The sequence below is a fragment of the Callospermophilus lateralis genome, chromosome 18 (genome assembly GCF_048772815.1).
Source record: "Callospermophilus lateralis isolate mCalLat2 chromosome 18, mCalLat2.hap1, whole genome shotgun sequence".
In the NCBI taxonomy this organism is placed as follows: Eukaryota; Metazoa; Chordata; class Mammalia; order Rodentia; family Sciuridae; genus Callospermophilus; species Callospermophilus lateralis.
Genome location: NC_135322.1, coordinates 16,449,475 through 16,568,235, shown reverse-complemented (window position 1 = coordinate 16,568,235; position 118,761 = coordinate 16,449,475). Strand labels below are relative to the sequence as shown.

At 37.4% G+C, this 118,761-nt stretch overlaps 1 protein-coding gene and 4 pseudogenes across 10 annotated transcripts; 3 read left to right on the top strand and 2 right to left on the bottom strand.

Annotated features, from left to right (window-relative positions):
* The first annotated feature begins 5,477 nt into the window (after positions 1-5,477).
* LOC143383325 (ferritin heavy chain pseudogene) lies at positions 5,478-6,155 on the top strand (annotated as a pseudogene).
* Positions 6,156-30,405: 24,250 nt separating this feature from the next.
* Znf568 (zinc finger protein 568) lies at positions 30,406-102,931 on the bottom strand. 10 transcript variants are annotated; one of them, XM_076837660.2, is made up of 10 exons: positions 102,734-102,931; positions 101,413-101,475; positions 98,723-98,997; positions 96,594-96,652; positions 82,407-82,533; positions 81,934-82,029; positions 40,895-40,938; positions 36,802-36,916; positions 36,407-36,502; positions 30,406-35,931 (listed from the first exon to the last, which is right to left on the bottom strand). In XM_076837660.2, the coding sequence occupies exons 3-10, from the start codon at positions 98,754-98,756 to the stop codon at positions 34,481-34,483; spliced, it is 2,022 nt and encodes a 673-aa protein (XP_076693775.1). In that variant the 5' UTR covers positions 98,757-98,997; positions 101,413-101,475; positions 102,734-102,931; the 3' UTR covers positions 30,406-34,480. The 10 variants fall into 10 exon arrangements, with proteins under 10 accessions (XP_076693775.1, XP_076693780.1, XP_076693779.1 ...); XM_076837665.2 differs by having other exon boundaries at positions 98,723-98,990; XM_076837664.2 differs by having other exon boundaries at positions 102,766-102,931.
* Positions 45,732-46,535, top strand: LOC143383318 (adapter molecule crk pseudogene; annotated as a pseudogene).
* Positions 102,932-103,267: 336 nt separating the features above from the next.
* LOC143383191 (uncharacterized) lies at positions 103,268-118,486 on the top strand (annotated as a pseudogene).
* On the bottom strand, positions 112,960-114,002 carry LOC143383316 (serine/threonine-protein phosphatase 6 catalytic subunit pseudogene; annotated as a pseudogene).
* Positions 118,487-118,761: the final 275 nt, after the last annotated feature.

Sequence of the window (118,761 nt, the reverse complement as noted above, 5' to 3'; positions counted from 1 at the left end):
TAATCATCTCACACGTGTGAGGCACTGGGTTTGATCCTTAGCTCCACATAAAAATAAAAATAAAGGCATTTATTTGTTTACAACTAAATGTCCACAACTAGAAGAATATTTTTAAAAATTGTAGAGACATTAAAAAGGAGGAACCATGAGGCTGGGGATATAGCTCAGTTGGTAAAGTGCTTGTCTCACATGCACAAGGCCCTGGGTTCAAACCCCAGCACCACAAAAAGAAAAAAGAGAAACCAATCATACTGCATCTAAACTATCCTGACCTTTGGTTACTTTCTAATTTGTGGCCACATTCATAAGTATCTGGCATTAAAGATTTCACTGCAATAAAATATTACTTTATTTTTCTTATATAGGGCTATGGCAGAACAATTACCAAATGAGGACATATTTTTCTATAATTTTATACATGGAAATTTTATATTTTCAAATGTTATTACTATTTAAGAAATTTTAAAATGAGCATCTTCAAGCAAGATGTTTTCCCAGAGGTCAAAGCAAGAAAACCTTGTCTACAAGGTTAGTTTCATTGATAGCATGCAATAGTATTACTGCTTTTGAGTGTTTTTTCCTTAAAAATGCAAAAAAAAAAAAATACACCTGTTTATGATAAAAACTTTGAAGTGAAACTAAAGGGTCCAAGATGAAATGTAAAGCTCTGTGGCACTTGAAACCTTCCATAAGTCACATTCCGAAAAGCCACTGTTAAAAATTGTTTCTTAGGTTTAAGCTGGGGTTGTGGCTCAGTGGTAGAGTGCTCACCTAGCTCATGCAAGGCCCTGGGTTCAATCCTCAGCACCACATAAAAATAAATAGATAAAATACAGGTTTTGTGTCCAACTACAACTAAAAAGTAAATATTTTTTTTTAAAGTTTCTTAGGTTCTCTCTATGAGAAAGTATCGGTATCTCTATCTCTATCCCTGTCTGTCTGTCATTCTGTCTAAACAACATAGATGAATACACCTCATTACTGTTTTGAGGTGGGGAAATGGGGTCTCACTCAGTTGCCCCAGCTGGTCTTGAACTCGTGGATGCAAGGTGACCCTCGTTCCTCAGGTGTCTGCCAGGACTACTAACTGAAGCATCTGCACCTGGCTTACTTCCTTCATTTCTTTAAAAAGTGTCATGGTTTTCTGTTGCACAAATGAATCATGTACTTAATCTTCTACTCAGAGAATTTTTGTTTATTTACTCACTTTTTAAATTTTAGACATATTTTAGAGGTAGAATTGACAATTCAAATTATATGTGCACTTTCAATACAGAGATATATGAAATAATTGAGTTTTCTAATAAGATATCATATGCATTAACCTTGTGTGGGAATACCAAGCACTTTTACTAACCAGGTATTAATCCTAGTTTTTAAGTCTTGTCAGATGAAATCAATTTCATTTTATTTGCTTTTATTTATGAGTGAGCATGAGTTTTTATTATGTACTTTCAGCAAAATATTTGCTTATTTTAAAAGTTAGATGATTGTTTTTTTCTGCTGATTAGAAAGGAATTTAGATTTTTTTTCTGTACGCATTGCTGGTATTTATTTCTCACTATATTATTGGTCCTTCCAACTCTTGTTATCTTTAGAATTCTGGGTTCCTACCTTTTCAGTCTCAGTGTTATAACCATGCCTGATTCGTCACTGTTTTTCTTATACTGTCTTCACAGTTTTGTATACCAATGATCCACGTAAAATGCATTTGATGTTCAGGATTGAGGTTGGGATTCATGTGTGCGTTTTCCTAATACATTATCATTCTCCTAATGATTGGTGGGGGTAATAATTTACCTTTTCTTCACTCATTTGAAATATCACACTCGTTTTAATGAATTGTATTTTGATTTATGTTTGGACACTGATCCCTTTCTATGGTGTCTCAGACATATGCAGTTACTAAACTGTTTGGTGCTGTGTTTTCAGAGTAATGTTTAATATCTGTAGGACATGCCCCCATCACTATTATTTTTAAGTACATGATTCCTGGGTTGTCTCTTCTGAATTTTTATACTTTTTAAATTTTAATTCAGCTATCAAGTTTGAAAGCTATATAAGAAATTCCTGTTGTAAGTTAATGGATTAATTAAGAAGATTTTATCTTTTTTAACATATATACACACGTACACACATACATATATACATATACACATATGTATATATATTTTTTTGTTTAGTATTAGGGATTGAATCCACTAGTACTAAACAAAAAAAATATTTTACCACTGAGCCAAATCCCAGCCATTTTAAAATTTTTTATTTTGAGTCAAGGTCTCACTAAGTTGTTTAGGTGGTAAAGGCATTCCTGTACCCGCTGTTTGACAGGGTCACAGTGTGCGTGGGGGATGCTGCAGCAGGGCCACACCATCTGGAAACCAGAACCATGGGGAATGTTAAGTGTTTTGTTTATGATCCTCATGATACAGATAACAGGGCATATGTCAATCAATAATAAAAGTACATATTGCCTGAGATTGCAGGAAAATTCCCAGAATGAGATTAAGGGTACAATTAAGACATGCCCAGAAGAGTGTTTCAGTATCTCTCAGGATACAAACTATAGTGTTATTCCTCAAGCCTAAGCAACAGGAAACGTTTATCCCATGGTTAACAATTTATACAACCCCCCCCACCAGTTCTAAAGCCACAACCTGTGTAGCCTAGCTACAGAAAAACAATCGCTGTGCCAACAGTACAAGGACCACCGTATGTAGGTTACTTAATTAAAGGAAGATTATGGTGTCCCCCTTGAGGACAAGAGGCTAATAAAAATACACTTCCCGGCCTGGGGATATGGCTCAAGTGGTAGTGCGCTCGCCTGGCATGCGTGCGGCCCGGGTTCAATCCTCAGCACCACATACAAAGATGTTGTGTTCGCGGAAAACTAAAAAGTAAATATTAAAAAAAAAATTTCTCTCTCGTGCGTGCTCTCCCTCTCTCTCTTTAAAAAAAAAAAAAATTTTTTTAAAAATACATTTCCCACCAACAGACCCTCCTTTGCCTTATACAGGAATTTATGATGAGAATGGAATGCACATAGCTAATATTAAAGGCAAATGGGTTGAGGTGCAGAGCCTGCCCTTTAGTTAAAATTACAAAGACGTAAGACTTGGTGTGCTTTGACCAAGGATCAAGGAAACTCTTTAAGAAAGCAGTTAAATAGGTTATATGAAAAAAGGGAATTACCCTGGAAATTAAAAATAGAATAATGTAAAATTAACATAGATGATATATTTTAGAGGCACTTCAGAGTAATAGGCTCTCACTATTTTAAGTGTGTTTTATGGACTTTAGATTAGAAGTAAGAAAGCTTACCGATAATAGGTATGCTTTAAAATTAAAAATGAAATAATTATAGGTATGTTTTAAAGTTAAAAGTGAATAATAGGTCAGGAGACATGTAGTAGAGTTGCATAGTCTAGCACCTAGTGATGGAGGTAAAAATGTAAAAGTTTAAGCATGATTGGCAAAGGTTACAGGAAAATATTTTAAACAATGTACTCAATATCTTAGGTAATCAATATATGTCAGAAAAGATTGGAACTTTTGAAAATTATGTAAATCAAAGAAGTTCAGCTTTGAGGCTATCCATTAACTGCCTCAAAAAATACCTACAAAAATGGTATACAAATAAAGGCCCCTCTAGGGGCAGCAGATCCTTCTGAAGGCTGCTCCTAATTTGCAACCTGTTGTCAGTCCGTCCTATCTCTCTTCTTTGCTGATGCCACTCATCCTTCAGGACTCCTGGATCCCTGCTCAGGCCTTACTTAATTGCTGAAGCTAATCATAAATTTGCAATCATCCTGTCTCAGCCTCCCAAATTGCAGGGATTACAGGCGTGCACCATCGTGCCCAGCTGGGATATATATATTTTAAAACCTCAAATTGAACTTGAAAGATGAAAATTACAGTGACTGAGATTTTTTTAAAATCACTGGATAGAAGAAAATATAAGTGAACTTAAAAACATAGCAAGAAAAACTAGGGGCTGAGGCTGGAGCTCAGTGGTAGAACGCTTGCCTTGCACATGTGAGACACTTGGGTTTGATCCTCAGCACACAAATATAAATAAATAAAATAAAGGTATGCTGTCCTTCTACAAGTACAAAAATTTAAAAAAAAAAGAATCAGTAAATTAGATGGAATCAAACTAAAAAGCTTCTTCACAGAAAAAGAAACAAGAATGTGAAGAGAGAGCCTACAGAATGGTAGAAAATCTTTGCCACCTGCGTCTCAGAGCATTAATCTCCAGGATATATAAAGAACTCAAAAAACTTAACACCAAAACCACAAATAACCCAATCAATAAATGGGTAAAGTTGAACAGGCACAGAAGAGAAATAAGATCAATCAACAAACATATGAAAAAATGTTCAACATCTCTAGCAATTAGAGAAATGCAAATTAAAACTACACTGAGATTTCATCTCACTCCAGTCAGAATGGCAATTATCAAGAATACAAGTAACAATAAATGTTGGAGAGTATGTGGGGAAAAAGTTACATTCATACATTGCTGGTGGGACTGCAAATTGGTGCAACCACTCTGGAAAGCAATATGGAGAGTCCTCAGAAAACTTGGAATGGAACCATCATTTGACCCAGTTATCCCACTCCTCAGTATATACCCAGAGGACTTAAAATCAGCATACTATAGTGATATGGCCACATCAAGGTTTATAGCAGCTCAATTCACAATAGCTAAGCTATGGCCCAAAGATGCCCTTCAACAGATGAATGGATAAAGAAAATGTGGCATATACACAATGGAATTTTACTCAGCCATAAAGAAGAATGAAATGGGCTGGGGTCATGGCTCAGTGGTAGAGTGCTTGCCTCACATGTGTGAGGCACTGGGTTCGATTCTCAGCACCCTATGTAAATAAATAAAATAAAGGTCCATCAACAACTAAAAAAAAAATTTAAAAAAGAATGAAATTATGGTGTTGGCCAGTAAATGAATGGAACTGGACACTATCATGCTAAATGAACTAAGTCAATCTCAAAAAATAAACAGAGGCCATATGGGGATGCTAACACACAATAGGCAGAGGGGAGGGAAGAATAGAAGTTCACTAGATAAAGGGGAATGAAGGGAAGGGAGGGGGAATGGGAATAGGAAAGACAGTAGAATGAATCAGACATAACTTTCCTATGTCTATATATAAATACACCATCAATGTAACTCCACATCATGTACAACCACAAGAACGGGAAGTTATATTCCATGTATGCAAAATACACTCTACTGTCAGATATGGTAAAAATAACAGAATTAAAAATAGTATTGTGGGACGTTCTTCGCCGAGAGTCGCCGTGGTTTCCTGCTTCAACAGTGCTTGGACGGAACCGGCGCTCACCCCGGCGGCCGCTCAGAGCCAGCAGCCCTTCGCCACCTCCTCACAGCGCCCCCAGACCGCCCCAGGCCTCCGCCGCCGCTCCAGCACCGGGCCTCTCCTCAGCCCTCCCCCATGGCTACCACGTCCCCCTCGCAGGTGCGCCAGCACTACCACCAGGCCTCAAAGGCCGCCATCAACCACCAGCTCAACCTGGAGCTCTAGGCCTCCTATGTCTACCTGTCCATGTCTTACTACCTTGACCGTGATGATGTGGCTTTGAAGAACTTTGCCAAATATTTTCTTCACCAATCTCATGAGGAGAGGGAACATGCTGAGAAACTGATGAAGCTGCAGAACCAAGGAGGAGGCCGAATCTTCCTTCAGGATATCAAGAAAGCAGACCGAGATGACTGGGAGAGTGGGCTCAATGCAATGGAATGTGCTTTGCACTTGGAGAAAAGTGTGAACCAGTCACTTCTGGAACTGCACATACTGGCCACTGACAAAAATGACCCCCACTTGTGTGACTTCATTGAGACTCTTTACCTGAATGAGCAGGTGAAATCCATCAAAGAATTGGGTGACCATGTAACCAACTTGTGCAAGATGGGAGCCCCAGAATCGGGCATGGCAGAGTATCTCTTTGACAAGCACACCCCGGGAGACAGTGATAATGAGAGCTAAACCTCAGCCTGACTTTCCCATAGCCGTGCAAGTGACTTCCCTGGTCACCAAGGCAGTGCATGCATATTGGGGTTACCTTTACCTTTTCTATAAGTTGTACCAAAACATCCACTTATGTTCTTTAATTTGTACCATTCCTTCAAATAAAGAAATTTGGTACCCCCCCAAAAAATAAATAAAATAAAAAATAAAAATAAATAAAAATAAAAATAGTATTGTGGGACTGGGGTTGTGGCTCAGTGGTAGAGCGCTTGCCTTGCATGTGTGAGGCATTGGTTTTGATCCTCAGTACCACATAAAAATAAACAAAATAAAGGTATTGCGTCCATATACAGCTAAAAAAATTTTTTTTAAATAGTATTCTGAGCACAATAGCTGAAATGAGAAATTTACTAGTGGAATTCAAAGGAAGATTTGAGCGTCTAAGAAACTATTGGAAAACTTGGAGATCAGAAAGTTGAAATTACCCATTCTGAGAAGCAGAGAAAATAAATGATGACAAATAACTAGAGCCTCAGGAATCTGTGAGATATCATCCATTGGAACAAAATATGCATTATATCACAGAAGTCAAAGAACTAGAAGACCAATAAGACCAGAAAATTCCATGAGCTTGGGTCCATTGCTGTACGTCATTTGCTGTGGAGTGAGTTCCTAGGTCAGAAGCAGCCCTGGGGACAACCATGACAGTCCACAGATGGGAGTTTTAACAGAAGCACTGATATGCAGAAGAGGCACATTCATAACCAGAGCCTCTGATCCAGGAACCCTGGAACACTGCTCCTTCCACGATGAAAGCAGTCTAATGTAAGTCGTCCACTAGGTAGCTGGCTGCCCGCCTGGGAACAGTGCTACATCAGGAACTTCATCTCTGAAGCTGGCACTCTGAGTGGCTGTAGCCAGGTTGGCCTTGCTGAATGGAGATCCATGCTGTGCTGAGCTCATGCATAACCTCCATCCCTGCCACTGTGGTCACTTTGTTCATGACACATTTGATGATGAGAGGATGGCTGGAGAAAGAGGCTGGTGGGTATCTACATAACAGGTCATCCTGTTCAGTTGATTATCAAAATATTCCTCCACTGAGGTCACCTTTTGATGAATATTCACATAGGATACAAATATCTTCATGTTTTTTGCCCATGTATAGAGGTCTGTCCACCTGCCTCTTCCCCAGACATCCTTGTCACCAATTTTCTAACTGTGTAAGTTCCAAGTCCCTGACCATCCAGCCAAACCATGGCCACGGCCCTGAACTGGTATATAATCTCATATTTGGCCATTTCTTCTTCTAAGCAAAATGAACAGTCAGGAGCACTGCTCAAAGTCCTGCTGACTGGGAGAATTTCCCTCCACCACTGTCCTTCAGGATACCCCAGAAATGGATCCTAGTGCTACGGCTGTCCACTTGCAGTGGTGCCTGCTTTTTGTGCCTAACTCAGGCCCACATCTCCTGTCAACTGATTGTAGGAAACTTCCCATGAGGCCACGGATGCAGGCTGGAAGAGAGAAGGCAGCAAGCACAGCAGGAGTGAGGACCTGGATATTTGGGTCACTTCTGCATGTAACTTCTTCATGTAACAGCACGTGCCTTCAAGGCCACTAGCACCTCAAATACCAGTAGATCTCCTGGATCATGTGGCCCAAATGGCGGAGCAGCTAGCAAGGCAAACTGGGCCTGCCACACAGCCTTCATTTCTTTTAGCTTCTGCCCAAAACTAGCAGCCTTTTAAGATTACTTGGTAAATGGACCAGGGTAGCACACCCAGAATAGAATGAATGTATTACCTCAAATTCCAAGGAGACCAAATGGTCACTGCACCTCTTTTATTGCAGGAGGGTCAGGTGCAACAACTTATCCTTCACTTTATTTATTTTGGTACCAGGGCTTGAACCCAGGACTGCTGAGCCACTGAGCCACATCCCTTCCCCAGCCCTTTTTATTTTTTACTTTGAGACAGGGTCTTGCCAAGTTGCATAAGGCCTCGCTGAGTTGCTGAGGCTGACTTTGAATTTGTGATTCTCCTGCCTCCGTTTCCCAAGCCACTGGGATGACAGTTGTGTGCCACCATGCCCAGCTTATCCTTTACTTTATTTCTTTATTGATTGATTTTATTCGTACTAGGGTATCATTCGTGGGAGGTATAGACTCCATAGAACAGACTTCAGAAACATACAGAGCTATTTGATTTACAAATCTCTTGCTTTGTAGTAGTTGTCTTCAGTTACTTAAGTGAAACTCAGTATTTTTCTCTACAAATTGGGATAATATGATACATGTGTGAAACACTGATGGCACCATCTAGAACATAGTAGCTGCCATACTACCGTAGCTATTATTATGGTATTAAAATGGCCAAAAGTGGTACTTAGAGACCAGTGGATTTAAATATTATTCAGTAAATATTAAAATGGAATTCTACTTGTCTGGAGTTTCAGCTTCAGTGTAGAGATTTTTTTCTTTACTTTTTTACAATAAACATTTTATTTTCTGCCCACATTTTTATTGGCACATTTTAGTTGTACATGCACACAATAGAAAAATATTATTTGGTTAATATCATTTCCCAGCACTTTTTATTTCCCTTTCTTCCCCCGACTCTCTGGTCCCTTTCCTCTATTTTATGTCACTCCCTTTGTTTTTTTTAAATTTGTTTTGGTTGTTGATAGACCTTTATTTATATGCAGTGCTGAGAATCAAACCCAGTGCCTCACACATGCAGAAAAATGAGTTACCGCTGAGACCCAGCCCCAGTCCCTCTCCTTTTGATTTTTTAAAAAAATTTAATTTGTTCTAATTAGTTATAGATGACAGTAGAATGCATTTTGACACATCCTACACAAATGGAGCACAATTTATCATTCCTCTGGCTGTACATGGTGCAGAGTCACTCTAGTAGTGTGATCATACATGTGTATAGGGTGATAGTGTCTGTCTCGTCCTACCTTCCTCCCCCCTCCCCGCCTCCCCCACCTCCCCCACCTCCCTTGGCACAATCCAATAGCCTTCACGTTAAAAGGACTATTTTGACATACACCATGGCATTGAACTCTTGGAAACTCCACTGAGTAGGTCCCTGAATTCTGTCAGATTTATTTTCTGCCTTCTGACATGCAAGTATCTTACCAATAAGTAAAGAGTAGTTGATCTTGCTCACTAGGTCCAATTTGCAGCAATGTCATTAGAGTAATGAACTTGAATGAAATCACAGAAGGAAAATGTGACCAAGATGCCTGTGAACTAACTCGTGCATAGGACCAGAGAGTTCACATACCCCGAGGTGGGACAGTGGAGGTGTACTGCTGACCTTGCCAGCTGAAAGTAACTGCCTCTGGTGGGCCTATGGACAGATGAAGAGAAAAATATCATTTTCCAGATCAATAGCTGCATTCCAGACACTAGGGGATGTGTTATTTACTCATGCAATGGAACCATATCTGGCACAGCACCTGCATTTGGAATCACCCCCTGGTCAAGTGTACAATCATCCACGGTCATTCTACAAAATCCACCTGCCTTCTGCACAGGCTGGATAGGTGAGTTGAAGGGGAGTGTGGTGGAAATCGCCACCCCACATGATTCTAGTACTCAAGGGTGGCACTAACCTCTGCCACCACTCCAGGGAAGCGGTGTTGCTTTAGTTTACTCTCGTTCTAGGTAGAAGTTGTTCTATTGGCTTCCACTGGACCTTCCCCAACATAACAGTTCTCACTCCACGGATTGGGAAATCAGTGTAAGTGCTCTACTGAGTATATTGAACTAAGCCTTCAAGAACTATTGAAATAGTCAAGATGGGCTCAGGGAGCCACTGTGAGGTGGATCTGGGCTAAACTCCACTGATCACCTGAATTCTATGAGCCTCTATTTTAATAGTGACATTTTGGGGAGAATTAGTATCAGTTTAGAGCCAGTATGCAGTAATCCCTAAAAGGTCTGATTTTCTTCCTTTTTTGCAATGTACAGAATACTTTGAATGAAGTCAGGGGAATGAGTCCCTTTAAGGAAGTCCCCAGATGTGGGTGTGGTGGTGCACACCTGTCCCAGTGACTCTGGAGTAGATGCTGAGGCAAGAGGATTACAAGTTCAAAGCCAGCCTTATCAACTTAGGCGCTAAGCTACTTAGTGAGACTCTGCCCCAAAATAAAAAATAGAGGGGCTGGGGATATAGCTCAGTTGGTAGAGTGCTTGCCTCACATGCACAAGGCCCTGGGTTCAATCCCAAGAGAGAAAGAAAGAAAGAGAGAAAGAGAGAAAGAAAGAAAGAAAGAGAGAAAGAAAGAAGGAAGGAAGGAAGGAAGGAAAGAAAGAAAGAAAGAGTGTTCTGACTGCTGCTTTGGCTCTAAGTCCATTAGGGTAGGATGTGCACCTGCTTTTGCTGATTGAGTGAAGCCTACTGGCTCTGGCCAGTGTGGAACCCTACTACAGATATTCCCTAACTTATGATGGGGTTTCGTGCCATTAAACACATAACAAGTTATAATATCATAATTTGAATATGTATTTAATAAAACTGCTGAACACTGTAGCTTAGCAACACAGACACTGTACTGTACTGGTTGCTTACCCTTGTGATCATGTGGCTGTTGCCATCCAGTATTGCAAGAGAATATCACAAACGGCATACCACTAGACCAAAAAAAAAAAAAAAAAGACCAAAATTCCAAGTACAGTTTCTACTGAATGTGCATCGCTTTTGTACCATTTGTGGAACTGGAAACTCGGAAGTGGAACCACCATAAATCAGGGACCACCTGGCTTCCATTGCTATCATATTTCCCAAATCAGTGCCAGCAGTTTGGACTCCAAGTTCTGTCCTACAGAGAAGAACATTCAGAGTCTTCAAGCATTGCTGGGACTTGCCTTGCAAAGGTGTTTGTCCCAGAAAGGTGTCTTCTGACCCTCAGAGGAGGGTGCGTAGGGCTGACGTGACAGATTCACTCCAACATTCCAATCTCCTGAAGCCTTTGAATCCTTTCCCCTACAGAAAACCCACGCAGATGTGGCATTTCCAGCTGGACAGGGTCCTCTCTAACTCCCTGGGTGCTACCATTAAAGACAGCCTCTACTTCCTGGTCCTTATCAATAAATTCTGCCTCATCTAACTTTATGTCCTCTCACCATTCTCCCACCCCTTCATAGCCTTCCCTATGTACATGTCCCCAGACTTCGGTCAAATTTTTTAAATCATGTGCTTCTCTCGGTATATATTACATGTCTTCATGAACCACACTTACACATCACCTTTAGGGTTCTAGAAGCAAAGCGGGGTGTAAGAGGGAGTCCTGAGAAGAACTGAGAGTATCTTATAAGGTAACTGCCTCAAGGGAGGCTTAGACAACACAGGGTTAATGTCCTCGAATGGCTGCAGAGGCTGTTTTTTATGGCAAAGATGACCCATCAGAATGTAGGTGCTCAATGACCCCAGCTCTATCAGGGTCTTCTCAATCGCCCTCATTCAAACTTTGGGAACCCCATTTCTGCCAATCAGTGCCCTCACTTCCACAGTGGACACCCTAGGAAGTGGGAAATTCAATTTGCATGGTAATTCAGCCACTTGGGGGATACAGTTCTGGGTTTGGCTTTCAGGAATCAGCCCTGTATCTATAAAAGACAAAGTGGGTCGTTTAAGTGGTGTGTGAGCTGGGAATTCAAATCCCTAGCTCATGCTTTTCCATCCTCACCTTATCCAGTGACACTAGAAGTAACCAGCTGTCGCATTCCTCATGACTAAAACACTCAGGGTCACTCCAGGGGAACTGAGAGGCATGAAATAACCACACAAGAGACAGAGATACCTTTTTCTCTGGGTCCTAAGGAGGGTTCCTCTGACCTTAAGGGTCCATGGAAATAGGAGGGAGGAGGGGGGAGAGAGAGAGAGAAAGAGAGAGAGGTGCTGAACCCTTTTATTGAGGAATGCCATTCAAATGAGGCAAGGGGTCAGGTTTCAGGAGGCTGAGTCTAGCTTTGTGATGTCCACTGTCAGCTGGTTGACTGACATCTAGGGAGGCCACACCCAAAGGCAAAGCAAGAGCAGGGGACACACAAAGGGCATTTCCATTCTATCCCAAACAGGGCAAGGGGGTAGGATTACAAAGGAACAGGTGAGTGAAGAGCAACCCCAGGGATGACACGCCTTTTAATTCCCGGGCTAGGACAACGCCCAAGTCATCACGAAATGTAGTGATTGGTCAGAGCCTCTTGCTTCAGGACTGGAAGGCGTGGGTCATTCAGAGTGGCTCCCCACTACCAGCTGATCTTGAACCTGTCCTAATATTTAGAAACTAGTCACCTAGCCCAGATGCAAAGCACAAGTTAGTTAGATTATTTATTTATTTATTTATTTATTTATTTATTTATTTATTTATTTATTTATTTATTTATTTTTTAGTGTTTTCTGTTCTTTGGTTTTTTTGGTGCTAGGGGTCAAACTCAGAACCTCAGGCAGTGGACATTTTAGCAAGTCTGGGTAATAGTGTGACTCTGCCTTTGTTGCTCACCATGGTGGTGATGTGCAGTGAGGCAAATTTATACTATGCAAGAGCAGATGGAGAGCTGCATGCGAGGGTAACTTTAGAAAGAGTTTCTCGGTGCCTATTTACACATGGGGCATATACCTTTCTCCATTCACCATTCTGTGTTCTGACTGATTTCCTGTCTGATACAGAAACCTGTTGGGGTTTTTAGCCCCCCGTCTCCTCCTGACCAGCGGGAAAAGCACGCTCCGACCAGGACGAGCCAACAAAGGTAAAGGACAATCACACGTGCCAGGGAAAACAGTCAAAGCAGGATCTCATTTAACAAGAAAGTACACACAGCTTATATACTGCACAGGAGCCAATCAGAATAAATGTCAGAGGGGTGGAGCAAGTTCACATGTACAACCCCCCCCCATAGTCTGTAAGGGAAGGCACAAGCTGTCCATGAGGCGGGAAGAGTGCTGGACCTATCCTGAGGTGGTCCGCCTCCTCTGTCATGGCCCACAGCACCGCCTCCTGGCTGATCACCAGGAGCTGACCCAGCCACGTCCCAGCCACATGTGCAGCCTCAAGACCAGGAAGCAGGCAGCCACGCTCTACAGAAACCAACACCTAGATTTTTTGCCATTTGTATTGATGTTTCTTCCATCAAAATTTATTGATTATTAAATGAGGTAAGTAATGAATATACAGAAACCAGTAAATAATCAGTTTCTGTTTTTATGCAAAGTTCTCCATAAAGATAGGTATAAGATAAAGTTACAGCTGTTCTTTCATTCAGTAATTAGAACTAGTAGGGCAACTAAGTCAGAGACAAAATAACACATATGGAGCATTGTACTCCTTAGTTTTGACAAAAATGTTCCAAGATATCATATACATGACCCAGTTCCTTGCCTTGTGTTTGATTAGGACTATCCAATATTCCTTGTGGATTTAGTTTTGGAAAAGTTAGGCATTTATGTAATTTTTGTATTTATTTAATGTAACCATATACATAAAGTTATATAAGGTACTGGCATGAATCAGGACCCAAATTAGGTGTGTGTGTGTGTGTGTGTGTGTGTGTTTCACGGTTTAATCCCTGAACCACATGCTGTGTTCTTTCTTTCTTTCTTTTTTTTTTTTTTTTTTTTTAGACTGGGCCTCTCTAAGTTGCTAAGGCTGGTTTTGAACTTGTGATCCTCCTACCTCAGCTTCCCAAGCTGCTGGGTTTACAGGCATCATCACTGTGCCTGGCTCATGTAATTATATTTTGTTTAAGACTCTTTTAATTTATTATTATTTTTTCAAGAGACAGCATCTCCCTATGTTCCTTGGCTGGCTTTGAACTCTTCACCTCAAGCAATCCTCTGCCTCAGTCTCCTGAGTAGCTGGGACTATAGTCACCTGCCACCATGCCCAGTTTCTTTCTTTCTTTAATTTTTTTTTTTTTACAGAAGATGCAGACATTTATTTTATTTTATAATAATAAAATTACAGATATATTCATTAAACTTGAGGTGAGGTAGGAAGAGAGGGGAAAGCACATTCAGAAATGAGTTCTCAAAAAACACTTCCCCAACTAGCACCCAAGAGAAATGACATGGACACCATGCTCCCAGCTGGCAGAGGCCTGAGATGACCCCTGCGGTGTCGCTGGCTAGCCTTCTCCTGTCCCCTTTTCTGTTTTTACTCTTATTTCTCAGGTGGCATCTGGAATCAGGAATTACCACCTGTAAGTTATTCAGTTGGAAGTTATATTCTTAAGGGGAAGATTAGGAGTAGCTGCCTCGGGTGGGGCAGGAGGATGGGGTTGGAGGGCTGCAAACAACCCAAAGGAAGCATCCCACTCCTGTCCCAAACCATTTCTTCATAAGTTAACACTTATTTCTTGTGGGAGGCCATCCTTGCCCATGATTCGAGTCACCTCCCCGGCTGGACGAGAGGCGCTTAGTCACATCCTTGTGTGCAGAGCTTTCCCCACCCTTCTGGGTCCGAGGGCTTGTCAGTGTGGAGGTATGTCTGAACGCTACCCTGAAGACCCAATCGTCACCCCTGACCTTGGGACACTGCCCCCCCTTAATCTTCATTGGATGGGATTTTCCCCAGAATTTTTTGTTCCCCAATAAAAGTTCACTCCCTGGCGTGTACCTCCCTCTCTCGCTGGCCTCTTCAGTAAACCTTGCTACTCTCAAGGTAGCTGGAGGCTGGGGGTAGGAGAAGCCATTCTGGAGCCGGTTTAAAGGTAATTACACTCTGTTTCTTTAATTCAAACTTCCTTCGGATTTCTCATGGAGACGAACCTTCACCTATGAAGCCTATGCTGGCCGCAGGCTAAATATATCTTAGCTCAAAAAATAGGGCAAAACTATAACGGAGTTGTGCAAGGCCAGTCCTTGGACACATATGCCTTTCTGCAGCACTAAGCCCTGATGAATCCAAATTTAAAAAATTTAGAGTAAAAAGGGTTATTTTAAGTTTATCTTTGGGGAATATATACCCCTTCCCAATCCCTTCTTTTTGCTTTAATATGTACATTTTAATAGTTTGATGAGCTCTTTCAACTATGCCTTGTCCCTGTGGATTGTATGGGATTCCTGTTATATGAGTAATGCCAAATGTTGAGCAAAATTGTTTAAAAGAGGTAGAAGTATAACCAGGGGCATTATCTGTTTTTAACTGTTTTGGAACGCCCACAGTGGCAAAATTTTGTAAGCAATGAGCTATAACATCTTTAGTTTTTTCTCTGGCATGAAGGGAGCCCATCAAAAATCCAGAAGAAGTATCAATTGTAACATGCAAATATTTTAATTTTCCAAATCTGGCAAGTGTGTGATGTCCATTTGCCAAATATGGTTAGGTATCAATCCTCTAGGATAGACTCCAAGATTAACTTGTGGTAAAAAGGTCACACAATTTTGACATTGTTTTATTATTTGTCTAGCTTTTTCCTTAGTTATTTTAAAATGCTTTTGTAAAGTATTAGCATTGACATGGAACTTTTTATGAAAATTTGTAGCTTCTTCTAGTGTAAAGAAAATATGTATGTCATGTGTAGTTTTATCTGCTTAATCATTGCCCAAACTAAGGGCTCCAGGCAATCCTGTATGTGCCCTGATATGTCCTATAAAGAACGGATCTTTTCTGTCCCAGATTAGACTTTGTATAGTGGAAAGCAAAGAGAAAACAGTAGAGGAAGGGGAAATCCTACTAGCATCTTCAAGGGATACTATAGCATTAACTATATACTGACTATCGGAAAATAAATTAAATACAGAATCTTTAAACATCACAAAAGCCTGTAATACTGCCTTAAGCTCTACCTTTTGAGCTGATTGTTTGGGTACTAAAAATGTAAAAGTTTGATCAGGTGTAACTATTGCTGCTGTACCATTATTTGACCCATCAGTGAATATATTTGGAGCATTCATGATAGGTGTTTTTCTCATCATTTTTGGAAAAATTACAGCATGCAATGACCAAAAAGACAATAAAGGATTAGATGGTAAGTGGTTATCAAATGAAACATTAGATTTGCATATGATTATTGCCCAAAATTAACTCATTAGCTAACTCATCAATTTGATCCATAGTATATGGAGTAATAATTTTATTGGGAGAAATTCCAAACACTCCCTTTGCTGCTTTTATTCCTTTGAGTATTAATTGTCCTACAGCCTCAGGATACCTAGTAAGAATAATGTTAGGAGAATAAGATAAATGTATCCACAATAATGGACCTTCTTGCCAAAATACTCCCGTAGGAATATTTTTTGTTGGTAGTACAATAAATAATAAAGGCAAACTTATATCAATTCTATCCAAATGCATATTTTCCATATATGTTTCAATGATTTTTAATGCCTTTCTTGCTTCAGGCGTTAACATTCGGGGTGAATTTGGATCTGATGGACCCTTTAGGATATCAAATAAATGTCCCAACTCTCCTGTTGGTATACCTAGATAAGGCCTTATCCAATTTATGTGTCCTAATAACTTTTGAAAGTCATTAAGTGATTTGAGTTGATCTACTTGTATTTGAATTTTTGGTGGACGGACCATGGTTGAGGATAATAGAACTCCTAAATAATTAATTGGAAAATTTAATTGTACTTTATCTATTGCTATCTCTAGATTATAATTTTTTAATAAGTTTGAAAGTGTGGCATAACATTCTAGCAATGTGTTTTTATCTTTGTGTGCTAATAATACATCACCCATATAGTGAAATATTTGTGTTCAGGATTTTGATTTCTAAGTGGCTGGATTACTTTGTTAACATAAATTTGACACATAGTTGGGCTGTTAGCCATCCCTTGAGGGAGTACTTTCCATTCATATCTCTGATCAGGACCTTCATGATTCAGTGCAGGGATAGTAAATGCAAAACGTGGACTATCTTCAGGATGAATTGGAATTGAAAAAAAAATCTTTAATATCTATAACTAAAACATACCAAGTTTTTGGCAGACAATTGAGGAATCCCCGATTGAGCAGGTCCCATAATAACCATCTCATTATTAATGACTCTTAAATCTTGCAATAATCTCCATTTACCAGATTTCTTTTTGATGACAAAAATGGGAGTATTATGGGGAGATACAGAAGGTTGTATATGTCCTTCCGCTAATTGTTGTTTGACCAGGTCATGGGCTGCTTGTATCTTTTCTTTAGTCAGGGGCCACTGAGGAACCCATACTGGTCTTTCTGATTTCCAAGTAATTTTTATTGTCTCAGTGACCCTCTCTGAAAATCCAACCCATGTCTGTCCGTTCCTTGATCTATTTGTATTGGTGCTGCTATACCATGTTCTTGTTTTTCTAATCTTTTTCCTTTCCTAAAACCTTGTCTAGTCATAATAGTGGGTGCATTTTGGTTGATGTTATTTGTTAATGTCAAACCTAATTGATCTAGGACATCTCATCCCCATAAATTTATAGGAAGATGATCCAATACATATGGCTGTATAGTTCCTTCACATCCTTCAGGATCCTTCCAATCTAATACCATTGCACTTCTATGGGGATTAGTCGCCACTACTAGGCCTCGAAGCATTTGAGTGGCTTGTTGTAATGGCCAATGTTTTGGCCATTCTTGATGAGAGATGATGCTAAGGTCTGCACCTGTATCCAGTAGCCCATTAAATTCATGTCCTTGAATATTTAGTTTTAGCATTGGGCGAGAATCTAAATTTAAAGAAAGCATAGCCCAATCTACACCTGTGGAGCCTAATCCCTTAGAACCTCTTTGTACAGTACGGCTGGAAAATTTATCATGTAGGCTTGATATTATTAGTAACTGTGCTATTCTATCTCCTGGTGAAATTACTGATATACCCTTTGGAGAACTGGATATAATTTTTATTTCACCTTCATAATCAGGATCAATTACCCCAGGACGTATCATAAGTCCTTTTAGAGTAGAAGAGCTGCATCCTAATAATAAACCTACTGTTCCTTTGGGAAGAGGTCCTTTTACCCCTGTGGGAATGATTTGAACTCCCATCTCTGGAGTTAGTACTGCTCTGGCGGAGGCGCAGATGTCCAACCTTGCGCTCCCTCTGGTTTGTCTGATGAGGGATCTGATGGACAATGTGTCCTGGGCACTACCCTGATGGGGTTGCTGGGTTCCTCCAGTGCTCCATATATTTGTGGTTTTGGGCCCCGGAGCATTGGGCCCCCCTGTCCATTTTTTGGCAACGGAGCCCGATGCCTTTCTCCATGATATCATGGATAAACACCTGGTCCTTGTTCGTTTTTTGATAATGGAGTACCCTCTATGGTGGTTTGAGAACGGCATTCATTAGCCCAATATCTCCCTCTACGGCATCGTAGGCAAATACCCGGTATTCTACTCCTTTGATACCTAGTTTTGTTAAACCCTCCTTCTATGGGGCAATTCCTTTTAAAATGTCCTGTTTGTTCACAATTGTAGCATGTTCTGGGCCTGGCATATAAAGCCTGTTTTACTGCAGCTGCTACGATTTGCCCTTGTTCTAAAGCCTGTTTTACTGCAGCTGCCATGACTTGCTCTTGTTCATTAATGTCTCTACATAATTTAATATATGTGTTTAAATCTTCATGTTTCCATGGTCTAATGACTTCTCTGCACCAACGATTCGCTTGCTCATAAGTCAGTTGTTTTAGTAATGGCATTGCTTGTTCTGTATTCCCCAAAACTCTGGTAGCTGTTTGAATAAGCCTATCTACAAATTCAGCATAAGGTTCATTAGCTCCTTGTATTACCTTAGATAATTGACCTTGTAAACCTCCATGTCCTTGTAAAGTCTTCCATTCCTTAACTGCATCTACAGCAATTTGTGAATATACACCAGGATCATATGCAATTAGTTGCTGCTGATCTTCATAAGGTCCCTTTCCTAACAACATATCTAGATTTCTCTGAGGATAACCAGCTGCTGCATTTCGCCTAGCTGTCTCCTTGCAAAATTCCTCATTGGCAACCTTCCATAACAGGTATTGTCCTCCATTTAGCACAGCTTTACACATATTAGCCCAATCTGCTGGTGTCATGTTCAAGTTGTTAATGGATTCGACCAAGCTTACAGTGAAGGGTGCTTGAGGACCATATGTTGTTACAGCCTCTTTTAGCTGCTTCACTGTTTTGATATTTAAAGCATGGTGAATTCACTGCCCTCCTGCCTCAAATACAGGGCATGTTAATATTTGAGATCCTGTCTCAGGATCTGAACTATCAACTGTGGGGTTTGGGGGCCTCCCAGCATATGGAGGTGGCCTTGTTAGTTGGACACTTACGTCCTCTGGTGATAGAAAGGTGTTAGTAGCAGTCTCCTGTTGTAACTTTCCCCCTGATGGCTTTTTCTGCTTTACACTTTCTTTCTCTGTCTGACTAGCTTGAGAGGCCTTCTCTTTTACTTGAAATTTTTCCTCTGTCTGACTAGCTCGAGAGACCTTCTCTTTTACTTGAATATTTCTACTATAACTATAATACAACCCAAGAAGGTAACGCCAAACAAAACTGAAGCAGAGGGAAACAAAATTGGAACAACAGAAAATCATTATAGCCTTTCTATCCTCCTGAAATGTCCATCCGTCCTTTCTCCCTATCTGTTCCTCAGATGTGAGCAGTTTTTCTTCCATCTTACACATCTCCAGGGACAGGCAACTTAAAACAAAAGTGAAGCAAAACAAAAGAAGAATCTTAAAATGGCTACCCATCCTCTCGTCCTGCCCTCAGGGGCGAGCAATTTACCTTATCACTTACCCTCAGTCGTTCTCCTGCATCCCACCAAATGCCGGTCTGGCTGGGCACAATTCAGGAGCCACTTATCAAAAGAAACAAACTTTATTTTTAGAACCACACAGGCCAAACAAAACCGCTCCTCAGGAAAAACCCTCAGAGCCCCACTGCCACCACCAGCTTCCCACAAGCCTCTCAACCTCCCCCACTCCTCCTGCTCTTGAGGCCGATAGGCTGGGTCACATGGGCAGAGCCAAAAAAAGTCCCCCAATGAACAGGTCCATGGTCTGAAAGGGCAGGGAAAGAGCCCAATGAGCATCACCACAGAGGAGCCAATCAGTTGGCAGCTAGAAGTTGTTGGGGCCGCTATGAGCCAATCATCAGCTGGCAGCTGGAAGTTTGCTGGGGCCCCTTCTGCTGTGGCTCTCAACAAGGAAAGAATAAGTATGTCATAGTTTGGATTAGACAGAGGGAGTGAAGGGAGGGGAGGGGGTGGGGCAGGAAGCACAGTAGAATGGGTGGGACACGATGACCACATGCGCATATATGACCACACAGCCGGTGGGATTCTACATCATGTAGGACCAGAAGGAGGAGAAGTTACACTCCATTGATGTATGATGTGTCACAATGCATTCTAGTTCCATGTGTAATTAATTAGAACTAAAAACAACAACAACAACCACGAACCAGGAACCAACACAAGTCATGGGCCACATGGAGAGAGCCAGCTTCAGGGGGTCAACCACACCCTTCCACCAGAGAGACCTGCTGACAGGTGCACGGCAGCATTCTTGTCATTAGGGAAAGGGACACATCCAGGTAGGCTTTGATGGATGGCCTGACTTCTGTGCAGCTTGGACGACAGAATTGTCCACTCTGAAGCAGACGGTGATAGAGGGAAGGGCCAGGGACACTGAAGGCTGCCAGGGACAGCAGCTGATCAGTGTGGTGCCAAAGACAAACCCATCTTCTTCACGTCTTGCCAGAAAATCAGATGAAGCCTGGCACCAGGGGCTGCAGCTCTTGGCCCCCAGGGCTGGGCAGGCTGGTGGGGTCCAGTTGCTGCCAGGTGCAGGCAGATCCATCCTGGAGGACGCTAGGCAGTGACCAGCCGCTGACTCTGCCGGACGAGAGGGAGGGGGACTAGAAAAATCTGGCAGCAGGCTCTCCGAAGTCCCTTCACTAGGCCTGCTCCAAGGACAGACCCGGACAGACAAACTGACAGCCGAGCGCAGCGAGATGGGGAGCGCGCCAGCGTCCGTGTTCCCCCAGTTTCTCTGTAAGTTCCTTCGTTCATTCCTTTCCTTTCTTTTCTTTTCCTTGGGTACAAGGGATTGAACCCAGGGGGCTTAACCACTGAGTCACATCCCCAGCCTTTTAAAAATTTATTATTAAAAAAATTTTGAAACATGGTCTTACTAAGTTGCTTACGGCCTGGCAGAGTTGCTGGGGCTGGCCTTGAACTTGCAACCCTCCTGTCTCAGCCTCCCGAGGAGCTGAGTTTACAGACAGGCGCCACTGAGTCTTTTCATTGAATATTTACAATGAATATTTTACCACTTCAGATAGAATGTAGAATTCTTGACGTCATAGAGTCCGTTACCCTTCTCCCTTTGTTAACAATATTACACCCACATGCATTGAAAACCCATGAGGAAATATTTTAAGTTTATTTTCTTTCTTTTTTCTTTTTTTTTTTTAAGAGAGAGAGAGAGAGAGAGAGAGGGAGAATTTTAACATTTATCTTTTTTAGTTTTCGGGGGACACAACATCTTTGTTTGTATGTGGTGCTGGGGATCGAACCCGGGCCTCATGCATGCCAGGGGAGCCCGCTACCACTTGAGCCACATCCCCAGCCCCCTTAAGTTTACTTTCAACACACATAATTTAAATAATTTAAGGAGACAAGATAGTCTTAGGTTTACCATTTCTGTTGTTCTTCAGATTTTGTTTTTTCTTAACTTTTTTTCTGATTTTTCTGAGTAATCCATAAAGCCACATTACATTTAATCATCACATCTCCTTAGATTCTACTTGGATGTGACAGTTTTTTGGACTTTTCTTGTTTTTGATGACCTTGCCAGATTTAAGACTTACTGGTCAGGCATTTTGTAGACTGAATCTCAAATTATGATTTGTCTGATGTTTTTCCTCTTGATTAGACTAAGCTTATAGGTTTAGAAAAGAAGGTCACAAATGTCACTTTTATCACATCAGATCAAGGTATGTACAATATGACTTATCACTGTTGATGTCAACATCCTTGGCCCTCTGTCTAAGATAGTGTTTGTCAATTTCTCCACTGTCAATTTACTCTTATTGCTTCTTCTCCATTATATATATATATATATATATATATATATATATATATATATATATATATATATATATTTTTTTTTTTTTTCAGTTTCCAGTAATTTTGTTTGTTTGTTCTAATCAGTTATACATGACAGTAGAAAGCTCTTCGATTCATTGTACATAAATGGAGAATTTTTCACTTCTCTGGTTGTGCATGAAGTAGAGTCACACCATCTGTGTAATCATACATATACCTAGGGGTAATGATGTCCATCTCATTTCACCATCTTTCCTACCCCTTTGCCCCCTCCCTGCTCCCCTTTGCCAATCCAAATTTCCTCTACTTATCTCAAAGTAGCCCCCATATGGATTAGCATCCATTTATTAGACAAAACATTCGGCCCCTGGTTTTTTGAGATTGGCTTGTTTCACATAGCATGATATTCTCCAACTTCAAACATTTATCTGCAAATGCCATAATTTTATTCTTTTAATGCTAATATTCCATTGTGTGTGTGTATATTATATATATATCTCACAGTTTCTTTATCCATTTATCTATTGAAGGGCATCTAGGTTACTTCCAGAGTTATTATGAATTGTGCTGCTATAAACATTGATGTGGCTGTGTCCCTGTAGTATGCTGTTTTTAAGTCTTTAGGGTATAGACCGAGGAGTGGGATAGCTGGGTCAAATGGTGGTTCCATTCCAAATTTTCCAAGGAATCTCCATACTGCTTTCCAGATTGGTTGCACCAATTTGCAGTCCCATTATGAGTGTGCCTTCCCCCCACATCTTCACAAACACTTATTGTTACTTGTATTCTTGATAACTGCCATTCTGACTAGAGCGAGATGAAATCTTGGAGTAGTTGATTTGCATTTCTCTAGTGAACGTTTTTTCATATATTTGTTAATTGATTGTATTTTTCATCTAAAAAATGTTCAGCTCCTTAGCCCATTTATTGATTGTGTTGTTTCTTTTTCTGGTGTTCAGTTTTTTTGAATTCTTTATATATCCTGGAGATTAGTGCTCTATTTGACATGCATGTGGCAAAAATTTGCTCCCAAAATGTAGGCTTTCTTCACCTCATTGATTCTTTTGCCAAGAAGCTTTTTAGTTTGAATCCATCCCATTTATTGATTCTTGATTTTATTTCTTGCACTTTTGTAGTCTTGTTATGGAAGCTGGGGCCTAATCTGACATGATAAAGATTTGGGCACACTTTTTATTCTATTAGGTGTAGGGTCTCTGGTCTAATGCCTAGGTCTTTGATCTACTTTGAATTTTGTGCATAGTGAGATAGGAGTTTAGTTTCATTTTGCTGCATATGGACTTCCAGTTTTCCGAGCACTATTTGTTGAAGAGGCTCTCTTTTCTCCAATATGTTTTTGGTGTCTTTGTTTAGTATGAAATAACTATTTATATGGGTTTGTGTCTTCTAATTCTCTACCATTGGTCTACATGTCTATTGAGGTGCAAATACCATACTGTTTTGGTTACTATAGCTTTGTTATACTATATATTTTGTCACTTATTTATATCTGGATGGACTTATTGATGATAGTTTCACACTTTTGATTATAATTTAATAGTGTTATTTATTTTGACCTTTGGAAGCTGTTTCAGCTGGCCCCTGTATTCCTTTGACACGACCCTATCATTGTGTGAATGTCTGTGCTTTTAAAAGCATTTTGACTTTCAGGCACTGTAAAATGATCTATGTATATTTCCTGCTCCAGTCCTTGAACCAGCCATTTATCCAAGAATCTTGATTCTTTTTATTTTTTGGGCAATGCTGAGGAATGAACCCAGGGCCTCATGCATGCCAGGCAAGTAAGTGCTCTACCACTGAGCCACATCTCCAATCCCTGGTTCCTTTTATTGGGGAAATATATTAGAAAATGAGTGGGTTCTAGGTGGTCTTAGTGATTCCAGGTGTCATTGCTTTGAGTTTCAAGTGACAGAATAAAACTACAGATGTAAATACATACAAATATTTCTGTATGCAATCATCTATAACTATATTCAACTAAATATCACACTGATGTCTCTTTAGCTCTAATCTATTACCATATGGGTCACTCTAAATTACCCTTGCTTTTCTACTTCCTGCACTAACTTTGAGAAAGCTGGTTCCCACCACCTATCATTCAAGTAGATCAATTACATAGGGATTTCAGAATGATTAGCTCTCAATTCCTTAGGAAACACCTTTTTTTTTTTTTCAATAGAGGAAATTAACAATGGGAATTGGCCTGAGAAATGTTGTCAGGTGATCTTGTATTAATATAGTGTACTTATACAAATTAAGATGACTGATTTCACTAGGAAATATAACTTTAGTGGAACCATCATCATGTATGTAGCTTGTTGACCAAAATGACTCTATTTTGTCTCATCTGCTTTTTAAAATACTTATACTTTAGTTGTAGTTGGACACAATATCTTTATTTTTATGTGGTGGTGAGGATCAAACCCAGGGCCTTGCACATGCTAGGCAAGTGCTCTACCACTGAGCCACAATTCCAGCCCTTGTCTGCTTTTTATTCCTATTACACATTATAACTTGAAATTGTCTGTCAGTCCTTGGGTGTTCTATTTTGCTTATATTCTTTTTGTTTCCAATTTAGTTTGAGAAGTACCAACATATTTTCTAGCTTACTTATCCTTTCCTAGAGGATGTCCCCTCTTTGATGAGCTCATCAAAGGCATTCATTTTTGTTATAGATCATAACTTTTCCATCCCTCTGCTTATTACATCTGCAAATGCATACTGTTTTTTTCCACTAGAGCCTTTTACAGTTATTTTAAATTCCTTGTTTGATAATCTTAACATCTGCCTGTGCCACATCTGAGTCTGGTTCTGATGTTTCTTTAGACTTTGTGTTGTGTGTGCATTTTTTTTTTTTTTTTTTGGTTCAAAGTGTTGTTAGTAATGGAAACAAGGCAAACAGGCCTCCAGCGTTAGGATTTACGTTGATTTGAGCAGGAGCTGTGCCGCAGTCTGGCTGGGCACAAATAACCGAGCCGCCACAAATGTCAAACCTAATTAATCTAGGACATCTTGTCCCCATAAATTTATAGGAAGATGATCCAATACATATATTGCTGTATAGTTCCTTCAAATCCTTCAGGATCCTTCCAATCTAATACCATTGCAATTCTATGGGGATTAGTCTCCACTCCTAGCCCTCGAAGCGTTTGAGTGGCCTGTTGTAATGGCCAATGTTTCGGCCATTCTTGACGAGATATGATGTTAATGTCTGCACCTGTGTCCAGTAGTGCCACGCAGTCTGGCTGGGCACAAATCACGAGCCACTCACAGCTTTGTAGATTCAAACAGCAATTCTTTATTCCCAAACTCACACCGGCCCTCTCCAAACACGTTCTGGGGATATCCACGTTCTCTGCCCAAATCCACACCTCCACTGGGCTTCTGTCTCCCAAAAATACTGTCTGAATCCCTAAGAACTCAAGAGGAACTCAGGCAGCAGGATACGCCCTATTCCCAGCAGGAATAACCTTCCTAAACCGGGAACGCCCTAAACTCGGATTATCCTAAACCGGGAACACCCTAAACACGGATCCGCCCTGGTCCTTGAGCAAGGTCACCTTCCAGGAGTCCTTCCACTAAGCAACATGGGGGTACGCTGGCAAGGAAATTGTCATACCTACTTGGCTAATGGCTCCCAGCATCTCCCCCCTTCTGATTAATTAAACAACAAGTAATGTGGCTTAAGGACCGTGCCTGGTAGGTTGTCCAGTTCAACATATGGTTCTTACCCATCATTGGAAAACTGACCTTTAGGCGTCAGCCTCCTGTCTTAGGTTGATACCACTGCAACTGGATCATACCCGTCACTGACTACCGGTCCAGCATACAGCCATACTTGTGGATAGGTCTATGCACCAGTGGGGGGGGGTGAGGTTCTTTGCCTCACCTCTGTTGGCCCCCAAATTTGGCCTTGGTGCCAGTGGGGGAGTGAGGTTAATGTGGCTTAAGGACCGTGCCTGGTAGGTTGTCCAATTCAACATATGGTTCTAACCTACTTGGCTAATGGCTCCCAGCACAGTAGCCCATTAAATTCATATCCTTGGATATTTAGTTTTAGCATTGGGTGAGAATATAAATTTAAACACAGCATAGTCCAATCTACACCTGTGGAGCCTAATCCCCTGGAACCTCTTTCTATAGTACTACTGGAAAATTTATCATGCAGGCTGGGTATTATTAATAACTGTGCTATTCTATCTCCTGGTGAAACTACTGATATACCTCTTGGAGAACTAGCTATAATTTTTATTTCATCTTCATAATCAGGATCAATTACTCCAGGACTTATAAGTCCTTTTAGAGTAGAACTGCGTCCCAATAATAAACCTACTGTTCCTTTGGGAAGAGGTCCTTTTACCCCTGTGGGAATGATTTGAACTCCCATCTCTGGAGTTAGTACTGCTCTGGCGAAGGCGCAGATGTCCAACCTTGCGCTCCCTCTGGTTTGTCTGATGAGAGATCTAATGGATAATGTGTCCTGGGCACTACTCTGATGGTGTTGCTGGGTTCCTCCCATGTCCCATATATTTGTGGTCGTGGGCCCCGGAGCATTGGGCCCCCCTGTCCGCTTTTTGGCAATGGAGCCCGATGCTTTTCTCCACGATATCGTGGGTAAACACCTGGTCCTTGTCCATTTTTTGATAACGGAGTACCCTCTATGGTGGTTTGAGAACGGCATTCATTAGCCCAATGTCTCCCTCTATGGTATCGTGGGCAAATACCCACTATTCTACTCTTTTGATACCTAGCCTTCCTCCTATGGGGCAACTCCTTTTAAAATGTCCTGTTTGTTCACAATTGTAGCACGTTTTCGGCCTGGAATCTAAAGCCTGTTGTACTGCAGCTGCCAAAACTTGCCCTTGTTCATTAATGTCTCTACATAATTTAATATATATGTTTAAATCTTCATGTTTCCATGGTCTAATGGCCTGCTTGCAGAAACAATTTGCTTGCTCATAAGCCAGATGTTTTATGAATGGCATTGCTTGTTCTGTATCTCCAAAAACTCTGGCAGCTGTTTGAATAAGCCTATCTACAAATTCAGCATAAGGTTCATTAGTTCCTTGTATAACCTTAGATAATTTACCTTGTAAAGTCTTATGCCCTAACCGCATATACAGCAATTTGTGAGTATATAGCAGGATCATATGCAATTTGTTGCAGCTGACCCTCATAAGGTCCTTTTCCTAACAACAGATCTAGATTTCTCTGAGGATAACCGGCTGCTGCATTTCACCTAGCCGTCTCCATGCAAAATTCCTCATTGGCAACCTTCCATAACAAATATTGCCCTCCATTAAGAACAGCTTTACACATGCTAGCCCAGTCTGCTGGCGTCATGTCCAAGTTGGTAATGGATTCGACCATGCTTACAGTGAAGGGTGCTTGGGGACCATAGGTTGTTACAGCCTCCTTTAACTGCTTCACTGTTTTGAAATCTAAAGCACGGTGAATTCGCTGCCCTTCTGCCTGCTCAAGTACAGGGCAGGATCCCATCTTTCAACTACAGGGGTTGAGGGCCACTCAGCAGCTATCTCCACAGATGGAGCTGTTGGTTGAATTACGCCCTCTGGTGATAGAACGGTGTTAGTAGCAGCATCCTGTTGTAGCTTCCCCCTGATAGCTGTTCCTCCTCTGAGCTTTCTTCCTTTAAATTTTCTTCCTCTGACTAGCTCAAGAGACCTTCTCTTTTACTTGATCTACCATATTTTGTATCATAGTCTGAACAATTTACTTAACACTCTTTCAGTTTGTTTTTTACTAATTTCTGATCCCATATTTCTACTATAAAGATAACACAAAACTGAAACAGAATGAAACCAAAACGGAACAAAAATGCACTGTATCAAATTTCCTATTTTCTTGAAATGTATATTTGTGGTCTATTTCTATCTCTATCTCAGGGGTGAACAACTTCAAACCTTGAGCCAACCATTTTCCCCAGTTTGTCTGAGAAAGTTCTAGGGACAGGCAACTTGAAATAAAAACAAAATAAATCAAAACAAGAACACATTGTTTTTTGAAGTGGTCACCCATTCTCTCGCTCTTCCTCAGGGGCGAGCAATTTCACTTACCTCCAAGCTTCAGGAGTTTCCCGCACGGGTCACCAAATGCCGCAGTCTGGCTGGACACAAATAACCGAGCTGCCACAAAGTCTTGTAGATTCAAACAGCAACTCTTTATTCCCCAACTCTCACCGGCACTGCACACACCACACGGGAACACACTCCCTCCACCGTGCTTGGTCCAATCTCCCCAACACCGAGACCCCCCCCCAGCCCCAGAACTGCACGGGAACTCCAAAGTAGTGGGCGCCCGAGGCAACAAGAGCCACCCTATTTCCCGACAGTAAAGGTCAAATATACAATTCAATCAATCCAGCATCACAGAAATTATATATAGTTTAATTCAAATCATCATCTCAATGGTTCACTGGCATCATCTTTTAACCATTCCCTCTGGCAAATGCTAGGCATCATTCTGACTGGGCCGTGGCTCTCAACAGAGCTGGGTTGTTTGTTTGCTATAGCTCTATGTACCAGATGTTCCTCCAGTGTTTTTACTCTTGATTTTTGGCATTCCAAAGTACTCCCTAAAAGTCTGTTATGCTATAGTCCAGCCCTTTGAGCTGTAATCCACAACAATCAGGAATCAAGGACAAGCAAGCTGGAAGATTAACAAGAACTGGAAAGAAGAAATCATCCATCTTTGCTCTCTCTTGCCTGCTATCTTAACCCCTTCACTCCCCTGCCATCCTCTACTGTCCCCATTAACATGCTTGCTTTCTCCACTGGAATCAAAGGGTGGAGTCTGCTCACAATTTCATCCAGGGTGAGAAAAAGTACTTGCCCCATCAAATAAACTTCATGGGACAATGCAAAGCAAGAATGAAGTTGCCTGATCATCCCCCAGTCATGGTTACTTATTATAATTCATGTATTTTTATGGGAACTGTGATGCAGCTGGCAGTTGGTATATGCAATCCGGATTCCACCAGGCACTACCTGCATCTTGGAGGTGGAGGAAGTGAGCACAATGGATGTTGGAGGTGCACAGATGGCATCCACAGTGGCAGGAGACGTGGTAGTGGCAGTGTCTAGTGCTTCCATACTAAGTGATGAGCAGTGGTGGTAGCAGCAGGGTTAGATGCTTCTCCTTGAAGTGCTGTAGTGTACTTGGGCACGTATCCTGCTTTTTTCCCCCTTCCTGAGGGTGGACAGCCCAAAAATATGGTTCCTTGGCTCTACTGAACATTCTTCACATTTAAAAATTCTTTATTAAATCCCTTACTGCTTAAAAAACAGAATGAGTTGTTATTGACAACTTTTTTCTATCAGTAAGGGGAGAATGAAAAAATTGGACAAAAATGCAGGAAAGAATTAGACTAATTCCTTTTCAGTCAATAAAGAAAATGACAGAATGATATACTACCATCTATGTTACTTAGAACCCCCTAATACTATGGGTTAGTCTTACAGATACAAGGTGCACTAAGTTATTGCCTCTGCAGACTCAAGATGGATGACTCCAGAAGGGAAAAAGAAGACTCCACATTTTTTTTTTCCTGAAATGATTTATTTATAAAATTTTAATCAAAAAAGAAAAACAACATGCTTACTATGTGTTAGTTACACCGGCGCTATTTTTTTCCCTTGTTATTTAGGCAGGAAGATTTTAAGGCATAAAATAGAAGAAAAATTGGAAAAACATTTGCAGTGAAAGAAGACAATTCAGGAATAAACTCAGAAAACTAGCATACAGCAAAAAGATATTTAAAACGGATGAGCAAACTACACCCTATAGACCAAATGTATTTTTCTTTCCTTTTGGTGCTGGACTTCGCACATGCTGGGAAAATACTCTATCACTGAAACACAAGCCTAAGCCCTGTTACCTGATTTTAAGATATTAAGTTTTATTGGAACACAGCTGTGTCCACTACCTCCAAGTCAGGATTTCTCAACCTCAGCACTAGCATTACTGACATGATGGGCCAGATAATTTAATTGTGGAGGCTGGACTATGTATTACAGGGCGATGAGCAGGATCCCTGTCACTAGATATTAGTAGCAACCCCCTTTACAGCAATAGACAAAAGTATCTGTGGGTGTTGCCATTATCACCCTGAGGATGTGGGCAGAGGAAGCAGAACCGCCCTAGTGAGAATCACTGGCTTGTGCATCCTGTGCTCCCAGGCTACAGAGGCAGTGTGCAGACTTGTACACACAGCCTGATGCCTGTTCTCCAGCCCTTAACTCCTTTTTACAATAAACAAAAGGCAAAGAATAACACTAGACTAAAAAAAAAAAAAAAAAAAAAAAAAAAAAAAAAAAAAACCCAAACACCAAACAGCAAAGCATGTGACAATATAAGCTCCTCAGTCAACTTTCTACAAATTAGTTTAAAAACTGACTTCAATTTTAAAAAAGAAAATAGATAAAAACAAGCAATTCAAAGAAACAAAACTCAAAAGACCCTTAGGGAAGGTAGATGCTCAACCTCATTAGCAGTTAAAACACATAGGCACTTTTTTGAATGATACAACTTCAGCTGAGTAAACGTTCAGTTGTGATTAAAATAGAAAACGAACATACATTTCTGTTGAGATTAATGGCCAAGTTTAAGACAATAAGGGACTAATTACTTTAAAATATACTACATTGTTAAGGCAAGGAATCCAACCAGTGGGAACAAAAGCACCAACATGCAACAATATATGTGCAGTAAAAATGTTTACAATATGATTACTTATAATAAACCTGAACTTTCATTAGCGGGAGAATGGCCTGTATATACCATGGTTTGTCTGTTATGTGAAAATCTAAAACTAGATCTGTAGGTATTGACTAAAAGGATATTCGTAGTCTACAATCATGTGAGGAGACTGTACTTCAACGTGTGCGCACAATCTCAAACCACTCTCCTCACCCAAACAAATCTGGATGTGGGTAAGCTTCCTGAGTATGGAGAAAATATTTTAAGCCACACATTAGGCTTTGGTTTTCAGCACTTAAGAGACTCTGTGGATACGATTTTGTTTAAACAAACAACAACAAAAATCCTCTGTGGTATACAAAGTTTCAGTTGAAACATGATATATAAACTTTAACTTTCAAAACTTGACAAGAGAAATATGTGTACAAGAGCAGAAAATGAAAGAGAACTCTCTCAATATTTTTTATGACTCAAAAAAGTTAAAATTGTAATGAAATAGTTCTATCACTTATCTTTGATTTTATTAATTTAATTCCTCTAATGGGCATGAACTCTCAGAAAATACAGAAGTTTTAAGAATAGACTCATGAGGGGCTGGGGATGTAGCTCAGTTGGTAGGGCGCTTGCCTAGCATGCAAAAGGCCCCAGGTTCAATCCCCAGCACCACCCCCCGAAAAAAACAATAAATTAAAAAAAAGATGAAATCAATGTATCAGTGCAGGTAAAATTTAGTAATCATATTTCTCTAATAAAAGTGAATTTTTTGTTATAAATGGCCCTTTAATGAGTTGACTAATAATATCTAAGTTAAGTTTATCAAATAATACAAATTTATATTTAACTTATTTAGGATATGTATTATTTTTCTACAGTGTGGGGCAGAAGTGGATTGTTATTATTCTAAATGTTGTGAAAATTTATAGGACCAAGAAGTAGTAAGTGGACACCTGCAAGTTGACTGTGTGCTGTAACTAGTGTTAAGTTCTTATATTAGTGTGTAATAGTTCTTAATGTCTAGTTTCCAATGTGTCAACACTATATTTATACATTATATTCTTTGACAATTGAATAAGTCAGGTCATGAACATTATGGCTAATGTTTAATAAGCTGCTTGGTCTGACCTGCTATTTAACTGGAATACTTATACCATAAGTATAATAGATTGGTTTTCTTTGGTACCAGGGATTGAACCCAGGGCTGCTTTACTACTGAGCCACATCCCCAGCCCCTTCTGCCCCACTTTTTTTTTTTTTTTAAAGTCTGAGACACGAAGTTACTTAGTGCATCACTAAGATGCAAAAGCTTTGTAAACTTGCGATCCTCTTGCCTCAGCCTCTAGAGTCACTGGGATTATAAGCAGGTGCCACTGTACCCAGCACAATGGATTATTTTTTTTATAGCTGATTTGATTTTGGATGGTGTCCTTTATCAAATTTGGTAAAAAGGTTACAATAGCTTCATAGCTTTGACTTTTTTGTATTTTTAAGAATTAAAGACTTTTATCTGTAAGATAATTTGGTGCTAGAGGCATTATGCAGAGTAGCTCTTTAAACAGTTTCTTTTTGGTTTTTACTTTATTCAGGGCAATAATAATTTTCCAGGATTTCCAAAATACTATAAAAATATATACTATAAAATGCTAAATGTAAACAAATATTTCCTATATCTTACTAAATTAAAGCTGGATATATGTATATACTTCAATAATGTTTAAGAAAATATTTAATAAAATAATGCTTTTCTATGTCAGCTATTCCATAAAAAACTGAACTTTCTCTAGTAAAGTTGAATAAATATGTATGTGTATATATATGAAAAAACAATTTAAATGTTAATTCCCCAGGACTCAGATTAACTGAGAATAAAGTTAAAACATAGTTTCTTATTCACTCAAGACCAGGGAAAGGGCAGTTCTGAATGTTTCCTCAGATCTACTGTTAAGAACACAGATAAACATAATGTGTCTTCTGCACCTAGCTCAGCCTCTTGACCCTTCCTGATTGCAAAATGGCCACAATTCCCTGTATCACACAACCATACAGATATGTGTCCTGTAGTTGAGAAGACCATCTCCTTGTATTAGGAAAAAAATTTAACTGAAGTCCATCTGCAGAGTTTGGTCAGGTATTCTGTGGCCAGGAACATTTCAGCATGCATGAGGCCCTGGGTTCAATCCCCATCACTAGAAACAGGCAATGTCTAAGTCTGAATGAATCCTGACCCTTCGTGTTCCTGTTTTCTACACATACTAAGGGAAGTTAGTTTTTCTTTCATTGGTATTTAGCAAATTCTCATGGCCATTCATTCCTAGTTTTCTTCTCTTTTGTGATGGGGATTGAACCCAGGGCCTCATGCATGCTAGACAAATAAATGCTCTACGACTGGGCTACCCCAGCCCCTTAATTTTCTTAATATAAAAACTATTTATACAGGTATTTTTAATATTTCCTAAGTGGAAACTTGGCTTTTGGCTAGAGCACTGTTATTTTCTAATTCTCTATAATAGAGAGGATAGTTTTTTTTTTTTTTTTTTTGGTGGGGAGGTGGGGGCAGAGGTTTTTTTAAAAAAATAATTTTAATCTTCCCCCTAACCTCACAGCAACCCACCTTTCTCCTACTGTCTCTCTCCCCCAGGTTTCTTTACATTATAAATCCCCAGATGAGGTAAAATGACAAACTATGAATGAAAACTTTACATTTTTCTCCAGGAAGAATTATCTAACATTTAATAAAGAAAAATAAATAATGCAAGATGTCACTGAATATAAGGACTCTATGATCTCTAAAAATACGCAATGGTGAAGAGACAATGAAGAAAAGTAATAATAAAAGCAGCTCTCATTTGGCACTTTTCTTTTGCCTCAGCCCTCAGTGTTGCTGGGATTACAGGTATATGCACTGAACTGAGCTCATTTGGTGAACTTTCAATACTAGCTAGACATTGCTGGAAAGGATGTAAGTGTATTTAATCCTCACCATGCAAGTAAGACATAAGTACTGGTATTATTAATTTGCAAATGAGAAAATTTAAATGTAGTTGTTTGCCCTTACAAAATGAGTTATAATGGTGAGGACAAATAAAAATTAATCACTGGTTAAATACCCTTCCAGTGATTTGGTTCAGGTGAATTTTACAGAATTGGCTAGCAAATATTTAACAAAATTTAAGTGGGATGGAAGAATATGCTGCATTTTTAATGCTAATGTAGCCTTTCTCAAACATCAATTATCAGATGCATAAAGTAAATTGCTGTCCAACATACATGGCATTTATATTATGAATTCTTTGATTTCCCCAAAGGCCCAAGGCCCTGATGTTGGGAAATACCCCAATAATTAATTTCTCTGACACCTTCCTGAGCTTCTCCCTGTTATGAATTCCCTGAGGTTGACTTGGTTCTAAGCAGCAAAAAGGCATTCCCAGTTTCCTTATGTTTATGGAATTTCCCAGTTTTTCACAACTGAATTCTGATGTCTAATAAATTCTGACACAAACAACCCCTTTCCAATTTCTATTTATAAAGTTTCCCATCAGTCATAGCTGTTATTTAAATAAGAGTCTTTTAGGCATATATCCACAGTATCTGATATTCAGTTAAGTCGCTAACCTCAAATGTTTCCTCATATTCCCCTTCAATCATAGGCTTTAAAAAAAAAAAGTATGAAATTTTATGAGGTCAATCAAATTCTGAGCCTTCATTCGCTCCTCTGTCCTAAATGAATTCTCTGATGTTGAGTAAGGTGTGAGCCACGAATAAAGGCCTTCCCACATTGCTTACATTCATAGGGCTTCTCACCAGTATGAATTTTCTGGTGTCGACTAAGTTCTGAGCCACGACCAAAGGCCTTTCCACATTCCTTACACTCATAAGGTTTTTCACCACTATGGCTTCTCTCATGGTGAGTTAGTTCTGACCTTCGAATAAAAGCCTTCCCACATTCCTTACATTTATGGGGTCTCTCACCAGTGTGAACTTTCTGATGTCTAGCCAGTTCTGTGCTACAGGTAAAGGCCTTTCCACATTCCTTACACTTATAGGGTTTTTCACCAGCGTGAGCTCTCTGATGTCGAGTAAGTTCTGAGCCACGACGAAAGGCATTTCCGCACTGTTTACATTTATAGGGCTTCTCACCAGTATGAACACTCTGATGTCGAAGAAGATGTGAATCAGAGATAAAACCTTTCCCACATTCTTTACATTTATGAGGTTTCTCACCAGTATGAATCATTTGATGTAGATTCAATTGTGAGGCACAACTATATACTTTCCCACATTCTTTACATTCATAGCGTCTTTCACCAGTATGAATTAACTGATGAAGACTAAGCTGTGTGTCATAACGGAAAGCTTTCCCACATTCCTTACATTTATGGGGTTTCTCACCAGTATGGATTCTCTGATGTCGAAAAAGATGTGAGGGGCGGGTAAAGGCTTTCCCACATTCCTTACATTCAAAGTACTTCTCATCAGTATGAACTCTCTGATGAAGATTAAGTTGTGCAACAGATGGAAAAGCCTTCCCACACTCCTTACACTTGTAGGGTTTCTCACCTATATGCATCTTTTGATGTTGACTAAGCTGTGACTTAGAATGAAAGGCTTTCCCACATTCTTTACACTTATGAGATTTCTCACCAGAATGAGTGCTCTGAGGTTGAGTAACCTCAGAGCCATGACTAATGGCACTTTTCTTATTTTCATTGCTCTTTTTGCTTTCATGAAGTTTCTCATGTTTAATCAAGTCTGACCTACTCTTAAAGATTTCCCCACATTCTCCACATTCAAAGTCTTTTTCCTTATTATGAATTCTTTCATTTTGAACAGGACGTGACTGGCTCCCAGAAGCTTTCTTACATTTTTGACATTCACAGGATTTTTCTCCAGTATGAGCTCTATGATATTCTCCAGGGGCTATGCACTCAACTGCAGGGGGCCGTTTTTTAGTGGTTATTTTGGCTTGTTTGACTTGTACCTCCTTATGCCCCTGCTGTCTCTCCAAGTGGCATTTGATTTCTCTGCTATCTCTGACCCTGTTGAATTCAAGGTTGGAACGTGTATGTTTTTTTGTTATCTGCTGATGTAATGATTTAATTTCATAACTGTTCTCTCGAGATAAAGTCTTGGTTTTTCTTCTGGACTCCCAATCTATAAGATAACAAGAAAGAAAGCAGAAGAGGTTTTCACATTTCAGGAGAAAGTAAGTTCCTAAGTAGTGTGGGAGTGAATATTAACGGGTATGGGGTTTCATTTTGAGGAAATGAAAATATTCCACTCTAAATATACTAAAAACTACTCAATTGTACACTTTAAGTGAAAAGAGTTTTATGATAGAGAATTATATTTCAATAAAGCTGTTTCTAAAACACAGCAGAAAACCAGACCCAAAGTGCATATAAAATGATTTTTATAGGGGAAGGATGAGGGTACTTCCTGTCTGAAATGGGAGGGAAATGACAGAATAGCAAGAGAATGGGAAGTGGAGTAATCTGGAGCCTGTGTCGGAATATCTTTAGTTTCTCCCCAGATCTCATGCCTTTTGTTGGTAGAAAGCTTTTCTACCAAAATCTCAGAAGTGTGGCCTTTTCTCAAGCAGACTTCAGTATAGTTCCTTATCACTCACCTGAATACCATTCTTTTGCCTTCTTCCTCTTAACCATCCAGGGCTCCTTCCCCTGCTCCAATAAGGAGATCACACTTGGCTTAGTTTCAGAAAGTCCTGCTCAAGGAAAAAAAGGGAAAAGGTTATGTTGAGGTGTCAAAATCAAAATCAGTTCATGATTATCAAGAAGAGCCTATAGATTAAGAATCAGAAGGAGAAATGAAGGTCAGAGGAATGGGGAAGATAAATGTGCCCAAGGGAGAAGCCCGATACAAAATTCACAAGGAACAAACCATTTTTGTTGAGCAAGAATCATAAATTTAGCCAGGTATTTCAAAAACATTCACTTAAAAACTCATAATAAATGACATAAAAATTCCAGAAGACTAATTCTGAATTTTTATTGGTAAACTTACCTAGTGAGGTCAAATTGTTGTAATTCTCCAACATTACATCTTTGTATAGATTCTTCTGTTCAGAGTGCAAACATTCCCACTCCTTCTGAGAGAAGTAAATGGCTAAATCTTTGAACTGAAAATACAAACAAATATACTCTTTGTGAAATTAGTGGTCAAAATCTTAAGGCAATATAAGAGAAAGCAATTCAGTAGGGCACTCCATTGGACCAGGCTGTACTGGATGCTTCCACATAGATGGGTCAGTGTAGAAACGGGAGATCAGAGACAAATGCCCTCAAAGGTCTTGGGCATGCCTGCTGTTGCAAATGTAACCACTGGAATTTTTGTTATGCACCCAGGTCTGGGAGTAGACAAAGTCTAGGTAAGTGTTGTTTCCCAATTACATGAATCTGCAGAAGAAACTAAACAGCAGTCTCTGTGATTGGCATACCTCTCATTTTTCTTCTCCATTCTCCCATTCAAGGAAAAAAAGAAAATCTGAATTACACCAAAATATTTTATAAAAATCTCTCTGAAAATGGATGGAACTTAATAATTTCTTTAAAACTCAGGCTACATACCTGTAATCCTAGTGACTCAGGAGGCTGAGGCAGAAGTTCAAAGCCAGCCTCAGCAACTAAGCAAGACCCTAAGCAACTCAGTGAGACCCTGTCTCAAAGGGCTAGATGTAGTTAGTTCAGAGCTTAAGCCTCCCTGAGTTCAATTTCCAGCACTCCTCTCCAGGTCTCCCCACTCCAAAAAACAAAACAAAACAAAACAAAACAAAACAAAAAACTTCAAGCACAAAAACAACAACAACATAAAACTAACCCAGGCTCAACAAAACCAAATAAAACCAACAAAACCTTAAGCCCCCAAAACCTAGAATAGTAAATCCAAATCACTTCTCTTTTTCGTTTTCTTCCTGTGGTGCTGAGGACTGAACTCAGAGGCTCTCTGAACACTGAGCTATATCCCTAGCCCCCACTTTTTTTTTAACTTAAGACAGGGTCTCACTAAGTTGCAGAAGTAGGCCTTGAACTTGTGGTTCTCCTGCCTCAGCCCCCTGAGTGGTTTGAATTACAGGTGTGCCTGGCCGTAATCACTTTTCCATGTCACTGCAAATTCTTAAACAGACATCATTTTTACTGGCTGCATAACAGCCTACCTTACATACTCAATGTTTTTTATTGTTGGGCACTAGTTAGAGAAGTTCCCTAGGATCCTTTTGGAGTTAGGAGTTTAGTTATTATTTCTCAACAATTTATACAACCAACTAACCTGTCTATAAATATAATTTTCCTTGTTCCTAAGAGAAGTTCCCTAGGATCCTTTTGGAGTTAGGAGTTTAGTTATTATTTCTCAACAATTTATACAACCAACTAACCTGTCTATAAATATAATTTTCTTTGTTCCTAAGATACCAAAATGGATGGAGAGAGATTTGAGACTCAAAACAATGTGAACAAAGGTGAAAACACACTACACAAGTTCAAAACGGACCCACGTATTAGTATCCAACTGGCAGAAATCTCCTTATAAATGTCTCGTAACTCCACAACTGCACTTCTATCATATTCAGTCCTTAAAATCCAAGGGAGCAGACCAGTGTGATGGCACATGCCTATAATCCAAGCAGCTCAGGAGGCTGAGGCAGGTTCAGCAATTTAGTGAGGTGGTGAGCAACCTAATGAGACCCTGTCTCACAATAAAAAATAAAAGGGCTGGCTGGGTCAGTGGCTAAGTGCCTCTGGGTTAAGTCCTTGGTATCAAAGAATAAATAAAAAATAATAAAAAATAAATAAATAAAATCCAGGGAGCTAGAGATATTGGCAGATACCGAGACAGGCTGTCTGTGAGAGGGACAGGGAGAGAACACATCCTTCTGATCATTATACTCCAATGCTAGGCTTAATGTTCCAGTAAATACAGAATGTATTTTTGAATAAAAATAGAATGAACATAAAAGAGTAAGAGTTTATTCTGAAAGAAATAGGAACTCAATGAGCAAAATAAAGGAAGTGACAAGACCAAACTATTTTACTGGTGAAGAGTAAAAGGGGCAGGGAGCATAATTAGGAGATCTCCTACAAAGTCTGATCTGAAACAAGACAGCACAGTGAGGCAATAAGGTGTGAACTCATAAGAAGGAAAGAGAAAACAAAAAACAAAAAAACAATGAGACCTGGTATCTCATTGGACATTGGAAAAACCAGGAGGCAGGAGTTGGGGGAACCCCAGGCTGGCAGAGTTAAGGGTACATTTAGGTGTATTTCTTTATCATCATATTCCCTAAACCTCATAGATCACATTATACTAAGGAAATTATGAAGAAAACCCATGGTCACACAGATAGTAGATAGCAGAAATATGATCACAGTATACAACCTCCCTTTAGTGTATCAACTAAGGGCAATTACTGCTTTGAGGAAAGGAAGAAATAGGTGGAGAAATGGACAATCAAGGGTTGAAGAGGAGGGGGACAGAAGCTCCCTCCCCACCCAAAGTGTGTGGAGAATGGAGAGGGAGCCCTCTTCTGATTCCTTAGGAAGGTTCTGGCATAGATGAAAATAGAAAGACAAACTCAACAAATTCTCACAGAATTCTTAAAAGTCAAAATGAACGGAAGAAACAGATTAATCGAGATTAGAAATAATATTCTGTGAGTGAAAAAAATTCTTGAAGACTGACAAGATTAATGAAGAGCCGCATACATAGGCATATCCAGGAAAAATAACTCTGATTTCACATCCTACAAGAACCATGCTCTTCTCTAAAAGTAATTACTCTAAAGCCATAGGGGAGCAAAATCTAAATAAACACTTCAAATTAGGAATTTTTACAGCCAACATTCTCTGGTTATAGATTACATGGTTTATCTTAAAGATTACTCTGAACAAAAGAAAAAAGTACTTTTAGGAAAATATCAGTGACTTTCTATTTTTGTGGTAATTGAAAGGCCTACCAGCATGACAGAGGGAAAACAATATAAGTAACAGGTTGATTCATCAAGTATATTTTGAAACCTCTGAATGTAAAATAAAACAGTTTGTGAAAAAAATATTTCTAGACAGCTTATAAATGACAAATAAATATGCAAAACATGTAAACTGTGTTTAAAATAAACCCTAAAAAGAAAGGTAACAGAAGATTTTTGCAAAAATTTCAAGATCTTTGAAAAGTGGGCAAAGAAAATCAGAAGGCAATTTAGAAATCTTGGTTCTACTATTTATTAACTATGTAACTTTGGGACAAGTGACTTAATAGATCTATTTTCTCATTTGCCAATTTAGTATAATAACCTATTTCACCAAATCTGAGATGTCACTGACAACACAGCCACCATTGCTTTATACACTAGGAAAAAAAGAGAAAGCAAGCAGGCCAGCTATCAGTAAAACTATGACTTGCCAATTTGTTTCAGGGGATTATTATGTGGATTAAACAAAATCACATATGGAAAAAACTTCAAACTACAGCAGCTAAAAGTAAGTGCTCAATAAGTCAGTTGCTTTACTAGTGGGGTATGATCTTACTCTGAAAAGAATCACATTCTCATGTATGCAGATAAAAAATAATTTAAAAATATTTACACTGACTCTAGATGGTGTTTCCATAGGTGGCTCTGATATAACAGATCTTGAAATTTTTGCAAAAATCTTATGTTACCTAAATTGTTAGAAAGAATGCAATTAAGTTATTTCTATCTTGATAAGCGAGCATACAGCTATTCCAGGTATTAGAAATTTATAAGCCAAAAGGGCTATTTTGGTGACCCTAGAGGGGACAACAAAAAAACTAGTGAGACTAATGTGAATAAACTTATTGTATTCTTCAACTTCCCTGCAAAATAACTGAGGCAGTTCGTTGTCGACAGGGTTCTGGGAATGAACAAAATCCAGGGAAATGGAAATTCTGGTTCACATAAGACAATGTGTGCAAAGGAAACATGCTGGGGGCTAGCTTAGGAAAACTGCTCCATAAATATGGCTTCTTCTCTCTTTTTCTTTCTCTGTCTCATTACTATAAATCTGGACAGATTCCTGAAACAGGACAGGTCCCCCAAACCAAGAAGTCCTTCTCAAGAAGAAAGTGTTAAATACAACTTTACCTCCACCATGGCTCCAGATGCGTAATTCTCTCCTCTTCTGAGTTCTTAGAGAAAGAAAAAGGGAAAAGGGTTAAGAAACCAAGAGACAAGCCTTTGTTCCTAGAACCCAGAGAAGACCTGGTCACAATACCCCTGACTCTACAGGCACTGAGAGGGAGACTAACAAAGACTAAAAGTTTTATTTATCAGTTTCATTTATGATTTTTTTTTGGGGGGGGTACCAGGGATTGAACTCAGGGGCACTCATAAACACTGAGTCATACCCCCAGCCCTATTTTGTATTTTATTTAAATGAGAAAGGGTCTCACTGAGTTGCTTAGATTCTTGCTTTTTACTGAGACTGGCTTTGCTCTTGTAATCCTCCTGTCTCAGCCTCCCCAGCTACTGGGATTTTAGGTGTGTGCTACTGCGCCTGGCTCATTTATGATTATAAATACAAATATTCCAAATAAAAGGCGGATTTCAATAATGTAGTACAAAATTTATACAATGAATTATGTAAAAAATTTTCTAGTTGAAGAGCATTAAGAAATCCAATGGCTTAATGGTTAAGCGCCCCTGGGTTCAATCTCTAGCACCAAAAAAGGGAGGGGGAGAATCTAATGACAAAATGCCTTGCATGAACAAATTAAAGAAACAAAAAGTTCATGTATCAAATGATGCAAATAAGATGAGTGGCAGATGAAATAATGGTCTTGTCTCCAAATGGCAAGTTTTAATCCCAAGAACCTATATTTATGTTATCTTACATGGTGAAAGAGACTTTGCAGATCTTTTCAGATGGGAAGATTATCTGGAATTACCTGAGTAGGCCCAAGAAAGGTCCTTGTAAGAGGAAGGCAGAAGGGACAGAGTCAGAGAGAAATGACAAGAGAAATGAAGGTTAGAATGATGCGCTTTTAAGATGTAGGAAGGGACTAGAATAAAGAATACAGGCAGCTTCTAGAAGGGGAAAAAAAGCAAGGAAATAGATTCTCCCGTAGATCCTAGAAAAGAATGCAGCTCTGCCCATACTTTGATTATAGTCCTAGCACTTATTTTTTTTCAGATTTCTAATCCTGTCTCTGGATAAGGAAACCCCTCAGAGCAGGAAGAGGATAGCATGACCTGCCATTCATTAGAAAGCCATGTTCTTTACAAGTTAGTCCTTCCCCCTTACTTATTGAGCTCCTCTCTTTGCCACTAGGATATAAAAACTTTTTTTTTTAAATTTATTTTTTTAGATGTTATGGACATTTATTTTAATCATTTATTTATATGCTGTGCTGAGAATCAAACCAGGGCCTCACACATGCTAGGCAAGTGCTCTTACCACTGACCCACAACCCCAGCCCCAACTTATATATTTCTAGACCTGAAACTTTCCTACAGAAACAGTTTAAGAAATTGGTTCACTAGGGCTGGGGTTGTGGCTCAGTGGTAGAGTGCTCGCCTAGTATGTGCGAGGCCCTGGGTTCGATCCTCAGCACCACATAAAAATAAATAAATAAAGATATTGTGTCCAACTAAAAAAAAAAAAAAGGAAATTGGTTCACTAGTTATCTTGTTCTTAGTGGGGTTTTTGGCTGCATCCCCAAGTAGCTCAGTGCCTTCCACATTTACTTATCCTATGTAATAAAGTGGGGTCCTCTTATAGGCAATTTACTTCAACTATTTATTTCAAAAACTTTAAATATCCATAAGCACTGAAAGAATAACACAAAGAACCCTTATGCGTGCCTGTTACCTAGATTCACCATTAATGATTTGCCACTTCTGATTCTCTGACTCTACCATTTCGGTTTAAGTATCATGTTACTTCACTACCAAACATGTCTAAACATATCTCTAAGAAAAAGTTATTTTCTTAACAAACACTAACTACTACAATATCTCATACACATCACTAAACAAAGTAACAAACATACTGCAAACCACAAAATAGTGTACATACATCATTACATGCATTAATATATGCCCTGTGTACCTCTTAACTACAACTCCATGATCCTACCAAAGGAAATTAACAATAACTCCACAATTCAAGCACATTCAAATTCCCCCCAAATATCTTAAATAAAATTTTCCTTTTTTAAAAATTTTTTTAATATTTATTTTTTTTAGTTATCGGCGGACACAACATCTTTGTTTTGTATGCGGTTCTGAGGATTGAACCCGAGCCGCACACATGCCAGGCAAGCACGCTACCGCTTGAGCCACATCCCCAGCCCCTTAAATAAAATTTTCTGCATTAAATGCAATGCATGAACTTTGATTGGGCACTGCATTTAATGTTAAGTCTCTCTAAACTTACAACATAAAAATAAAGATATTGTGTCCAATTTATTTATTTATTTATTGTTTGAGAAAAATGGAATCATGTCATTTCATGTCTAATGATACTAAATCTGATCATTTGGTTAAAGTGGTAATGGTTAGATAATACAACACCATTGCAAACAGATATTCATTTTGAAATTATTGAGATTTTCCATCATGCCCAGTGTTCTGTTCATTATTTGGAAAGAAAGGTGTGCATTTTTATTATGAAAATTATGATCTACCAAGGAAGCAAGAGCATTGAGGAGACATAAGTCACTGATGCTTTTGGCTGATAGCAATCTGCCCTACCTTATGAGTTGAGAATCAGGAGAGCTTAAGGGTGAAGATGAATGATGGTGGGCTTCCCTCAAGAGTAGATAAGGAGGCTTTTCTACCTACAGTCAGTTCTTGTAATTCTATCAGTTTGCGCTCAATTAGAAAACAAAAACAAAAATCACAGAAAAATTTAAGCAGATTTTAATACAAGGAAATATTAATGATAGGAAAGTAACCATAAGGACATAAAAAGTACTTTAGGGTTCTTTTAAAAAATTTTTAGTTGTAGATGGACACAATACCTTTATTTTTTATGTGGTGCTGAGGATCGAACCCAGGGCCTCCCGCATGTGAGGGGAGCACACTACCAGTGAGCTACAACCCCAGCCCTATAAAGGGTTCTTTATGGTTGAGGGAGAATACCCAAAGAAGGACAAACCTACCCCCAAGGGTAGGTTTCAGACCTCGCTGGAGAAGATGTGATTGTGGCCTACTGGATAGTGGAGAAGTCTGCTCTGACGCCAGGTACTCAAAGTGAGTCTGAGTGGTATAAGGCCTGCTGTCGATGCCTGGCATCAACATCAGAAGGGTTGGTGTGCCACAGTGGCATGAGATCTGAAATGCACAGTATCTTATAAAGTAGGCTTCAGCAAGGTGGTTACCTGCAGCATCCAAAGCCAGGAAGAGAACCCCCCCTTCCTCCTTCAGTGACCCTCTCATTCTCTTTCTTGACAAAAGTTAACTCACTGTAAAGGATAAGTGCTTAGGTCTAAACCATTTTCACAGAGCAGGCATTAAAGGCTGAACTTTGAGGAAATAAATTAATAACTGGCACAGTCCACCCCCCTTTGGCTACTCAGTTCCTACACATCCTTTTTCACATACACTGAAGTTTCCTTACAACAAAACAACTCCACATTTCTACTTAGTAAAGTATAGCTATCAAGGTGAGAAAATGCACAGTCCCAATAACTGGCAACATTACTAGCTGATTAACTGCTGGGGATTGAACTCAGGGGCAGTTGGATACAATACCTTTATTTATTTATTTTTATGTGGTGCTGAGACTCAAACCCAGTGCCTTGCATGTGCTAGGTGAGCGCTTTTATCACTGAGCCACAAACCCAGCACCCCCAGCCCTATTTTATTTAGAGACTGGGTCTCACTGAGTTGCTCAGCATCTCACTTTTGCTGAGGCTGGTTTGAACTCACAATCCTCCTATCTCAACCTCCTGAGCCACTGGGATTACAGGTGTGGGTCACAGCTCCCAGCTAAATTACTTCTTAAAGTTACAACCTCACTACATAATCTTTTTATTTTTAATATTTTTTAGTTGTCAATGGACCTTTATTTTATTTATTTATATGTGAATCCAGTGCCTCACACATGCTAGGCAAGCACTCTACCACTAAGCCACAACCCTACCCCTGAATATTCTTTTATCTAGAGAATAAATTAAAGCTTATTGTCTTATTTTAGATTCCAAAAAATGTATATATAAAATAAAAATGAAAGACAAAAATTGTCTAGTATAAAAATAAACACACTCATATCACGAGAAAATATGCAAAAACTATAGTTGTTATGTCTGTAATTAGCTATGAGGTTACAGCTCATGTCTATGGCTTCCTCCTTAAACAACCTACTCTATACTTCCACTGCCTTTAATAATAACCTCAGATCCTCTGGATTATTTACCTATTAAGGTGACCATTCCTGGTTTGATTCTTCAATAATTCTGCCATTTTTCTTTTTATTGCTGTAATTTTTCCATTAGCCTTCACTAGTAGGCATAAAAGTACTGAGAGGGATGTCAGACAATCACCAGGGTTCCAGATATAGACCTCTTTACCTTCACTGAACAGCAACAATCCTATTACTCATTGGGAAGTAGGATCAATCACTCTAGCCATTAGGTTTATCTCCATCCCCTCACCCCAAATTCTGTGATATGCTCTAGCAAATTCATTGAAACTCAGGAGGGGCTGCGTAAATTCCAATTTATAGCTGGTTGATCAGAACCATAGGGAAAACCACCTGGAGTTTGCTTGGCAGCTAAACTGGGGAGTAGCGTCAGAATTGAATTTTACTGGAGAACACTCAGTAGCTTCTGCTGCTACATAAATAGTTGGGGCCACCGCCGCCATTTCGGGCGCTGCTGTGAGGGTGAGACCCGAGCCGGTTCGCTGGGCGGCGGGCACCGGGGCTGGAGTGTCGCGCGTGGCGGCGGCGGCCCAGCGTGTTGGCGCGGAGGTGGCCATGGCGGGCAATTTCGACTCTGAGGAGCAGAATAGCTGGTACTGGCAGGAGGCAGTGACGCTGCTGCAGGGCCAGTGGCACGGGGTGTTCCTGGTGCGGGACTCGAGCACCAGCCCCGGGGACTATGTGCTCAGTGTCTCCGAGAACTCGCGTGTCTCACACTACATCATCAATAGCAGCGGCCCGCGCCCACCGGTGCCACCATCGCCCGCACAGCCTCCGCCCGGAGTGAGCCCCTCCAGACTCCGAATAGGAGATCAAGAGTTTGATTCATTGCCTGCTTTACTGGAATCCTACAAAATTCACTATTTGGACACTACAACATTGATAGAACCAGTTTCCAGATCCAGGCAGGGTAGTGGAGTGATTCTCAGGCAGGAGGAGGCAGAGTATGTGCAAGCCCTCTTTGACTTTAATGGGAATGATGAAGATCTTCCCTTTAAGAAAGGAGACATCTTGAGAATCTGGGATAAACCTGAAGAGCAGTGGTGGAATGCTGAGGACAGCGAAGGCAAGAGGGGGATGATTCCAGTCCCTTACGTGGAGAAGTATAGACCTGCCTCCGCCGCCTCAGTATCGGCTCTGATTGGAGATAACCAGGAGGGTTCCCACCCACAGCCACTGGATGGGCCGGACCCTGGGCCCTATGCCCAACCCAGTGTCAACACTCCGCTCCCTAACCTCCAGAATGGGCCCATTTATGCCAGGGTTATCCAGAAGCGAGTCCCTAATGCCTACGACAAGACAGCCTTGGCTTTGGAGGTACATAATGTGTTAAATGTAGAAAGAAGAGATCTGCTATAGGGTCTCCCTTTCAGACCTCTTAGAGCTTTGTAGGAATGCTGAATACAAGCACCAGCATTGTGATGTTGTAGATGTTGAACCATTAAGTACTGACTTTGGCATTTAATGTTGGGTTTTCTCTTTTATATTGAAAACCTATTTTGCAATGAGTAAACTTAAAACTGTATAACTGAATGTTTTGACTGATCTACTAAACATATTTTGATTAACAATACTACCTGAATTCACAGGAATTAACCTAAAATATTTTCTCTTATCTATATTCTAATCTTTTTTGCTTTCTTTTTGTCATTGTCTAAAAGAAGGTGGGTTTACACAGATTTGAGTGTAATAAGTGGTCTTTAGCATAGCATTTAAGTGTAATTTTCCCACAAAAACAAAATGTTTTTACTTTAGAGGATATGAAGTTCCTTACTATTGATTATGTTCACCAAGAATCAGGAGTGGGGCTGGGGATGTAACTCAGTAGTAATAAGAGTGCTTTCCCAACATGCATTAGACCCTGGGTTCAACCCTAACACTATTGAAAGAAAGCTTCAGGAGGGAACAATAAAGTGTAGTATAGGTGGGAAGTGAGCTATACCTAAAAGTGATAATTCCAAGAAGTGGCAAATTTGTCTTTTTTTGTTTAATGCATTTTGTTGTCAAGAAGCCAGTTCTTAAGGGATTAATTTTTAGCCATTTACTGGTGAATAGTTATTGTTGGTAACTTATCTCCTTCTGATCAATCATGACATTGTATTTATTCCTTCTTTCTTTAGCACTGCTTTGCCTCTTACCTCCTCCTTTTCTCCTCCCCCCTTTCTTCCTTCATCCTCTCTGAGTTATACAGAGCTATAGTTGAGCATAAAAACTGCTACAGGGAGAAAAAAAATGATACAGAAGAGGCATCCTATTCCTGTGTTTCAGAGACTACTGATATAATGATTTGAATGTAAATGGGTAGCTAACTTTCATAAGCACAGGCTGAAGTTATGCAGAGAAAAAGTAAAAGTACATTCTTATAAACTTAAGGATCCTTTTTCTTTTTCTTTTTTTTTTCTTTTGTGATGCTGGGGATTGAACTTAGGCCTCTCACATGCCAGGAAAGAACTTTACCACTGACTACATCCCCAGCCCTCCTCTTTCTTTTCTTTGGGTCATGTTCATGCAGTGAGGAGTTGGAGCGCTCTCTGTTTAAGGGGGAGTATTAGTCCACAGAATGAGCTAGAATTTATTTGAACTAGTACTAGTCTCTGATATTACTGGATTTGAAATTTTTCTTTTAGTTTTTGATCTAGTAGAAAGAGGGTTAATTTTCTAGGTTTGATTGAAAATGTGTGTGTTTGTTTTTTAGTATTTTTTAGTTGTAAGTGGACACAATTTCTTTTATTTTATTTATTTTTATATGGTGCTGAGGACTGAACCCAAGGCCTCACACATAGAAGGCAAGTTCTCTACCACTGAGCTACAACCCCAGTCCCTGAAAATGTGTTTTTAAAGTTTGTATGTTTTAAGAGGATGTTTGTGACTTTTGTGTTTCTGCTTTAATGAGAAAATGAAATGTATGTTGCTAAGTCACACTGTTTTTTGTTTTTTCATTTTTGTCTTTTTTTTTTTGAGATGGGGGTCTCATTGTGTTGCTCAAGTTAGCCTCAAACTCACGATCCTCCCACCTCAACCTCCTGAGTAGCTGGGATTAAAGGCATGCACTACTTCTTTTTCCCAACTTAGACTTTGGAGAATAAGAAAAAAACTAGAATCCAGCCTCATGTTTTCATTTATGTTCAGATGATGATGACTTTCTAACTTGTTGCTGTGCATATGACAGATGTGACTCTTGACATTTATTTGCAGACCTTATTAGCATAGGGCTGGAGTGTCAGCTAACATCCAGAAGAGGATAGTTATCATATTAATTTTGCTTCCACTTGCATTTCCTTCCTCAAAGAGAATTATTTTTAATGATGTATACCTTGGTTGAACATGGTGGCAGTGGCATATGATCATGATTCCTGCCTGTAGTCCCAGCTATTCAAGAGGTTGAAGCAGGAGGATCACTTGAGTTCCTGAATTCAAGAGCATCTTGGGCAACATAATAAGACCTCCTTCTCGAAAACAAAACAAAAAAACCATAACAAAACAAAATAAAAAACCTCAAACAAAAATAAATAAATAAATAAATAAATAAATAAATAAATAGTTGGTATGTGGAGACAAATCCTTTTCTACCTCTAATACTGGAGGCCTCATTTACCCTGTGGGTTATGCCTTATCGTCTGCTGCTAGCTCAATTACTTCTGTCTTATTTTCTGCCTTTAGCATTTGTTTCTTTAAGGAACTCCTAGGCAATGCAGAAATCAAGCCTCTACTTTGGATACCAGGAGATCTTTAGAAAGTTATTGTATGCCAGACAATAAGAAAATAACATTTCACAAAGGTTCAGAAACTAATATTACAAATTTGTGTGTGATTTGAGCCACTCCAGTGCATGAAAGGGTACCACCAATATAGTAAGGAATAACTTTGAAACAGAGCACCAGTCTCAATATAGCCCTCTGCCAAGGTCATTTCACAGGAACTATATTAGAAGTATTTTGTAAAATGGCTCCTTGTGTTGCTCTCAGATGTTAAATTTAGTAAACAGCAGCTGGTTACATGGGAACACTAAAATATCTTTAGGACACTGTCATTAATTATGTCCCAAAAATAGCTGCTGAGGCTTTTGCCCAATGTTGGGTACAGTTGACATTATCAGTTCAAATTCCCATGGTGGCCAATATTTCCATAGCTTGCAAAGCTAATTACCCAGTTAATCCTATCCTAGGTATCTAAGAGAAATGAAAACACTTTTTTAAAAAAATTTAATTTTTAGCTGTTTATAGATCTGTATGTTTTTTAATTTATATGTGGTACTTGCCAGTGCCTCACACATGCCAGGCAAGTGGGCTACCGCTGAGCCATAGCCCATGCCCCTGAAAACACATCTTTATAAAGACTTGAACACAAATGTACATGGTAGTTTTATTCTAGTAGCTCCCAAAATGGAAACTACCCAGATATTCATCAACAGATGACTGGATAAACAAATCGTGGTACTGCTGCTTACTAATAAAAATAATCTGAGACATATGATAAGATGGATTAAAAATTAGAATATTTGAGCAAATGAAGCCAGAGATCAAACGCGCTGTATGATTCAGTTTATACAAAGTTCTAGGACAGGCAAAACTAATATATGGAGATGAAAGTCAGAAGTACTGACTTTTGAATGGGATGGTAGTCATTACGAGGGAAAGAACCAAGGGAATTTTCTGGGGAAATAGAAATATTCTAATTATTGATCTGGGAAGTAGATATATATATAATTTAGTTAGCAAGATGCACACAAGATTTTTAGCCAGGTGCAGTGGGGCATGCCTGTAATCCCAGTAACTCGGGAGACTGAAGCAGGAATATCAAAGTAATATCAAAGTATCACAGTTCAAAGCCGGCCTTCATGAGACTCTGTCTCAAAAAAAAAAAAAAAAAAAAAAAAAAAAAGGACTGGGGAAGTGGCTCAAGTGGTTAAATGCCCCAGGGTTTGATTCCTGGTGCAAAAAAAAAAAAAAAAAAAAAAAAAGAAAGAAAAAAAATATTTTTATACATCATGTAAATGCTTCAAATTTTTAAAAAGGAAAATGGCAAAAGTAAACAAGAATTTAGTCATGAAGGAAGCAAGTGTGCTGAGGTTGTAGCTCAGTGGTAGAGCACTTACATGCCATGTGTGAGGCACTGGATTCGATCCTCAGTACCAAACAAAAATAAATAAATAAACTGAAGGTATTGTGCCCATCTACAATTACAAATATTAAAAAAAAAAAAAAAAAAAAAAGGAAGCAAGTGGGTGATAATGTATAAGACAGGTTGCTATTGCTAGAGAAAAGGAGAGAAATGATGACAGGCAAACAGCCTGATATCGGGGCTGGAGATGTGGCTCAAGTGGTAGCGCGCTCGCCTGGCATGTGTGCGGCCTAGGTTCAATCCTCAGCACCACATACAAACAAAGATGTTGTGTCTGCCAAATATTAAAAAAAAATAAAGTGAATTGTTTAAAAAAAAAAAAAAACAGCCTGATATCCAAACTAATCGAGGGTCTACAAATATATTTCAGACTAAAAATATAGTGTTTAGAAGTTCTGATCTCTATAGTTTGGCAGATAAAGAGCTTGGAACTTGTTACTCTCTCCTAACAATTAAAAAATTGAAAAATAAACACTTTGATACATCAGGACACGGAAGGCCACAGGGCAATCTGCTGCCCCAAGTTCAAGAGGCAGATAGGCAGATAGATACGAGAATCACAACAGAGCAAAACCACAGAAATCCAATATAGGGTAGAAAAACCTGAACCATAATACATGAATTACTAGAGGTTTGGACAACTTTTGAGTGGTACAAACTCCAAAGGAACCAGTCTCAGGAGACCTTCATACTTTTGTGATATATGTCCAGGAGACCAACCAGGTTCTTACAGTATAAAGATCAGAGAAAAATCCCAGAGTGCATCCAGCAGAAGGAAAGGAAAAGCTCCCTACTGAAATACAGAGAAGTCCTTTCTTAACAAGGCTTGCCCTGAGATAACTATTACACCAGAGTCTAACCTACTGGGATTTTATTGAAGCCACACCAATTGGGGCAAGGGAAATAACCAATTCTGATTCACCGTAGTCTTCCTGTCCCACCTAATGGGGGATGGGGGGTGGTGTAAAAATGAAGAAACATTGGTGAAGTTCACAGTCTGGGGACACTATTACAGAAACATCAAGACCAAATCACAGAGTCAGAGGTAACTAACCCCACCAACTTAAACTACCACATCAATATAGATCTACTTATCTAGTTCCTTTTACAAGTACAAAATGTTCAGTTTAAAAAAAACAGGAGGCAGCACTGGGGTTGTAGCTCAGGGGTAGAGCACTTGCCTAGCATGTGTGAGGCACTGGATTTGAACCTTATCACCAGATAAAAATAAATAACACAAAGGTATTGTGTCCAACTACAATTAGCAAAACAAAACAAAACCAAAAAATCCATGGCATAGTAAAAAAGCAAAATACTCAGTTTGCAGAGGTAGAGCAAGGGAAAGAACCAAAATCAGATATGGCAAGAATGTTGTGATTATCAGAGTAGGATTTTAAAATAATTATGAATGAAATACTAAAGGTTCTAGTGAAAAAAAATATAAAACATGCAAGAAAAGATGGACAATGTAAGCTGAAAGATGGAAGTTCTAAGTATAAAAAGAAAATGCTCATATAATAAATAGTACAACAAATGAATAATGCCTTTTCTTTTTTAAAGAGAGAGAGAGAGAGAATTTTTAACATTTATTTTTTAGTTTTCAGCAGACACAACATCTTTGTTTGTATGTGGTGCTGAGGATCGAACCCGGGCCGCACGCATGCCAGGCAAGCGCGCTACCGCTTGAGCCACATCCCCAGCCCATGAAGAATGCCTTTGATGGGCACATTTAAATTCAACTTGGCTGAGGAAAAAATCCTCTCAGCTCAAGGATATTTTAGTAGGAATTTCTACAAAACTTAAAACCAAACCAGAAGAAAGACTGAAAAATAAGGAAAGGCATATTCAAGAACTAAATGACAATTACAAAAGATTTAACATACCAACAGAAATTGAATCAATAATTAATAATGTTGAAACAAAAAGTACTAGGCTAAGATGGCTTCACTGCTGAATTCTAGCAAATCAGGCAGAACTTATACTAATTCTTTTTTTTTTTTATTAGTTGCTCAAGACAATACAATGATATTGACATATCACACATTTGATTCTAATGGGGTATGAATTCTTATTTTTCCATGCCCAGAAGAGGGGAATACTTCCTAACTCATTTTATGAGACCAGCATTACCCTAATAACCAATTACCAAAATAAGGACAAACACATTACAAGAAACAAAAAACAGCTAAAAAGACTTCTCTCTCTCTCTCTCTCTCTCTCTCATGAATATAGATGCAAAAATCCTTAACAAAAATTGGTAAATCAAAATTTAACAACACAGAAAACAAATTATGCACAACAACCAGGTAGGATATGTAAGGCTGGTTGGACATTTGAAAAATCCATTTGAAAAACTCCAATATACAAACATGATTTAAAGAAAACAAAAAACAAAACTCAGAAACTAGGAATCTAAAGGGATTTCCTCAAGTTGATAAAGAACATATTTGAAACCAAACCAAAAAACTAGGCAGCTAACATAATGTTGAGAAATATAAATATTCCTGCTAAGATAAGGAATATGGCAAGGATATCCTCTCTTCACACTCCTTTTAAACATCATACTGGAAATGCTATCTAATGTAATAAGAAAAGTATACAGATTGATAAAGAAAACTCTTTGTTAGCAGATGGAATGGTTGGCTATGTAGAAAATGTGCAAGACTCAATTAAAAAAAAACTGCTAGAACTAATAAGCAATTATAGGAAGGTCAATATATAAAAGCCAATCAATCACTTTACAACAATGAGCAAGTGGAACTTAAAATTTAAATTATAATAACCATGTACACATAGCACCACCCCAAAATGGAATACTAAAGCATAAACCTAACATGTACAAACATGAGAAAAAATAAATTGATCATTTTTTAAAGTTGTAATTAACACAATGCCTTTATTTTATTTATTTATTTTTATATGGTGCTGAGGATGGAACCCAGTGCCTCACATGTAAAAGGTGAGTGCTCCGCTGAGCCACAACCCCAGCCCAGTAAAACTGATTTAAGAAATCAAAGAGAAACTCAATAAATGGAGATAGAGTCCATGTTCAAGATGCTTCCTTGCTTTGTGTCCTTCATTCCTACAATGTGTCTGGATGGGTAATAACTTCCCACTTCCAGGATCTTGGTCTCTGATTTCCACATTTCAACCTGGCTTAGCATATCCATTCTCCACTCAACTTCTGTCAAAAGAGCTTTTCAACAGGCCCAGTACAGAGCAACAAAACTGGGGATTCCCTCTTACTAAAGATCTTGGATGCACTGTCTCTGGCTCTTTAATCTACAAGTTTAAGAACCATCAAGTTTTCTTCAAAACAAAAATAAGTAAAATTTTTTGATGCTCATTATATGAAATTCTAAGAAAAAGGCGAGTGCAATGTGATTTTAATGGGAACAAACCCATCCTTTTTCACAAAACCCTACACTCCCTAGTAATCCTTGGGACAGAGTGAATTTAAGAGAATTTCAGCTACATGTGATGGTACACACCTGTAATCTCAGTGACTCAGTAGGCTGAGGCAGGAGGATCGAAAGTTCAAAGCCAGCCTCAGAAACTTAGTGAGGCCCTGAGCAATTTAGTGAGACCTTGACTCAAAAACAAAAGCAAAAACCTTTGAAAAGCTTAGGACAAATGCATACTTCCATCAGAAATTCACTGAAGGGTCTAGGGCTATGGCTCAGTGGTAAAGTGGTTACCTAGTATGTGTGAGGCACTCACTGGATTCGATCCTCAGCACCACATAAAGATAAGAATGGCAGCCATTTTGAAGTCAAACAATAAGTGCTGGCGAGGATGCAGGGGCGGGGAAAATGGTACACTCATACATTGCTGGTGAGAATGCAAATTGGTGCAGCCAATTTGGAAAGGAGTATGGAGATTCCTTGGAAAACTGGGAATGGAACCACCATTTGACCCAGCTATTCCTCTTCTCGGACTATTCACAAAGGACCTAAAAACGGCATACTACAGGGACACAGCCACTTCAATGTTTATAGCAGCACAATTTACAATAGCTTGACTGTGGAAACAACCTAGATGTCCTTCAATGGATGAATGGATAAAAAAAATGTGGCATTTATAGACAATGGAATATTACTCAGCACTAAAAAAATAACAAGATCATGGCATTTGCAGGGAAATGGATGGCATTAGAGCAGTAAGTGAAGTTAGCCAATCCCCCCAAAAAACAAATGCCAATGTCTTCTCTGATATAAGGGAGGTGACTCAAAATGGGGTAGGGAGGAAGAGCATGAGAAGAAAATTACCTCTAGATAGGGAAGAGAGGTGGGAGGGAAAGGGAGGGAGAAGGGGAATTGCATGGAAGAGGGAAGGAGACCCCCCTTTGTTATACAGAATTCAAGTATGACGATGTGAGGGGAAAAATAAAAGAAGTGGGTCACATTAGATTGGGTAGAGAGCAGTGATGGGAGGGGAGGGTTGAGGAAGGGAGGAATGGAAGGACAGCAGAATAAAATAGGCATTATTATTGCTGTGGGTATATATGTGACTGCATGACCAATGTAATTCTGCAACCTGTACACTCAGAAAAATGAGAAATTATATCCCATCTGACTCAAAAGTATGATTATGTCAAGATTATTGATTAACTATCATGTATAACTAATTAAAACAAAACAAAATAAAAAAGATAAATAATTAAACGTATTGTGTTCATCTACAAAAAAAAAAAAGTTAAAAAAATTTACTGGAAAAACTATGATAGTTATTTTCAGATATATCTTTTTTTAAAAAAAATGAGGATCGAACCCAGTGCTTCAAATATGCCAGGCAAGTACCACTGAGCCACAACCCCAGCTTATATTTTAAACATGAGTTTTAGAAGTGGATGCTTGTTTTTCATTTTTTTCTGAGTTGATTAATTTTAAAGACATTCAACCAAGTTTTAGGACATTATTTGGACTTGAGAACTATAAGGAGTGTGGTCCTACTGGGAAGAAATGGAAATACAAGATCCACGTCTCTCTGCTTTGTCTCTGGTTTTGCTGGCAGGTGTATCTAGCTTATATTAAATTACAACTTTTAAATTATACACATGCTCATAACTGGTCCATTGGGGTCCACATTTAGTCATATAGCTGATTGATGTGTGGGAGCGTGATATCATTACACATTTTTTTTTACCACTCTCTTCTGGGCCCCTCCTGAGAGGAGAATTATATTTCTTGCCTATTGACATTAGTCTCAACAATGTTACTTGAACAATCCAGTGAAATGTAAAAGTGAAATGTTCAGAGCAGAAGTTCTCAGAGCTTCAAGAACTGCAATACAACTTCTCTCTCTTTGCCCGCTGCAATGAGACTGTCATGTTGCTTCTTCATACTAGGTCCTGAAATAAAGATGTGTATGGCAAATAGTTTTCCTTATTTATTATTATTTTTTCTATAGGGTGTCATTTGATGAATGGGCATTTTGAATAGACAAATGGGCTATTAATTCTTAAATCAACTCCTTTCGTGTTTTATTAACAAATATTTCCCTATTTTAAAGTCAAAAGGCATACAACTAATATATGTTTGAAGTTTTACTTTCAGCATTAAAATCCTTTGTCTGAATGGAGTTGATTTTTGTGTTTTGTAGGAGGCATGAATTTATTTTCATCTTTTTGCCAAATAAAGTTTTTTTTTTCTTGCTCCAACCATTCAATTGTCCCTCCTTTCCCCACTGACCTGATGTCCTATTTCCATGTGTAGTGGGTTGAATGGTTGTCCCCCAAAAGATACATTCATATCCTAATCTCTGGAACCTACAAATGCGATCTTATTTGGAAACAAGGACTTTGTAGCTGCAATAAGGCTCTCAAGATGAGATCATTCTGAATTATCTGAGTGACCCCTAACTTCAATCACATTGTCTTAATCAAGAGACACTCAGAAGGGAGACACATAAAGAGAAGGCCATGTGGCCAGGGAGGCTGAGATTAGAACAATGTGGCCACATGCCAAGGAAAAAGTGGAGCCAAGTGAAAATGGAAGAGATAAAGAATCTCATCTATGGCCTCTGGAGGCAGCACAGTCTTGATGACACCTTGATTTCAGACTTCTGGCCTCTCTTCCTGTGAGAGAATAAATTTCTGCTATTTTAAAGCCAACAAGGTTTTAGTAATTTGTTATAGCAGCCCCAAGAAACTAACACATCCTCATATACCAGAATTCCACATAAGTGAGGAATAGTATTGGGTTCCTTTTTCCATTCCACAGGTCAACTTGCCTATCCTTGTGACAATATCATACAGTCTCAATGATTTCTATATATAGTATTATCAGGGGAACTTTACTTGGCTTTGAAGTAGCTTGTGGTGAATGGTAACCCAAGGGAAGTAAAAAGAAATCTAAAATCACTCAAAAGGCCCAGAAGGCTTCATTAGTCAATTCATCCAAACACATGGAACAGCAATTTTATATGAACTCTCAAGAAATAGAAAAAAAATTAACAATTCCCAACTCAATAAGATCAGAATGGCCTGGACACCAAAACCTGATAAGAACATTGAAAAAAATTTTAAAAAGAGAGAAAGAGGGGTGGGGTTGTGGCTCAAGTGATAGAGCACTTACGTAGCATCTGTGAAGCACAAGGTTTGATCCTCAGCACCACAAAAAAATAAAATAAAGGTATTTTTTTCAAGAACAACTAAATTAAATATATATATATATATATATATATATATAGAGAGAGAGAGAGAGAGAGAGAGAGAGAGAGAGAGAGAGGGAAAAAGAAAATTAGAGGCAGTTATCTCTCATGAATAACAATATAAAAATCTAAGCAAAAAAATCAACAGAACCCCCACTAATATATAAAAAGATAAGTATTATAATATTTTATTCCAGAAATGAAAGAAGAACTTAATATTCAAAAATCAATGAAATTTACCACATTCACAAGTAAAGGAGAAAATCTATCACACTTCAACAGACTAAAAACTCATCTGATAAAACTCAAAACCTATTCCTGATATACACTCTAAACCAGAAGTAGAAGAAAATGTCCTTAAATTGATAAAGGATATATATATTTAATAGTAAAATACTGAACACTTTCCCACTAAGTCAAGAAAAGCTTCAAGTCACTGATATGCCTAATAATTGCTTGATCAGTCTACTAGCTAAAAGAATGACAGACACCAATGACTTCAACACTGCTCACCTATAAAACTTGGTAGAGTTCACCACTTTCTCCTCATTAAAACATTTTCTTCACTTTGCTTCCAGAACATAACCCTCCCTGGGTTTCTGCCCTAATTTCCTGGCTTCACTTTCTCTTTTGCTGGTTCCTCTTCATTTCTTCAACCTACAAATGTAGAGCTCCTCCCCAGATCAGTCCTTAGAAGTCTGGAACAGAATTCCAGTCTCATGGTTTGAGTATAATCAATATTCAAAAAAAAAAATCATGGCATTTGCAGGTAAATAAATGGTGTTGGAGAAAATAATGCATAAGTGAAGTTAGCCAATCCCAAAAAAACAAATGCTGAATGTTTTTTCTGATATAAGGTGACTGACCCATAATGGGGAAGGGGGGGGGAACATGGGAGGAACAGACTAGGGCATAGGAGTGGGAGGGAAAGGGAGGGGTTGGGGGTTAGCAATGATGGTGGAATGTGATAGGCATCATTATCCAAAGTACATGTATGAAGATATGAATTGATGTGAACCTACTTTATATACAGAGATATGAAAAATTGGGCTCTATATGTGTAATAAGAATTGTAAAGCATTCCACATTACAAAAATAAAATTTTAAAAATCAAAAAGAAAATCATTTAAAAAAGAAAATCAATTAGGGGCTGGGGATGTGGCTCAAGCGGTAGAGCGCTTGCCTGGTATGCGTGCGGCCCAGGTTCCATCCCGGCACCACATACAAACAAAGATGTTGTGTCCGCCGATAACTAAAAAATAAATATTAAAATTCTCTCTGTCTCTCTCTCTCCCTCTCTGTCTTTAAAAAAAAAAAAAAAAGAAAAAATCTTTAAAATAAAAAAAAGAAAATCAGTTAAATATATATATAAAGACACCCCCCCCAAAAAAAAAATTTCTAACAACTGGGCCGGGGTTGTGGCTCAGTGGTAGAGTGTTTGCCTGGCATGTGTGAGGCACTGGGTTCAATCCCCAGTACCACATAAAAATAAAGACAAATAAAATAAAGGTATTGTGTCCATCTACAACTAAAGAAAATATATTTAAAAAAAAAAAAAAAGGGCTGGGGGTGTGGCTCAATGGTCAAGTGCCCCTGAGTTCAATCCCTGGTACTGCCCCCACCCCAAATTCCAACAGCTGATACAAGAATAACTCTAGTTACATCTCTCCTCCAGGTTCCAGATCTCAGCACCACAAAATCCAGTTGTCTACTGGATTTAGCTATGCAGACCATCAAACATGTTCTTCACATAGGTCTTCCACTTTGACAAACAGAAATTTTCAAGTTAATCAGGCCAAAAATCTTGATATAATCCTTGATTTTTCTTTTTCTAATGTACCATTTCAAGTCTATCACACAATCTTTATAGCTCTCTGTTTAAAAATCCTAGGGACTACCTGTCAATAAACCAACCATCACCACTCACTCACAGGGTCTTTGAACTTTCTCTTTTGTACAGCTCAATGTTCTATATCTAAATTTTGAAATGTCTCTTTCCCTCACTACCTTCAGATCTTTTCTCAAATGTCATCTAGTTCTATTTCCAGTAAAGGCAGATTGGGTATATGTCACAGTAATTCACACAAATACAATGAACTCTGGAAAAGATACATATTATTATTATTTTTGCAGTATTAAAGATGAAACCCAGTAAATACTAAGCATGTGCTTAGTACTGGATCCTTAGAAGTGGGGTAGCTAAACTTGAGTGGAAAGTCATAATTGACAAGTTTGAGGTTGTGAAAAATAGTTGAAAAATGAGGAGTTAACTTCTAGAAAGGACACACGAAACAGTTTCAGAGCACTATAAGAAGGAGGAGATAAAATGACTAAAGTGATGGGAGATTTTACAACCCTCCCATCACTGACTGATCAAGCAGACAAAAGTTTTTAGGCATGCAGATAATTTTAACAACAAAATTAACCTATTAAAGAAGATCTAGACATACTGTCTTTCCTATGCATTTGGTTTTATATACAAGAAATAATTTCTGATCCAAAGTCATGAAACTTTTATTTAAGCTATTTTTGTTTTCTTCTAAGAGTTTCAGTTTTACTCTATTTACTCAGAGGAGAGAGTAAAAATCTATATGTTAATTTTGCTAAAATCTTTGCTGATGCTTGAACCTCATGTTTAGGGAAAAGCCAAAGAGTTCAGGGAAATCAAAAGCTAAAAGACTAAGGGGGGGGCATTTCAGTTACTGCCAACACCAGGGGAGACAGACTGGATTTTAAATGTAGACAAGCTAACTAGCTCCTTAGGACAAAAATCAATACTCTTCCAAGAAGTAAGACAAAATCCAGGGATAATACAACATATTAATCACAACTTCCACTACGCAATCAAAATTACAGGAAGAATATGCAAGAGTCACAAGGAAACAATAGAAATTGACTCTAAGACAAAACAGATACTAGAATTACAAGGCTTTTCTGTGTGAAAATATAACAAAATTTACCACTTTAACCGTTTTTACATACATGACTCAGTAGCATCAAGTACATTCACAAAACCAACATTTACAGAATTTTTTCCTCATATCTTTTCCACTCTTTAAACAATATCTTTCCACATCCCCCTAGCCCTAACCCTGGCTAACATCTATTCTACTTCAACAGGTTTCCTATTCTAGGTATTTCAAATAAGTGGAATCATATGAACTTTGCCCTTTTATGCCTGGCTTACTTCACTTAGTATAACGTTTTCAAAATTCATCTATGTTTTTTATACCAAAATTTCAATCATTTTGCTGAATAATATTCCATTGCTTGTATGAACTGAATTGTTTTCATTCATTCATCTGCTAACAGACACTTGGGTTATTTTTACCTGATGACTGTCGTGACTAATATACGCTGGAGTTTTAAATGTCCATTTGAGTCCCTGCTCTCAGTTCTTTTGGGTGTACTTCTAGAAGTAGAATTGCAGGACCATAAGATCATTCTGTTTAACTTTTTTGAGAAACCACCAAACTCTTTCCTATAACAGTTGCATCATCTTAAATTCTCATCTGCATTGCACAAGGGTACTATTTTCATTTCCTCACCAAAACTTACTGTTGTTTATCATAAGCATCCTAATAAGTGTCAGGGTATCTCATTATGGTTTTATTATCATTCCATAATGACTAATGATGCTGAGAACTTTTTTCAAGGACAAATGTCTATAAAAAGCATTTGCTCATTTTTAAATTTGTTTTTTGTTGTCGAGTTGTAAGAGTTCTTCAGCTATTATGGTTATTAAACCCTTATTAGATAGATGACTTGCAAATATGCTTTCCTACTCTTTAGGCTACTTTTTTTCACTATATTGTTTTTGATGCATGCAAGTTTTTAATTTAGATGAAATCCAACATGTCCACTTTTTCTTTTGTTTCCTGTGCATTTGGTTTTATATATAAGAAATAATTTCTGATCCAAAGTCATGAAACTTTTAAGTTATTTCTGTTTTCTTCTAAGAGTTTCAGTTTTACTCTATCGTTAGGTCTATTATTCATTGTTAATTTTTATATATGGTATAAAGAATCCAACTTCATTGTTTTGTATGTGGATATTGAGTTTTCCCAGCACCATTTGTTGAAGACTGCCCTTTACCCAGTAAATGATCCTGGTATCCAAGTCACTGGGTTCTTCATATGTAACCTTTCTAAGATTGACAGTTTTCCTTCTAGTTTTTTAGAGTTTTTAAAATAAAGGGGATTGAATTTTGGTAAATCTTCTTTTGGGGGAGGGGATCAACTGAAATGATCATGTCCTTTTCCATTTAGTCTATTAATGTGATATATCACAATTGGTATGATGAACCATCTTTGCATTCCTGAAATAAATCTCGTATGTTCAGAGTGTATTGACTCTTTTTAATATGCCACTGAATTCAGTTTTCTAGTACTTAGTTGGGGATTCCTGCACCAGTATTCACAAAGGATGTTAGCCTGCACTTCTCTTGTAGCTGTCTTTCTGGCTTTGCTATCAGGGTAATACTGATCTCAGGGAATGAGTTAGGAAGTATTTCTTCCTCTTCTATTTTTGGGAAGATTTTGAGGACTGATGTCTGCTGCCTTTATGTCTTGTAAACTCTGGGGGAGAATGGACATTTTTAGTATCATGTGTCCTAACTCTTTTCTCCTGAATTTTACTGAAGATGGTAGTAGTTAGGCAATCCAGGACTGGTATGGATCATTTATGACATTTGAAAACTATTTCTGGAAGGTATGTATTCCTTGTGTGTGTAGACATTTCTTTGTGAAGAAACCCTGACAAAGGTCTTCACAAAGGTCTTCCTTAAATGTCTGGTTCTAAGAAAATTTTTATTTCTACCTTCACTTGGAAGGAAGTTTTCACTAGACCGAGAACTTTTTTTTTTTTTTTTTTCAGAGATTGATGTTTCATTCCACTCTTTTGCATACATGGTTTCTGGAGAGAAGTCCAATGTAATTATTTTTTCTATTGCAAAGATGCTTTTCCCCACCTCTGCCTTCTTTCAAGGTTTACCCTTTGTCTTTGGTTTTCTGTAGATTTAAATATTCATGTGTAGATTTTTTTTTTTTTTTTTGTAATCTGCTTGTTCTTTGAACCTCTCTCTTTTTTCTTCTGATATTTCAATGACAAGTATGTTATTCCTTTTGTAACTGGGTCATAGTTCAAATATATTCTGTTCTAGATTAATCATATTATTTTCTTTTCATTTCAGCTTGGAACACATCTTCAAGCCTACTGATTGTTTCCTTGGCTGTGTTCAGTCACCTAATAAGTCCATCAAAATTATTATTTTTTTCCTAGCATTTCCTTTTGATCCTTGGTTTCCATCTTTTTCTAACATTAACCATCTACTTTGCATATTATCTACATTTTCCACTGGTGTCCTTAACATTTTCATCATAGTTACCCTTTAATTTCCTATCTAAATGCAAAATTTGTGTCATATTTAAATCTGGTTCTGATGCTTGCCTTGGGTATTCAAACTATTTTTTCTTTCCTTTAAACATGACTTATAAATCAGGTAGTATAAACTGAGGTAAGCAGGCCTTAGTATGAGACTTTGCATTTATTTAGCCAGTAATTGGACTGTGTTTACTTTCGCAGTAGATACACGAGGTTTTAGTTTTTTCTAGTGTCCTTGGTTCTCCCACCTACTCAATTATCTTTGGGATTCCTTAAGATCTCCCCTAGAGATTATCTTGTAGCTCTTTCAGATATAATCCACTGTTATTATACAGAAAGCCCTGTTTATGTGGTGGTGGGGAAGCACTGTATAATCTTATAAATAAATCTTATCTTTTAGGGAGCCTGAGCCCTAGGATGTAATCTTCGGAAGGGTTTTTTTTTTTTTGGGGGGGGGACAGGGTACCAGGGGGATTGAACTCAGGGACACTCAACCACTGAGTCAAATCCCCAGCCCCCCCTTTTTAATTTTATTTAGGGACAGGGTCTCCCTGAGTTGCTTAGTGCCTTGCCATTGTTGAGGCTGGCTTTGAACTTGTGATCCTCCTGCCTCAGCCTCCTGAGCTGCAGGGATTTAAAGGTATGCCACTGCGCCTGGCTTCAGATGCATTTTTAAGTCTTTTTCTCCTTTAGCTAGACAGAAAGGCTAGAAAGGCTGGTATTGGCTAAGTGCCCTTCTCTCAAGTAGACAAGGTCTAGTAATAAGAACATGTTGAGTCTATTTCATAAAGGTCACTTTCTCTCTCTTCCCCTTTGCCACAGAGGAATTTGTCTCAGACCCCCTCCCTTGAGAATACTCATGAAAGTGTGGAGGTCCCTTTAAGGCTGGGCCCCTGAAATTTCTTACACCCAAGCCACTTCAACTTTCAGCAATTCATCAAAATAATTGTTCTTAACAATTTATGACTCCAGTGATTTTTGTTCTAAATAAGCAGATCTTGGCTGTTATGATCTGCATTTTCTTTTGTCTCCAGAATTCAGAGTAGCAATCTACCCTGTGACCTCAATTCTTTCACAGATCTAAGAAAAAAGTGATCTCTATCCACCATTATAAGGACAAGGATAACTTCCAAGTCCTTTAAATGTCAGCTGAAATCAGAAATCTTGAATTTTTATATAGAAATTCAAAGTTTAATTAACAAAACAAACAAAACCTCCATTATTAATATCCTCTTTCACATCTCTACCATCCATGAATACTCATTGACTTGCATCATTTACTAGCTGGGTGCTATGTATCTCTTTGTGACTTCTTGGCTAGCTCTGCAGTTGTATCTGGTCACATTACTAAGTTCTAGTCATTAGAGTGTGAAGGAAAATAATGTATACATTTCAACATTTGTCCCTTAAAGTCAATCAATATGCCTTTTTGCCCGCCCAGCATCCCCACCATGTATCTGGCTCCCTGAGATGTGTAATTAAGAGCCAAAAGAAGAATAAGATTTCCACACTTAATGGAAAATAACAAAGTGGATCCATACCAGTCCTGGATTGCCTAACTACAGACTATTAAATGAAACACAAAAAAAGTTATCTTAAGATATGAATTTTGGTTCTCTTCTATCCTACAACATCTGTATATCAAAAAATTAGCCTTAACTTTAAAAAGAGGGGGATGGATATTGATATTTTAAGTCAAACCCAAAGGATTTAAGTTAACCCTTTAAGTTAAATCATTTTTAAATCACATAATACTGGTTTCCAGTATACCATTTTTTAACCCTGTATGTCAATTTTGTTCTTCTTCACTGTCAATGTTTATTTCTATTTACCCACATATTTAATACTTCCTTTAGCCATTATTTCTTTGGGGTTCTCAAGCTCTTCCTTTGGGACTACATTATTATCAACAGCATGCCAATACATTCCTTTGATACTTCACATACTTTTAAAAGTTAACAACATTTGAGGAATTTGTTTGGTTTTGGTACTGGGGATTGAACCCAGAAACTCACATATGCTAAGTAAGTACTTTATTACTGAACTACACCCCCAGTACTTAAAAAACATTGTGCCTGGCTCAAGTTGCATTTTTGAAGACACTTAGCCAGGTGTGAAAATCCAAATTCTTTAAAAACTCTTTTCAGGGTCCCTGATATAAAAACTGTTTTCATAGTAATACTATGAATAATTTTTTTCACTCTCAATCTCTCACGTATACACAGGAGGTCCATAGTCTATGTAAATGTGACATTACTACAGAAAGAATACAGAAGCAGATAAGAGCTTGGTATACTGGGATACACCTGTAATCCCAGTGGCTAGGTAGACTGAGACAGGAGGATCACAAGTTCAAGACCAGCCTCAGCAATTTGGTGAGAATCAGTCTCAAAAAGGACTGGGGATGTAGGTCAATGATAAACTGCCCTTGGGTTGAATTCCCAATACTAAAAACAAAAAAACTCCACAGATAGGAGAACCTGGCTACCTTCCATGAAGTAATTAAAGATATCCCTAAAATTATATAATATACATATGCCACTATTATTATTTTTAGAAAACATATTTTTCACAAAATATGTTATTCATATGTAAAGAGTGTATTAATTTTAAAATTAAAAACATTTTCAAAAAAACCTCCTAATTTGAGAACTGACATTGCAAATGGCTGTACTGTGTTAGGTTAGGTTCCCTGGCAATAGAATCTGAGATGGAAAATTAGGGTAAGGAATACTGGAGAAAGCTCTTGGGAATATGACTGATAAAAGAAATAAGGGAAACAGAACTGAGTGGAAGAAGAGGAAATTGAACTGTGACGCAACTGCAATTCCTTAGAGAGCTCTAAACCTGGAATGACTCTTCAGAATTGTCCTAAATTGAGGGAAAAGAGGCCAGGCTGTCCTCAGGGACACAGTATAACCTTGCATAAAGCAGCTCCCTTTATCCAACAATTTCTGTACTCAGCCAGCTGCTCATCATAAAAACAAGTATTATCCTTTTTCTTTCTTCTTCATCTTTCACATGAGCAAATTCTATGAAATCACCTCCAAGCTCTCAACTCTACCAATTTCTACTGCTGTATCTGTAGTCTAAGCCATTATTAATTTTTTATTTGTTGTGTTCCAAGGTGATTCACAGAAACTGGTCCTTATAAATTTAGTATCTAGATATTCTCCATATTTATCTAGGTAAAGAGGGATTTGCCATGATTTGATTAATAGTATCCTAAGCTGTTCTCTCACTTATATTATTATTTCTATCCCTCAAGGAGGGGGAAAATGTATTTATAGAGATGAGATGATTTGCTTGCTGACATATATCAGCAAACACTATTCTTAGACTTCAGGTTCAGTTTAAGGAATTAAGCTAAGAAAGTCTTTTGAACCTTAATTAGAATTTTAAATTTTTCTGTTGACTTGAAAGTATTTTAAAGAAAAGGAACAGAGAATTTAAAGCACACAAAGTATGGTCCACCAAAAGAAAAAAGAAAAGAAATATTAAGAAAATCATGGAAAAATGAAACACACACACACACACACACACACACACACACACACACACACAATATCCTGCAACTGAAAACATTTACATGGCTTTTTTTGGTAAATGCATGAAATTTGTAAACTATTTTTTTTATTCAGAAACAATCTAGATATTAGCTATGCTGACAAAACTAAATTTAGTATAAAACCTATTAAATAAAAGACCATTAAAGAAAATGGCAATACTCATTTAGACAAAGTTTTACAAACTAGTATTGTTACTTTCATAAAAATAAGTCCCTTTACTTTATGACCCACTGTCTCTCTTCAAAAATAGCTAATAACAGAATTTGTAGTCATGTTTTACTTTACAAATTATGATTCACTTTTGTGAAATCAACTTCAAATGGAATTGACGTTTAAACATAAAAGCTAAAGATCCATTGTGACCAACACCCTCAATTCTTATCTCCTTTTTTAAAAAGGCATTAGTGGTTTTGTGTATATCAAATAATACAATAGAGACAGCATAATAAAAAGTTATCTTAAGTAGGACTGGTCCACATTGTTGGAGCATGAGAACCTTTTAAAGGAACTCAATTATTACAGTTCAGAATCTAGCACTACCACAGCTTCTAACTAAAATTCAATAGGGCATATATAAGTCAAGAGTTGAAGAAGGATTGGTATGTTAAGACTCAGCAATACTAAGCAATTTTACAAAATTGCTTATGGCCACCTCAAGGAAATGAAAAGTCTTTCGCATTTCACAATATCAAAATAGTTAACAATGATATTACCACCTATGCAGGTTGTATAGAAAAATGTAAAGAAAAGTAAAACTGCAAAGTCAAGTTTTTAGAAAAAAATCTTACTGATTTGGTTAGCTATGAACCTACAAAATCTGTTGTCAAATAATGACAGACACACTAAATGGGTAGCTAATGTGTGTACTAATGTGTGTAGACCCGTTATCCCCTAAAATAGTAAATAAAAACACATTTCATTTGTAATACTAGCATCTGACTTTCAAAAAAAAATTGTTTTTTTTTTTTTTGCAGTTGTACATGAACAGCATTCCTTTAATTTGTGGCTTTTTTTTTTTTTTTTTTTTAAATGTGGTGGTTAAGGATTGAACCCAGTGCCTCACATGTGCCAGGCAAGCACTCTGCCACTGAACTACAGCCCCAGCCCATAAATTTTTAAGAATTAAATGTTTATTTGAATCTAGAACGTTATTAATTCAAAGATGAGTCCAAACTTCAGATACATATTTAAAAAATGATAGTACTAATAAAGTATGCTAAGTTCATACTATATAGCAAACACTACTAAGTTTCTAATTTTCTGAAGAGATTTTAAAAATATATATATTTTTAGGTGGACACAATATCTTTATTTTACATTTATGTGGTGCTGAGGATCGAACCAAGTGCCTCGTGCATGCTAGGTGAACACTCTACAACTAAGCCATAACCCCAGGCCCCCTTCTGAAGATATTTTGGATAAAATAGTTCATCATCTGATAGGACAAATGAATACATTTCTTTTGATGGGCAAAGGTTTCCCATGGCCTCTTAATGCTTGAAAAATAACTAGAAAACACTAGTAAGATAAGTCATTCATATTACCATTATGTATCACCAAAATTTAAGATTTATTTTATATGCTACCATCTTTTGTAAAGCATAAAAATTACATGTAAAGCTAAAGGCCCCCTTCAATTAACACCCAACCCCAGTCCCAATCTCCTCCAGAGAGAAGACTATCAATAATTTGGCATGTATTTTTCTAATTCATTGTAAATAGTTCACATACATACATATTTCAATAATAAAACAGTTCTGTTCTTTGTAAATGATTTCATTGCAGTGTACATGAATATTATACAATATGTTTGATCTCTATCTTCACTTTTTCCACTCAACATTGTTCCAGATAACTATCCATGTTACACATAATGGATCTAATTGATTTTAACTTCTATACACTATTCTATCAGTTGAATATATATCACATTTATTCATCCATTAACCCACTCACTGATGCACATTTAGATTGTTTAAAATTCATGTGTGTATATTTCTTATGTATCATGTTTCTATAGGCTGTATTCAAGAAGTGTAAATGCAAGGATCTGTCCAAAAAAAGAGCTTGCTTGCCTCAGCGTTAACAGAAATCTTGTATTTGACTTTTCTCATTTCAGTGTTCAAATCCTTTGAAATACTGTTTCTTTATAAGATTGTGTATAATTTTATTTCCCTCCATATGGAGAGCAAAATATTCCACAAATTGTTATTGACCAAGCCATTACTTCCCTACTAATTCATGATCTCATGTCTAATACACACAGAGTCATATATACATTCACAGATCTGTTTTTAGGTACTCTATTCTTTAAAACTTGTTTATGAATCTACTAATGCACTAATACAACACACTTTAATTTTATATATTTAGTATATGGTGAGGCTGGTTTCCTCTGTTCTTTCTCAAAATTGTCTCATAGACTTTATCTCACATGAATTTTGAAATCAGTTGGTAAAGATTCCAGAAAATTATTGTTAGGTTGTTTAGAACTGCATTCAGTCTAGATTTTTAGGAGAATTGAGAATTTTATGATACTGGATTTGTCCATCTATATACTGGTATTTCTCCCCATTTTACTCAAGTCTTAGGCTCTCCAACAAAGTTTTACTTTTTTCAAAAAGGTACTGTTCATTTTCATTTTTCTGAGCTTATATCAAGAGATTTTAAACAAACCATGGGTTCAATGTTTGTTTAATATGTGAGGCCTTTCTTCATTTAGTATTGGGGGCGTTTCTCACCTGTATGACCCCTCTTATGTATAGAAAGTGATGCTCTTTGAGAAAATGCTTTCCCACATTCATTACATTCAAATGGTTTCTCCCCAGTATGACTTCTCATATGTATGATAAGTAATGAGCATTGGGAGAAGGCTTTTCCACATTTACTACATTCATAGGGTTTCTCCCCTGTATGACTTCTCACATGAAGGGTAAGGGAGGATATCCGAGAGAAGGCTTTACCACATTCATTACATTTAAATGGTTTCTCTCCAGTATGGATTTTTTCATGTTCAAGGAGATTTTGTCTCTGACTGAAGGCTTTTCCACACTGGTTACAATGATAAGGTTTCTCTCCAGTATGAATTTTCTCATGTTCAGTGAGATTTGATTTCTGACTAAAGGCTTTTCCACACACTGTACAAGCATAGGGTTTTTCACCAGTATGAATTCGCTGGTGTCTAATGAGGTTTGACATCTGAATAAAAGCTTTCCCGCATTCGTTGCATTCATAAGGCTTCTCTCCAGTATGAATTTTCTGGTGTGTAATAAGATTTTCTTTCCGGCTGAAGGCTTTTCCACATTCATTACATTCATAGGGTTTCTCAGCTGTATGATTTCTCATATGTACAGTAAGAGAAGAACTCTGAGAGAAGGCTTTCCCACATTCACTACATACATAGGGTTTCTCACCTGTATGACTCCTCATATGTATAATAAATACTGAGCACTGAGAGAAAGCTTTTCCACATTTATTACATTTATAGGGCTTCTCCCCTGTGTGACTTCTCATATGTAGAGTAACAGAGGACATTCGAGAAAAAGCTCTACCACATTCATTACATGCATAAGGTTTCTCCCCAGTATGAATTTTTTCATGCTCAATAAGATTCTGCTTCTGGCTGAAGGATTTCCCACATTCCTTACATTCATAGGGTTTTTCTCCAGTATGAATTCTCTCATGTTCAATGAGATTTGATTTCTGACTGAAGGCTTTCCAACAATCCTTACATGCATAAGGTTTCTCCCCAGTATGAATTCTTTGGTGTCTAATGAGGTTTGACATTTGAATGAAAGCTTTTCCACATTCATTACACTTATATGGTTTTTCCCCAGTATGAATTTTTTGATGTGTGATAAGATTTTCCTTCCTGCTGAAGGCTTTTCCACATTCCTTACATTCATAAGGTTTTTCTCCAGCATGAATTCTCTCATGTCTGATGAGGTCAAATTTCTGACTAAAGTCTTGTCCACACTGATTACACTTAAAGGGGGTTACAACATAGGATGAGCAATGATAAAAAGGTTTGCCATACTCATTACATTCACAATTTTTCTCTCTTACACAGCCTTTCTCATAACTAAGTAAATCTAAATTTTGTTCCAAACTCTTAACAAGTGAGTCACATTCATAGAAGCTTTGTCTCGAAGTAACAATATCTGAACTCAGAGGAAATATTTTTGCAACTTTTTTACATTCAATGACTTTTTCCTTAATCACAGTTTTCTTGGAGATGGATGTGACTTTCCTCACAAGTGTTTCCTGCTGCTTCTTGATCTGTTCATCAACTTCCCAAACTTCTAAAATGGAGGACCAAAAATTATTACTTGTGAATTTTTCTACCACTATACTATTAATAACATTTTATAAATTTGTTAATGTGGGGTTTAATTTTTGTTGTTGGCCTTAGTCAATCAATATGAAATAAATTTAAAGTGTAATGTCCCTAGTTCTGAGATTTGACAAGTAAACTACGATAGACAACATTTTGGAGCAAAAACTGACATATACAGACCCAAGTAGCATTGACTGATTTTTAAGAATGTCCTTGAACAATGAAGAAATCAGCAAAATAAGCTGAATTAAAATGAAAAGTATAACACATAGGTGACTCAACAGGGAGTCAAACTAAAGGATAAAATGAACATTTCGGTTAAACACAGTGGACTGAATACATCCTTATTTCTTCTCCTTTCTAAGATTCTTTCCAAAAAAGAATAAAGGGCCAAACTTATAAGACAAAGGAAATAGGAGTGCTGACATAGGTAAAAAAAAAGATTCAACAAAACAGTGTAAGATGAAAAGCATACATGGTACTATTAACTGGACATCACATCTAAAGATTAGCTAAAGTATTATGAAGATGTAAATGTTAAAGGCCTAAAATGATTTGACAACAAAACATTGGAGAAGTTCAAGAATTAGAGGATTCAAGTACTTAAAATATAGGGATAAACAGGAACAAGGCAAGAACATGTTTTTTTCTCACCACCACTTTCAACATCACATGGGAAGTTTTAGCTAAGAAAAATTAAGACAAAGACAGGATATAAAAGGTGTGTAGACTGAGAAGGAAGAAACAATATTAACAGTCTTTGTTCACAGATGTGTGATCATCTATGTAGAAAATCTGAAACCATTAACAAAACATTTGCTGTAATTAATAATTACAGGAAGGTTGCAAAATATAAGGTCAACATACAAAAATGAATTGCCTATACGAGCAACAAACAAATGGAATCTGAAATTAAAAATCTATTACCACTTACATTACAAAATAGGCATATATCTAACAACAAAATGTATAAAATATGAAGAAAACTACAAAACTCTTATGAATAAATTCAAAGAAGAAATGAATAAATGGATATTTCATGCTCATAGATAGAAGACCAGATATTTCAAGATGTTATTTCTTCCCAACTTGATCTGTAGGTTCAATATGATCCCACTCTGCAAACTATTTTGTGTATACAGACATATTAGTTATGAAGTTTATGTGAAGGAAAAAGACCCAGAATAGACAATACAATACTGAAGAAGAGTGGAGGACTGACAAAGAAGCAAAGGCAATACAATGGAGCAAAGACAGTCCTTACAACAAATGGGACTGGACCAAATGGACATCTGCATACAAATCAATCTAGACATAGATCTTACACCCTTCACAAAAATCAACTCAAAATGGATCATAGATCTAAGAGTAAAATACCAAAGTATAAAACTTTGAGAAGATAATACAAGAAAAAAAATCTGGGTGATCTAAGGTTATGGTGATGATAAACCCCAAAGGCAAGACCCAATGAAAGAAAAAACTAATAATGTGGACTTCACTAAAATTTAACTTCTACTTTGCAAAAGACATTATCAAGAAAATGAAAAAATAAGTCACAGACTGGGAAAAAAATGTATGCAAAACACACATGTGAGAAAGGACTATTAGCCAACATAATAACCAAGATTTCTTAAAACTCAACATTCAGAAAGCAAACAACCTGATTAAAAAATAGGCAAAAGACCTGAACAGACATCTTAATAATGAAGATGGCAAAAAGGCACAAGAAAACACTCAAAATCACATCAATAGGAAATTAATTTCAAATTAAAAGAACAATAAGACAGCATTACATACCTATTAGAATGGCCAAAATCCAAAACACTGGCAACACCAAAGGCTGACAAGGATGTGGATCAACAGGTACTCTCATTCACTGTTGGTGGGAATGCAAGATGATGTGGCTACTTTGCAGGGCAGTTTGGTAGTTTCTTACAAAATGAAACATATTCTTACCATGATTCAGCAACCACATTCCTTGGTATCTACTCCAGTGAGTTGAAAACTTATGTCCATACAAAAACCTGTACAAGGATTTTTAAGTAGCTTTATTCTTAACTGCCAAAATTTGAAGCTGTTCTTTAGTAGGTGAATGGATAAACTGATAAATCTACACAATGGAATATTAGTCAATGCTAAAAAGAGATAAGCTACCAAGTCACAAAAAGACATGGAAGATTCCATGCATATTCCTAAGTCAAAGAATCCACTCTGAAAAGACCATCTATCAAATGATTCCAAATGTACTGGTAAAATCACAGAGATGGAAGAATATCAGTGACTGCCAGGGATTACAGGAGAGGGAAGAATGAATTAGAGGAACACACAGAATTTTTAGTGCGGTAAAACCATTCTCTATGATGCTATAATAGGTATGTCATTACATATTCATCAAAATCCACAGAATATAAAATACCAACTCTAACATAAACTATGGAGACTGGGTGGTAATGACCTGTCAATGCAAAATCATTGGTGAAAGATCTGAACAGATCTTCTTTACCAAAGAATATATAAAAATGGTAAATAAGCACATGAAAACATACTTAACACTTGTCTTTAGGAAATTAACTGCAAATTAAAACAAAGAGACACTAGAACACACCTAATACAATGGCCAAAATCACTGTCAATGGTTGTAATAAATATACCACTTTGGTGAATGATGATGACAGTAGAGGAGTGTTAGGAGAACAGGTGGTTTATGGAAACTCTATTTTCTGTATTTTGTGAATCTAAAACTGATCTAAAAAAATAAAGTTTATTAATTTTAAAAAACAGGTTAAAGAGCTGGGCTTGGTGGCACATATGTGAAATCCCCACCACTCAGGAGGCTGAGGACGGAGAATTGCATAGTTTGAGGCCAGCCACAGCAACTTAGGAAGACCCTAAGCAACTTAGAGAGACCTTGTCTCAAAATAAAAAATAAAAAAGGCTGGGGATGTGGTTCAGTGATTAAGCACCTCTGGGTTCAATCCCTGGTATCAATCAACCAACCAATCACAGGTAGGATAAAAGCAGAACTGAAAAGAACTGGATTATGAATCCACTTAGGTAATATATATCCCAACCTCCTACTGTCTTTCCATTTTGCAAAGGCTAAGAAAGTTCAAATAAAGATGTACGGTACTCATATGATCGAGCCTTGCCACATATCCATATAACATCTTAATTCAGAACTAATTTACGAAAGAGAATGGGCATTTTGCTTATGCCAAATGGCAAGGTTCCAACAGCTATAGAAGGTCTTTCCTGGTTCAACTGCAAGCACTGTCTTGATTAGAGTGGGAGAAGGAATTCCCTCAGCATCTCACTTCTGTACACCTTTGAGACTCATTCCTAGAAACTTATCTTGTAGCCTATGTCTTCATTCCTCCTACAGATTGTGTAAGCCATTTTAATATCTTCATATAAGTTCCTTCCGTGTGTGTGTGTGTGTGTGGCATTAAAGCTGAACTCTGGGGTACTCTACCACTGAGCAATCACATCCCAGATCTTTATTTTTAATTTTAAGGCAGCATCTCCTAAGTTCTGAGGCTGGCCTTGAACTTTCTTCCTGCCCCAGTCTCCTGAGGAGCTAAGATAACAGACATATACTACCACACCAAGTTAAATTCCTTCCTTCTAAAATTAGCAGCTGTACACTTTTTTTTTCTTTGAGGGGGGTTTACCAGGGACTTAACCAAGGGGTAATTTACCACTGAGCTATATGCCCAGTCCTTTTTATTTTTTAGACAAAGCCTAACTTGCTTAAATTGGCCTCAAACCTGTTATCCCTGTCTTGGCCTTCCAAGTGGCTAGGATATTCTTTTCTCTGTAATTGGATCTTGATTAATACATCACCTCCCAATTTACACAGGAAGTTGCCATTTCTCTAAAACCCAAGCAGGAAAAGAATTTTCTAGAGAAAATGAACCAAATAAGTTCTAGACTTAGAAACAACTGAAGCAGATATCTCATGTTAGCAAAAAAAGTATGATATGTATGATTATATGACCTGTGTAACATCATGTACAACCAGACAAATGAAATTACACTCCATTTGTGTGTCAAAATGCATTCTACTGTCATGTGTAACTAATTAGAACAAATAAAAAATGTATTTTTAAAAAGTATGAATTATATGAATGTTTATATGCTGAATAGTAACTCTCCAATCCCTTTTTGTTGCTTACAAGTTGGCATGTAACATGGGAAGATTTAAAAAATAAAAGCACTGTAGACATCGGCATTTAGGACTTCATACAAGATTTTAACTGTCTGATTCAAGCATGCTGCAGAACAATCTATCATTCAAAAACAAAACAAGTACCTTTGTTAATTAATAGTTCTTTAAATTTCCCTTTATCCCTTCATGCATCAAAGTAAGGTAAACTAACAATACTAATAGATTTCATATTTAAATAACGTTTCAAGAGCATTGTTCAAATTAAAAATACATAGAAAACCAAGCAAACTGAAAATAAAGAAAATGATAACTCTAGGAATGACTAAGTTATGTAAGGACACATAATAAATATATATTTAGGGGCTGAGGTTGCGGCTCAGTTGTAGAGCACTTGCCTAGCATATGTGAGGCTGAGTTCGATCCTCAGGACCACATAAAAACAAATAAATAAAATAAAGATGTACTGTGTCCATCTACAACTAAAACTTTTTGAAAAAATAAAAATATATTTAGCTCAGAAATGACATGTCAACAGTCACAACAAAGTAAGCAGTGAAAATCAAATCAACCAAAAACTGTAATATACCTATGTTCAGAGAAAAAGAAAAAGAAGTAGTGACAGCATTGTTAAGAGTATAAAAATTCACCTTCCATTTATATTAATTGATAAAAATTGGAAAATTACCAAAAAGAAATATATTCAAAGAAGTCTAGTTTACATTTACCCCTAAAATACTGATTTCTCCTTTGCCTTATTTTCATTGGTTGTTGGAATTATTCCTTCATTCTTTAAACACACACACAAATACCATGTTTACATATATGCACACATATGTATGTATACACACACATAAATATATATTTCCATCCCTTTTTTACATAAAAGATAATGTACCTTTTGTCATGTCACTGTACTGCACATTGCTTTTTTCCACATACATACAGTAGTCCCTTTATGCACTCAGTTTCACTTTTCACAGACTTCACTTTTGGTCAACCACAATCAAAAAATGTTAAATGGAAAATTCCAGAAAAAAATAATTCATACATTTTAAATTGTGTGCCTTTTTGAGTAGCATGACAAAATTCTGAGACATACCACCTAACTCCATCCTGCTCTGGATGTAATATTTTCCCAGCATATTCATGTTGCATTTGTGACCTGCCTGTCAGTCATAAGTAGCCTCTCAATTATGAGACCAACTATAGTGGTACCACAGTGTTTGTGTTCAAATATATCCTCTATTTATTTAATAATGGCCTCAAAGCTCAGAAGTTGGCAATTTTATTACAGTATATTGTTCTATTTTATATGATAATTCAGTACTAATGAGCAAGTATAATGTTCAAGATTATATGTGATTTCCCATGACAGAAGCAGGAATTTTGAGAGAAATAGTACTGTCCTGCCCGGAGCAGGACATTTATAACACTGGTCAAAGAATCCTATGGCTAAAGGTAAGCTAACCTGTGTATTAAAATAAAATATTAAAATTTTATTTATATATGTTTATTAAAATGTTCAAATTAAAAGTTTTTTAAATTTCTAAATATGAATTTATAATGGTTTAACTTGACAAACTTCAGCAAACTCTAGAGTGCCAATCATTATTCTAAAAGATTTTAAAGGGAAAGAGTGTCATTTCTCTTTCCTGTCCTTGTAAAAACATTAATTCAGGTAAACAGTTGATGAGAGCATCTTCCTTTATGGGAGAATTTCAGCTAATAAAACCAGAAGGAATCTCTAATAAAATAATGATCTGAGCAATGGTGATCCATTATTGCTGCTAAAACTTTTAAATAAAAAGTTGATGGCTATCATTAAAAGAGACCAATTCTGAATGACAGCACATGAATCCACTGGTCAATCTCAATATTTCTAAAATGGGACAAATGTATAACAAAATAAAATACACACAGGACCACATATGAAGTATTGCTGCCAAAGAACTGAGCTAATAAAGCCAAATTATAGGAAAAATAGAATGAAAGAATGTGTCAAACAGCATGAGGAGGTAAACTGCCAAATCCAGAGTAAGAGGCAGAGGTTAGCAAATTATTTGTATCTTGTTTTTGTATAACCCATGAAATAAAATTGTTTTTTGCATTTTTAAAGTGTTGTTAAAAGAAAGGCGGGCATTGAGAGAGAATGAGAAAGAATATGCAATACAGACCTTATGTGGCCCAAAAAGTCTATATAGTAATATATTCTTCTTGGCAGGGATATGTTCTAAGACCTCCACTAGATGCCTGAGACTGCAGATAGCACTGAACCTTATGTGTACTATGTTTCTCCTATACATGCCTATACTAAATTTTTATAAATGAGGGACAGGAGATAAACAATAATAAAAATGAAATAATTTTAATAATATACTGTTAAAATACCTTATGTACTGGATCTTTTCACTTACAAAAGCAATTTAAAAATTTTCTTTGGAATATCCAAATTGCCAGCATCATTACTCTGGTGCCTTGGTACCATAACTAAGTAAAAGAAAGGTTATTTGATGGGGGCTGGGGATATGGCTTAAGCGGTAGCACGCTCGCCAGGCATGTGTGCAGCCCAGGTTCGATCCTCAGCACCACATACAAACAAAGATGTTGTGTCCGCCGAAAACTAAAAAATAAATATTAAAAAATTCTCTCTCTCTCTCTTAAAAAAAAAAAGAAAAGAAAGGTTATTTGAAGACAAGCACTATGATATTGTGATCATCCATCTGATGACTAAGAAGGCTACTAAGTGACTAACAGGCAGATAGTGTACATAGCCTGGTTACACTGAACAAAGTAATAATTCACTTCCAATGTGGGGATGGCACAGCTTTGAACTCTATTCAGAATGGTATACAATTTAAAACTTAGGCATTGTTTATTTCTGGACTTATCCCACTGAATATTTTTGGACGACAGCTGTCCGTAGGTAACTGAAATAGCAAAAAGTGAAACTGTGGACGGGAGGTGATTGCTGTATATTTTCTAACCCTTTAATGAGAAAAGCTACTGACATTTAGAATAGCAATAAATTGGTTTCTACCCAAATAAGAGAGTGGGGGGAAACAGGTTTAGGGGAAGTGTGGACTAAAACAAAAGTGAGCAATAATCCACCAAATGCAATGTATGAACCTTATTTGAATCTTGATTCTAATAAGCCAGTCATAAAAAGATATTCTTGTGATGATCAAGAAAACATGAACAGAGATTAGGTCTCAGATAATAGTAAGAAATTATTACTAACATTGTTAGGTGTGATGGTAATACTTTTAAAAATCTTATCTACTGGCATGGAATTCCACTTAAGGGAGAAATGTGAAACACTTTGGCAATGAAACAAAGCTGGATGCAATGGCATGCACACCAGTTGTTCCAGCTACTTAGGGGGGCTGAGGCAAAAAGATTCCTTTAGCACACACGTTCGAGATCAGCTTGAGAACATAGTAAAATCCCCAACTCAAAAACAAAACAGAGGGTGGGGGGACAGAGGTTATAGATGAAACAAGTTTGGCATTATCTTATTACTTTTGATTAGGTCACCTATCACATTATCCTCACAAGTCTTTTTTTCATTCTGCATACCACAGTAAATTAATGTAGGTAAATCTTTAAACACAATAATAAAAATCTCTCCAAATGTAGTTATATCACAATCAACTCATGAATCATTTTCAGGAATAAAGCACAGGCTTTTCTCTTGGTAAGTTAAGTATTATTGGACATCAAAATGGAGAAACATGTAAGAGAGAGTACATGTTTTCAGAATCAAATATTCTGGTAGAGAGGAAATACAATGTTAGTTTAGAGTTAGGCAAGATAGAAGACCATTTATCGGAAACTAAGTTCAACATTTAATAACTGCTAGAACCTGAAAAGGTAAGAGCATTCATAATTAAAAGCAAAGATATGAAGAGGTCCACAATTTTGGAAGCATAAAAAATACATATTCTAATACTGTCATTATTGGAGTTAAACAATGAGTTAATGAGAAGAATACAGATGCATCATGAAGGTACAGAGAGGAAAAATGCCAATTTGCAATTTAGAACTGTTTTGGGAGACGCGATGTGACTCAAAAAGGAGTTATGGACTCTTCATAAAAAAAAAGACAGAAATAAACAATGAACAGAAACCAAGAAAAAAATATTAATCCTTTAGAGAGGATTAAAGAAGAAAGACATTTCCAAAAAGGGTGAGCCACAGAATCAAATATAGCATGGAGGATATTTTATTTCAATATGGTGTAATTAAACATCTCCATCTCCTCTCTACTCTGCAGACATTAAGAAGCAGAAAATGTATTTTCTTTTTCTTTTTTTTTTTGAGAGAGAGAGAATTTTAATATTTATTTTTCAGTTTTCAGCGGACACAATATCTTTGTTTGTATGTGGTGCTGAGGATCAAACCCGGGCCACACACATGGCAGGCGAGCGCGCTACCACTTGAGCCACATCCCCAGCCTCAGAAAATGTATTTTCAATAAAACTAAAAGGCAGCTAAAGTTGGACATGGTACACACACCTATAATACCAGCAACTCAGGAAGCTGAGACAGGATCACAAGTTCAAAGCCGGCCTCAGCAATGGTGAGGTGCTAGGCAACAGAGTGAGACCCTGTCTCTAAATAAAAATCAAAAATAGGGCTGAGGATATCACTCAGTGGTTGGGTGTCACTGAGTTCAATCCCTGATACCCAAAACAAGCAAATAAATAAATAGAACTGGGGGTGTAGCTAATGGTAGAGTGCCACTAGGTTCAATTTCCAGCACTTCCTTCTCCCCAAAAAGGGGCAGATAAATTCCAGTTCCAGAATACAAGAACAGAGAATAGACTAGTTGAGGTAGAGAAGAAACCCAGAGATAGTGGCTATTGTTTCTTATCTCAGGGCGGTAAGTGTAGGAGACAGAGTTCTCAAAAAACAGAGGTACAGCCTTTGTAACAATGAGATCCAGTTATACTGACTGCAACATAATGAATCCAACTGGCCCTGACAAATGGTAGGGAAGGCAGAATTTGAATAAGGAGATGCATTAAACATTATACCTGCATTGGAGGATAGAAGAGACACTGAGTTCTAAAGGAAGCATGAAACAATAATCTCTCTTTGATCTGTGGGAAAGGGTAAACCAACACTCATCACAAAACATTGTATGATAAGGACGGCAGTGTGAGATAAAGAGGCTTGCTACTAGCTCAGAGCAATTTCTCCAATAATTTTCCATATTATCCTTCTATAAATAGTAGATGCAGGAGAAAGTACCCTCATTTAATGATGAACAAAAGGACTCAGCATCAAGTCTAAACAATGATGCTGTAAGAAAACAAAAAACATAATCCATAAGGTGAAAGGAAAAATTAATCCTGACTGATCAATACGAAGACACAGACTCATAAAATTCTAAAATTTCAAGAAAAACAAAACAAACCTATGAATATGCAAGGAGGAAAAAAGTGGTATTTTACAGGAAATTATCACACTGCTTCTCCAAGCAACATTAAAAGGTGGGGAGCAAGAAAATTCTCTAACAATGTCAGGGAACCATGTATTGGAGAAAAAAGTATGGTGCAAGATATAGCATAGGGCGTGGAGACGCACACTTGTATCCCAGCAACTCCAGAGGCTGAGGCAGGACTGCAAGATCTAGGCCAACCTCAACAACTTAGTGAAGCCCTAAGTAACTTAGCCACACCACTTCTCAAAATAAAAAAAAATAAAAAAAAAAAAAAAGAGGAAAGGCTAGGGACGTATGTCTATGGTAAAACACCCCTGGATTCAATCTCCAATACCACAAAAAAATAAATAAATAAATAGAAATGGCCAATTATCAATCAAAAATTAAAAAGGTATTTTCTTATGTTAAAAATCTCAGGAACTCTATTTCTTTATTTGTTTTTGCAGCGATGGGAATTGAACCTAAGATCTCATGCATGCCAGGCAAGCACTCTACCACTAAGTCGCATACCTGACCCTCAGAAACTCCAGGTCCATGAGGGAAGGACTTTGTTTTATATACTGTTCCTTGTCCATGCCCAGAATAGTTATTTCATCCTTAATGTCACTACTGTAAATATGGTTTCCTTTCTTTTGTATCTTCTTGGCTAAAGCATACATAAAAGCTACCAATTTTTGTTAATTTGATATCTTACCACATAACTGGATTCTCTATTTGTTGCACTTTCTCAGTTGTTTCTCTTTTTCCTAATATATACAACCCTATCATCTGTAAATAAAGATGGTTTTATAACTTTCTTTTCAATTCTTAAATAGAGCTTCTTGTTCTCTTGTCTAACACATAGGTAAGCTTAAAGAGAAATGTACCATGCTATAAAGCAAAAACTTTCAAAGCTCCCCTTCTGAATGACACAAAAGTAGATATACACAAACACACAACAGTTTTGTAGAGAAAACTTCATTATAAAGATGGCAAAAAGTCAACGTGCTGAAAGTTAATTCATATATCTAGCATAAGATCATTAAAATTCTATAGGTTTATATCAGGAAACACAAGTTAAGTCTAAAACTACTCATATGGTATTAATCCATCAAGAATAGCCTGGACAGCTGGGAACAGTGGCATATGCCTATAATCCTAGTGGCTGGGGAGGGTGAGGCAGGAGGATTCCATGTTCAAAGCCAGCCTCAGCAACTCAGCAAGGCTCTGAGCAACTTAGTGAGATCCTGTCTCAAAATAAAAAAACAAAAAAACAGCTGGGGATGTGGCTCAGTGGTTAAGTGCCCCTGGGTTTAATCCCTCATACCAAAAACAAAAACAAAAAACAGACTAGCCAGGACAACACTCAAAAATGAACTGTATACAACTGATGAAAGGAAGGGACTAAGTGCTAAGGATAAGGGAAATTTACTTTTCAGTATATCTTTTGGATTATTTTTATTTTTTAACCAAACATATCTATACTATCAAAAATTAAATTTCTATTCCTGTAAAGCAGGAATAGAAAACTTCATTTTAAAGATGGTAAAAAGTTAATGTGCTGAAAGTTAATCCTGTGGAATTTCTAAACTACAAATATATTTCTAAACTATGGGATTATAAGGATTATGAATTTTAGTGGGAAATGTAACAAGTTACAAAACACAACTTTTAAGCTCTTCAAAATGGAAAGAAGAAACTAAAGCCTAACTGTGGGATAAACATGTTTTAAAAATACTATACATCCACAAAATACTGAATGCATAAGAAAACAAAATGATGAACATAAAGGAGAGAGAGTCCAAGGACCACAGACGACAATAATCCTGAAAGGAAGTTGAAAATGAATTAGGGAAGTCTGGATTCCTGAAATCAGACGGGACTACTAACCCTGGTCCTCTATAATTTGAAAAAGGGAAGACAGTGCCCAATATGGGAAGAATAATACCCAGAAGTGTCACAATAATGCAAGGCGCTCATACTATTTGTCACTCTAGACAACAGGGACCTTTAGAAAAATCTTGGAAAATGTATAACAGTAGCAACCGTTCGCTGAACAACTGTCATGTGGCTTTCTCACTTAGGTCTACTTTTAACTTATTCACCTGGAGAATGCCTCCAAAACATTTCTTCTTCTATCACCCATGGCTCCTCTTCTTGTTCCAACTTGAAAATCACATCTGGTTTGGTGACTTGAAAACCTATCATGTGAAACAGCAAAGAAAGTGGATGTTACTGCTGGAGACAACCATATAATGTCTTGGGCTGAGTCTTGAGGGCTTAAAAACAATAAGAGCTTTCAGAATGACAAAGTATTTTTTAAAAAATCTTTATTTATTTATTTTTACATGGTGCTGAGGATCGAACCCAAGGCTTCGCACGTGCTAGGTGAGTGCTCCACGGCTGAGCCACAACCCCAGCCCCAACAAAGTATTTGTAAATCAGTCTTTACCCTTACCATCTTGGCACAAAAATATCATGTAAAGAAAGGGAGGGCTAGGCTCATCTGGCAAACTCATGTCTCCACAAGTTTTAGAAAGGGAAAGGAATTCTGTGTTAACTATAAAACTACCCTTACCCACTATGACAAGGTTGCTATAGTTCTCCAGCATCACATCCCGGTACAAGTTCCTCTCAGCAGGTTTCATTTGCTGCCATTCCTCCTGGGTGAAGTCCACAGCCACATCTTTAAATGTCACTGGTTCCTATAAAAATACAATCCTTATTAATTAGAAGCAACAGAAACTAAGGGATGTTGTCAAGATAAGTAGAAATCGTTTAGTATCCTGGGGTCAGAGATCATTAAAACCTGTTAATTAGGAATTTATATTTACCTGTATTATATGATGAGGAGACTGCACTACATTAGAAATATCCTGTAGTAGTATGTCAATTACTGAGTCAGCAAACATTAATTCATCACAAGCTAGATGATGAAACTATGGAGTCAGAAAGACGATGACTTTTATTGGGCTGTGACAGAGATAAAAAAGTTGGACCTAACTCACAGGTATCTGGCTCAGAATCTGCCCAGATAGTTGTGTGATCTAGTAGCAGAGGAAAAATAAGAGAAACAGGCAGGATGGAGGACAAGAGGCATGAAAATTTGAATATGCAGTTTGAAATACCTACAAAACTTCCAGTTGGAGAAGTCCTATGCAGCGAGACATACGAAGAAAGAGGTAAGAGTATATTAGCCACCAACTCAAAACTGGGAGCCAAATCCATGGCTGACAGATGTGAGCGGTAATAAAGAACAAGTACTGTGAGCAGTAGGGCCAAGGACAGACCCAACAGCTAACAGCAAAGAGACTGACTCAGGTTTTTATTTTATTTACAATTAAAGTACAGAACTGAAACTATGATAATGTGTAACATAAGCCAAGAAACAAATGAAAAACTTCTGAAAAAAAATATGTGATTTGATCACAAAACTCTAGTCATTCCTTCCCGTTTAATATCCAGAAAAGAAAAAAGTCTTATCTGCAAAGGCTCTAAGAAAGAAAAACAGCCACATATTCCATACTTAAAGTAATTTATTCAAGAAATAGTATAAATGGGATGAGACAAAACAGGAAGTACAAATTGAAATCATCAAAGGTTGAATTGTAATGAATGCTTCTGAGAAACTCTCTATGATGTTGTGGAAGAGTTGGGATTCTAGTCCAAGCAGGGTAGCTGCACGAGCCATAGGTTCTTACCCATCTTACTATAATTCTCCAAATCAATAGGAAGAGTCGCAGAACCCCACGAATATTCAAGATGGACAAATGGACACACAAGAACTCCTACACCTGAAGTCCCCTTTACTGCTGAGGTTTCATTGAAGCATAGGAAATCACCAATAACAGGAGGAAAAATATACCCCAAAAAGATCAAAAGCTAATAACAGTGGCTAACAATCTTGATTTCATAGGGTTAGGGTCAGATGAAGCAGTAAGAAGGAAGAATGCAAAAACAAGCAAACAAACAAACAACAACAAAATGACAAAATCAACTGGATGTAGAAAAATAGCCTTTGGTACAAAGGTTTCACTAATTTCTCTATGAACAAAAGCAAACATGGGCCAGGTAATCCCAGCAGCTCAGGAGGTTGAGGCAGGAGGATTGCAAATTCAAAGCTGCCTCAGTAACTTAGTGAGGCCCTAAAAACTTATCCAGACCCTGTCTCAAAACAAACAAACAAAACACATAAAAAAGGGCTAGGGATGTGGCTCAGTGGCTAAGTACTCTAGATTCAATCTCTAGCACCAAAAAACAAAGACAACAACAACAAAGAATACTTTTGCTGTTACTGCCCAATACTGAACTAACCAAACTAGTAAAAACAAAACAAAACAAACAAAAAAAAACCACTCATAAAACCTAGTTTTTAAGATTTTAGTTAGAGCCTGGCATAGGAGTGCACACCTATAATCTCAGCAATTTGGGAGGCTAAGGTAGAAGGACCACAAGTTTGAGACCAGACTGGCTAACACAGTGAAATCCAGTCTCAAAAGTAAAAGGAAAAAAATTAAGATTTTAGGTAAAGAGGGAATCATTAAAATAAATAGAGCAAATAACTGTTAGTGTATAAGAAGTAATAAATGTAAAAACAAATTAATTTTAATCTTTTTATTATCTTTTATTTTTCTTGTACCAGGGATTGAACCCTGGGACACTTTAAATAACTGAGTCACATCTCCAGCCCTTTTTATCTTTTGAGGTAGGATCTCATGAAGGTGCTTAGGAAATTGCTGAGACTACCCTTGAACTTGTGATCCTCTTTCCTCAGCCTCCAAAGTTGCTGGGGTTATAGGCATGCACCACTGCATCTGGCAATTTTACACTTTAAAAAGCCATTTAAAAAAGTAAAAAATGTGTGTATGTGTGTGTGTGTGTGTGTGTATCTCCATTTCCAAAAACTGATACCTTGACTTCTCTTTGTTTTTCTCTTCAGTGGTATTGGGTTTAAACTCAGGGCCTGTACATGCTGGAAAGCACTCTACCACTGAGTTCCATTCTTAGTTCCCTTTTTTCTTAACTAAAAAAAAAAATTTTTTTTTTTTTTTAGTTGTAGATGGACACAATGTCTTTATTTATTTTTATGTGGTCCTGAGGATTGAACCCAGTGCTCACACGTGTGAGGCAAGCACTCTACCACTAAGCTACAGCCTCAGCCCCATGTTTAGCCTTTTTAAAAATTTTATTTTGAGATAAGATCTCACTAAGTTGATGAGGCTGGACATGAACTTATAAATCTCCTGGCTTCAGCCTCTAAGTAGTTAGGATGACAGGTGTGTGCAACCATTTCCAGTTAAAACTTAGACAAACATTTGTCAAGCCTAATCATGAAAAAATAATATAATCATTCAAACTTAGATTTTTAAAAAAGTATGCACTAAAAGACAGACTGGTAAGTTTTTAAGTTATGATAAGAGTTCTATTTCCTAGATAGCAGTGAGAAATATCTGTGGACTGGTTCCCTAGTGAAACAAGCCTAACTGGTAAGAAAACAATTTTTTTTTTTAATTAAAATTTCTGTATCTGTCCTTAGGCAAATATTTGTTTAAGAGAATCTACTAAAACTGGATAACAACTGTGATAATCCACTGGTAAAGAGACCAATATCCTTAATAAGCACAAATGCAAAAATTTTCAACAATTTTATTTAAAATTGTAATTTGCTAATATTTACTAGCAAAATAAGTCTAACATTACATGAAAAGGATTATACACCCTGATGAAGTAGAAGTATCCCAGGGATGCAGATGGATCAACATTCTGTTAAGCAATTAACATATCACATTAAGAGAATAAAGGAGCTCCATTTGTGTACAATGAATCAAAATGCATTCTGCTATCATGTATAACTAATTAGAACAAATAAAAAATAAACATTTGTAGTAATCAAAAAAAAGAGATAAAGGATTAAAAACTGTATGAATAACCTCAATAGATGCAAAAAAAAAAGCATGATATAATTAGATATTCTTTCATGATAAAACCCCTCAAAAATTAAGTATTGAAGACAGTACCTCAACAAGATAAGGGTTATACATGACAAACAGAGTACATCATACTGAATGGAAAAAACTGAAATTATTTCCTCCTAAGATCAGGAATAAGAAAAGGATATCACCTTTCACCAATCTTATTTAACATAGTATTAGAAATATCAGCCATAGCAATAAGACACGAGAAAAAAATGACTGGGCATCCAAGTACAATGGGGACATCAAATTATCTATTTACAGATAACATAAACACAACATCAGTTATTTTTACTCGCTAATGATGAAACTACCAAGAAAGTAATCAGGAAAGCAATCCTATTCACAATAGTTAAAATTAAAACTCACACTCACACACACCCTAGGAATCAATTTTACCAAGGAAATGAACAATCTCTACAATAAAAATTACAAAATACTTATGAAAGAAAATGAAGAGAATGGAAAAAAGTAGAAAGACATGCTACATTCATGGATTGAAGAAATTAAAACTGTTTTGTTCTGTTCTAGTGCTAGGGATTGAACCCACGGCCTTTTATGTGCAAAGCATTTGCTCTACTGCTGGGCTATGACCCTAGCCCCCGAATTAATATTGTGAAAGTATCCATACTACCTAAAGAAATCTACAGATTCAATGGAATTACAATCAAAATATTAATACAAAACACCCCTAATAACCAAAGCAATACTAAACAAAAAGAACAAAGCTAGATGCACTGTTAACACATGACTTCTTTACAACAGTAACCAAAATAGCATAGTACTGACATAAAATCAAACAGAAAAATGAACAGAACAGAGAATCCAGAAATAAATTCACATATTTACAGTCGATTAATTTTCAACAAAGGTAGAAAGAACTTACCCATGAAAGGTAAGACTCTCTTCAATAAATGGTGCTGGAAAAACTGGACATCCACATGAAGAAAGAAATGAGATCTTTCTCTCTCATCATATACAAAAATCAACTCAAAATGGTTGAAAGACTTTAATATAAGGTCCAAAACTATGAAACTATGAGAAGAAAGCACAATAGAAATACTTCAAAACATTGGTCTCAATAAAGATTTTTGGATGTGATCCTAACAGCACAACCAACAAAAGCAAAAATTAACAAGTAGGATTACTTCAAACTAAAAAGCTTCTGTACTGCAAAAGAAACAATCAACAAAGTGTATAGACAAACTACAGAATGAAAGAAAATATTTGTAGACTACTATGGATTAAGTCGCAGGATATACCAGGAACTCGAACCCATTGGCAAAAACCAAATAATCCAATTAACAATTCAATTTCCTTTTCAGGCAAATGACGTTGAAAAGACATTTCTCAAGGACATACAAATAGCCAACAAGTGTATGAAAATAATGTTCAACACCACTAATTATCAGGAAATGCAAATCATGATCACAATTAGGTTATCATCTCACCCTAGCATGAATGGCTAAAATTTTTAAAAAAGAGAAACAATAATGCCACTAAAGATATGGCCAGAGAAAGGGGAAATCTCACACCCTCACATGCTGTTGGTAGAAATGTAAATTACTATAGCCATTATGGAAAACAGTTTGGAGGTTCCTCAAAAAAATTAGAAACAGAATTACCCTATGAACCCAATAAGCCTTCTACTGGTAATAAATCCAAAGGAATTGAAGTCACTATGTTGAAGATTACTTACTTTTATTGCAGCACTGTTCACAATAGCCAAGATATGGAATCAACCCAGATGCCCATCAACAGATGAATGCATAAAAAAAAAAAAAAAAAAAAAAAATGTGTTGTGCAGGTTGTGACACAACTCTAAGTTAAAGAAGCTAAATTTCTGGTGAGTATGGCCAAAAGGACAAGGGCTCCTTTCCTCTAAGTCATCACTCAGGCTGGAAGCTGTACATAAGGACTGGCAGGATTAGAAGACTGAAATCTTTACCCCAGATTGCTTTTGGCCAGAGATGCTATACAAAATAGGCAAGCCAAAAAGGTCAGAGACTATTACCCTCACCCAGCATTCAAGGTGGTGGCTCAAAGATTTTGTTCAGGAAGAGAGGCAATCCACAAGAAGAAAAAACTCAAAACCTCTCCTCAAAAGAAATTAATTTATTTGCAATACAGTATGCCAGGAAGTTCTAACTAGAGGATGAACTGGGGGGAAAATGGAGAATTCTGTGGCAATTAAGAGAGGTAGGAGGTTCTTTTTAATTAAGAACAATAAGAAAAAGCACAGGTCAAGTTACCAGAGAAAAGGGGGGGGGGGACGGGGGAGGGGGGACACTGAACAGCCCTCTCCAGGTCAAAACAAACTGGCCTCAAAAACTACTCCTGCCTGAATTTAATTGGATCAAACTATGAATAATTCATGCTCAAGGCACTGTCAAAAACAATAGACCAGTGAGCTCAACAATTAATGGAGCCTAAGATGTGATGTGATACCAAACAAGGCAGGCAGCACAAAAGAGATTAAGAAAAGGACAAAAGATGCTTAAAACAACTGTCATCCTAGAGTGATTTTATGCCTGAAGCTTATGCCCTCTGAACACTGACACAGAAGGCTTCATACCACAGGGAAAATACACTTTACTAAAACCAACAAGGCAAATAATAAATGGAAAAAAAAAAAAAAGAAGAAGAAGGGGGAGGAAAACAGTAGCCAAAGTTGCTATAATATATAATCTACCTAGTTCAGTTTAACAAAAAACTGATAGGCAAATAAACAAGAAAGAGAAATTCATAGGAAAACAAACAACAAATACCAGAAAAAAGAAACTACCTATGAGAGGTCCCATATAATTTAACCCACTAAGATTTCAAAACTTCCGTTACAGACACAGAAATCTTAGTGGCGTATGCCTGTAATACCAGTGGCTCAGGAGAATAAGCAGGAGGATTGCAAGTTCAAGACCAGACTCAGCAACTAAGCAAGGGCCTAAGCAACTTACTGATACCTAAGCAACCCTGTCTCAAAATAAAAAAATAAAAAGGGCTGTGGATATAGCACAGGGGTGCTATTGAACCCCCTGGGGGTTCAATCAGTAGTGCAAGTAAAAAAGAAAGAAAGGAAGGAGGGAAAAAAGGTATGTAGGTATGATGACCATGTCTCATCAAATTAAGACTAGCAATGAAGAAACAAATTATAAAGAGCCAGAAAGAAATTATGAAATACAATAACCAAATTAAGTAATTCACTGAATAGGCTAGACAGGAAATACAAAATAGCAAAAGAAAAAAAAATCAAGGGCTGGTGATGTATCTCAGTGGCAGAGCACTGAAGTGTCTAGCACAAACAAGACCCCAAGTTTTATGAGAGGTCCCATATAATTTAACCCACTAAGATTTTAAAGCTTCTGTTACAGACACAGAAATCTTAGTGGCGCATACCTGTAATACCAGTGGCTCAGGAGGATAAGCAGGAGGATTGCAAGTTCAAGGCCAGGCTCAGCAACTAAGCAAGGGCCTAAGCAACTTACTGACACCTAAGCAACCGTGTCTCAAAATAAAAAATAAAAATATAATCTACCTAGTTCATTGCAAGCTTAAAGAATGATTGATAAGTATCATAATGTAAAGAAAAAGAGAAAAATAATAAGGAAAAGTAAAGCTTCAGAAAAATGTGAAACATCATTAAGTACACCAATATATAAATGAGGAAAGTACCAGAAAATTTTTCAAAAAATTAGTAGGTAAACATTTCCCAAATTTGATGAAAAAAAATTAATCTACACATTTGAGGAGCCCAATGATCTTCAAATAAAATAAATTCAGATATATCGCAGTAAAATGCTGAACATCAGAGACAAAATGAAAAATCTTGAAAGTAAAAGTATAACGTAGGGGCTGGGGTTGTGGCTCAGTGGTAAGAGTGTTTGCCTAGCATGTGTAAGGCACCGGGTTTGATTCTCAGCACTGCATATAAATAAATAATATAAAGGTCCACTGAGAACTAAAAAATATTTTTTAAAATGTTATACTGGAATAAGCAAATAACACTTTTGCTTATTCCAAATCCATGGTAAATGAGGTCAATATAACAAATGAACTAAATATATACTTGCTCTCCTCTCTTTATTGTTAGATTAACAGATGTAATATTATGGCACCAACAATTATTAATAATAGGCTAAGTTTATTATATATCACAATAATAGCACAAAATGGGAGAACAGGAAATAGAGAATAGAACTGCAAGAAAGTAACATTTGTGTATTTAGTATCATTTAAATGTAAATCTGAATTCTAATAAAATGCATGATATAGCCCTCAAGCAAACACTAAGAAAATACAGAGAAAAAAAAATCATTAAATTTTACACTAGTAAATGTTTGCTTGATGAAAATAAAAGCACTAAAGGAGAAACAGGAAAGACATGAGACAAAGGAAATAAAGAAATGGTAGACATAAACCAAATGATTTATTTCAGTGTCAATATTGATTATGAATGGATTAACTAAAGCTTTAAAAAAAAAAAAAAGCAGGGCTGGGGTTGTGGCTTAGCGGTAGAGCACTCGCCTAGCACGTGCAAGGCCCTGGGTTCGATCCTCAGGACCACATAAAAGTGAATAAATAAAGGTATTGTGTCCAACTACAACTAAAAAATAAATATTAAAAAAAAGCAGAGATTATCAGACTGGACAGAAAAACAATGCTAAACAACAGACTGAAAAAATGATACATCATGTGAAAAATAATAAGAAAGCTGGACAGGCTATCCTTACATTAGAAAGTAATAGAATTTATAACAAAAACTGTTATAGAGATTGAAGGTACTTTAAAATGACAAAAGGGTCAGTCTGGCAGAAAATATAACAATTATAAAGTAATATAGCCAGTGGTGCACACCTGTAATTACAGCAACTCAGGAGGCTGAGGCAGGAGGATCACAAGTTCAAAGGCAGCCTTAGCTTTAGAGAGGCCCTGAGCAACTTAGCAAGACCCTGTCTCAAAATAAAAATAAAAAGAGCTGGGATGTGGCTCCTTGGTTAAGGGTTCCTGGGTGCAATCTCTAGCACCTATAAATGAATAAATAAATATATCTGGGTTGGGGATGTGGCTCAAGCGGTAGCACGCTTGCCTGGCATGCGTGCAGCCCGGGTTCAATCCTCAGCACCACATACAAACAAAGATGTTGTGTCCGCTGATACCTAAAAAATAAATATTAAAAAAAAAAAAACTCTCTCTGTCTCTCTCTCTCTTTAAAATAAATAAATAAATAAATAAATAAATCTAACAGTCTCAAAACACAAACTGACACATTGGAGAAACCATCAATTGAACAACAGTTGTTAGAGATTTCAAACACCATCTTCCAAAATAGATAGAACAACTTGCAAGCAGATTGTTGGCAAGGAAATGGAAGACTTGAATAACACTATACCCCTCTAGACACAACAGACATCTAAAGAACACATCAGCCATAACAGTGAAATACAAATTCTTCTCAAGTAGGATCAACTAAATTTGTCTCTGCAGATGAAATTCCTCAACTGATTCTTTTTTTTAATATTTTTCTTAGTTGTAGATGGACACAATACCTTTATTTAATTAATTTATTTTTATGTGGTGCTGAGTATCGAGCCTAGTGCTTCACACATGCAAGGCGAGCACTCTACCACTGAGCCACAATCCAAGCCCCAAAAGTGTGGGTTTTTGATATTGCAGACAGTGATAGCCCATTAACAAGCTATTGTTTATTTTGAAATCACTGGTGATCACTTTGCCCAAACTTTGCTGCCTCTGTTGCAATAATGCGTATTTCACTCTGGTGTTGCCATTTTGTCCAACTTATGAGCTGCATTTAACAATATTCAGTCTTTCCTAGGTTTCCAACATGCTCAAGTTAACCATAATAATCCCAAGTTCTATTTCTTGTCACCTCTTGGTGTACAACAAACCAACACCAAATCCAACTGGAACAAACATAAAGCTAGGTGTAAGTCCATGATATAAATTCACGCTAGACTCAAATTTGGTTCCTTTATGTGGCACAAATAATCTGGAAAGCTTTCAATTCTCTTCTCCTGTATGTATCAGAACATTACCTAGTAAAATATTTTGACTTTTGGTTTTGGTATGTTTTAGTACAAATATCCAGGAACAAATTCCTCATTTGAATTTATCTTAGAGATAAATTGTCAATTAATTCCTCAAGTGCATATAAAACTCCAAGACAGACAATACTTTGGGCTACAAATGAAGACACATCAAAAAGGACTGAAACTGTACAAAGTATGCTCTTTGGTCACAAAGGATTAAAAATTAATGAGTAACAGAAAGAAATTTGTGAAATTCACAAATACTCGAGATTAAACAATACCTCCCCCTACTGCCCAGTGGTTTTTATTGTTTCCCAGGCTGGTCTTGAACTTCTGGGCTCAAGTGATCTTCCCACCTCAGGCTCCTGAGTAAATGGAATACAGGCATGCACCACCATGCCCAGTATTGTTTCAACAATAACCAATGAGCAAACACACACACACACACACACACACACACACGGAAATTACAAAATATTTGAGACAAATGAAAACAAAGACAACATAAAAATATTTTATTTTCTCCCTTCTTATGTGGATGCCTTTTATCTTATCTGTTTGCATAGTTGTGCTGTCTAAAACCTGCACTACAATGCTGAATAGAAGTGGAAGAGTGGACATATCTATTTTGTTCCTGACCTTAAGGAGAAAGCATTTGTTGTTACATTTATTACGATGCATCATTTTGTATTAAAAAAACTATTAGAATATACAAGTTCAGCAAGGTTGCAAAATGCAAGATAAATATAAAAAAGTCTGGATACTTTGCATTTCTAGATACTTGCAGAAAATATCCAAAAAGAAAATTAAGAAAGTGATACCATTTACAAAAGCATCAAAAGAATACTTAGGAAAAACTTTTAACAAAATAAGTAAAATCATTACTGAAATTTTAAAAATATCTAAGTAAATAAAGACATCTCATGTTCATGCATGATAAAGACTATGGTCAAGGGGCTGGGGCTGGGGCTGGGGCTGAGCGGTAGAGCGCTCACCTAGCGTGTGCAAGGCCCTGGGTTCCATACTCAGCACGACATAAAAATACATAAATAAAACAAAGATATTGTGTCCAACTACAACTAAAACACTTAAAAAATTTTTTTAAAAAAGGACTATGGTCAAAATGACAACATTTCCATGATCAAGATGATAATACATCCAAATTGATCTACACATTCAATGTAATCCACGACATACCAACTTTTTTTGCTGAAATGAACAGGCAGATTCTAAAATTCATATAAAACTGCAAGGGACCCTGAATAGCCAACATAATTGTTTTTCTTTTTTTCCAGTACTGGGAATCGAACCAGAATCTCATGCATGCCATGCAAGTCTTGCTCTATCAGTCCCTTTTTAAAATATTGTATTTTGACACAGGGTCTTGCTAAATTGCCCAGATTGGCCTCAACCTTGTGATCCTCCTGGCTCAGACTCCCAACAAGATGAGATTACAGCATTTGCCAATATGTTAGGCCAGCTAAAACAATTTTGCACAAAGACCCATATTGCCCGATTTCAAAACTTACTATAAAGCTACAATAATCAAGACATTGTGGTATTGCCATTAGAAAAGACATAATAGATCAATGGAATAGAACTGAGATACCAGAAATAAGCATCACATTTATAGTCAACAAATTTTTGACCATAGTGATAGGAGAATTCACTAAAAAAAGAAAGTTTTTTGCACAAATTTTGCTGAGAAAATGGATTGTTTACATGCAAAACAAAAAATATAAATCACTACGATTTACACATATAAAAGTTAAATGAAAGACCTACATATAAAAGCTAAAAATAGTTCTTCAGGGATCTGGGCACAGTGGCGCACGCCCATGATCCAAGTGGCTCGGGAGGCTCAGACAGGATAAAAGCAAGTTCAAAGCCAGCCTCAGCAATAGCCAGGCGCTAAGTAACTCAGTGAGACCCTGTCTCTAAATAAAACAAAAATATAGGGCTGGGGATGTGGCTCAGTGGCCAAGTGTCCCTGAGTTCAGTCCCCAGTATTCTGCCCTGGCTCAAAAAGGTAGATCTTTTTTTTTTTTTTTTTTAAATGAGGTAATCCTTTTTTTTAAAGTTAGGTTCATTTTGATACTTTACTTTTTAGTTATATTGGACACAAAACTTTTGCTTTATTTTTACCATATAAAGTATTTTTAAAAAGATGAAAAGACAACCCACAGGATAGCAGAAAACAGTTCAAAATTATTTACCTCATGAAAATTGTAGCTAATATTAAAGACCTCTTACAAAGTCAATAATAATTAAAAACAACAACAACAACAACAACACTAATTTAAAAGTGGGCCAAAGTTCTAAATAGACAGTTCTTCAAAAATTTATACAAGTAAGCTAGGGCTGGGGCTCAGTGGCAGAGCGCTTGCCTAGCATGTGTGAGGCACTGGGTTTGATCCTTAGAACCACATACAAAAATAAGCAAATAAAATAAAGGCATGCTGTCCATCTACACCTACAAAAAAAAAAAAAAAAAAGTGTGTATACACACACACACACAGCAAATAAGCACTAAAAAATGCTTGATATCACTAGGCACTAAGTATATGCAAATCAAAATCACAATAAGCTGTTACTTCATACCCATTAGGATAGTCATAGTCAAAAGGATATAAAATAATAAATGATGACAAGAATAAAACCCTCACACACTTTGCTGGTATGAATATAAAATGGTACAAGTGCCGTGGAAAATAGCAGAATGATTTCCTTAAACGATTAAACATACAGCTACCACTGATCCAACAATTCCATTCCTATGTTACAAACCTGAGAAAATTGAACATATTGTATCCACATAAAAATTTTACATAGATGTTCATGGCGGCTGTATTTATAATAGCCAAATGACTCTAATGTCCGTTAACAAACAAATTAACAAACTGTGGTATATCTATACAATGGAATATTATTCAGAAATAAAAAAATGAAGTGCCAATAAAGTGACAGAATGATGAACTCAGAAAACTTTACATTAAGTTTAAGAAATCACAAGTCCATGTATTATGAGACTCCATTTATATAAAGTGTCCAGAATAGGCAAATCCATAAAGTATATTTGTAACCTGCCTTGAGGGAAATGAAAAAGTGATGGCTAAGAGATACAGGCTTTCTTTTTAGGGTGATGATGATGTTCATTTACCCTCCCCATGTTTTAGGGGGATAAGTTCCATTGTTTTCCTTATTTACAGATGATGCAAAGAGTGCCCATGATTGTATGTTTTCTAAGTCACTAAGTCAAGATTTGAACTCAAGTCTGTCTCTAAGATCAGAGAACTACTGGACTAAGAGGATGAGCTGTATGATCATATGTTCATAAGAAATGTGTGTTTCATGATGACAAAGTATTATCTGAAGAAAAAGGGAAGTGAAGTAGAAAATATACAAGTATGTGAGCATCTTCCAGGGCAGAAGGAAAAAAAAAAAAATCAAGAGCAGAGGAAATCAGGTAATGTTTAGAGACAATGAAGAACAATGCATCTTCTATGACCATAAAATAGATGTAACCCTGCGCCTAACAGAGGAAATGTAGGCTCAAATCTTCATCACATTGGATTAAGCCCTGACTTCCTTAACAAGACTCCAAAAGTGGAATCAAAGTGTGAAATATGATATGTCAAGAACTATGTAATGTTTTGAACAACCAACAATAAAAATTAAAAAAAAAAAAGTGGAAGAAATAAAAATCAAGAATTAGGGCTGGGTCTGTGGCTCAGTGGTAGAATGTTCACCTAGCATGCATGAGGCACTAGGTTCGATCCTCAGCACCACATAAAAATAAAGATATTGTGACCATATATAACTAAAAAAATAAATATTAAAAAAAATTCAAGAATTAATAAATGGGGGCTGGGGATGTGGCTCAAGAGGTAGCGCGCTTGCCTGGCATGCGTGCAACCCGGGTTCGATCCTCAGCACCACATACAACAAAGATGTTGTATCCACCGATAACTAAAAAAATAAATATTAAAAAAAAAAAAATTCTCTCTCTCTCTCTCTCTCTTTAAAAAAAAAAAAGAATTAATAAATGGGATGGATTCAAACTAAAAAGCTTCTTCTAAGCAAAATAATCAATGAGGTGAAGAGACAGCCTACATTTTGGGAGCAAACTTTTGCCACACATGTGTCATAGCACTAATCAGAGCACTAATGTGTGTGCGTGCGCGTGCATGTGTACGTGCGTGTGTGTATATATATATATGTATACACACACACAGACTTATGTATCTAGCTCCTGGAGAACTCAAAAAACTTAACACCAAAAAAACAAACAACCCAATACATAAATGGGCTAAGGAGCTGAACAGACACTTCTCAAAAGAAGTCATATATTCAATAAACAAATATATGAAAAAATGTTCAACATCTCTAGTAATTAGAGAAATGGAAATCAAAACTACTCTACCTCACACCAGTTAGAATGATAGTTATCAAGAATACAGACAACTGGGCTGGGGCTGTAGCTCAAAATATGTAAATAAAACAAAGATATTGTGTCCACCTACAACTAAAAAAAATATGTGTATAATATATATAATATATATATATCATATATATATATATGATATATATATTTTTTTATTTTTTTAAAGAGACATGTCCCCATTTCCCCACTGGATCCGATTTACTATCTGTATTTTTCCTCACTTATTTTCACTGACTTAATTTTTTCCACCTTACTGTTACAACTGCACTCCAAAATAATGCAGGAAACAAACACTTAAAACTTACAAGAGACCTGCTTGTATTCTTTTCTTCTGCAGAAAGGGCAGAATCCTGAGAACACCAAGCTGAGGGAAAAAAACAAAATAGATTTTCTTCAGAGTTTCAGACAAAGGAATATGAAAATTTTTAGTACCAGGTGACCATAAGATCTCCTACAGATGAATGATCCTCAGAGCCATGAGAAATATAACACCATAAAGCTATAGACACAGACTTGTATGTGGATAACTAATTCCATCATATAGGGTCTGATAAAGATTTCTTAAAAAAAAAAAAACAACTTTATTTATTTTTATGTGGTGCTCAGGATTGAACCCAGGGCCTTGCACATGCTAGGCAAGCGCTCTACCACTGAGCCACAACCCCAACCCTGATGAAGATTTCTTAACGGCTAAGGATAGGGTGTCCAATGAATTTACTAACAATATAGTATTTCTCAAATATTCTGACATTTTAATGCCAATAAGTATATAATATATGCCACAAAGATTTAATGATTAGGATGGTCTTTAAGTTTACTCTTAGAGAATTTAGAAAAAAGACATTAATGAGATATGAGGAACATTCATATGATGGAGGAAATGTAGTCATGATTCTAATTTCATTTTATAATAATTTGATGTTTCTTCACCCTAAAACATTCAAGGCCTCTGATTAAAAACGGAAGATTGAATACATGTACTTATTTCTGCTGTCTCCCAAACCCAATCAAAATGTTAGTTAAAGCAACAAAGAATCTAAAATTTACAAAGACAAATAAAATAGAAGACTTCAATGGGTATGAGATCTTAATAAAACTTTGGAAGCTAGAGAGCACACATTTGAGTGTTATCTAAACAAGAGAGAGCTAATGTTTAAGTGAGGGTTGGGGGAGAGGATAGGAGAGCCATCACATTATCCTAAAAAGGGTCAGAAATGGGGGGTATTAGGTAGTTCTGCAGACAGAAGTTTGAAAATAGGGATGAAAAACAGGGAACTGAATGTAAGGTATTATAAAAAAGGTGTTAAACTTCATTTTGTCCTCTTTAATCCTATATTACATGGTAACAATTCCTTTTACACTAACAAAAAGAAAGAAAAAAGAAAACCTCTAAGAATTTTTTTCTCTTATATAAATGAATTGGATAGGCTCTGGATTATCAGCATACCAGATTCAGATAAAGACAGGGCTGAAGCAATATAGAAAAAGAGAAATGAAAGTTCTCAGGCAATGCCCCTCCACACATTTTTTCCTTTGATTCCTCAAAAGCAGGAGTTCTGGCTTATATTCCTCAAGCAAATCTAGGAGTTCTTGCTGGAGTAACTCACTAGCCCAACAGAAAATGCCTACAGATTCTGATACGTGGTCAATCTCCAGTACCATACGAGAAAGAAAGGCAAGAAGAGTGTGTTGGAATGGGGCTAACATGGAAAGGATTAGGTAGTGAAAGAGAACTAAATTATTATGTACATTGTCAAAAATCAATTGAAAACATAAAATATGAGAAACCAGACATTAGCTATATAAGGATGTTATTAAAAAAAAAAAAAAAAAAAAAAAAAGATGGGGGCTGGGGTTGTGGCTCAGTGGTAGAGCACTCACCTATCAGGTGCAAGGCCCTTGGGTTTGATCCTCAGCTCCACATATAAATAAATAAATAAAATAAAGGTATTGTTTCAACTAAAAAAAAAAGATGATGAATATCCAAAAATATGTTCAAAGCAGTTGGCTTTGGGGAGTGGCAACAGGAATAAGGAGAAACAGAATAGAAAACATTTATAGTATTTAAAAAAATACTATTTTAAGGGGCTGGGGTTGTGGCTCACTGGTAGAGCTTTTTCCTGGCCTGTGTGAGGCACCAAGATCGATTCTCAGCACCACTTTTAAATAAAAAAAAAAAAAAGGTTCATCGAGAAATATATATATATATATTAAAAAATACTATTTTAAAATGGTATTTTAAAAACAGCATTTAAAAATATATTTAAATGTATCCTCTAGGAAAAACAGAAATAACATGTTATAATTTTATCTAAATTTTTTTTAAAAAAATGAATTTAAAAAAACATATATTTTCCCTGCAGAGTCAATAACACCCGTGTGAACTTTCTTGAAAACAGTACTGAATATACTCTTTTAACTCTACTCATCTTACCTCTCCCTTCCATCATCTGGGTCAAACATGCCATTGTCCCACATCTATTATTGATGACCACTGAAGGTTGAGATATTCAGACCTTGCCCACTCTGGAAAAAATGGTCAAGTAGTCTGCAGGTGCAGCAACTCAAGGGTTATCTTTTTTCAAGATCTCTCCAGCTTTCTGGGAAACTTTCAAGTCAAGCGATCTCTTTCCACGATTTCTGTTCCTCAGGCTTGTTTTTATTCACACCACAAATCTGTCTTATCCTTGTGGAATCAGAACCTGTGGGCTTAAGACATAAATCTAATTACCTACTGTCTTCTCACTGTATTCCTGTGGTAACCAGGCTCCAGAATGTTTCTCAATGATCACTGTCTTCTGAAACTCAAACCAGACCCCTCCTACACCGAAGAGGACTGAGATGACAGTGTGTGACTTCCGAGACTTGATCATAAAATACTTTGGGGCTTCCATCTTACACATTTTAAGATCATGCATTTTAAGCAAAGACAGGTGTCATACTATGAAGTCAGGCAAGGCATCCTGCCAACAGCTAACACTAATTTGACAAACATTTTGGAAGCAGATCCTCCAACCCAAGGCTAGTTTTCTGAGGCCTGCAGCCCTGCTGTCATTGTGACTTCAACTTTGTATGATACCAAAGCCAAAATAACCAGCAAGTCACATTTCACAAAAATAATGAGCTAACATTATGGTTGTTTATGCCTCAAAGTGTTTAAGTAAATCTATTGCATAGTAATAGATTAACATAGCCCTAACCACTTATCTTCCTTGCTTCACACTCCCTACAGTCACTGAATAGCGGTAATGAATGCAGAATGCAGGAGATGTTGAGAGGAAAACTCAAAAGACTCACCAACTGAAGCTGAACCAAATATTCAACAGAGACACCAAGAGTCTAGAGACAAAGTGATGTTCACATATTTGCTCCTCAAATACTCTCTAAAAAGTATAAAGGCATAGACTTGATAAAGTGACAGATATAAAAATGAGTGAAAAAATACTCAGATTTGCAGTAGCCCCATATTTAGACCAAGAGAGAGCTGGTCCAGTAATTCTATTCTCTGAGTTACCTTGGCAACTGAGGTCAAGAAGTTGTAATTTAGAATTCTCCTTTGAAATGAGAATTATACCTGTGTCACAAAGATACTGAACAATTACAATAAGTTTTGAGAAGGGCTATGCTTGACATAGACTTCTTTATTTATTTATTTTAGTTGTTGGTGGATCTTTATTTATTTATATGTGGTGCTGAGAATCTAATCTAGTGCCTCACACATGCTAGGCAAGTCCTCTATCACTGAATTACAACCCCAGCCCAATTGACATAGACTTCTTATACCCCTCACATGGTTACTATTTTCATGACAATTATTATCTTCTAAAAATACTATGTAATTTATTTATCACTTACACAATCCATTTATCCCCTCCCCAATAAAAAATCTATGAAAAAAATTTTTTCCTGGTTTTACCATTGACAGGTGGTGTTCAGAAAGTATGTTGATATAAGCCATAGTGAAAACAGTATGGTAATCAAAACATTAAAAGCAGAATTATTATATGACCAAACAATTCTTCTCAAGTATACACACAGGATAATTGAAAGCAGGGACTTAGATCTAAGTTCGTACACTCATATTTAGAGTACCATTATTTACAACCCTCAATATAAGCAGCCCAAGCATTCGTTAATGGATGAATAAACATTATATACAAAAAGAAGAAAAATATTATTCAGCTTTAAAAAGGAAGGAAATTTTGATACACACCAACAAAGACAAATGTTAAGAACACTGTTAAGGGGTTGGGGTTGTGGTACAGTGGTAGAGTGCCTGCCTCGAATGTGTAAGGCCCTAGGTTCAATCCTCAGCATCACATATAAATACATAATAGAAAGCTCCATTGACAGTGCTGGGGTTGTAGCTCAATCGAAGAGCATTTGCCTAGCATGTGTGAGGCATTGGGTTCGATTCTCAGTACCACATACAAATTAATAAAAGTCCATCAACAACTAAAAAACATTAAAAAAAAATCCATCAACAACTAAAAAATATTTTAAAAAAAGAAAAGAAGAAGAAAAAGAAGAAGAACACTGTTAACTATATATTAAGTTAAGCCAGGACAAATGTGTTATGATTCTTCTAAAATGAGGTTATCTATAATTGTAAAATTCATAGAGACAAAAAGTAAAATGGTGGTTGCCAGGACTGGAGTAAGGCAAAACAAGAAGTCATTGCTAATGAGTACCAAGTTTCTGTTTTGCAAGATGAAAAGAGTTCTGGGAATGAACAGTGATGATGAAAGCATAACAGTGTAAATGTACTCAATGCCAATGAACTGTAAAATATAGTTCAGACAGTAAATTCTGTGTTTTACTACAATTTAAAAATAAATATATATATACATACATGTATCAAATGAAATATGTAGTTGGTGACTTAAAACTAGGAGAAAGTAATATATTAGACATGAATAAGATAAAAGTTTGGAGTTCAAGTGTTTGAAAGTCTTACTTGAGTTTGGGTTTTATTAGGCATGTATATTTAAAATTCAAGGATAAGAGCAGAAATTAAACCAGCAGAGAGAGAAAGGAATAAACCTGCACAATAAAAAAATATAAAAAATAGAAAATAAAAAAATTTTATCACTAATTCTAATAAATGTAACTACTTATACTCACCCATTAAAATGACAAACAGGATAAAAGGATTAAAAGCTCATCAATGTGCTCCTCACAAGAAACCTGAAACATAAAGACATAAAGGAAAGGGATTGAAAATCGAAATTCCTGACAAACACAATAACAAAATCTGAAAAGGATTATCATCAGTCAAGAGAACCTGGGCTAAAAGGCATTTGCCAGAATAAAGAAGTATGTTTCTTACTGTGGCAGACTGGAATCCTGGTCCTAATTCTTCAACCCTAACAGGGTTATTATACATTCACATTACTTGCCCGATAACTATCCCATTTCTAGTTATGCTTTATGGGTGTTAACTGATGTTAAGCTTAGCCACCTGACTTACTTTATTTGTCTAATGAAATACCAGTATATTTGGGAGCAGAGATTTTAAGGGTATCTGCATGATCCGTTCTGTGCTCTGGAAATCCATCTTGGATTGAAAATGCCCTAGTAACCACTGTTCTTTTAAGCCTGAGCCCCAGAAAGAATAAATGCAGGACAGATATGAATTCTTCCTATGGCTCTGCCACTCAACCAAAACGCAGCCTCGATCTGCTGAATATAGTAAACCAAATAACCTGAATAAGAAAATAAACGCTACCTACTGTACGCTGCTGAGGTTAAGGGTGGGTTTTTAAGCAATATTAAACCAAGACAGGAATGGGGGTGTAACTAAGTAGCAGCGCGCTTGCCTAGCATGCGTGAGAGACCCTTGGTTCCTTCACCAGTACCACAAAACAAAACAAAAAATAAATGAATGCACATAATAAAAGATGCAAGCCATACGATGATGGTTAACAAACCTGGGAAAGATCATCACGGAAAACTTGAAAGATACGTAACGGTCAAGAATTGTGGGGGAGGGGCGGTAAAGGAAACAAAAGGCGGGGGTCAACGTAAAGAAAGGCCCGCTAGAAAATACAGAATTGTATTTCAAATGTGCTTGTCAACTATGTCAAAACACAACAGAGAAAACTAGCCCAAGACAGACCAGAACCACTACACATCCAAGTCGCACTCCGCCAGGCTTTCACACCGCACCACACCCTTAACCGCAATCACACACAACCACAAACATACACCATAATCACCAAACATAATAACCACACACCTTCGATAATCATAAACACTCGCTAATTCTCACCACGTTTTTTTCGTCCCAACGACTCTAACCACGCGAACGACCCACGAGTAGTTCCAGCTCACCGCCGCTACCTCCCACCTCCGCCAGCCCGGCCACTCCCGGCCCCCTCAGGGCCTCCGCCCCGTCAGCCGCCCGCGGCCGGTCCAAACCGGACGGCCGGAGCCCCGCCCTCACCTCCCAAGGCGGGCACTCGCAGCTCCACAGACCCGGGGCAGCCGGAGGCGCAGCCAGCGCGCGGTTTCTAAGAGACCCAGTGAAGCCCACGCGCAAGCAAGTCAGGGACAGGCTCAGGTGAGCCGAAGGAGCTCTCCGTGACCGCTACGTTCCAAGCAGAACTCCTCCCAGAAGGCCACGCGGTCCAACTCAACTTCCGTCCAGGACGCTGCCCGCGTTTCCAGTGCCCAGGAGGGGTTAGCCAGGTCCGCTGGGAAGGGGCAGTGCAGCGCGCCACGCTGTGGCGAAGTACCAGCGGTGAAACTGCTCTGGATTGGGGGAGTTGCCGGCGCAGTCATTTCGGGTGGGCCAATGCTGGGCCCTAAGAGGAATCGACGTGGACACCTGCTCTGGACTACATTTCCCAGAAGGCCTGGTGGCCTTCGCTCTTCCCGCGAACTCGAGTGTTTCGTCCAGCCTGGCGGGACCGTTAGATCCGGCGGGACAAGCGCCTCAGGTCCGCTGGGTCAGGAGCTGGAGCCTTGGGGCTGTGCGGGCAGAGCGCACTGGACACGGGAGTTTGTGGGATTGTCTGGATACATTATGACACTGCGGCTTTATGTGTGGACATGAGATGGCTGGTCATTGTGAAGTTATGGCTTTAGTATGACCGTCCCTTAATGGATGAGACACTGTGTATTAGTATGGGGCTCCTGTCTCCTTCATGACTGTGACTCCAGAACTCTAGCCCCAGGAAATCTTTCTGACGTTAGATTCTAGCCCAGGACAGCAGTGAACTTGCACAGGATGCCGCATTTTCCTCGGATCGGCATACCCTGTGTGTGGTGGGTAACGATTTGGGGGCTGATAATGACCTCTAATCTAACTAACTAGGGTACTAGGAAAAACCTGCTGTCTTAGAGTTACTTTTCTTCTACCATTTCTACCTTTCTCCAGGTGAGTCACCCAAGAAGAAAAGGAAAGAATGCATGATGAATTTCGACAAGTAATATCCAGGGTAGAGAAGGGTTTCTTTTATAGTTTCCTTTCCCTGAAAATTCTTGTTTAATAAAAATGTTTCCATGGGGGCTGGGGTTGTGGCTCAGTGGCAGAGCCTAGCAAAAGCGAGGTACTGGGTTTGATCCTCAGCACCACATAAAAATAAATAAAATAAAGGTATTGTGTCCAACTACAATTAAAAAATAAATATTTAGGAAAAAAATGACACCTATAATCCCAGTGACTTGGATTGCAAGTTCGAGATGCACCTCAACAACTTAGCCAGACCCTGTCTCAAAATTTAAATGAATAAATAAAAAGCTGGGGGTGTAGGTGAATGGTAAAGTACCCCCCGCCCCGTTCAACCACAGTACCTCAAAAACAAAAATAAAAAGATACATCATTTGAATATAGATCTTATAATGTCCCCATTGGAGAAAAAGGATGGGTATGCCTGGTATTAGAGCCTAATAAGCCAGGCGGGGTGGGCACACCTGTAAACTCAGCCTCTTAGGGGGCTGCATGGGGCAGGAGGATGGCGAGTTCAAAGCCAGCCTCAGCAATTTAACAAGGCATTTAGCAACTCAGTGAGACCCTGTCTCTAAATAAACAATTTTAAACAAAGGCTAGGGATGTAGTTCAGTGGTTAAGCATCCCTGGGATCAAACCATGGTATCAAAAGAAAAAAAAAGCCGAATACTCTCGATATACCTAATGTTCACTTCTGCTTGCTTTATTCTTCTTATAAATATAATATTTATTATTTTAAAATAAAAGCATGAGCTGGGCATGGTAGCACAGGCCTGTCATCCCAGCGGCCTGGGAGGCTGAGGCAGGAGGATCATGATTTCAGTGCTAGCCTCAGCAACTTAGCAAGGCCATGAGTAAATTAGGGAGAACCTATCTCAAAAAATAAAAAGTGCTGGGCATGTAGCTCAGTAGTTAAGCATCACTGCATTCAATCCTTGGTACTAATAAAATAAAAAGTAAATAAAAAGCATGATTATTTTAGAGACTTCAAAAACACAGAATTACAAGAAAAAAATTGATCACTTAACTAGTATTAATATTTAAATGTGTTTTTTTTTTGCCAATGTCAAATTATATTTCATTCATTTTTTTTCAGTACTGGGGGTTGAATCCAAGTCCTCCTATGCATAAGGCAAGCAGTGTACAACTGAGGTACATCCCCAGCCCTCATTTACATTTTATAATGTACATTTTCACTACAGAGTGTAGTGGTCTTGGAATATCATTTTTCACAGACGTTTCTTTGTATGAAAGAACTGAGGTTTCTACTTTGCATTAACTCAATTGTATCAGACTTTTAGATATTTATACATACACATGCAAGTTTAAATTTGTATTTCCATAGTTGTTAATGAGGTTGATCACCATTCCATATGTTTGTATTAGGGTTTGTTTTGTGGTATGTTTCTTCAAATTTTCTACATTTTTTTCTCTTAGACTAACTTTTATTTATAGTAAGCATTTATTATATTATATGTCCATACTATTTGGATTGTTCTGTCACTTTAACGTGGTTTTATGAACAGATTTTCTAATTTTAAAAAAGTTGAGTTTACCAACTCTTTTCCTTTAAGGTTAATGCTTTTTGTATCTTGTTTAAGAACTCCTTCCCTGTCTCAGGTTCATATAAATATTCTATATTTATCCTAAAAGCTGTATATTTATCCTAAATCCTTTCCCATTTAGATGTTCAATCCATTTTTAACTGACTTTTGTATATGCTGTAAGGATGGGGTAAGATTTTTTTCCCCTTTAATTAATAATTTTCTCAGTACCATGTTTAGGAAAATCCATTGTGTTCTCACTGGTCTGCAAAGATATCATGTGTCCATATGTATATGGGTGTATTATGAGCTCCTTATTCTATTCCATTGGTCTATTTGTACATCCTTGTGCTAATCTTGATTACCTGAGCTCCTTTTAAAAGGTAATCTGTCTTTTCTTCCTCTGGCTGTTTTTAAGGATTTTCTCTGTTTTTTGTTTTCTGTAATTTAGTGTAATATATCTAAGTGCATTCTTTTTTATGTATCTGCTTGGAATTTGTAGGCATTTTTAAATTTGTGGATGGGTATCTATTAGTACAGAAAAATTCTCAGTCATTGTCTCTTCAGAGATTGCCCCCCCCCCTTCATTTTCTATCCTTTCAGGTTCTAGTGAAACATAGGTTAGATCTCATTCTTCTCTTTTTGTCTCTTGATCTCTTCTTGGTTTTAAGAGTTGACAATTCCAAAACATAGGTTAGATCTCATTCTTCTCTTTTTGTCTCTTGATCTCTTCTTTGTTTTAAGAGTTGACAATTCAAAGACGGTACTAATCTAGGTGCAGTGTCATATGCCTGTAATCCCAGCGACTCAGGAGGCTGAGGCAGGAGGATTGCAAGTTCAAAGCAGCCAACGCCCTAAGACTCCATCTCAAAATAAAAAATAAAAAGGGCTGGAGATGTAGCTTAGTGGTAAAGCACCCCTGGGTTCAATCACTGTAGCAAAAAATAAAAATAAAAAAGTGAACAAAAGAACCTTACCTCATCTCAAGTAGGGTTGGAATGACAGACAACTATTATCAAGTGATAGTAAAAATATTTCTAATACTGAAAGTATTAAATACTTTTAATACTTATAATATTGGAGAACTTACTACATCCTCAGGCTATCTGTTCACCGTATGATTCTCTAATCTGCAAATTAAAAGGTACAAGGGTAGAGAACTCAGAATAGGGACAGTGTTTTCCCAAAGTATCAATTTGGAACAACTCAATTTTTAAAATAAGTATATTTGGCATAGATACAAAGAAAACCAGTGTAAGAATAAGTCTTCCCAAATCTATTCTGCTTAAGTATCTGTTTCCTCTCCTACCAGCCTATAATTACACTCACCTTTAAAATTTTTTTTATTTATTTGAATGTGGTGCTGAGGATCAAACTCAGGGCCTTGCACATACTAGGGGAGTGCTCTACTGCTGAGCCACAATCCCAGCCCTAAAACTTTTTTTTAAATTAATTTTTATAGTTACTAGGGACCAAACTAGGGCCTTGTATATGCTAAACATGTATTCTACCACTGAGCCATATCGCCAGCCCTATACTTAACCATTTCTGCAGTAAAAATTATTGCCTAACAGAAATGGGAATGCATTAGGGAAATAATGTACCATAATAAAAAATGAAATGGGGGCTGGGGATGTGGCTCAAGCGGTAGCACGCTTGCCTGCCATGCATGCGGCCCAGGTTGGATCCTCAGCACCACATACAAACTGAGATGTTGTGTCCGCCGAATACTAAAAAATAAATATTAAAAAAAAATGAAATGTAAAAGGAATAAAATTAATTCTGTTTTTGTGAACTCACCTAATATTTAATCAGGGAATATTTGAAACATTCCCAGTAAAATAAGAAAGGGAAAAAAAGAATATATACCTTTACAGATATTATTTAACGTTGTTTAGAGGTATTTTTTTATTTTAACATTTTTATTTTTTTTAGTTTTCAGCGGATACAACATCTTTGTTTGTATGTGGTGCTGAGGATCAGCACGGCGAGCACGCTACCGCTTGAGCCACATCCCCAGCCCTGTTTAGAGGTATTAACCAAAGCATTTAGACAAGAGAAAATTTTGGTTACATATTAGTAAAGAAGATGTGAGATTATCATTTTTGCAAATAATATACCTATAGCTAGGTATATAAAGTGTTCATAACGAGGACTTTGAAATAAGAAGGATTTACTGGGTTTGGTGGTGCACACTTATAATACTTGAGAGACTGAGGAAGGAGGATTATAAGTTTGAGGCCAGCCTAAGCAATTTAGTAGAACCCTTTCTCAAAATAAAACTTAGAAAGGGCTGGGAATGTAGTTCAGTGGCAGAGCACCCCTGGGTTCAATCCCCAGTACAGGGGAAAAAAAAAAAACAGGAAGAAAGGACTCCATATGAAGCATTTCCCCCCTCATCATTTCTACTCTCAACCCTCCCTATGGGCTAGTTTTTAAATTGTTTTCCTAGATGAAAACCTAAGTAGTTCTATAATCATTTTGATCATTCTTTGGTGTTCTTTGATAGTTTTCAGTCACAAGAACAGTCTCATTTGATTAATTATAACCACTGATTCAGCTTAATAATCTTTAAATTTCATGCAAAGCCTCTTGCATACAACTTGAAGCTTGGAGTGTGTAAAAGGGGGACATATTAACCTTCTTCATTTCCTAATCCCGACTTTCTCTTTCTCCTGCCCAATAGGCAGTCTTTGAATCCTATGAGATTAGAAAAGGGATGGGCAAGAAGAGATAAGGAGTCGGAAAAGATTTTCTTGAAAGACTGGTTTTGTGTTGGTTTCTCTTGTTTTGATGGATATTCAATACTGACTCTTTTTTTGTGGGGTACTTTTATGAATTTCTTTGAGGAATCCTTATTGGGAATCTCTAATTTCATTTCCTGTGATGTGGCAGCATGTCTTCTTGAAATGGCTACTTGGAATACTTGGCATGGACCTTGGTAGTTTGTGATCCCCTCCTTTGTGGAGGTCACTTTGTTCCTTCATTGGGTCTGTATCGGGTCCAAGAAGAATAGGTACCAATCTTTATGATATATAAACTCCAGAGGACCCAGCAGAAATTCTCCCCCAAAATCTCACCATTCTACTTTGGAAACTTTAAGGTCCCCTTATTTGGCCTAAAGTGAAGCAACAATACTCTCGTTGCTCCTATGGTATGGGAATGTCTCATCTTTTTCAAACAACAATAAATTCTTGACACCAGCTGGTGTATTTCAATTCAGTTCAATTATTTTTTAAAAAACATTTTGTTTTAGTTGAACACTAATAAAATACCTTTATTTTATTTTTATGTGGTGCTGAGGATCAAACCCAGTGCCCCACATGTGCTGGGCAAGCACTCTACCACTAAGCCACAACCCTGGTCCTCAATTCTTAGGCTAATTACCTGGAGTTAATACAAAACCAGAGGTTAAGGAACTTAGTCTCGCAGAATTGCCCCTACTTTAGGTATCTCTAAGGCACTGTACTTCTTTGCAGCCAACCACACAAACTGAGGGGTTCCCATAACCTTTCCTTAGGTCAAATAATTCACCATAACAACTCAGAACATTTTGGTCAATGATAAACCACATGTCCAATGGGTTTTTACATAAAATTAAATGAAGCAGCAAAGTCTTATTGCCCATTATTTTTACTATACCTTTTGCTGTTTAGATACAAAAATGTTTATCACTATTTTAAAATTGCCTACAATATCCAGGAAAGTAACATGCTATTCAGGTCTATAGCCTAGGAGTAATAGACTACACCATATATCCTAGGTTTGCAGTGGCTATCCCATCTAGGTGTATGCAAATATACTCTGTGATGTTGGCACAATACTGAAATCACCAATGACACATTTCTCAAAATGTATCCTTGTTACTAAGCAATGCATGATTTTACTTTTGATTACAGTTTTATTATAAAGGATGCAACTAAGAAACTGCAAAATGGTATATATGAATAGTATGAGGTATAAGGAGAGGGGTATACATTTGAATAGGATCTTAAGGATTTTGCCTAACAAAATGGCTGGAATGAAAGATTTGTTTATTAGTATTTATATTGTGAAAATTTCGGCCACTATAAAATTATAAAGTTAAATAATTTATATTTTTAAGGAACAATTCTTATAGCAGTCATAAAAGAACTATGTTTTCAAGAAATTTAATTTATGCTATTGGCTAAGATAGTGATATTTTTAACTTCATATTTAACTAATTGTACTTTTCAAAGTTTCAAGAAATGTTAAAAGACAGGAAAATGGGCATTGTCCCAGTACCCATTCTCCTTGTGGTTACCCTCAACTCTTGCTGTTTCTCTTGGCATTTTTCCTATATTTTTGTGTTACTTTTCTAGTGGCCTCCTGCCAGATTTTCCTATTCAACAGTCCTTATTTCCTGTCCCTGCAATAGAGTTATATCACTGTTTCTTTTTAAATCATCATTATCCATGTGATTAGGACCTTGCAACTATTGTTAATCTAAGCCAAGTCATAAGCTACTAAGACCTAAGATTCTTTCTAGTTTAATTTTGATTTTTCTTAGGATACATTGCCTTGTTTTTTCATTTTCCTGAGCCCATGTACCTGTCACTATTTTTTTCCAAACCCTATAGAATCGTTGTCAGTTATCTGTAAATATTTTCCACATGACCAAACATATTTTCCCCTGGAGACCTCCTTCCCTTAAGAGTCTGCTTTCCTTCTCTTCCTAGATGTTATTTTCCAGGGCTGCTACCAGGAACTTGCCTTTTACAATTATATTGGGAATTCATACATGGTTCTCATTGTTAATTTTCCTGATTCTAAATATAATATCATTTCTTTTTCCTGTGTACTTCCTAGTTTTGATGGAGCACAGACCACTAGTTTCCTAAGAGTTATATAAGAGATAATATCATCATTCCTTGCAGTTCTAGAATTGTTTTGATTTAATCTTCATATTGGCTTAGTGACTTGACTGGTTATAGATTTCTGAGCCAGAATTTGTTTTTCTTTCTAATAGTAGTGAAAGAATTGCTTTGTTCTCTTCTAATTTCAAACAGTGATCTTGAGAATTCCATTGCCATTCTGCTCCCTGAAAAGTTTTTGTGATCCATGTTTTCTTCCTGGAAGCTTTTACAGAGTTCTGTTTTCCCCCCATATCCTGAAATTTTACTCTAACATGTACTGTTTTTGAAAGTCCATCACATTTTCCCTCTTGGAACTTAAAGAAAAAGGAAAGAGGGGAAGGAACTTACTCATTGAGCTGGTTGCTTTTTAATTCATATCATTGGGAGAGTCCGCCATGGTTGTCCATTTCTAGGAGATAAGATTCCAGCCTCTTTCGTGCAGAGCCTTTTACTACCTCCACTGCTACCATTTCTTTTGAGTAGTTTGTTTAATTGTTTCAGGGGTCAATGATGTTCACAGATGTGTCCATAGACTTACTTCTCTCAGGAGGAATGGGAATGCCTGGACTCTGTTCATATGAACTTAGATAAAAAAGTGATGTTGGAGGGGCTGGGGATGTGGCTCAAGCGGTAACGCGCTTGCCTGGCATGTGCAGGGCGCTGGGTTCGATCCTCTACACCACATAAAATAAAGATGTTGCGTCCACCGAAAAACTGAAAAATACTAGAAAATTCTCTCTCTCTCTCTCTCTCTCTCTCTCTCTCTCTCTCTCTCCTCTCTTTTTTAAAAAAAGAAGTGATGTTGGAGAATTTCAGAAACCTGGTTTCAGTGGGTGAGAATAACTACCCCACCCCCAAATTCATAATCCATCCTTGGGCAAATGAATATTTCACTTCAGGTAACCAGTTGAATTTATGCTCTCTGTTCCCCAAGGAATGGTTTGAGTTGGAATGGAATGGAAGAATTGAGAATGGGCAGCTCCAATGGGCTGTGGCTGAAGCTTCATCTTCTCCATCTTCCTCTGGTCCTTCCTGTAGTGACATCTCTTCCTTGACCACCAAGGGACTGGATCTGATTCCTGGGACATCCACAGGATAACCATGTCCCATGTCTTTTCTTGTGAGCAGCACTTTCCAATTCTAAGCCAGCTGTGATCTCCTTATTGGAACAAGGAAAAGAGTCCTGGATGATTGACAGAAAGCTGACAGAGGCCTGTGTTCAGAAGAGAGATGATAAGACAGGAACAGGGCCACGAAGAGACATTCCCTCTAGAGATTTTCTCAGGAAGCTCCCCTCAGAGGGCAAAAGCTCCCCTCTGCTATGTGAGCTCTCATGCTTTTTTTCTCCTATACTTTTTCCCCAATCCATGAGAGTAAATACCTTTCTTTATTTCCAAAACAGTTATCTTTTTATATTTAAAATTTTGTTTCTTCTTAAGATATGCTGTATTTCAAATTCTATAATAGAAGAATCTTTTAGAGAATACATGTGTAAATGTGTGTATATTTTATTTTTCTTTCTTGTACTGGTTTTCATTTTATCTATTTTCTAATTAACTTCTTTGAACAGCTTGTCCTGAGTTTAATAGTTCATTCTTTCATTTAAAAAAGTAGAGAGCATCTTTCTTTTTTAAAAATGTTTTTTAGTTGTCATGGACCTTTATTTTATTTATTTATGTGCATTGCTGAGAATCAAACCCAGTGCCTCATACATGCTAGACAAATGCTCTACCACTGAGCCACTACCCCAGCCCCACCTTTCTTACTTTAAAAAAAAATTCAAGTATTAACCACCCCTGGAGACAAGAATAGAATATAATTAGCACCTCAGAATCCCTCTATAATTTGTTAGACCAACTCACAGAACTCATGACAGCACACTTCTTTGTTTTTTTTTTTTTTTTTTTGGTTGTTGATGGACCTTTATTTTATTCATTTATTTGTATGTAGTGTTGAAAAATCAAACCCAGTACCTCACACATATGAGGCAAATGCTGTACCACTGAGGTACAACCCCAGCCTGTGACAGCACTGTTCTTATGATTACTGTTTTATATAAAGATACAGAAGAACAGCTAAATGATATGTAGGGCAAGGTCTGGGGGGTGAGTAAGAATAACTACCAAGTCTGGGGGGAAGGGGTCCTAGGCACAGGAGATTCTATCTTCATGGAATAAAAGTATGCCACCCTCCTGGTCACCAACTAGGAAATTCTCCCAAGCCTCATCATGAGTTTTTTATTGGAGTTTCATTACATAGCTGTGACTGATTAACTCCCTGGCTACATGATTGAATTCAATTTCCAATCATCTAATCACAGACTTGTCTTTTTTTTTTTTTTTTTTTTTTTTTGCCCTTTAGACCAATTTATTTTATATCCTTTTAAAATATCATCCAACAAAGGACAATGAAGTTTACAGCTGGGACAGGTATACATAACTCGAGGCATCTATAGTCCATCGTGCCCACTGAATAACAACTTTGCTCCTGAAATTTCTTAAAACTTACCAAACTAAAACAAAAGGCTGAATGATACAAAAGGAGGAGTATTTCGTTGTAATTGTCAATTGGATTTTTTAAAAAAGGAAACATATCCTGTTTCCCTAGACCAGTAAATAAAGCAAGAGCTACATGCAGCAGTGTGGATATAAAGACATTTCTCAAGTCTTCTCAAATGAGTCCAAGGTGGGGATGGGATAGGGGAGAAAATTGATAGAAAAACATTGCTATAGACACCGTAACAAACAATAAATTTAGATAATTTTAAATTTAAAAAAAAAAAAGGCAAGAGGCAGCATTTTAGCAGCAAAGTGCTTGATAAAAAGTATATTGTAGAGGATAATACAAGAAAGTTGGGGTAAGAAGAGGACAGAAAAATGGGTCAGCAGGATGGGCGAAGGCCTCAAAGGAAATACGGCGTTGTCATTCTGGGAGGAATAACACGTTCTGAATCTGGAACTGCCTGGAATAACTTTGGTTCTCTTGTATTAACATCTTTGAAGACCATGATGGAAGCAATATTTCCACAGCGATAGCAGTAGTTAGGAGCAGACCACACAGTAACCAGCTTCTCGTCAAACATAAATTTATATCCTTCATGTACAAGCTGGTGTGCTCTGCAGATGAGTTTTAAGTTGTTGATATGAACAAACTCATTTGTGACCTTTGCTCCAAAAAGCCAACCTGCTCCTCGAGGACTGATTGCCCAAGTATCCACATCTTCAGGATCTGACCAAACCAGGTCACAAAAGGCTCCTTTATGAGGAATTTCTTGATTCCGTTCAATGGTTCGAATTTGATCCAGTGTTTTGATATCAGGAGATAAGCCACCACGAACACACAAAATCTGTTCATCTATTAAAGCTGCTACTGTGAGCATATCAAAAACTTTGGTACAGTATCTCCAAGCATTAGCATTTCCATATTTGGTTTGGCACTCATCATAAAATCCATACACCTGTGTTATCTGTCTACTCTCATGATTTCCTTGTAAAAATGTAATACAATCAGGCCATTTAGCCTTTAGTGCAAGAAGATAAGTGAAGGTCTCCAAACTATAGTAACCTCTGTCTACAAAATCACCCATAAATATGTAGTTTGTGTCAGGAACCTGACCTCCAGTTCTGAATAGTTCACAAAGGTCATAAAACTGTCCATGTATGTCTCCGCACACTGTTACTGGTGTTGATGCTGGCTGAACATTTAACTCCTCCAAGAGAAGGTCGCAAACATAGTCACATAGCCGCTTCAGGTCGTTCTCCGGCAGGTACTTGCACAGCCGCGCTATCTCCACATACTTGTCCAGATCTAGCGGCGCCATTTTAGGAATCACAAGCGGCGGCGGCGCTGGAGTAGCCCACAGACTTGTCTTTCTTGGCAAATTCCTCCCTTGAAATTATTTGTGGACCTATCATGAATCACATAATTTTTATAAACTCAAATATAATCAAAAGGGATTTGTAAGTAATGAATGTCACTCTTACCTGGTAATTCCAAAGGGGTTTGAAGCTTGCTAAGAACCCAGAACAAAACCCAGGTATTTTCTTTACTGGTCTTTATCATAATGCAAATTGGCTGGGCACCATAGCTGACACCCATAATCCCAGTGACTCAAGAGGATGAGGCAGGAGGATCACAAATTTGAGGCTACCTTCAGCAATTTACTGAGAGAGGCTAGGGTTGTGGCTCAGTGGTAGATCACTGCCTTGCATGTGTGAGACCCTGGTTTCAATCCTCAGCACCACATAAAAATAAATGAATAAAGGTATTGTGTCCATCTACAAATAAAAATATTTTTAAAAAGATGGGCTGGGGATGTAGTTCAGTGGTAAAGCACCTCTGGGTTAAATCCCCAATACCAAAAACAAAACAAAAAACCCAAGTGGGTATAATTTATGTTAATCCTTTGTTTTTAGTTCAGAACCCATGCCCACAGCTATATGTGATGTTCCTGAGTCCAGATTTTCTCTTGTTCCATTTTCTGATTTCCTGAGTGTAGAGAAGTATAATCATCTTTCTGTTGTGAAATAGGAGAGGGGATCTTGGAGTCTCTAATAAACTAATAAAATCCTTCAATTCATGCCTTAGCTTTCAGTATTTTCTGTTTACCTCATTGTGTGAAGTGGCAGATGCTTTCAATTCTTCATCTATAGAGAACTGCACCCTGAGTCAGTATTATGGAAATAATACATTGTAGACTTAGAATTTGATTATTGTGTACGGAGTCACTTATTACTCATCCATTGACTTTCTAGCTTCCAAGTTTTATTTGCTGCTGCCTCTTTTCCAGTATCCTTTGTCTTAGTGGAGTTTTTCTTGACCTTTGTTAAAGTTTTACTATAGATTCATGAGTAAGCAATGATAAACTCTGTATATACAATCTGCCAATTTTTTAAACAAATTATGCCCCTTTTAAATTAAAATAGTATGGTCAACCTTCATTATTCACAGTTTCCATATTGCAAATTCACTTACTCAAAATCAATACAGAGCTCTCATGGTCATATACAGGGTGGCAAAAAAAAATAAATCTTCCAATACATACTTATTCCAATTGACATTTAAAAAGGCCCTGCTCTGACTTCTTATTTTAACTCTCATAAAAATAATCCTTTTGCACATTTTCTTTCTGTTGGTGAATTCACTGTTTAAAGTGGCAGCCAAGTGCTTGGGGTGTAACCCTGTGGTAAAGAGCCTGGTTAGCATGTGCAAGGCCCTGGGTTCAAACCCAAGTACCACACAAACAAATAAAATGCCCCTTAAGCATAGTGCTGTGTCATCTAATGTTCCTAAATGCAAGAGGTAGAAGCATTTGCCTAGCATGTGTGAAGCACTGGGTTCCATTCTCTGCACCGTATATAAATAAATAAAATGAAGGTCCACTGACAACTAAAAAATATTAAGAAAACAAAGATGGTTGATGTGCCTTAAGGAGAAAATCTCTGTGTTAGAGAAGCATGGTATAAAGTAAGCACTCAGTATTGATAGCAATTACTATGGAAGAATGTCATGGCAAATGGGCAAATGAAGTGGCTTGTAGACATGAAAGTAATGCTGGTTCCACTATCTCAAACCAAATACATGCCCCTTTTCTTCCAGCTCCCCAGATGGTTATTGGCCAAATTTAGGTAATTACTTCTTGGAACCCCTCTTCTAATTATTGTATACTAGACCAGCATGAGTTATAGTACTGTTGGTCATGCATTCAGCAGTAATCAACAAAGTAAAGTGTCTTTGGGCTGGGGATGTGGCTCAAGCGGTAGCATGCTCGCCTAGCGTGATCCTCAGCACGATATACAAATAAAGATGTTGTGTCCGCCGAAAAACTAACTAAATAAATAAATATTAAAAATAAAAAAAAATTCTCTCTCCTCTCTCTCTGTCTCTTTAAAAAAAAGTAAAGTGTCTTTAAATAGAAGTATATGTAAAACAAGATTATACATGCTCGACTGATGAAAGCAACAGTTCAGTATTGTATAATTCACTTTTTATGATGAGTTTAAAGAACATAATTACTATGAATAATGAGTTGATCATATGGGTTTTTTAAAACTTCCAAGAATAGTACATATAAAAATCATTTATTGCCTCAGTAATTCAATAAATTATTTATTCAGCTTCTTATATTTTAGGCATTTTGCCAAAACATATAATATTGAGTATCATATCCATTGGTAAAAATAATTGACACTCTTGACTTCACTGGACCTTATGCAGATATATATATATATCATTTAAAATAAGTGCTATTAAAGAAAAAGCAGAATGAACTAAGGCCTAATATCTATAAGACATAATTTTAGATCAGGTATGACCTCACTAAAGAGATGCTACTTGAGCAGAGGCCTAAAGGGTAAGCAGCAATTAACAGCCAGTGATGTTATGGAGGGTGCAGTATGCTAGACAAAGAGAAAACCCCAAGTAGTTTTAGATTTTTGGTAGGACAAGGCTAGACAAAATATCATTCCAGGTGCTGAATGGATTAGAGTACTAGAACCTAATGGGGAGACTTAGGAGATCCCTATAGTGATTTAAGAAAGGTGATGCTGGTCTAGAGGACTCAAAAATTTTGTTGGAACAGAAACCTGGAGCTCACCTTCTCATATGTTGACATGGCATTCTGCTCCTCACAGAGTATATTTCATCTTCTCTTACTCTCTTTAGTCACTGCTATGACTTAAGGATCCATTCCTCCTTTTAAGGTCAACATGCTTGAATTCCAAGGGAAATTATTTCCAGTGAAACTGCAAATCATATTGTGTCCTATCTATAGATGGGATTTGCCTGTTTCCTATTCCTGACAGTTTCATTCAGCATCTTAGACTTGTTACAAACTGTCTTCCCAATGTGAATTTGCCAACAGTATACTTCTTCACATTTATTGATCCCCTACACCTGCATTTGTACATTTCAACCCATTTATCCTAATAGCCCTTTCATTTAGGTCTGAAAATTATCTACAAATTATAAAACAAAGTATGGTATTCTACATTTGTGACCACATGTTTATATATGCGTAGGTATGATTAAAATCACTACAATATGGAGGATAGCCCTGAGCATTGTGTATTGAAGGTGATTCTGATCACAGCAAAATTTGAGGAAGCCATCTGCTTTCCTAATCACCTCCTCAGCTTCTATTATTATCTCGACCTTAATGTTTGTGCTTTTCTGTGTTTATACAAATTGCTTAGCCATATTTGAGAACCATATAAGCATCTTTGCTGGGTGTTATTTTCAATTTAATCCTCCATTTTTTAATATATATTTTTTAGTTTTAAGTGGACACAATATTTTATTTTTATGCGGTGCCAAGAATCAAACCCCACACATATTAGGTGAACGTGCTACCACTTGAGCCACATCCCCAGCCCCTCCCTTTTTTTTAAAGAAATTTAACTTCTGAATAGAATGAATATATGTATGTTTTTATTTTCTTTCAGATCTAGAATCAGTATGACCAAAATATTATCTCTAAAAAAAGAAACATTTCAGTCAAGTAATACTTTACCATGAAGACATGCCTCCATTTATTCATCCGACTTTTCTTATTCCACATCAAAAAACTATTAGCAAAGAGAAGTCTTGTGAATCTGTGATATGTGGGAAGACTTTTAATCAGAACTCAGAATTTATTAAACATCAGAGAAAAATGTATGAATGTAAGGAGTGTGGGAAATCCTTCAATCGTGGCTCACTTGTTACTCAACATCAGAAGATTCACATTGGTGAAAACCCCTATGAGTGAAGGAATATGGAAAAGCCTTTATTTATTGCTCAAACTTTAATGATCATTAGAGAACTCACACTAGTGAGAAACCTTATGAATGTAAAGTATGTGGAAAAGCCTTTACAAAAAGTTCACAACTTTTCCCTCATCTGAGAATTCATACCGGTGAGAAACCTTATGAGTGTAAGGAGTGTGGGAAGGCCTTTTCTCAACACTTAAGACTTACTCAGCATCACAGAATGCACACTGGTGAGAAACCTTACAAGTGTAAGGAATGAGGAAACTGTTAAGGCCTTCAGCAGCACCTCAACACTTACTAACTATCACAGAATCATGCTGGTGAGAAGTTCTATGCATGTAAAGAATGTGGAAAGGCCTTTATTCAGAGCTCAGAATTTATTCAACATCAGACAATCCATACAGATGAAAAACTATGTGAATATAACAAGTGTGGAAATGTCTTTAATAAAGGCTCAAACCTCACTAGACATCAGAGAATTCACATTAGTGAGAACCTTATGATTGTAAGGAATGTGGAAAGGCTTTTGTTAGTCACTCAGACCTTATTCGCCATGAGGGAATTCATACTGGGTAAATGATAAGAAAGTAAGACCCTTTTGTGAACATTTATTTTTTAAAAAACATGTAATGAAAATAAACCAGGGGGGCTGGGGATGTGGCTCAAGCAGTGGCGCGTTCGCCTGGCAGTGCGTGTGGCCTGGGTTCGATCCTCAGCACCACATACAAACAAAGATGTTGTGTCTGCTGATAACTAAAAAATAAATATTAAAAAATTCTCTCTCTCTCTCTCTCTCTCTCTCTCTCTCTCTCTCTCTCTTAAAAAAAAATCTCAAAAAAAAAAAAAAGAAA

Coding starts and splice junctions, on each gene's coding strand:
- Znf568 (XM_076837660.2), bottom strand. CDS start 98,756: ATGGCATGTTTGACCCAGATGATGGAAGGGAGAG. Junction 40,939..81,933: donor GTTTTGGAGGCATTCTCCAG/GTGAATAAGTTA, acceptor TCTTTCTCTAAG/AACTCAGAAGAGGAGAGAAT. Junction 36,503..36,801: donor CAACAATTTGACCTCACTAG/GTAAGTTTACCA, acceptor TTCCTTGAGCAG/GACTTTCTGAAACTAAGCCA.